Source organism: Sinohyriopsis cumingii, chromosome 4, assembly GCF_028554795.1.
Source record: "Sinohyriopsis cumingii isolate HCF-2022 chromosome 4, ASM2855479v2, whole genome shotgun sequence".
Classification (NCBI taxonomy): Eukaryota; Metazoa; Mollusca; class Bivalvia; order Unionida; family Unionidae; genus Sinohyriopsis; species Sinohyriopsis cumingii.
The window spans coordinates 54,554,795-54,698,973 of NC_142964.1; the positions used below are offsets into that span (position 1 = coordinate 54,554,795).

The 144,179-nt window shown below is 37.0% G+C and overlaps 3 protein-coding genes, 1 long non-coding RNA gene and 1 pseudogene across 12 annotated transcripts; 4 read left to right on the forward strand and 1 right to left on the reverse strand.

The window, feature by feature from the left end:
- Positions 1–914: 914 nt before the first annotated feature.
- On the forward strand, positions 915–22,028 carry LOC149801188 (putative inhibitor of apoptosis). Of its 4 annotated transcripts, none has more exons than XM_089955229.1 (6): positions 915–938; positions 11,604–11,796; positions 13,462–13,658; positions 14,572–14,689; positions 15,925–16,077; positions 17,588–22,028. In XM_089955229.1, the coding sequence occupies exons 2-6, from the start codon at positions 11,610–11,612 to the stop codon at positions 17,785–17,787; spliced, it is 855 nt and encodes a 284-aa protein (XP_089811355.1). In that variant the 5' UTR covers positions 915–938; positions 11,604–11,609; the 3' UTR covers positions 17,788–22,028. The 4 variants fall into 4 exon arrangements, with proteins under 4 accessions (XP_089811355.1, XP_089811354.1, XP_089811351.1 ...); XM_089955228.1 differs by lacking the exon at positions 915–938 and adding an exon at positions 1,252–1,381; XM_089955225.1 differs by lacking the exon at positions 915–938 and adding an exon at positions 1,399–1,551.
- Positions 22,029–22,182: 154 nt separating this feature from the next.
- LOC149801189 (putative inhibitor of apoptosis) lies at positions 22,183–54,342 on the forward strand. Of its 5 annotated transcripts, XM_089955221.1 has the most exons (8): positions 22,183–22,788; positions 27,351–27,503; positions 28,534–28,650; positions 44,562–44,754; positions 45,404–45,603; positions 49,949–50,066; positions 50,469–50,621; positions 51,753–54,342. In XM_089955221.1, exons 4-8 carry the CDS (start codon positions 44,568–44,570, stop codon positions 51,950–51,952), a joined length of 858 nt encoding a protein of 285 aa, XP_089811347.1. In that variant the 5' UTR covers positions 22,183–22,788; positions 27,351–27,503; positions 28,534–28,650; positions 44,562–44,567; the 3' UTR covers positions 51,953–54,342. The 5 variants fall into 5 exon arrangements, with proteins under 5 accessions (XP_089811347.1, XP_089811348.1, XP_089811350.1 ...); XM_089955222.1 differs by lacking the exon at positions 22,183–22,788 and having other exon boundaries at positions 25,670–27,503; XM_089955223.1 differs by lacking the exons at positions 22,183–22,788; positions 27,351–27,503; positions 28,534–28,650 and adding exons at positions 36,332–36,435; positions 43,915–43,987.
- Positions 54,343–65,258: 10,916 nt separating this feature from the next.
- LOC149801190 (uncharacterized) lies at positions 65,259–66,344 on the reverse strand. The gene is made up of 2 exons (XR_016420588.1): positions 66,177–66,344; positions 65,259–65,819 (listed from the first exon to the last, which is right to left on the reverse strand). It is a non-coding gene; the product is annotated as an uncharacterized LOC149801190 (long non-coding RNA).
- Positions 66,345–92,477: 26,133 nt separating this feature from the next.
- On the forward strand, positions 92,478–95,455 carry LOC149801191 (baculoviral IAP repeat-containing protein 7-B-like). Its single transcript, XM_089956776.1, has 2 exons — positions 92,478–92,696; positions 95,300–95,455. Exons 1-2 carry the CDS (start codon positions 92,478–92,480, stop codon positions 95,453–95,455), a joined length of 375 nt encoding a protein of 124 aa, XP_089812902.1.
- Positions 95,456–101,689: 6,234 nt separating this feature from the next.
- LOC149801192 (putative inhibitor of apoptosis) lies at positions 101,690–143,450 on the forward strand (annotated as a pseudogene). Its single transcript, XR_016420589.1, has 6 exons — positions 101,690–101,761; positions 132,615–132,818; positions 135,098–135,297; positions 137,730–137,847; positions 139,887–140,024; positions 140,606–143,450. The product of XR_016420589.1 is annotated as a putative inhibitor of apoptosis (transcript).
- Positions 143,451–144,179: the final 729 nt, after the last annotated feature.

Genomic DNA, 144,179 nt, shown 5'->3' on the forward strand with positions numbered 1-144,179 from the left:
ACTAAAGAAAGCGGAAGAAAAGATGAAAAAGATAATAGAGGAAGAAGTGCAGAAAATTAAGGACAGGTGGGCAAAAGATAGAAAAGAACAAGAGAATAGAAAGAAAAAAGAAGAATATGAGAGACTGAACAATAACTGGATAAAAATCCAACAGAAGTTCCGAGCCATGGGTCACCCGGACTGGATACCGGAAAATGAAAAGAAGAAGAACAAAGGAATTTGGGGAAAGATTAGGGGCTGGATGAGGAAATGGAGGAAATAGAAGAAAGCCAAAGGCCCTTTTCAGGGCCACCCACATTTCTCGAAAAGAGAATGACTTTCAATTGCCTACCCCTTTTTTTAAAAATTTAAAAAAAAAAATTAAAAAAAAATCCCATGTTCAATTTCCCTTGTCGCTCAACAGTCCCACGATTTTTCTCCATGTTCATTTCCCTTGTCGCTCAACAGTCCCACGATTTTTCTCCATGTTCATTTCCCTTGTCGCTCAACAGTCCCACGATTTTTCTCCATGTTCATTTCCCTTGTCGCTCAACAGTCCCACGATTTTTCTCCATGTTAATTTTCCCTTGTCGCTATATGTTCCCAGGTGGGGTCTGTAATGCTAATTCCCATTGTCGCTCTAGTATCCCACTTTACTACTTACGTCAATCCAACCAGATTTATTATCATAAACCCACGCTGTTGTGGTTTCCTGCTTCAGGCTAAGTGCTCACAAACTCGACAACCAACCAAATGTGTAATCTACGCCCAGATAAATCGTCACAGTCTGGAACATGAAATCCGGATATTTTTTTTAAAAAATACCAATCGAAAAAGATCATCAGACTGGGCTAAAAAGCCGCAAAACCCGGCTTTTATCTGGAGATTTGGTAGGCCTGTGATTTGTCCCGTATACTTAGAACAACTTTTTAATCTGGTTGAATGGCTCAGCATATTGTGTAAGTAACAATATTTACGAGTCCAGGGACCTGAGAGTATTTTGTAATATGATTCCTCCGCAACAGGTTTAAAATTACAAACCTGTATATTAAGGCATTGGTTGGGAAGTATCTCGTACAGAGATGCAAGATCTGAAATGGCAAATTAACACATTAACCCCTGGTGACGAATTTAAGTGGCAGGAGGTAGTAGCCTACTGCCGAGCTCTGTAGCGTCAAGCTCATGTATGATACACAAATGTGGGTGGTATTATAGAAAGGTAGACAAACAGCCAATGAAAAACGATGTTTCTAACACAACTAGGCAGTATTTTATTGGAAGATAAAGATTAAAAACATGGAAGTTGGTGTTTTCGGATGTATTGAGAAATAGCTTTCAAAATGTGTTTCCTACTTGAAGTTCAGACGAAAACGACAAAAACCTCCAAGGGTCAATGTGTTAAGTATGACTAATCCATTATTATCAGTTTGCATACTATTCTATTTTTGGACATTCCTGAAATCCCGCATAGTATAACTAATGCTGTTATCCTGTAACATAAGAATTTTGTGTTGAGTGTAAACTCTAGATTATTTGACGGAATAGATGATTCAATATTAGCACAGAAATCAGGTAAGAGAAAACTATCCTCTGTATCATACTATTATACACTATGGTACACTGTATCATACTATTATACACTATGGTACACTGTATCATACTATTATACACTATGATACACTTTAGCATACTATTATTAACTATGATACACTGTATCATATTATTCAGTGGCGTCGCTAGGGGGGTGCGGACCGCACCGGATGACACCATCTTGGAGGGGTAACACCAAAATGAAAAATTGCAAATTTTACAGAGCACACACTGCTTGGTCTAGTCGGATTTCATAAGCGGATAACCGATCATAGTTAAATACATGACTAGCAGGCACAGCAGTGGCGTCGCTAGGGGGATGCGGGGGGTGCGGACTGCACCGGGTGACACCATCAAGGGGGTGACACCAAAATGACATTACTAAGGATTCTGTATGGTCTGTTACGGAAGGAGGACCATGGGGGTGACACCATAAGCTACCGCACTGGGTGACACCAACCCGAGTGACGCCACTGCTATTATTCACTATGGTACACTGTAGCATACTATTATTCACTAGCTCTTCTACTGGGTTTATTGGATTATGGGGTGAAAGTGGAAAGACTGAAAGAAAATTAACATTTTCTGGAATAACCAACTATGCTGTTTCTGGACTTTCCAATCTGATTAAAATCGGACATGTTAACATTCCCCTTATATCGACTTGTGAGTTTCGACAAAAGGGAGAATATTCATCAGATTAAGGAAAATTTAAAACCAAACTTGTGGAAATTACAGATTCGGTATGGTCATATATAATGTATATTTATACTATGTGCAGCTAATTGTATTTGACACAACTTGTAGACCTATTGGGAATCTAAGCTAAAACACACTTCGGACCAGAATATCGCAAAATTTTAAGTTCTTGGTAAGAATGATATTTGAAATACAGGCTAAATTATGACTGAAGTCTCAGATGCGTCCTTTTCCTATTGATCATAACATTTGCAAAATGCAACAAAAAACAAAACATAAAATGGATTTCTGTTTATTTTTTGGGGCGGGGTGATTATATTTCAAACCAGGACATATTTTACTTTTGTCTCTTTTGTATATTTCTTTTCTTCAACAAACTCTACAAATCAGAGCAAGATTATTACTTGGCGGCCTGATTTTTTTTTTCTCCTCAAAGAAATCCATACCCTAAAAATTAATGGTCGGTTCTTAATCAACGTTCAGCAAATGTTTCTGTGCGATTGTGTAGAGCAGTTACAAAGACAATTAAGAGTATCGATGTGTTGCAGACTACTGTACTGGTGAATAAGCTGGACATTATTCAACGAGTTTCATAAATTTAATATTAAATCATTACCCATTTGAGATTCTTTTTATCCAAGTTTTATTTCAGTTGAAATTATTTAGTAAGAAGAACGAATAATTTCGTTCATGCTGACAGACGATGCATTTGTTAATGCATAAAATATAGTCCCAAAAAAGATTGAACTAGCAAAAGTAAATCGTACTATTTTACAAACTATAAATCAAAGAAAAAGCTTCCATCCGAATAAACAGAACATTTTATAACGACAAAATCATTTTTCAAAACAGAATGATCAATGCAATGTGATGCCACATTGTTTGATACGCATATTTACCCTCAAATGTGAGGTTTTATTCCTGAATGTAATGTTTGGATTTTGTAATGAGAGATGAAAAGGCCTTTTTCTAGAAACACGTTTATTCCATAGCATAGAAACTATAACTGACTTGCTAGTCAGACCTACATCTACAAAGCACCCTATATGTCAGCCTTATCTCAAATCTCGAAGATGCTGATTCAGCAGTGGGAAAGTCTATATTATCATATAGCACTGCTTCAAGAACAATACACTGCAATTACTTTATTTAAAAGATAAAATAATATTTTAATAATTTAGTTTTATATATATAAAAAACCAGTAATAATAACATTGATTCAAACATGTTTCTTTTGCACTAAATTGTACTAGCCTTTCGAAAACCAGTCTACATTTGTTCGCTCTAGCGTGGTTCCCGACACCTTTGTAGTACTGCTATATGTAATAATATGTATAAAATATGACATGGGACCAGTCTAGCTATGTTTAACCTCCAAGATTTTCCATTTGAAATACTATTTATAGCAACAAGCTTGGAAAGTTATTGGTCACAAAAATAGTATCTCAACGCTCAAGATTATTTTTGTTACCTATTTACCGAGCTTAAAAAGTTGTTTTCGAGGGTAGCCTAGCAGTTGTTCAGGTAATTACTTCTTCATGTTACTATAATGAACTGATGGCTTTTCTTAATTTTATTTTTTAAGTTCACCGCGCAGAGTATGCCCAATTTTTTATTGTTTAAAAAATCTTTGCATTGAATTGTATTTGAATCTTCATATTTAAATTGGCATAGAACTGAAAATGATCCATATTTTATGACCTCAAGCAACATATAATTTTGTTTATTTCATATATGATGGGGGTTTAAACCGTATTTTCTTTCAAAGATCATCTATCGTGCACAAAAAGATCGAAGAACAAGCTGAAGTAGTAACGGGATTTTAAAAAAAATCTTCAAAAAATGGAATGTTTTCTGCATAATTTGATTGTGCAGAATTAAAAACCGAATTATCTTCATGATATCAATGTAATAATTATAATTCTATAAACAGGTTTCAGACACTATCTGATTTGTGTACAAAGTGCAACTTGTTAACATGTAAACAACTATGTGATACTGTTTAAGTTACTTCTCCCACTGAGGCCCCCCTAGTGTCTAATATGTCAATGTCTTCTTGTATGTATGTAAATCGGTCTCATATTGAACATTCTCAGATATCCACTACATGTGGTCATGGTACAACAGATGGACCTTGTATGTTATCTTCTTCATGTGTTTATGTAAATAATCAAGGCAATGTAAAGAAATCTGTCAAGTCTAAAAACAATACATGGCATACTACCTTGTCTGAAAATCAATCCTCTGATCAAAATTGTCATGTATTTGGCCTCCTCAAAAGAGGTCTGCAAGTAATCAACCAAAATATTCAACACGTCCTCCCTAAACTGAATGAGATAAAGTTAATATTACAGCAAACTAGATCAGTCAGTATTCTAGGTCTGTGTGAAACCTTTCTTTCTGATGATACTGATGATTTGGCTCTCCAAATACAGGGGTTCAACTTTGAAAGAAAAGATAGGGAATCCATGGTGGGGGGGGGTATTCTTCTCTATGTAGACAGTTCCATTAGTTATAACAGACGTGTTGATCTAGAGACTATTGGGGTAGAGAGTATCTGGATCGAAGTAACCCTTGCCCAATCAAAGCCAATACTCTTATGTTCGGTTTACAGGCCACCTAGTTCCACAGCTGATTGGATTGATAGATTTGAGGTTCAGATTCAAAAAGCATTACTTAAGGAAGATTTAGAAATTATCATATTAGGTGATTTTAACATTGACTACATGAAAACTCCACCATTAACATGGATAAGTAGCTTTAAAACTTACAACTTTACTCAATTAATTAACACCCCAACTAGAGTAACGGATAAAAGTGCTACTATCATTGATCATGTCTATACTAATAAACCTGAAAATGTAAGTGAAATTAAGGTGCCAGTTTATGCACTGAGTGACCACTACCCGGTCTGTATAACTAGACATGTTCCGAAATCATCTAAAAATGGCCAACACATTGAAATACAATACAGGGACTTCAAACAGTTTGATGAGGAAATGTTCTTAAATGATTTAGTTTGCAAACCCTTCCAATCAGTCTGCACTATAGCTGATGTAAACACTGCCTTGGACAAATGGTACCAGATGTTCAATGAAGCCTTAGACAAGCATGCCCCAGTTAAAACAAAAAGGGTTAAACACCGAATTACACCCAAATGGATTACCCCTGAGATCAATGAGGCTAGGCACCTAAGAGATAATTTCCACAAGAAAAAAGACATGAAAAGCTATAGAAAGTGGAGAAATAAAACTAAGCACCTGATAGATAAGGCAAAAGAGAACTACTATAAACAGGCTATTAATGAAAGTAAGAGTACCAAGACATTGTGGAAGCATCTAAAAGAGCTGAACCCACGCAAGAACAGTTGTCTTCCCCCTATTCTTAAGCAAAATGATGATATAGCAACATCTGTACAAGACACTGTGGAAATGTTCAACAATTTCTTCATAAGCATCTCCAGTAACAGTATTCAGAACCAGACTAACATCCCAATTGAGCTTGATGCTCTTCTATCATTTATAAGAGCTAAAATTCCTGATGATAATTATTTTTCAATAGCTAATGTTAGTGAAGCTGATGTTTTTGATATGCTAATTAAGGTTAATATTAATAAATCCTCTGGATTGGATGGTATTGGTCCACGAATTCTTAAAATTGCTGCACCAGTAATAATAAAGCCACTAACGCATATCATAAATTTAAGTATAATGTGTGGTAATTTTCCACAAACATTGAAATGTGCAAAGGTTACACCAATCTTTAAGAAAGGAGAAAAGGAGGATCCAGGAAATTACAGACCAATATCAATTCTACCTGTATTGTCAAAACTATTTGAAAAGCACGTAGCCATTCAGGTCTATGACATTTTTGAAACATACTCTCTATTTCATAAAGCTCAATCAGGATTTAGAAAGTACCACTCGTGTCAAACAGAACTTACCAAATTAATTGATCTTTGGCTGAAGGAAATGGATAATGGACATATGACTGGGATTGTTTTCCTTGACTTCAAGAAAGCCTTTGATCTTGTTGATCATGAAATTCTGCTTCAAAAGCTGAACTGTTACAGGTTTGACAATCCTTCTTTAAACTGGTTTAGATCATACCTAAACCAAAGGTCTCAACAAGTAAGCATTGGCAATATTAGCTCTCAAACTCGCACTATTCATTCAGGAGTCCCTCAAGGCTCAGTTTTGGGCCCTCTCATCTTCCTTATCTATATCAATGATCTACCATTAAATAATGAATCCACAAACACAGATTTGTTTGCAGATGATGCAACCTTGTATACATCTAGTTCTGATACTGAAGTTATCCAAATGAGATTAAACTCAGACCTTATCAGAGTCCAAAACTGGGCACAACAAAATAGGATGGTAATTAATGAAGGTAAAACAAAATGTATGATTTTGGGGACATCACAAAAGCTACACAAGTCAGGAACCCAAAACTATCTCTTGCAATAAATAATCATCCATTAGAAAATGTTAAACATGAAAGGCTTGTAGGTGTGTCTGTAGATAATAATTTATTATGGAATGACCATATTGATAAGCTTTGTACAACACTGTCATCCAAAATTGCCCTTCTCAGCAGAATCAAGAAATATTTACCTATGGAAACTCGCAATCTATACTACAAGTCATATATTCTTCCAACAATGGATTATTGTTCTAATGTATGGGGAAACTGTGCTAAATCTGAGCTTGACAGGATTTATAAACTTCAGAAACGAGCAGCACGTGTAATTTTAGATGCATCTGTTGATCATCCCTCAAAAGCATTATTTACAGAACTCAAATGGTTCACAATATATGACAGGATAGATTTTCACAAGGCAGTTCTTTTATATAAATGTCTACATGGAACTGCACCAGAGTATCTTCAGGACTTATTCAGGCCTTTTTCAACACAATACCAGTTGAGATCAATATCACATGGAAACCTTCTAATACCAAAACCAAGAACAGAGCAATTTAAAAAGAGTTTTCAGTACTCTGGTACAGTTCTGTGGAATAAGCTTCCACTACATGTAAAATCTGCTGAAAATGTTAGAGTATTTAAGAAAAGATATCATGAGCATGTATGTGTTTCTAACAGATAATGGAATTTAGTATTTTAATACTAAACATGTTAAAATAAACAGTAATTATTGCCATCTTCATATAATGTGCATTGTTACACTCTCCTTAAGAGGGCCTCTAGGGAGAATAGTCCTTGACTAATGAGTCACCCTCTATAATTAAAGCATTATTATATTATTATTATTATTATTATCATTTTGTCTAAATTTGCAGCAAGCATTCAAATGTGCACTGTCTACCATTTTTAATATAGCACTTACACTCATTTCTGCTTTTTGCTAAAAATAGATCATGACATCACTGTGCCCGGCTGCCGCCATATTGTTTTCGGACAAAGCACCGAGAGACACTTAGTAACACGTAGCCATTCATGACCTAGAGACAAAAATAAAGCTGTTTTTATTTGCACTTCCTTCACTATGTAATGTTTTGATATACTGTAATGTACGAGTTTGGACGGGGTGGGGACAGGGAGTTGAGCCCCTGTGTATGTATGCATGTGTTTGTGTGTGTGTCCGGGATAAATGTGTTGAAACCAGTAATATTCATTTATATCTAATTTTTTTCCTTTTCATTTAGTTTTTGTGTGTAAAATTTGTATCATTTTATGGGTGGCTGTTGTCATTAGGGACAGCAGTTTTTCTTTTTGTATTGCTGTTTCCATCACTACATGCATACAATTATGCTTCCTGACAAAATGTAATTGTATATATCTTTTAATTAAGGAAATGTATTATCCACATAGTATAGATTTAATCAAACAGTACTGCTCTCTTCAACACCATAACTCTAATGAACATGGTGCATTCTTATATGTTCTAAGCTGTCATTCTAAATTACGATTTGTTTGTAAAGCAAACATTGAAATAAACATATGAATTTTCTCTCCTCTTTTCTTAACTTTGTTACTGATTAACACATCAGCATCAGAAAAAGTTAATAAAATCACTAATACATAATGCAGTGCTGTCTAGCTCGCGGGCTGGTTTTAAATTGCCAGCCAGCGTTCGAGCAGCTATATTCTTGTTGCTTTTCAGTTTTCTGCTGCGGTCCTCAGCTTCAAGAAAAACATTTTTCAGTGGCCCATGGTGTCAGAAAAGTTGGACAGCACTAACAATATGAAAAAAAATACAAAAACAAACAAAAAAACAAAACATTGATACATTGTTTTTAAACTGATGGAATATATATGCAACATTTCTCGATTCTACATGCTTAATATCACATCTGCTGAGAAGAGTGTTGCGCTAAACAAAATATAAAAAGTCACTTTCCTAAATACATCCCTTTCTATGTTAAAACATGAACCACGTATAAGAATGCTTCATCGACATTATTTAATGGGGGAAGTGTGGGGGGGGCTGGCAGTACCCTTGGAATTTTCATCTCAGAATATTCAGGGTTTATCTATTGGTGATGAAATGCAAGCACTTTGTGTATTATACTGTTCTAGAAAGATTCGTCAAATTTGATTACATGATTTGTACAGTGCAGGCTTGAGCACCACTGTAACTAAATATTGGAATGCACGTCTAGATTCAGATGAACAGTTTTAATGCCTGGTACATGGTTTTCGGTAAGAACAATAACCAGGGACATCATTTCAACTTTTTTTCATGGGGGGGGGTCAAAACTTGACGGGCTGGTTAATTTTCATATATAGGCTACATCAATTTTACAGCACATGCAAATTTGGGGGAGGGGGGCAAATGCCCCCTTGCTTCCACCAAATAATGTCCCTGACAGTAATGCGGAAAAGAAAACTGTCCGAATGGTTATTTTTACAAACTGGTGTCACTGCATGTGACATTTAATAATAATAATAATAATAATAATGACCTTATTTAAAGAGGGTAACACAATTAGCTAAAAACTAATCTACCTTGAGGCCCTCATACAAAGGAATTCATTTATTTAAGCTGCATCTCTGAAGCCACTGGATATATTGGGTTTGGAAGAAGGAAATAGAGTGGGCATTTCTAATCTCAGCTGGAATACTATTCCAGAGCAGAGTTCCAGAGTATTGGAAACTTTTTTTAAATAACTCCTTATTTGGTTTGGGAATTTTATACTGTTTGGTTGACATGGATCGCAGGTGGGGAGTATTACCAGGTAGCCTATACTGGAATAGTGATTGTAAATATTCAGGAGCACTATTCTGAGATATCCTGTACATTAATTTGGCTTTTCTCAAACAGATTCGGTCTTTAATAGGTAATATTTTTAACCTACCAGCTAAACTTTCCTTGCTTTCTTTCTGGATTGATATTAGCCCAAATGCTCTTTTTTGAAGATGTGCCAGCTTTGCTATGTTTTTATCATTTGAATTACCCCATACTGTACTACAGTAGTCCAAATAGGGTTGTATGTAACTGTTATAAAATAGTTTCCTGTGCCTTTCAGGGAGAAAATGTCTTATCCTACTGAGAAGCCATAAACTTGAATTGACTTTTTTACTGGTATGTTTGATATGTTCAGTCCATGATAGGTTATTATCTACCAGAACACCAAGTAGCCTATCATGACAGACTATTTGCAGATTTGTATCCTTCCATGTCAGACATAGTTCATCACTATCAAGATTTGTCCTTCTTTGCCGTGTTGAGATAAGTAATATTTTAGTTTTACCAGTATTTACCACCATGCCATTACATGTGCACCAGTTTTCCAGTTTGTTTAGGGCATTCTGTAAAGAAATTTCGAGCTCATGCTTTGTGTTTTGGATGTCTGACAATGTTGTGTCATCTGCATAGAGATCTGTAGATGTTATTGAGTCTCTTAGTAAAAGTGGTAGGTCATTAATAAATAAAATGAATAGTAGTGGACCTAGAATTGAGCCTTGTGGTACTCCATATCTAATTGTTTCAGGTTCAGACAGAACGTTATTTATGTAAACATGTTGTGTTCTCTCATTTAAGTACGAAGTAAACCATCTAATTGTTCTTTCATCACACTGGTAGATTTTCAGTTTCTTCAAAAGGATTTCATGATCCACCATGTCAAAAGCTTTCCTGAAATCTACAAATACAGTTCCTATTATTCTACCTTGGTCAAGTGCTTGAAGCCATTTATCAGTTAGGGAGATCAAGGCAGTCTCACAGGAATGGTTCTGTCTAAAGCCTGATTGATTAGGGTGTAACAGCAAGTGTTTGGTTAAATATGACATGAATGAGTCCTGGACATGTTTTTCAATCAATTTTGACAAGTTTGGTAGTATTGAAATTGGTCGGTAGTTATCAGCATCATCCTTAGAACCAGATTTGTGAATAGGAGTTACTTTTGCAGTTTTCCATATTTTGGGGACAGATGAGGTTGCAATACTTAAATTAATTATGAATGTTATGCTATCTACAATAGCAAAGGCAGAAGATTTAATGAGTCGTGGACCAATCTGATCAAGTCCTGTAGCTTTCTTGGTATCAAGTTCACTGAGACATTTCACAGAGATAAAAGGTACAAGCACCATTGGTCTTTAGTCACTTTTGCAAAACCTTGACCTTGTGTTATTTCAGCTGAAATTGGCCTGTTTCTTGCATAAGGTTATACAGAAATGGGTGACCATTCAGTTGTAAGAATAAACAGCATGTTTCTTCAGTTAGTACTTGTTAATTAATATGTGGTTTGGGGGCATTATGGGTAATTGTAAATTTAAGACACATTTTATTGATTATAACATTATATTCCCCCATGCCAGTAAAATGTCTCATCCAGAGCTAGTATTATTTATGTTGCCCGGACTATTGACATTAAACAACATTTCTTGTGTCTTGTATTTCTGTTAACATATCCATGGTTGTTATATACAGTGTCGGGTCTGATTTCTCTACTGGTAGGACCCATCAAAAAGTATTTCTGGTTGGCTGGCCATCCGTGCTTTCCCCGTTTTTCATTGCCAACCCTAGTAGTTTTTCCCCCCACTGATAATTGTTTTTTAAAAAAATCCCAAAATTGTTTTCTGCCTCTAATTGAGTCGGTTTAGCCCAGTACTTGAAGCACTTGGTACACTATATATACTAATCATTAAAAAGTAACCTACTTACCCTAATTTTAAAACTATTGCAATAGGAAGAAATCTTTTATTTTTGAGTAGTAGTGATTACAATGAGCATTGCCTTACAGATTGAAGTTTGTTGTATTTGTTGTCCTAGATCTTACAGCTTGTGTGAGCACTTGTCCATAGGATTTTTATGTATATCTTCGATTTTGTTTAACACCATCGAACAATAAGGTGGTTTGTGATCTTTTCAGGTCAACATGTCGGTTGGAGGTACCCAAACTAAGAGCAGAGAAGCACAGCCGGATCAACTTGGGATTCATGTAGCCAGGCCCAAATTTCCTCAATATGCTGTCCTTTCGAATCGAAAAGACTCTTTCAAAACCTGGCCAAAGTATATTCCACTTCAACCAGATGAGCTTGCTGAAGCTGGATTCATATATGGGGGTACTGACTTATTTATTCTTAAAATGGTTGCCAGTCTTTGTGTCCTATCATAATTCATCTGGGAGAATTTGTTGTCTTGTGCAAATATTTTATAGAGCAAAGTTTTGCCTTCTATTTAATTGTCATAATCAAGCATACCAGCTTATCCCTCAATGTACACAGTCTAGTATAAGCGTGAACAGCTTATATAATTATGAAAATGTATTTTGTACAGTTGATTCTTTGTCGTATTGGGGTAATGAGAAGGCGGGTGAAGCAGCTAAAGTCACACATTTCCAATTAGAAGATTCCATATAGTGAATTTTGTAGTTATTGGGGTAATGACCATGTTATATGTACTTAGCAAATTATGTGAAATTAATACTCAACAAACAAGCTTTGGGACATCAAACATACTCGGTACCAGATTAAGGTGGAAGCGCTGGGGGCACATGCCCTAATCATGGACCCCCCCCTCACTCCCTCATTGAAATGGACAAAATATACGAGAAATAGTTCTAAACATCGAATGTAGGTCTAATAATTGTACACATATTAAGGACGGCTTTAAGAGTAGATCTATATCTTACGTTCTTGCCCCCCTACCCTTCAGAGCCTTAATTTGTGACTGAACTTCCTGTAGGAGAGTGGCACTCATATACAGGACACAAATACCTTACTACTACTGTTTACTTCCATAAGCTTTAATCCTGACCTGACTGCATGCATTGCCACTGCCCACTGATATTGGTACACATTCTTGTCAAGTGTATTCTTCCAGTAAGACAATTTTTAAAATATTATTTCAGCAATTTTTTTAATTATTTCAGCTTGATTTAGCCTTATAATGAAGTTCCTCTTGAGTTAATATTGGACTTTTTAAAAAAAAAATTGACTTTGTTCGATAAGGGTATTGCTCTGTATATTATATATCTAAGAATTTGTACACCATTTTTACCTTTACCATCTAGAGATTTTAGCAAAGTTTTTAATGTGTGCACTCTGTTTACTTGGCACTGTATGCAACCAGGATTGTGATAATTTGTATACACTCTATGTTTACTTGGCACTGTATGCAGCCAGGATTGAGATAATTTGTACACTGTGTTAAATCCTATTCTTCAGAGTAGGTCTATTTTACACAAACTAAAAATCAAAAGTTTGATTTCTTGTTACTCTTTGACTAATACAAAAACTTGTGTTTGCGACGTGATGCAACATCGGTCAGTTTCTTGTAGTTTTGCATTCTTCATGTATCTGTGGTTACCTGTTTCTTGTGAGAATTCTTGTAAGTTAGGATCATTACAGATTTGATTCAAAGGGTAAAAATCAAGACCATTACATGAATCTGTATCAAGGTATTCATCATTTATATCCTTATATTCTTAACCAAAAACAAATTGTCCACAATTGTTAATGCTTTGCATCGCAATGCCCTTGCATACTTGCATAAGAGAAGTCCAGTAAGCTGTACATATTTGATTAAGTACTTAAGATTTTAACTTTGATGTCTTTTAATACATATCTTGAAAAAACTTTGATATCTTATGTTTGCATCTTTATTACAACCTTTTCTTGCTTAATGCTACATTTGATAACTCCTGCTGCCTGTTTTTGATAAACATGATGAACTAAATTACACATGGAGCTCAGCTGTATGTCTAATAATGCTTTTGCATTCTTCAGGTGTTGGTGATAGTGTAAAGTGTTACTACTGTGGTGGTGGACTCCGATACTGGGAACCTGGCGATGAGCCATGGACTGAACATGCCAAGTGGTACCCTAGTTGTCCCCATATTGCCCTCAACAAGGGGGCCAAGTTTGTTGAAGAAGTCCAGGCTAAAGGGAGGGGAGAAGTTTCAGCCGACTGTTCGAGAACAACCGTAAGTAACTGTATTGCCATGAATATCGGTTAATAATAAATAACTGACTTCTTACCAACTACCACAATAGAGGCTGTTTTCTTGATAAAATAAAAACTTTACTGCAGCATCAAGTTGCATTAAACATTCAGCAGAAATGACTGAGAAAATGATACTGAGAACAGAATGCGTTTACAACATTTATATATTTAGCTCTTCTGGCCATTACACTACCAAACCAGAGAAGACAGTACCCAGGATTTCTTATTCACGAATAGACCAGCACTGGCAAACTGTTCCCTCTTTGAAGGCTGAACAGTAATGAAGACTGTTGTTGTTATAAACAAATACAGTCACTTAATTATGTCCAGAGATGTGCAGTTACATGGAATAAATTGAATACAGCGCTTCTCCAATGTACAGGGTACAACAGTTTGCCATACCAATCTGTTCTAGCATTAAAACTGAAGGTACCTTCATAAGGTGTCCAGTAATTGACCCTATTAAACAGTTCTAGATAAAGAGAAGAAAAGAGTTGGAACATTTGTAATTACAATTCAGTTGTTTTAGGGATAATGGCATTTACTTTTGATAATAAAAATAAACAGTATCTTACTGTTTAATTCAATCTGATATTACATAAACCCTTCAATATTCTCTGTGTTTTTTTTAAGTAAAAGATTCCAGAAACTTGAATCGCTAAATGTTAGAATTTGTGAACTTTAATTTTGAAATGTTCTTACTGACTGCACTACTTACGGATGACCAGTTGCAGAGCTGTTACAGCATAAAGCCAAGTAGGGTCTTTACTACTTGTATTATTCAAAACTGTGAATGCATCCAAAGAGAAAAACAATACAGTCCAGTTTGGGATCAAAAAGTTGAAGAATGATAGTTTATTGTACTAAAGTTGACATCTTTATCCACCCTTCAGGAATGTAAACCTGAGAAACCTAATCCCATGGAAAGTCTTGCTGTTGCTGCACTCTTAGACTTTCGAATAGAGAAGACACTTGTTGAATATGCTGTAGACCTTATGGCTAAGAAAATCAGTGAGTATCATTATTCAACATAGGGTTTTACAAGGCTGTCATTAGGTGGGTGTAATGATGAATAGTTTGATTTGTGTATGTCTACAAATTCATAATCAGCATTTCTTTGAAAGTAAAGTTTAAAAAGTTTTATATTTGTCACCCATGTAAGTCATTTTTATGTTGACAAATTTTTTACTTCACACACAAAAGTAAAAGCAGTACTGGGGGTGGGGGGAGCAGTGCAGTATGCTACTAAATAAATTCCTTTAACTAGATTAATTTCAGGAATTTTGACATTCATGTTGGGGGATGAGGGAAGAGGGCATTGCTTATAAGAAAGTTGGAATTCACAAAAAACGTGTTGTCAGCATATGTTAGCTTCTTACTATTGTGCCCTACCCATATAAAATTGAGAGGAAGACAATTTATCTTCTAAGAAATTTTAAGTATAACATTTGTTATGTCTGTAAGTAATAAATGACAGAATATCTAAAGGGGCATGAACTAAAAGTCTCAATCAGATTTATGACCATTCCTTCTTTAAAGGATTTACATCAGGGAGACTCGTTTTGTTAATTGGTTTGTATCTGTTGTGAAAACCTGCACAGTGCATATATTAATACTTTAGCACATCAGTTACTGCAGTAAATTTGTCAGTTTGTGGAGTTACAGTACGTAATGATCAATGAATCAGGCCTTGGTCTTCTTCAGTTCCTCTTATTTGCTAACTTCTTTTACCAGATGACATGGCTCAAGAAATGTTAACTGCATCATCTTTTGTTTTACAGTTCATTTCTGGAGAATTGGTCATTTTTCTTGTGAGCTTTTTTGGGAATATTTTCAAGTAACTTTGTTGTTTTCTAAAGCAAGATTTATACTTCTGGATTTTGAATTGGTTTGATATTTTAAAAAATAAAAGTGTTGTGAATTTTGATAGGGAGGACTAGTAAAGATTCAGCAAGGTCTAGTAAATTTATGTCTACTAGTCGTTCTGACAACAAGGAAATTTTTGGACCTGATTAATGCATATCTGTGAGACTGTCTTGGCCAATTGGAGAAAGGCATATTTCGCATTTAGTTATTTATTTTGAAGTTTTAAGTAAAGTATAAAGAAATTGATTTGTTGCAAAAGTGTGTATTATGAGAGGGCAAAATAACCCTTGTAGATTTTGTATGTGATTTTGCTCATTAGTAGCGTAGAGACATAATTTAGGTTCATTGATTAAATGAGTAAAAATAAAATTTCCTTTCAGATTCAAGAGACTTCAGCAACATAAAAGCAAAGGACTTGATGGAGATCATTTTTGATATCGAAGAAGGAAAGATTCCCAGGCAGAATTCAGTACTTGAGAACTCAAAACCTGCAGAGATTGTTCATACATTGAAAAGTGAAAAAGAAACTCCAGGTATATATCAGGAGAATGGGATTATTTGTGGTAGGGTTATATGAGTGATGCAGCATTAAGGCTTTTTATATCATGAGACATTATTATAAAAAAAAAAATCATATTTGTTTTGACTGATTCTTTTTAGTCACAGGGATAATGATTGAAATAAAAGATGTAAATTTAAATGCATTATCACATGTCTCCATTCTTGTATATCTTTTTAAATGCCTGAGGGTATCATTTTTTGATGTTCATCCTTCTGATATTCATTTCTTTTCCACACAATAACTAAAGATGTCCACTGAACAAATAAATGATGGTTTCCATATAGTAACAGTTCTATATCATACACCAGAATCAAGCTTTATGGGTCACTTGCACTTGGGATATGTAAAAAAATCTATTAATTTTGGGGTCAGAGGTCAAGATCGCCGACTGAAAGAAGAAATTAGTTTCTGTACAACAACATTGTACCATAGACCTGTATCAGACTTTGTGGAATTTACACTGATTCTGTACCACAGACTTGTATCAGACCTTGTGGACAGTTTATAGACCTGTATCTGACTTTATGGACAGTTTATAGACCTGTATCTGACTTTGTGGACAGTTTACAGAGTTGTATCAGACTTTGTAGATGGTTTACAGACCTGTATCAGACTTTGTGGACGGTTTACAGACCTGTATCAGACTTTGTGGATGGTTTACAGACCTGTATCAGACTTTGTGGATGGTTTACAGACCTGTATCAGACTTTGTGGATGGTTTACAGACCTGTATCAGACTTTGTGGATGGTTTACAGACCTGTATCAGACTTTGTGGACGGTTTACAGACCTGTATCAGACTTTGTGGATGGTTTACAGACCTGTATCAGACTTTGTGGATGGTTTACAGACCTGTATCAGACTTTGTGGATGGTTTACATTTTGGGTAAGGAAGAAGCCTATTGATGTTGCACTCCTAAGGTCAAAACCACTGTGACAGAAAAGAGAAAAGTGTTTCTGCACAACAGTATCAGTTATCTATATGTGGGGCTAAGAAACACGGGGTGGGCTTGTAATGTGATGCTAATCTTGATCTTTTTACAAGCATTGTATTATTTTCTAGGATAGAAGAAAAACTTCGAGTAAAAGAAGGAAAACATAAATTTCCCTTGAAATTGTATGAATTTTTGCACATGTATTTGTTAGAGCTGACAGCATAATGAAAACAGTTAAAAGAAGATACATAACATTACTGATATAAACATATTTGTAAATTATAACCCAAATTATCAGGTATTTTAGAGATAATAATAATGGTGATAATCATCATAGTAAATACAATATTAAAAAATCATCATAGTAAATACAATATTAAAAAATCTTCATAGTAAATACAATATTAAAAAATCTTCATAGTAAATACAGTATTAAAAGTGACAGTTCTTCTGTGCCAAGGTAAAAATGTTCAACAGGTTGGATTATGCAAAATGTTTTGTGTCAGATTTTTACTCATGTTATTCATTTTAATATATTTTGTTTCAGAAAATCTTGAATTTATACAGAAAGAAACTGAAAGGTTAAAGGACAACAGAGCTTGCAAAATATGCCTCGATTCATTGGCATGTGTTATCTTCCTTCCTTGTGGACATATGGTATCATGCCCCCAGTGTGCTCCAGCTTTGTCCAAGTGTCCTCTCTGTCGGAAAGACATCAAGGGAACTGTCAAAGCATTCTTTTCGTGATCTGATGTAGAGGACTGAATGCTTTCCCAGGGTTTCCTCACACCCCATCTGCTCTCAGACCTCATGATCTGCTAGCCAGACTCACTCGCCAAGCATCGATCAAGGAGGAAGCTTGAAGAATTCAGGGATGCGAAAAAGCTTTCAGCATTGAGTTGGGGGAAAAAAAACAGTGAAGGGAAGATGGCTTAAGTTCTTACCAGTTTTAGTCACAAAGTGATCCAGAATCAAGTTATATCATCTAAACACATTTTCTTTTAATAGTATTTAGTTGCACACAACTTGAACTTTACATTTCACATGTTTACTTATTTCAGGTTTAAATAAAGATTTTTATTTTTTTTTACATATAACCAGTTAAAATTAAGTGTGTATATGAAGTAAAATTTTATTGTTATATGTAGTCTGTAAACCAGAGAAGTCGTTTAAGTATACAGAATTATGTTAAACAATTTTCAGAATTTAGCATAAGACTTGAATTCAGACAAAACAAAAATTAACTTTGCAACTTTGCTTTGGATGAAGTTATTATTTTCAGATTGAGAATACTGCCGGAAGTGAGAAATGAGTGGTTAGGACTGTTAAATGCCATGAATGGTGATGTGGGTGGCCACGTGGTCTAATGTGCTCACATCAGTTGCATCTCATCATGCATGGGTTCGAGTCTTGGCTCAGTCATCAAGGTTATTTGAAAAAAGCTTGCCAGCAACTTCAAGTGGGTCGTTGGTTCTTCCTTCATGATATATATTGGCTGCTATGTATAGCCCTTTTCTGTTCTGAAAAAAGGTGTTGAACCCACAAAACAAGCCAAAACAAATGGCCAGTATGTTCACTGCTGTAAAATTCCATTCCATTCTTATCATCAGCTCCGTATCTGATTAAAATCATCATTCATGTCACCATCTTGGGCATCATCAGCTTGCTCAGCAATACAACGCTCCCTGCAATAGTGTAAAGTTTGAATTTTATTTCCTGCTGCCACTGGATGCAAGTATGGTAGGCTTCACAATTTATGATGAGCCAAATTCATCTTCTTTGTGATGAATATGTATGATTATCTGATTTTAGTATTCTTTGCACAATAATTTAAAGTACAAAGATACTAAAGGTATGCAGGAACTAGCCTTAGGATTGAAATGATCAAACACCAGATTGTAAGGAATTTTTGACGGTGAAGCAAAGACAAAATATGAAATATAGTTTGTCACACATACTTTAGTGAACTGCATTGATATCATGTGACTAAGTATAATAATAAACCCTTTCAACACTGCAGACCAGTTAAGCGGTGCAGGATCAATAACTCACCAATGCTGTATACTGGTCTCACATCCTTGTCTCGTTTTAACATATTCTCAGATTCATCAGTATCGGGAGTCCCCCATTTATAAATAATTATTTTGTTGTATGATTCATTTGCATAAGCTTTAAGATAGGTTGTTAACAAGAAATGAGGGTTTTCCTATCTATACATGTTAATCTTCAAAGTCACTCAAGTACATCCAAAATGGCAAACCTGTCAGTTGAACAATCTGAATTATCTGGGGAGGAACCTGAATTTTGTCAATGGGATAAATCTCTCTTGGATCGCAATATTCACACGCGGTGAAAGTAAGGGAATTATGATGTAAAAATACATGGAGGGAATATTTGCAGTAAGACTGGATGGAATTATTCTTTTACAATAATGATGACAATGAGTACTGTGAAGGCTTTGAACTACACTGTATACTACACCTGAATTTTGTCAGTGGCATAAATCTCTGTTGGATTGCAATATTCACACATTTTCCAAATGCACAGACCCACCATGAGTATTTGATGGCTCTTGACCACCTCTTGTTTTATTGGGACTTTGTAATTTAGCAAATAGCTGGATTTTCAAATATGAATGCACACAGATAGTGAGACTGACTCAAATCAACATGAAAGTGCTTGAACTTATGTCACATTATTTGAAATACTTGCTTTTTATAACATCTATATATTAATGTAAGTTATGATTTTTGACCGAGTGTTAACTGTATTGGTCAAAAAGTGAGAAATTCTGGCTTGTTGGATTGTTTTGGAGAAATTATATCATGTGACATGTTTGTCCAGATAAAACTTACCTATATTTCAGTGTTGATACAGGTAAGTGGTTTGCTTGCCGGACTGCCCAAAGAACTGTATTGGACTTTAGTTAAATTAGTTGTAATCAAAGTCAAAGCACGTTTTTTTAATTCCAGTTTATTTAAGGTTTTTAACACCCCAACAAATATTGTTACCCGCATGTGGCATACCCCGAAATGTGACACAGTGTTGCATTTATTCAAGGCACGATTTTGTAACTGGATCAAAAACAGACCACATATTGCTCTTTAAATGCTTCATTTAATATTTTTGATTGAATACCATGAAATTTACCTTCAACTTACTTTTGATTTACCTTTATAAACACCTGTGTAAGGCTAAACTTGTTTATAAGCATATTCTCATAGACCTTAATTTGTCTTTACAATGGTAACATATATCCATTCATATCACAAGAAAAGTTTACAAGTCACTGAAAATGTGTTGGCTACATTTATTAAACATATTGAAAGTTACTCAGTGTTGAATGGTAGTCTTCTAATATAGTTACTTAGTTTTGAAAGAGTTAAATATTGTACAGTATTTGAATCCAGTTTGTATTCATTGGTTTTAATGGTGCCAAAAGTCCATATTTTCTGGTGAAAATCAGTATTTTACAGAAGGAAAGTTGATGTCACATGATTTCCATATTTATTTGCATTGCAAAGAATTTTCTGTTGCAACATTCATACTTCATTAGACTTAGTGCTTCAAAAAAAAATTCACTTAAATATTTCGGTTTTCAGATTTATTTGAAAATGGCCCTTCTCCCTATAGATCATTACAAAAGTTCTTTTCTAAGCATATTTCTTTTTATTTTGTTCTGAAGACACATGGAATATACATCCAGTGATATATAGCATTTGTGAATGTGGTAAGTATTTGTAAGACAAATAACAAATAAACAGCACATAATGTTTATAAAAATTACATAATTTGTCCTTGTGCTTTTTTTCTCCTAATTTTGAATAAGGACAGCTCTTTAAATTTTTATGGTAGAAAGTATGTGCAAAGTTTAATGTATCAATATGTTTGTTGTAAGGGAAGAAATAAGATAAAGGAACAAAATAAGCACCATTATAATAATAGACTGACAACTATAATAACAGTATCACCATTAACAATAACGGCTATCATTGCCACACAAGAGAGAAAAAAAAGAACAAGGGCAAGACCAACAGCAAAATAAAACAATCAACAAGGATCATTATCATAATCATGAAACATTTTATTTCCAACAGTATCTTAAATTTTAAATTTTCTAGCATCTAATTGTTCTAATGCTAGAGTGTGACTTGTATATAATACGTATGAACAAGTCCTTGATTATACAGTGATAAACTGCTACTTTGGCACATAATAGGAAAAAAGTGTGTTTTGAAGTATAAAGAAAGATTTATTAAAATTAATGTTGGGTGTTTATAAAAAGGTCATTACTCTGTGATCAGTGTGCAATTTTTAAATATTAAACTTGTTTATATTGTGTTGAAAAATTTGTAGTGGATTTCATCCTGTACAAGATTTTCAACACAAGTTTGACATAAATAACCCATACTGTACAGATCACTATAAATACCTCTTAATATTTAGAATGAAATAAAGACAAAGTTTGAAAGACATTCATCTGCTGTAAAATACTTCCTATAATTGTTTGTATATTACTTTGCTGCGAAGATCTTTTATGTGATTTAAAATTGATCTAAATGAAAAGTGACATAACTTTCATTTGAAAATTATATCTCGCCATAATTTTTCAGAAAAAACTGCAACTATTCCAGAAATAAGCATATAGAAGGAATGATTGGAACAATGTCCCATTGAGCATGGGAATGCATAATGCCTGCAACTTTTGGCCCCATGTCCCACAAATCTTGACCCCTTTATGCTCCTCGGGCATATTTTTTTGACCATTATATTCAGTGTGGACAATTAGTCCCTTTTATTCATCCTCCAAATTTGGGGGATGGTGGAGGGATATTTTCCTTTGTTCATTGGGTCATTGGTACAACACTTAACGATGTTAATATATGTTTACAAAACTACTTTCAAAAGTGTAGAATGTTTTTGGTTTTTGTCTGAATTTACAAATAAAAATTTAAAAAGAAAACAAAATAAAATAATTACAACTACAAGTCTGCTTTTTGTTTTATTTATTTCTCTTTCTCTCCCATCTTTGAAATCCTGTCTTATGACACTTGATTTTATCTGTTATTTTCAAAATTTAGAAGGCTTTTTTTCAAGTGGAAGAATCTGGTTTCGCTTTTCTTGTATTTTATGTTATTTTGTAATATGCATGTGTCTGTGTACATGTCTTTGATCATGTTTATGATGCACAAGTCTGTTTTAGAAGAGAAAATGTAAAGTAAATTTCTATATTAGAAACAACTGGGACTTGAACATTTTCACTGCATTATAATTTGCAATTAAAATTTCGTTACAGTGGGAGAGAATAATGCACATGTTTGGTTCTGGTAATTAAACGTCCAGCAATGGCCTTCACGATAATATTATCAGACTTAAAATGGTATAACGAAAAACCACCAGAATAACAATTCATAACAGTATTCATCATACGGCTAATATAAAATATATTAGGAGTTTTGAGATTCTCCAGTATAATGATAATCAAAAGGGATAACACAAGTTAGTCCTCACTGTATGTGATACATGTAGCTGTTATGTATTTCTCATGGAAGGTGTTATACAAGTTAACACACATATTTAATCTTTTGGAGATCGGCATATTGAAAGATAATCAAACAGTTTTTCTGTGGTTTCTTTTGTTTGTTTTTATCTCTACAGGTCACAGACAAGAAGAACCTCCAGGATGGTCTGACATCCATCTGTCCCAGTGGCACAAGTTGGTCTTTGTTAGCCCTCCTGAACTACTTGGTGAATTGCCTTGAAACTTTATACACACATTCATCCCATGATCTAGTTGATCCTCAATAAAAATGGAGCAACTTGCCAATTCAGTTTGGCTGCCACATTGGTCATCTTGATATTGCTACTCCTTCTGAATGTATGGTCATGTCACCATGGGATTTCCACTGAATGTATGGTCATGTCACCATGGGATTTCCACTGAATGTATGGTCATGTAACCATGGGGCTTTCACTGAAAGACTTCCTTTGATATCTAGTTGGTCCTAAATGAAACTGGTGCTGATAGAAAATTCAGCATGGCAGCCATCTTGAAAATCAATGTACAGCTGAATGGATGGACATATCAACATCAGTTTTCACAAGAAGACTTTGTATGATGTTTGGTTGATCATAAATGAAAATGGTACTGATTTGATGCTCATTTGCATCCATCTTGAAAACCTTGTTATCCTTCATCGACAGTTGTATCAACATCGGGTTTCCACTGAAAGACTTTTTGTGATACCTAGTTGGTCCTAAATGAGAACAGTGTTGATCTGTTATCCAGTATGGCCACCATGGCAGCCTTCCTGATAATCTTTTTATTGCTACTCATCCTGAATGGATGGATAAATCAATATGGACTTTTCAAAGAAAGACTTCTTATGAAGTTTAGCTGGTCCTAAATGAAAATGGTGCTGATTTGACATCCAATATGGTTGCCACTGCAGGCACCTTGAAAATCTAGTTGTTGCTACTCTTCCAAGGATGGCCATATCGACATGGGGTTTCCACTGAAAGTCATCCTATGATATCTATTTGGATTAAAAGTAAATAGTGGTGATTTGAAGTCCATTATGGCTGCCACCTTACTTCTTACTTGGTTGTAAAAGAAAATTGATTATGGTCTGTTGTCCAATATGGACACCATGGCGTCTATCTTTAAAATCTTGTTATCATTACTACTGAAGAGATGATTGTATAAACATGGGATTTTAACTTCAGATTCCTTGTGATGTATAGCTTGTCGTAAATGATTAGATGCCATTCATTCGTTTGTTCCCCTCTGAATATGTTACCCTATCAATATTTCAGACTCTATCTCACCTACACTGATAAAATCTGGTATGTGGATGGAACTTAAGAATAATAAGCCTAGGTGATCATGACCTAATATACCATCATTATCATGGACTATTTCACATACACTAGTGTGAATTGGTATTTGGTTACATCTGGATGAAAGTAATTCAACCATATGAAAAATAGGTCATTGTGTCCTAACCTGCACATTTGAATGACCTGTATTTTTATGATTTTCTTCATACCAGTGATAGATTCTGTAGAACTGAGTTTTCAAAGTTGGTGAGTTGAAAATTAGCCTAACTTGTTTTTCTTTTTGTAACTCCTGTTTTGTTCTAATTAACCAGTGGTTACCTTAATTAATTTTCAATTTGAACACATCCATGAATGTTTTACTTGTGTAAATTCAGGTCTTTAATTTTAGTTTTATTTAGTGTTATGGTATCTATAGGTCCTAGCTTATATTTTATCATCAAATTTAACATGGAAGTAATTATATGAATTATTTCTTAAAATTCATTTGAAGAGAATAATAACTTATGTATTCATTGTGGGACTCTGAATAATGAAATCTGTCATCAAATAATTACAAAAATGAGGCTAAAGGATGCTAAAACAGTACAAGACTGACATCTCAATTCACTTTCCATGAACCTAAATAAAAGAAGCACAAGCCTATTGACAATCTGGCTGTTATTCTAGACTTTGGCATTAGTAAGGCATTCCATGACCATGTTATATACTGTATAACCAAGAAATAAGTATGGTTAAAAGTGGCATGATATACAAAATATGTACATCTATCATGTTATTAGTGCCTTGGAAATCTATAAAGCCACCTTGGTTGGGCACGTATTGAATTTTAACAAAACAACAGCCCTCAATTCTTTTGATTATCAAATGTTTCTGCACAAATTCAAATTATTAAACGTGTTTTCGAATTGAAAATGGTTCCAGTCTTGCAAATGTTAAATGAGGCAACCAGTCATCCACACCTCAGTATATTACTACAGGAATGCCAAAGGGCACTGTCATGGGTCCTGTCATAATGTATATTGGTGACTTTGCATTATATGTAAATAATTCTAATGCCAGTGACGCATCAGTGTATTCAAAGGGAAACAATCTTACAGAAATTGGAATTGTATCTTTTTTAAAACTTGAATGATTTATTATAAGTAAACTGGTGTCACAAGAACAACTATTCTGTTCTGTATTTGCAAGACCCGTCCAGTGGCCCAAGTGATTAGGGTGTTTGCCTTGTATATAGGCGGTCACCCCAGCCAAGTCATGCCAAAGACTTATAAAAATGGTACTAGCAGCTACTTCTCAGCACTCGGCATTAAGAGGTTAGTGTTTGGACTGGTCGGCCTTGTGTCACGATAATGTGATTGGGTGAGACATGATGTTGCTTGTTTGTGGCGTGATGCCCCAGTGCTAGACATCACTATAAATTGCCCCACTACATAACATCATAACGATATGACTTAAAATTGTTAAAAATCTAAATCACATGCAACATTTGCAGACCCAAATCTAAAAGATTTGTACAGTATTGCTAATGATTCAGACCATAGTTTAGCATTAATTATTGTTAAATAATTCCTTGCCTTGTAATAGAGTTACCATATTTGAACTTTAAAAAAAGAGGACACTCCTGATCTGTATCATCTTCCAATAAATAGATTTAATGACTGAAATGGAGGACATGTTCGGGGGAAAAAGCATTCAAAAAAATTCCTCCCCAACTCTCTGGGTGAGGAATCAAAACTAATTGTTTTATATACCCAGAAAATTTTGGTCTAGTAATTTTAATGATGTCAGAAATGTGATAGGAAAATGTTGTCTTGTGATAGCAATGCACACAAATATGATGGGCTCTGCATATCAGTGTGCAAGTCGGCAGCAATGTTTACAACAATCCAGTGATAGAGGGATAATTTTTTTTAAAAATATGGTTGGTTTTACGTATCAAAGACAGATTCAATCTAAGCTACAGTTCAGGGGCATTGGTATAATTCCCCCCACCCCCAAATATTAGTGATCCCTAAACTTTTTTTTAAATAAAATTGCCAAAAAGAAAAAAAGTCCTTTAATCTGGTTGCCTGGTTCTGCACACTTAAGAAAGCACCAATGCCTACTACACTCCAGTGTGTGTGTGTATATATGTATTGTGTTGTTCTTAAAATTGATGTCAGGCATGTACACCTTCCATAGTTGCTCTGCAGTATGTTGATAGTGAAATACCAATTGTCGGCTAGGAAGAAGAGCTAGCCTCCCATAGCAGTAGACACATGGGTTCATGGCAAGTAGAATATCTCAAAAACTGCTTGGATGACAACTATTCTGAATTGCATCAAACTATTCAGTAGCCAATGTTTTTCAAAATTTCATCCAGGGAAAGGGCTTGCGTTTGCACTGTGAGCACCACATGCTGTCAAAAATGGCCTTTGGATGTGAAAAATGCATGTATAAAATAGGAGTTGGGGTGCATAAACTTCTTCTCCTATGCACTGCCATTGATTTCTCTGGTCAAGTGAATCATATTCTTATACTTTGTTTTAATATAGGTATCTAAAAATATGGACCTTTTTGACCTCACTTGTGTATTTGATTTTTTATGATTTTTTTTAATGCTAGGTCGCTGATTGCGGCATTAAATTTGTACATAAAAACTGGCCCCTGCCCCCTTAAGGAAAATTTATAATTTTTGTATGCCACATCTATTATACTTTTCTGTTTCTTTGTGTATATTTAAATAATTTTTATGCATTAGCTCCATTATATTTCCTTCCTTTTTCCATATATCACTTAGTGTTGCATGTTACTTATAATGTAATGCTCTTTGGAGAGGGAGGTAACTGTGTTTTGTACCTCAGTGTGAGAACTGTTTACATCATGACAAAGTAGCATATTTTGGACTTAACTTACTAAATTTGGGAACAAAATGGTAACCATAATGTATTGTCTTGCACTTTCGTTAGGTGTCAAGGTTTGCACCCCTATTTTTATGTATATTATTCACATTTCAATGCAGACACACATAAACAATTGCATAGCATGTCAGCATGTATTCTTAAAAGTAATTTAACTCCACAAGAGCAGATAGAATTCAGAGGAATCATAGATCAACATACTGTTGTGAATATTGAACATCACCAGTGGAACGGTCTTAGAAATAATGATGTATATGGCATATTGCTTGCTATATTTTGGTGAGAATAATGAAAGTTTTAGCACACCGACATAGTTTTTACCTTCATGATCCCACTCCGAAGTTGACATAAGAGATTTATATCTCACAATTGGGTGATAATAGGAAATGTTGCAGTGTTATGTATATATCTTGACATTTCTAGGTTCAGTTAACAAAGGGGGAAAAGATTAAAATTAAGTGGCAGTTTCATGAATTTGATAATACACATACAGTTTCTCCTCTGAAATTCTTATGTTTTCACTGAATGTTAAAAGTACATCAATATCACTTGTTTCCTTTCTTTTTGCAGGTCTCAGTTTGCATGTTAAGAGATTAGGATTAATCGGTTAGTCATGCTGAAAGAAACAATAGCTTCAATCTCATCCAGATACTCATTCTGATCTAAGTGCACAAGAGAGTGACTTTGACAGACAGATTTAGCTTCTGCAGGAGTTGTTTTATGGTACGTGCTTAATAAAAGCCAAGCCGGTGAAATGCTTTTTACCTTGAATAGAATTTTACACTGTAAATATTTGTTCTATACCTTATCTTATTATTTACTATGATATTGTAAACTCCAGAAAGCATTAAAGTCAGTTGTAAGTAAATCTGAGAAGGAATTTCTCTGTTAAATTGTATGGAGTAATTTGTACATATATGTTCAATTTCATTGGCTATGTATCAATGAATTTATTTGATATGTCAGTTTGTACGTTTTAGGGTCCCACACATCAGTATATCAATATTCCAGCATTGTCTAATGTTTACTTAATTGATTCAACTTTGACTTGTACAGACTAACTAGACTTGTGTTGCAATTACCCCCCCCCCCCACCACCACCAACACACACAGCCACAACACTGATGCTGCTATTAGCATCTCCAGAATGATAATGAAAAGTTAGGAACCGCTTCTTTTATATCTAAAAGTACTTCTAAAGCATATGATTTACTTAAATGTTTGATTTCTTTAAGTTTGCTAAAAGAGTTTATAGAAACTTTTCACTTCTGTCACTGACAACTAACATAGCATTTCTGTCATTCCCTCCTAAAATTTACAACTTCCAGATCTCTTCTTGACATTCATGAAACATTGTAAAGGAATTTTGATTCTATACTGATGCTATGGTGGTAAACAAAGACCAAAAGCATTGTAGATTGCAAACAATTTGAAATATTGCAAGAAATGCAGTCAGTCATAATTCACAATGTAAATAATGCAGTGCTTTTTGCCGCAAAGTAGTAACTTTTTACAAAGCATAATACCATTTTCAGTTTTGTGCACAAAAAGTTTTACTTTATACCATTGTACTAGATAAGTATGTGATATGTACACAACCTTTGACATAAACCATTTTCAGCCTAATTCTTAAGGTGGCAGGGTCCAGTTTTGTAAATTGGCCCCTGGCAAATTTCTTAACTTAAGGCTATGGTGTGACTTTTTCAGCTATTATTATTTGCTATTTATAGATATGGATATATTTGTGAACTAGGTGATGTCAGGCATGTACACCTTCCATCGTTGCTCTGCAGTACGTTGATAGTGAAATACCAATTGTCGGCTAGGAAGAAGAGCTAGCCTGCCATAGCAGTAGACACGTGGGTTCAAGGCAAGTAGAATATCTCAAAAACTGCTTGGATGACAACTATTCTGAATTGCATCAAACTATTCAGTAGCCAATGTTTTTCAAAATTTTCATCCAGGAAAAGGGCTTGCGTTTGCACTGTGAGCACCACATGCTGTCAAAAATAGCCTTTGGATGTGAAAAATGCATGTATAAAATAGGAGTTGGGGTGCATAAACGTCTTCTCCTATGCACTGCTATTGACTTCTGTGGTCAAGTGAATAATATTCTTATACTTTGTTTTAATATAGGTATCAAAAAATATGGACCTTTTTGACCTCACTTGTGTATCTGATTTTTTATGATTTTTTTTATACTAGGTCACTGATTGTGGCATTAAATTTGTACATAAAAACTGGACTCTGCCCCCTTAGAAATGCTCGTATATATAGATACAAACACCGGTGCTCGACGCGAGCTTAATGTTGACAAAAAGCAATAATTTGACAGGAAAAAGTCATACTGAGTAACAAAATTACCTCAAATTATGCCAGTTCTGACATGGGACCCTGTCCATCATACTATAAAAATCTCTTTGATAGTACGATAGGGTCCTATGCCAGAACGGGACATGGGTGTAATCTCAAGTAATTTTTGTCACTCGGTATGATTTTTTCCCCATTTCGATAATTTTTTATATTTTTTTTCAACATCAAGCTCGCGGCAGCACCAGTGGATACGAAATAAAATTTCATTTTAGAAACTAATTTGACACCACCACCCCCCATACGAAATAATTAGGCAAATTCCACCTGGAACTTAAGCAGACTCCAGGCGGAATCTGCCTAAAATGTTAAAAATCTGATTAATACAAAGGCAGACATGGAAAATTTGAGAAGTCAAAGATGAATCCATCTAGAGTCCGTCTAACTCTATGATGGACTTTTGTCAAATTCCTGCTATAAATACATCTTTAGGCATAATTTTGGACTTGGTTGATTTTCCACCCACCATCTAGGTGGAATTAGGAACTTAGTCACTGGCATCTATTATATGAAAGGAGGAATCTGGACTTAGTTTATTTTCTAACCAACATCTAGGTGGAATGAAGAACTTAGTCATTTACATCAGTTAAATAAGGCATAATTAGGACTTGGCTTTTGTGTGTCTGTAAAGTTAAATGACTGAAAATATAGTGATATTTTGTGATTGTAATATCACTGACAGTTCAGTAAAAATATCAATAAGACATAATAAAATTTATTGTTTTTTGTTGTACAATTTGAATGATTTTCAGCAGCATTTACATTTCCTGTTTCTGATAGCTGTAATTTTATTGTTTATTTTGGGCACAATTTATAACTTCTTTCCAGAGCTTTCCTTGTTATATTTCTTTTTCAAATTTGTTGTTGTTGTTGTTGTATTTTTGTTTAACTTCAATTGGATTTAACTGCCCTCAAACAAGTTTTCATCTTGTTTTCAGTTTTAAAACATAATTTCGCTTTTCTCCTGACCTGAATTTCCTCGATAATGCTCTATCCGGTCCCATTCCACAACGAGCTTTCAAATAAGTATTTGTTCCGTTTATTGTTTAACAGAAGATCGTTGTATAAAGCTTTCTGATTGGTCAAAATTTTGTAATTGTCCAATGAATCATAGCGTAACAGAAACTGATGAGAAAGAGCATGTTTGCTAAACATGGTGGTTCGAATTTTCGAGCGGGACGAGAGATGGACATAGTACACAATTAATTTTACTATATGTTCTCTACATTTGTTTCTCAGTACTGACCTTTCCACTGTGTGACAATCAATGCAAATCATATGTTAATCTAAAATACCTTCAAAGATGACTTCACGGTGAAGTTCTTGTCAAAGGTTGACCTGCTCTTTTTTTAGATTATTGACTGTCAACATAACAGCATGTAACCAGAACACGAATTTCACTTCCGGATCATCACCAAGGCCTTATTACTCACTGTGCACTGTCGCCAAAATACATACAGACAACAACACCCTGAGCTCATATTATCAAGAATAAACAGTTACCTTTAAATCCCTACCAAAAATGCATAAATAAAACTCTTCTATCACCACCAAAATGAGAGAGGAAAAAATGTTCTAAAAATAGACTAGAACTACATTCGTGGGTACTGAACTGGAAGTATTAATTGTGATGTAATTCCTGACAGGCTACATGTTTTACGCCAATTTTAGTCAAACTTTTATATTTGCATGCTATACCTATTTCAACTTTTTACATGAAGTCTTTTTGAATTTCCTTGCAAGGAAAACATGTGACACCTGTCAGAAAGTATGTAGTGCTGGTGTTCCACAGGGTGCAAGTTCTGGTCCAAGTGCTCTTGAGAAACCAAAACTAAATTTGCTATATCTTCCTTAATTATAGGAATTTTTCAATGCAGTAAAAACCTAATTGTGATACAAGATAAGCCCTGTCTGAAAATATGTTTGAAAATTACAAATGTTGATAAATTCAGTTTTAATGGCAAATTAAATTAACATTTAAATTTTAAAAACTAAATTTTATTGAAAACTTAAATTTTCATACAAGTTTTAAAACACAGTTTGACAAATTTTAGACAGAAAAGTTGACTAATGAATGATATTTAAAACAAATGGTAGTTTGGGTCTGTATAACTGATAACATTTTCCCCAGGGGTAGTGAAGCATCATAGCTCATAGTGATTTTGGCAGCAAACCGCAATATGCCTGTCCAGATGCATATAGGTGTACACACTAAAGAAACACTGACAGGTGCTATGTTCCACATTTATTGTGTCAGGTACTTAGGCAGTTGTTTCCATAACTAATAGCACATTCAGATTTAAAGTTCTAATGGGACCACTACCATGTTTTATAGCAAAAATGCATTCCATTTCAATGTCGATAACAACAAAAGGTGGCAATGGGACAGGAAAATAGTTACTAGGGAGGTTCTGCCTTACTGAAAAATGGTGCTGATCTCTCTCATGAAAACCTAAGCCATGTCTTTGAGGTGCCATATATCAGTGTGGTGATATGAACTAATCTTGGTCACTTATGGCAGTACACTGCACATGCCCTTATGAAACCATGCTATTACCACCAGACTACTCAGGAGAGCTTCCAAGCTAATCCAACTCTAACACTTTGTTCCAGATACCAGGCTAGACCTGAAAAGATCCAATATGTTTCACTTAATTCTAGAAAACAGTAAGATCTATGTAAATGAAGTTAAACTGTGTTAGATATGGTGATTTCAAATTAACATTAAGGTTGCAAGCATGGGAGAAAATATTAAACTTGACAGAGTGACACTCAGAAATGTGAAGCAATGGCCATGTATTAAAGTGTTAAATTCATCCTAAAAGTATATGAGGTTTCTAGAAGCACATTTAGCCATTTACAAGTTAAAAAACTAATCAGGTAGACTATGTATCATAAAGTTTAAGGCAATGTTGGGGCGGTGAGGTTTGATCATTGGTGTAAACATTATTACATACCAGTATACAGGAAAGTCAGGTGACAATGTACTAAATTAGAATGTGTTACTATAAGCATTCTTATTCATGAGGGAAATAACAATTTTGGATATTGCAAGTGAATACAGCCAAATGTGGTCATACAAATCAACTATAAGTACCAATAAATCCTATATCATCAGCTAAATGTGAAATTCTCATCCCCAAAACTTGTAAACAAGGATGGAAATTTGCATATGTGGGACATATACAATGTACTTGTTAAGATCAAATGTGCAAACATAATTCAAATTATCTATTTGAACATTTATATGGTATTTTGAAGAGTGTTGGTTACCAATTATTAAGCTCATTGATTGAATGGAATCAGATATCAGCTGATGTTTCAATACCGCACTCTGTCAAAGTACTAAATTGAAATATGTTACCATACATAGGCATATTCATGATGAAAATAACATTTTGGGATCTTTTCAGTGCACATAGCCATAAATGTGCTTTACAGGTTCACTATAGGTACAATGTCAGCCTATATGATGTACTGAATGTGAACTTTTGATCCCAAACATTCTAAAATGGATGGATATTTGTACATGTGGGATATGTAACCATGTACAAAGTTAAATTCAAATAATTTGTTTGAATGCTTCTTATGTAATCTTTAGAGTGTCAGTTAACAAATAGTATTAGTAATTAATAATGCATAAAGCAAGATGGATCATTAGAATTCCCATAACATCATATAGGCCACAATGCCGCACTACACCAATCAATATCTTAACCTAACTGAACAATAAAATGGAATGCATTTTGTATTCAACTTACATCATTTTGCTTTTTTCTTACATCCAAGGGTAAATATACCTGGGAGAAGCATATTTTATCCCTCTGACCTGTATTTCATTCTCAGACAGTTTAAAATGATTTAGTAGAGAACTTGAGTAGGTTCTAGTATAAAGTTTTCATCGCTGTCCTCTCACTAAATACCTTATAACTATGTTTATAAACAATTACTGAAGGCTATACAAGCAGAAGTTTGTTACTCAGGAAGTGACCCCATCATAAACACATAAATTAACTGATTGGACCCCTAATAAATAGTCTGAATGGCCAATACAAATTATAATTTTGTCTTCATGTATTTTTAATGAAGGTCTCATTTTGACTACAAAGATATTTTCTCTGACAAAATGTGACAAAAATCCAACATTGGAGCTTTTATATGGTGTAGGAATATATACATGCTGATAACATTTAATATGATTCCCAAAAATATTATATATGTGCATTTTAGGGGTTTTTTAATTATTTTTTTTAATTTTTTTAAAATTTTATTAAAATTTTTAAAATAAAAATTAATTTTTTACTTTTAATTTCATTCTTATATTTTAAAAGTCAATATACATGACATATTAAAATTTCATGTGTCTATCTTTAATAATAAAGATTTTATACCAATTTAAACTTTGCTCCAATACTGCCCTTACAGGACATAGTACACAATTAATTTTACTATATGTTCTCTACATTTGTTTCTCAGTACTGACCTTTCCACTGTGTGACAATCAATGCAAATCATATGTTAATCTAAAATACCTTCAAAGATGACTTCACGGTGAAGTTCTTGTCAAAGGTTGACCTGCTCTTTTTTTAGATTATTGACTGTCAACATAACAGCATGTAACCAGAACACGAATTTCACTTCCGGATCATCACCAAGGCCTTATTACTCACTGTGCACTGTCGCCAAAATACATACAGACAACAACACCCTGAGCTCATATTATCAAGAATAAACAGTTACCTTTAAATCCCTACCAAAAATGCATAAATAAAACTCTTCTATCACCACCAAAATGAGAGAGGAAAAAATGTTCTAAAAATAGACTAGAACTACATTCGTGGGTACTGAACTGGAAGTATTAATTGTGATGTAATTCCAGATTGAATAACCATTTGAAAAATGTGCGGCAATGAGAATACCCTGAACGCAAATTTGATGGGAACATAACTGATCAATCTGTATGAAAACTGAACGCCAGTACAAGCATTTTGCTTTTTGTGCCATAAAGAGCTTTACAGTAGCGGCTAACGTGCTAAATAGGACAAGGAATTGAATCAGGATGATTTCGAAATAATATACAACTCCAAACTGATTAACTTCAGAATTTAAGGAGGGGCAACATGTAGATCACTGGTGGAAATTGTTGCCAGATATCCATGCCTATCAAAGATAGTCATATCTTTGCGGAATTTTCTTGGCCGAAAAGTAGAATCTACTTTCAATCTCGTGAGGCATTATTGTGTATATTAGCAAAATATTCATAGTGTGTTGGAATTCAGTGTAAAATAAGAGTAATTATTACATGATAAACGTTTTCACGGCTGCTTATGGAACAAGGACTAATTCGAGAGACCACAACAGCATCATAGTTTGGTCAATCAAAAATCCAGTCTATATAGTACAAGTGACATAAGGCAGGCTCCTAGCTCTTCTTCTTCTCATAATCAAATTGTCTCAAATGGATGATTTTCTGTAATTTTGCATTATTTTCACGACTGAATTTTTCAATGCAGATTAATATTTTATATATGTTTATGTGTTCACAGATTCCTGTGCATATGTTCCAGGCTTGATACTTCGATTTTTAAAACCACTTAATTATTTAGTGTCAGATACTTCATATGTTGTATATACTGTATGTGTTGTACATCACAGATAGGAGGCCTCGAGGTAGATTAGTTCTGTAACTAATTGAATTACCTTCTCTAAATAAAGTCATTATTATTATTATCATTATTATTATTTTTATTAGTATTAACTCCCATTTCTCTTGCCTTGGATGTGATATAATTACAACATCAGTATAATTGTTTTCATGCACACTTAAATATCACCTTGATGAATAAAGTCCTGTTTAATTCATATCCATTATTTCTTTGAAACCTGCTGAAATGTCTGAAACACTAAAAAAAAACTTCAGTAAAATACTATATAATGATCAAAACTTTAGTAAAATCTTACAAAAGTTTTAGTCAATTTTTTTGTGAAACCTCACAAATATTTCAAAGAAATTTGAGACCTCAACATAATTTCAATGAAAGTTTTGGTCAAAATATGTGTGAAATCTCACCAAACTTTAAAGTGAAATACTAAGCAATGCCATGTTGGATTACATTTTGTATGCAAGAAAGAAAATGGCATTGCCCCTTAGGACAAGAAAAACTTAAATCTTATTTGATAATGTCTGTCAAAATAAAATTTATGATCCATTTTAAATATTGCTGTGAATATTTATCATTGATTCCCAATAATGTCTAAAAAAAATCATTAGGCAGTTTAATACATAATAGAAATCTGAAGTATATTTTTTATGGTTTAGGCAGAAAATTTTTAAAAAAACCCGTCTGAAATCTGCCTTGATATTTTCATTATTGGATTGGGTTTCTGCAGATTCCGCCTAGTAGACGGAATAAACAAATTTCACCTAGTAGGCGGAATAAACTAATTCCACCTAGTAGGCGGAATAAACAAATTCCGTCTAGTAATAGACGGACTAATTTGCATATTTCGGGCTGTATTCCACCCTGAATCCGCCCTGAACCCACCTAAAATTTGTAAGTGGAATCTAGGCTTTAAGTGAAATCCGCTTTAAAATTCCACTTGGAATCTGGTTCAAGTCTGGGCGGAAGTTTTCGTACAGGCCGTGCCCTAAAAAATGTCACGTACAGGATATTATTATGAGATAAAATTCATTGAAAAAGAATTATTAACTAATTGGTCTAGCAATGCTAGATTGTGTACCATTTCATATGCATATTCTAGAAAATTACTTAAATTAGGTATGCTTTATGCGGGGTTACTATAGGTGTGTGCGTTTGTTTCGATGGATCTATTTTTAACCCCAGAAGATTCCAGAAGCTTGACCTATAACCAAGCCTTACAAATTCTCATAGCACATGTGCATTTTTTATGTATATATAAAACAAACACTTTCAGCCAACGTCATTAAGTGTCTGTTGTTTATACCAATTGATAAAAATAAAAAAAAATGTTTCACTTATGACGATTAAAATTGTATAAATGCACAGTCACAGTCGGATGTGTGACGAATATTAAGCTTTAAAGAATGTGAAATATACATGTCAATCACACGATGTTTCCGGCCCTTTCCAGTGTTAGTATTGGTTGCCATATAGTCACGTGTTAGGGTTTGAGTTATATAGCCAAACTTGGACTAGGTGACGTCATTGCGAGCACAATCTTCGACAATCAGATGTAAGTCTTCGATAAATTTAATTTCATTCGACGAAACATAGGATTTAACACTAATGAACACATAAATCAGGTAAGACGAGCACATTTTGTTAGGTCATCATGTTGAAATTATTACAATTCTGAATTATTTGCGGGTTTTATTTCGGTTCTCAGATTGAACTTGTTACCCAATTATGTTGCGGGTTAAACTATAGGAAGACTGAAACACTGATATGATTTTTAGCCCACAGTTGAATATTCTACCATGAAGATTGCTGGGTTTCCCAATCTCATTAAAATTGGATTTTTAAACTTATTCCGTATATGGACTTTCCGAGTTAAGTCTAACGACGGACAATCATCAGACTTCCTTATTTGAATTGAAAAAAACAACAACGAAACTGTCCTATGTCAGAACTATTCATGGGGGTAATCTGAGGTAATTTTGTCACTCGGTATGATTTTCTTCCTTCATGTTACTGGGGTTTTTTGTGTGGGGGTGGGTGGCTCGCACATGAGGCCTTTCTTTGGAGTTCTCCATTTCCAAATTTCGTTTACTGTGATAATGGACTGATAAGACAGACACTTGATTATGGGGAAACTATTGTGTTATATGAGGAGTGTACACATTAGTTTACTCAGAATCAAGTGCCTGTGATGGGAAGTTTGCATCGTAGAAGCGTTAATTTCAGAACCAATCATGACCCAGCTGTGCTAATGGGGTTGAGCTAAAAATAGGTCACATAATTACGCGATATCACGGATTCAAAAAATACTCTTGCAAAAAACTGTACTTCTCGCAATTCCTTTGAATGTGATGCGGGCAATTAATTCATTTAGATGATAAGAAAATAATATTTTGTTTGAAAACGCAACAGTGATATGTTTAGCATCTGAGTTTCCATTTAAAAACTATTTATAGCAACACACTTGGAAAGTACATCGTCACAAAAATAGACCAAATTATTATGGCCTGGAACGCTGTATTTATCGGCACATTAAAACCGTTTTGCTATCGCTGCATACTTATAATTTGTAAAGTTTCTATGACTTTCCCTCTTTCTAATCCAATGAAATATATTTGTCAATCATGTATGTAAATGTAAAGAAAACGCATATGGTGCCAGACCCAGATTAGCGTACCATGGGGGTAATTAAAGTCAAATCCATGAATAACAACATTACAAATTAAAAACAAATAATATTTAATTTGATATGAATTTTAAATGCAGTGTGGCAAAGAAATATAAATATACAAGAAAAGTATTGTTATAATTATTGTTGTTGCTGAAATATTACTGATTTCAAGAAAATGTAACTGTTACTGTGTTCCTATTTATGTACGATAAGCATCATCATAAGCAACATTTTATCAATTTTGATTCATATTGGCTACCCCGGAATGAAATCCAAGCTTAACATTGTAAGGACATCTACGTCACCTTCGGTATACAGTATGACGTATAATCATTAAACATCGAGTAGCGATAACAACGTAACTAAGGGCGCTTGGTATGCAGATGACTCGCCCCATGGGAGAACTTGCCCCAACGTATCTGGAGAAGTAGCCCCAATTGGTTGGAGAAGTCACCCCAAAACTTGTCACCCAGATAATCTTTTTATAACAGAATTAAATCATCTTTTACGTGATTCATATTTAGATTTATATATATACGCGATCACAAAAGAGATATTAACTGGTAATCATAAAAAGCAACATCATAGTAATATTCTAAGGACGAAATTAAGTCTTTGTATAATCTAATGAATGACGACAGTATAGTGATTAAAAAGGGTAAGTCAAACACTATTATTATTATTATGAATCAAGAAAATTATGTTACAGAAGTTGAACGTCAATTAAATGATGAAAAATACTACAAACATATTGTCAAAGACCCATCAATAGAAATTAAAAAAAACAATTTCAACATGCATTAATGAGATCGCTAAAAATAATAATTCCGTATGAGGAATTTGATATTTTCCCTCTTAACATATGTCCACCTCAATTCCACATATTACCCAAAACTCATAAAAATTCTGACCATAATTTACCTTTAAATTTTCCAGGATGACTCATTATATCAGGTTATAATTCATATACTGAAAACCTATCCAAATTTATTGATAGTGTTTTACAACCTTTAATGAAATCACTTCCTTCATACATTAAAGATACAACTACTTTCATTAAAAAGTTGAAGTCTATTCCACAGCTATCTGATAATTTCTATTCTGGTATCATTGGATGTAACATTACTATATACCAACATTCCACATGCAGATGGTATTAAAGCGTGTAAATATTTTCTTGATAACAATCCTAATAATATCACATTATCTAGTGAATATATTTCATAAATAATAAAATTTGCCTTGAAAAATAAATATTTTCAATTTAATAATACGAATTACATACAAATAATGGGTACGTCAATGGGTGTTAATATGGTTCCTTCATACTCTTCCCTTTCATGGGTAAATTAGAAAAGGGTTTTCTTCAAAACGAAAAGTTTAATCCATCTCTTTGGTTCAGATTTTTAGATGACATATTTATGATCTAAAAGCTTTCAACTGAAGAACTGAAAAGATTTATTGATCGTCTAAATCATTTTCACCCAACGATTAAATTTACTTATACTGCATCTAGTATGCATTTTTCATTTTTAAATGTAAATGTAATAACAAATATTGATAACACTATCTCTACAAATATTCATATCAAGGAAACTAATATCCACCAATATCGGGAATATTCTTCATGTCATCCCATGTCATGTAAAAAATGTTTACCATATAGCCAGTCCAAAAGATATCGATGCATTATTTCAGATGAACATCAATTACAAAATTCATTGAATAAATTACAAACATATTTACAAAATATAAATTATCCTACACATATAATTGATTCTGCGCTGAATAAAGCTCGTAATCTTACTCTTATAGCAGAATGTAAAATAGAGATTTAATTCCTTTCACAATACAATCTATTCCTTCATTATCTATAATTAATAAATATTATAGTCATTATCTATAATTAATAAATATTATAGTCTCCTAAAGTTATCAAATAAAACCAGCGTAAAAACACTTTACAAAAATTAACCAATTCTCAAGACCCCAGAAATTGCAAGATTTTTTAATTAGAAGTAAACAGACAGAAAAGAAAGAAGAAAAAAACATTTTTGTCATCTAAATGTAACATAATAAGTTATTAAGCTGAAAAAAAACAAACAATAAATAAAGACTTAACAACCATGCGGCAACATCTCAGAATTACTATATATGATCCTTGGGTCGACTTCTCCAGGCAAAGTGGGGCGACTTCTCCGACCACCATGGGGCGACTTCTCTTGACACCTGTGACGAGTTCTCCGCTATTCATGGCACTTCAGTCAGGCAGAGAGCCACCATCTTAATATTTTTGTACAGAGAGGGTACCCGTTGTTTTAACTTTGATTGGATAATTTCATGAATAGCGGGAGCATTTTAGGTGATGACCTGTGCAAAGGAAACCATTTGGCTTTTCTTTTTTAAGCTATATGTTATTGGTAGAAATTTGATACGGCTTAGAGAACATTTTCATGAAAAATCCACAAAACATGTGGTTCATGGAGGGTTTCACATGGGAGAGGTTTTATTTATGCATTTAAATATAGAACGTGCCAAGAATATTGTGGTACATATCTTTATTTCATTGGAATGAGGCTATATTATAGCCTACCTACCATGTCATCTTTAACCGGAAATTTGTCATTTCTCTCCCTTGAGCACCTGGTAGAGGTAGCAACCAGTCTGACATTTTGTCAATAAAGTACAACAAAATCTTTGACAACACGAAATCACGTTATCAGGATAATAAACACACACACACATATTATATATATATATATATATATATATATATATATATATATATATATATATATATATATATATATATATATATATATTGTATTAAGGTGATTTATTGTGAATTACTTTACTGACAAAACGTCAGACTCGTTAGGTAGCAACTATAATATAAGAACAGTCTGGTTATATTCTCTTGTGACTGCTTCATTAATTGACCCCCAAAAACTTTCCGTTACTGGATTTTGTTTCATTATATACACTTTACAAAATATGCTCACTTTTTTATAGAATTCTTGGGGGTTTTTTGCAGGCAATAAAATAAGATGTTTGTACATACAAAAACCATGAAAAGGAATAAACTTTATTTGCTAATTTGTTATTTCTGATGCTTTGACCTTCTCAAAAATTCCATATTTATTAACCTGAGATGAAATTTTAAATTTGTCCCAATATCCTTACATTGAGAATATTTTGTAATCAAAGCCAATGCAGAAATAGTACGTTTGAGTTTTGTATACGATGATCAACAGAATTACATGCACTTTACAAAAAGTGATATTCATTGTTTTTCAGTGTAAATTTATCAATTTTTTGGACATTTTAGAGAAAATATACGATATTTGCATCCTTACAGGATACAGCTTTACTGTACATATGTAACCAAGCGCTAGACGGCGCGGGTCCAAAATTAATTGGAAAATCCCATTTGCCAAAATAACACAGCATTGTAGTATATTGCTTTTTATATTCTTGTATTCTCGGTTCTTACCTTTTCACAGTATCACTTTCATATAACTGGAAGCACTGGGGCTCGTTACAAAGAAAATTAGGAGTATCCGTCAGTGAATTGGTGTGTGTGTGGGGGTTCTAACCCATGTGACTGGAAGTGGTTGCGATATTGATAGACCAGGTGATATTTCACGCAACCGGATTAATACTTGCCTGATTAGACAGTATTGGCTTGATCAGGACATGATGTTGGCTTTCAAAGGACATGTGTAGTATAACACTGATAATTATTATTGCTTTTTGTACCCATGGTGATCTAAAGCCAGGTTCTGAAACTCAAACCACCCTCAGGGCTGCATGAAGGCATTTTCGATGGCCCAAGGGCCACACAACCTTTTTGATTTTTCATGACACCTTGTGATGCCAGTTATTTTGCAGCCACAGGATACTGCTTGGTGGGCCACATGTTTGAGATCCCTGGTCTAAGTCTAAAGCTTACAGTGCAGTCACATGCATTTGTTTGCATCAGTTTACAAAAAAAGAACTATTGATAATGGCTTTAGCCTAATGCCCACTTAAAGCAATTTTTTCAGACTGACAGGAACTATAAAGTATTTGCAACCATCCCATTTGTTTGTGCCTACTTCCGTTTAAAAAATGAAAAGCATCAAGGATATAAGAAATGCACAAAATACAGCCATTTTATTCATTGGTTTATAGTTTCTGACTCTGACATGGGGTTCCTAACACCCTAACATTGTCGATTTATTTGCGTTTCAAAGCAAATGGAAGTTCCTGATCAGTGTGTGAACCTTCAGAAGTCTGATGTTTTATCAGTAAAATACAACCAAATGTAAGACTCCTTTGGTGAATTTCCAGAAATTCTTGCAACCACACAGGACCTGAAAATACGTCTGGATCTGTCCGTGATCAAATGGTCCAACATTTCATCATACAAGAAGACAAAACGTAGTCAATGACTCAATGGTACATTCAGGTAGACATGAATATCAGCCCTTAGTAAGGTTATTTGTAAAATGAATTGTGGAACTTGAAGAAAAATACAAAATAAAACTTTTATGATGTATCAGACTTATTAAAATTTTATTTAATTTAGCCAGGGTTGTTCAATTGAAATCAAATGAACTCACACTTCAAAAACATTAATAAAAGTAATCTAATTGATTTGTAATTTTTTTTTATGTATGATAAACTGGACAGATTTGTGCCTTGACCACTTGAATATAGCATCTTGCATTTGGATTGTGGATCTTAATAAACAAATTGGATCAGCTCAACTAATTGTACATGTAATTGAAAATTGTGTTTGAACACTCCATTATTAACTACAAAAAGCAGGCCTAGTATATTCAAGCTGCAGGTTTATTTGGTCAGGTACCATGAAGAAGAATAGCCATGACTATCTCTTAGACCATGGTATTGGTGATTCTCTATATTATTGTCTGCAAGGCCTGGAAGAAAACAAGATTGTGTCTGGCTCTACTTTGACAGGATTGTCACTCCAGGAAATGCTTGGTGTTGCACCTTACATAAGACTTGTAATAGAGAAATGCAGAGAATACTTGTACATATGAAATAGCAACATGACACAGCAGGAGGGACATCAAAGCCACCCCTGGAACTGAGAAACAGTCACTTCTATTACTTCTAGCTTCTCTGGTTTCTAGAAAAGTCCATTTCAGTCAAAACTTGTCGGCATCCAATATTTGCCATCCAATATTTGCCATGACTAGTGTTAATATTTCTAAATCAGATTGAACAAATAAAATGGAGTAACTCTTTATATGTGTGTTCAAATAGATGCAACTCCAGAATTTGTGGAATTATTAACATTATCAAAGATGGTGGACTAAATCATATCTGTTGCTTGAAATATGCAAATATGACTGACTAAAGATACTCCTATTTGATTAGAAATGCTAACAAGTTGACAGTTTGGATCCCCCTGGTAACAAGTTGATAGTTTGGATCCCCCTGGTAACAAGTTGATAGTTTGGATCCCCCTGGTAACAAGTTGACAGTTTTAGTTTGGATCCCCCTGGTAAGAATCAGGTTAGAATTTATAAGTGAATGAAATGACCAAATTGTGTGCAATTCTTACATCTTTGAACACTTTAGTGCATGTCTGGGCAGTGAACCTGAATGTAACAGGCCGTGTTACAAAAGTATACGAATTGCATGATAGTGATATTCATCACTGAAAGTGTATAGAACACACTGAAAGTATATAGAATACACTGAAAGTGTATAGAACACACTGAAAGTGTAGAATACACTGAAAGTATAGAATACACTGAAAGTGTATAGAACACACTGAAAGTATAGAATACACTGAAAGTGTATAGAACACACTGAAAGTGTATAGAACACACTGAAAGTGTATAGAACGCACTGAAAGTGCATAGAACACAAAGTGTCCAAAGAAATAACCTTTTACTTTTACAGAATCTTGATAATAAAATGAAGACAATTTTAAGCAATCCATAATGTAAATTAACATTTGATTTGAAAAAAAAGTCCTATCCAGTATGATTTGAACAAAAATAACATTCTTCATTATTATCATTATCAGTAATAATAACAATCATCATCTTCATCGTCACAACACAATTATATTTTACAATGAATTAAACTATATTTCAGTAATGTATTGCTGTTGCTGTGGTTGTTGTATATAGGTGTTGTGTGTGAATTATTGTGTTGTATCTTCTTGTTGCTTTCCTTTTATCTTACTTTGTCTAAATTTCTGATTTTTTTGCCCCTTTATTTATCAATGATGTCTGCACAGAGATGATGTCATTTGCATAATACACAACATCCTTGACCCTTTTGTAAGATGTTAGTTGTAAATCTAAATGCAAGTGATTAATTGGCTTTCATTAGATATCATTAGCACATATGTAATAACATCAACTCATGCCTAGTTATCACAGAGAAAGAAAGATGGATTTTCTCTCAGTTTCAGTCAGTCAGATGATGCGCAGGAGGCTGACGAAACAAATCATAAAAGCACTGGAAACATTCGCCTTCAAGTATGATGATGAGCTGGAAAGTGTCTGATTCCACCCAACATTCCTAATACCCTTGATTCTGATATATAAAATATACATGTATATAATTGTTTATTTTTCAATCTGTCCCAGGTGCACATGTTTACATACTCCAGATCATTTGATTTGAAGTTAAATCCCCTATTATATTTTCTTGCTTCTCCACAGTCAACTTATTTTGTATCTTGTCTATGTTTATGTAAAACAAATATCCAGCAATCAATACTTGCTAATTTATTCAATTACCTTTTCGGCCATTATTGGTCTGGGTCATTTTGAGTTATACATCCATTTTAAATATAGAATGTCAGATTGCCCACATCAGTAAGATAATTCATGTATGTTGTGTTTGTTTCCCATATTAGTTTCTCCATGGATGCCATTTTACTGTCTTGTCTGATTTATAATACTGGTATAGTAAGTGAATAAAATTAGCATTGCATTATGGGCCTGATCTTACAGTGTATGTATGCACAAGTTCAAATAATTTTTGTTATATATCTTTGATTTTGTTTACCATAAATCGAACAATAAGGTAGTCTGTTATATTTTGTAGATCACCATGTCTGTAGGAGGCACACAAACCAAGAGTAGGGAAACACAGCCAGATCAGCTTGGGATTCAGATAGCCAGGCCCAAATTTCCTCAATATGCCATCCTTTCAAATCGTAAAGAATCATTCAAAACCTGGCCAAAGTATATCCCAGTTCAACCAGATGAGCTTGCCGAAGCTGGATTCATATATGGAGGTACTGACTTCTTTAGGCTTAAAATGATTGGTGATCTTTTGCTTTATATCATAATTTATCTGCATTGATTTGTAGAAAGTTGTAAACGTCGGAAATATTCGACATGAAGATTCCATATAAAGTAATGCAGCACCATCCTAGTTTTTTGAAAGGCTGATTTCTGCATTACATCTTTGGTGTACCATTTCTTAGGATCATATATCCTGAGAATTCTTGCAATTTAGGATCGTTATGAATTGGATTAAAAATTCATGGCAATTACATGAAACTATCACATGGCATTAAATTATTTCTCCATGTCGTAAAAAAAATAAAAACAATTTACCATTTGCATCACAATATTCCTGCATATTTTCAGAAGAGAAGCCTAATACAATATACATCTTGGTAATAAGTAATTAAGATTTTAACTTCATTAATTTGCATTATTTTTCCAGTAAGTTAACATAACACTACCTTCTGTTTTGGATAAACTATTTACTAAATGTTGCAAGAATGTTTGATATTTGTTGTTTGCATCTTTATTGCAGCCTATATTTTTGCTATATATGAGAATAGTTTCTCTCTGTCTGTTAGATAAGCATGATTAACCAAATTACACATGGAGCTCGGCTGTATGTCCATCTCATAATGCTTTTGAATTCCTCAGGTGTTGGCGATAGTGTAAAGTGTTACTACTGTGGTGGTGGTCTTCGATACTGGGAACCTGGCGATGAGCCATGGACCGAACATGCCAAGTGGTACCCAAGTTGTCCCCATCTTGTCCTAAACAAGGGACCCAAATTTATTCAAGAAATCCAGGCTGGAGAGAGGGGAGATGTTTCTGAAGACTGTGTGAGGAGTTTAGTTGTAAGTAACCTTATTGCCTTGAATATTGCCCAAAAATAAATTTAAGATGTCAGCTACCACAATACACTCGACCCTTCCTTTTTGTGGAGAATGGTAACAGGTGAAACCTTTGCTTTTTGTAATACGTGTCAGCATTTGAGTGTAGCACATGGAGGGAAGGATGATTGTAAAAAAACGAGTTTCCTCAGAGAAACACAAGGGTTTAACTGTCGGGCAATGTTCACAAAAGAAAATTTCATTGATCCCAAAATGAATTCTCTGACTTAGATGTTGCCATTTTGAATGCAGAAACTTTCTTTAGTGAATTAATTCTGGAGCATAATCAGTAAATAAGTGTGGCAGATCATGCAAGCAAGTTGTTTGTCAAAATGTTCCCTGACTATAAAATAGCTGCCAAATACAGCTGTGCAAGGAGTAAAACTTTCCAGGAGCCTCTTAGTTCCAGTGTTATCAGTGATAGACAGCCCAGATATGATTATGTAAGGTCGCACTGATAATGTGTTCTTGGAAAGTGTGGAAGGTGGCCTCAGCATCTATCTCCAGAGGATCGATGATCAGCTTCTTTTCTGCAAGATATATACAGACAGGAATTACTGACTAACTAGGATGGAGTCAACAGCTTTGGTGATATTTTGACATTCCCAGAAGAGGGGGCAACCCAGGAGGACCTTTCAGAACAATGTGTGGAAAGAGGCACATGTGCTGACTTAAGAACACCAGCAAGAGAAAGATGAAAATAGAATGGCCAAAGATGACAAAAAGCAGTTGGCAGCAATTTGATGATGATCTGGAAAAACTTTACGTGGTAGTATTGAGAGAAAACTGCTAACCCTCACAGTTATTGTTTATGCAGTTGGGAAAGACAGATTTGGACTCATGAGACAGAAGCAGAGAAGTGAGTGTGCCAAGGCCAACAGAAGGCAGTGAGAAGTGAATGTGCCAAGGCCAACAGTAGGCACTGAGAAGTGAGTGTGCCAAGGCCAACAGAGGGCAGTGAGAAGTGAGTGTGCCAAGGCCAACAGTAGGCACTGAGAAGTGAGTGTGCTAAGGCCAACAGTAGGCAGTGAGAAATACGTGTGCCAAGGCCCACAGTAGGCAGTGAGAGATAAGTGTGCTAAGGCCAACAGAAGGCAGCGAGAAGTAAGTGCACCAAGGCCAACAGAAGGCAGCGAGAAGTAAGTGCACCAAGGCCAACAGAAGGCAGCGAGAAGTAAGTGCACCAAGGCCAACAGAAGGCAGCGAGAAGTAAGTGCACGAAGGCCAACAGAAGGCAGCGAGAAGTAAGTGCACCAAGGCCAAAAGAAGGCAGCGAGAAGTAAGTGCACCAAGGCCAACAGAAGGCAGTGAGAAGTAAGTGCACCAAGGCCAACAGAAGGCAGTGAGAAGTGAGTGTGCCAAGGCCAACAGAAGGCAGTGAGAAGTGAGTGCGCCAAGGCCAGCAGAAGGCAGTCAGAAGTTAATGTGCCAAGGCCAACAGAAGGCAGCAAGAAGTGAGTGTGCCAACAGAAGGCAGCGAGAAGTGAGTGTGCCAAGGCCATCAGAAGGCAGTGAGAAGTTAATGTGCCAAGGCCAACAGAAGGCAGTGAGAAGTGAGTGCGCCAAGGCCAGCAGAAGGCAGTCAGAAGTTAATGTGCCAAGGCCAACAGAAGGCAGCAAGAAGTGAGTGTGCCAACAGAAGGCAGCGAGAAGTGAGTGTGCCAAGGCCATCAGAAGGCAGTGAGAAGTTAATGTGCCAAGGCCAACAGAAGGCAGTGAGAAGTGAGTGTGCCAAGGCCAACAGAAGGCAGTCAGAAGTTAATGTGCCAAGGCCAACAGAAGGCAGTGAGAAGTGAGTGTGCCAACAGAAGGCAGCAAGAAGTGAGTGTGCCAAGGCCAACAGAAGGCAGTGAGAAGTGAGTGCGCCAAGGCCAACAGAAGGCAGTGAGAGATTCAGAGGGAGCTAAATCTGCTTAGGAAATTATTCAAAAGAGCAAGTGAAATTGGAAAAAAGGGTTTGAAGCAGCTGAGAGATGGTCTTAGAACAAGATTGAAAACATTAATTACAGTGGAAAGTACCATGAGGAAAGAGAAGAGCAGGCTTTATCTCTAATCCGTATAGGTTCAGTTCAACCTTGCTAGGGGGAGAAAGGTCTGGAAAGCCAGAGAGCAATAAAGATACAGTAGAGAAGTTTTTGAAAGTTAACCACTCTAATCATTGAGAAACGATCCTCTTGGTGACTGTAGTAGAATCGACCCTGCAGATCCACCAAGCAAACATCTAGACAGGCAAGAACTGACCTGGAAAGAACAGGGATTCTGCAGGTCATGGAATCCTGGAAAAGTTTTGGAATTTAAAAAATAAATTTCAGGGGCCTTGAAAAGTCGAGGAATTTCTCAAAACCTTGTTTTGGGAAGATTTCATAGAGTACTCAGCACCAATTCAAACAGCTTGTTTTGAACATGATAGTTAATTTACTTGACAGTGCAAGATATTGTGATCCTTGAGTTTGTGGAATCGCTATAATAATTGCATGTTTTCCATAAACATCCAATGTTAAGATTTATAAATGATGTATCATCAGCAATATTAAATTGTTGATAACTGAACGATTTAATGGCAGATGTAGTCTTATATGAAAATGACTTATTTAAATAATAAAGACAAAAGAACATCTCCTTTCCACTCTCTGTTGGTTACAGTTGACAGATTCCTTAAAAGCTTAAAGACACAAGTCTGTTGAGTGTTATTTCTTGAAACCAAACTGATTATCATCAATTCCAACGTCACATCATGGTAGTAAAAGACCTTCAGATATAATCAGAATAATTGTTGAGCAAGTCATAGATCTATAACTCATTTTGGTGTACGAGCTCATCAATTATACTTTTACAAGAGGAATAATTTTCATTTTACATCAAAGCCAAGAAATTTTTCGAAGATGTCATTGTATTATAGAAAACATTCATATATAGTCGAGTTCACGGCACTGTCACCAGTAAGCAGAGGTGTCAGAAGAATTTCCCAGTTGAAATTTACATGGTTTCGATGTGTCTGGTCTTCCATCTCAACTGATATGGACTGCTCCAGTGGCCTAGTGGTTAGAGCGTCCATCTCGGAAGTGGGAGGTTATGTTAAAAAATTCCTAATCACACACACACACACACAGAGTTGATATGTGATCAAAGTATAAGGCTATACATAGACATTGTCAGTGTCTGACAAGCACAGAAAATATATAAGGCCCATGAAAAATGACCAGTCATATCCCATAACATTTCATCGAAGAGAGTAAGAAGGACTACAAAGTTGTTTCTCCCTTGAAATAAAGGGATGGTCTCACCTTTCGTGACAGCACCAACAAATCAAACATCTTAAATCTGCAGTTTGTTTCACAGTTAACCAATGGAGACATGTCACACCTACAAGACTCTGTAAATGGTCACATTTGCTCCATTCTTCATATTGTCGTCACAGAACAAGGGTCATGAGGTTGTTTTGTAACATCGACTGTCGCAGACCAGTTTGTGGTAAATTTCTGAAAGAAGCAGCTTTTTTTTTTCCTAGCCTTACAAGAATCTTAAAGATCCACTTAGACAGTGGCAAGATCATTGATGACTAGAAAACCTCCCTAGTTACTCCAAGAATGGAAACCCTTCTATCCAATTAATCTATCAGCCGATATTCTTGACTTTGTTCATGCATAAGACATTTGAAAACATACACAGCTCAGTCATGTCTCACACTTTGAACATAACAATACACTTTGTGATTGCCAGCAGAGTTCTGGAAAGAATGTCATGTGATTCACAATTTGTCTTCTTCAGACGGGACTTATCATTAGTCAACATATTCTTATTTTTTTGTGTGTAACCAGTTCTAGATAAAACAAAGAAACATTTTAAAACATTTATAATTATCATTATAGGGATGTTGATATTTTCTTTTGATATTAAATAAACACAAACATCAAGATCTCAGAAGTTATGTCTATCACTTTATTGGGTTTAATCTAAAATTACACAGAAGCTGAAATTTTTCTGTATTCCCAATATTTTACGTTTTGTTAAGTGTTACTTTCCTGTAGTTTTAAGACATAAAATTTTATAATTACAAACATTTCATCAACTGTAATTTTGGAATATTCTTACTGCCAGAAAAACATATAAATTTAAGGACTTCCAGAACTTTTATGTTTAATGCCACTTAATAAGGCATATGAGAATGATAGTCAATTTTTGTCTTTATTACTTGAATTGTTTAAATCAGCCAATGAGAATGATAGTCAATTTTGGGATAAAAATAATTGTAGAATGATAATGTGACAGCTTAAGATATCCAATTACATTTTTTGGGTCCACTTTTTAGGATTATAAAGAAAAGGAACCTGACCCAATGGAAAGTCTTGCTGTTGCTGCACTAAGAGACTTTGGAGTAGAAGAGACACTTATTCAGTATGCTGTAGACTATATGGTTAAGAATAACAGTGAGTATCATTTTTGGTAGTATGTATTAATACAAGTGTTTGGAAGGCATATGTCTAAGTTTGTGTGAATACAGGTGTTTAGAACACAGCATGTGACAGTGTCTTGGCCATTATGAGAAAAGCAAATGACTTGTGAATGTAATTTAAATCGTTTTGACTTTTTTCGTTAGAAACTGCAGCAAGTGTTCTCATTTGGTTATTTATTTTAAAGCTTTAAGCAAACTGTAAGAAGTTGCCTTGTTGCAAAAGTGTATCATATCTGTTTGTAAAATAATCGTATCTGTTTATAAAATAATCCTTTCAGATTTTGCATGGGACTTTTGTTCATTAGCAGGAAGTTTGCAATGATACTTATCTTTATGTAAATGGATCCTTTGTTAAAACAAAACTTTCTCTTGCCAGATTCAAAAGATTTCAGTAAGATAAAAGCAAAGGACTTAATGGAGATAGTTTGTGATGTTCAAGACGGAAAACTTTCCAAGCAGGATTCAGTGATAAAGAACTCAGAAACTACAAAGAATGCTCCAGCATTAAAAAGTGAAAACGAAACTCCAGGTATATATGTAATGACTGGAATTACTTGCACAAGGAATATAGGAGTAATACAGCATTAACGAAAAAAAAATTAAATTATCATATTTTGTTTTGGTTGAACTGTGGAAGCTATTTCTAATGTGCTTTTAGTGGCAGGGGTATCGATTTTAATAAAAGGTGTAGATGTAAAAGCTATATTCATAAGTCTCTGCTCTAATCCATCATTTAGAATGCCCACCAAAAGCCTGTGGTATAATGTCCATTCATCTGTCTGTTACTAATTTCTATTGTTTACATTACTTGAGTTGCCCAATATCTGTAATTACCAAATTCTTTGGACTGTCCCTGTTTTTTGTTGCCGACTATAGCAGCTTTTGCCCCCAGGGTTTAAAATTTTTCATAAAATAAATTCCCAAAATTGATTTGTGCATCTAATATATATAATGTGTAAAATAAACAAAAATCTACCTACTTACCCTATTTTTAAAACCAGTGCATTAGAAAACGCTCATATTTTTTCTTGAGCAAAAATATTCTTGCCAAAGTTTTACTTTTGTTGCTTATTACATATACTTTTTTTTTTTAAACATTTGTATTTTTGTTAGAACTGTAAGCATAATTAAAACTGTTGCTTAAAAGGATATGTATGATTTTTTTTCTGAATATAAACATATTGGTTAATTATAGACCAGATTATCAGATATTTTAGAGAATGTAAAAATGATTATCTTTATGATCATTATCAGGGAAACAAAATCTATATTTCCGTTTGGCCGACTATCCCCGTTTTTTATTGCTGACCCTACATTTTTTTCTGCCCCATGGTATAAATTTAAAAATAAATAAATCCTGAAGTTGATTTGTGCATTTAATTTAACAGCTTTTTCCCAGTACTTGAAGTTCTTGGTACATTATATATTCTAATCATTATAATATATGCCTTAAAAAACAAAACAAACATCCTACCTACCTACCTACCCTAATTTTATAACCAGTGCAGTATGAAAAAACTATATTTTTCCTTGTAAAAATAATATTAAAAGCATTCCTCTGTGTACTAAGATGAAAAATGTTCCAAGTTAGATTATGGAAAATGTTCCAGTCAGATTATTCCTATGGTTAATAATTACATATATTTTGTTTCATTTGCAGCAAACCTTGAATTTATCCAGAAAGAAACGGAAAGGTTAAAGGATGGCAGAACTTGTAAAATTTGCCTTGATTCACTGGCCTGTGTGATTTTTCTTCCTTGTGGACATATGGTATCATGCCCCCAGTGTGCCCCAGCTTTGTATAATTGTCCACTCTGTCGGAAAGACATCAAGGGAACTGTCAAAGCATTCTTTGCATGACTTGACTCCAGGAAGAACAACCAGTTCACTGGAAGCAACTGGTAGATATTCTCACATACCCACGTCAGCCGAGTCGAGACTCGAGCCCACACAGACAGAAGTGACATGTGAGTGATACGTAAAGTCATGCGTCTTAGACAGTTTGGATGCCTGGGTCCACCTCATAGGGAGAGCTTGAATCATTGAGGGATAAAAAGGCTTTAGATTTTATCATATAAAGAGCTGGAAAAAGAGAATAACAGAAATGAGTTTATGAAAAAGCGGACACTATTGTCAACTTTTGGAACAGGATTTTTGTTAAAGCTGTTTTACATTTCATGACTTTAACTTTTTGTAAGCAAAGAAAACAAGATTACTTTTAAAAAAGAAGATAAAACAAAAAAACAAAAAACAAAATTCAGTTCAAAAACACACTGAGATTTATGTGTGTGTGTGTCTTTTTGTGTAATATTTGTGAATGTACATGGCTGTGTGCATGGATGTATGTGGTGTGTGAGTAATGGAACATATGTAAAGATCGAGATGCAAAACAATTTCAGGTAAGGCCCCATACACCATCAGATGATAATGTAGTAGAAAATGTAAAATTATGCAAATTTAATTTCAATAAAAAAAAATTAAAAGAATTATTTTGAAAGAATAAAAAAGAAAAGAATGAACTTTTATCTTCAGAAATTGTTGAGAATAGTGCCTGAAGAAGATGACTAGATACCATCCCCCTCTGATAGTCAAGCACCAGTATTCTAGTCAGTGTTCCATTTTCATCCTCAGCTCCATATTTGATCAAAATCATCAATGCAGATCACCAGTGTTTTAATGTTCATAAAAAGAAACGTATACACCTACTATAGTGCAACCAATTATAATATTTCACCATTATCATGTGACAAGCTATTATAATTATATATTTTACATTTTGTCTCCAACTTCAAACTAAAGTTTATTCTAGCTGCTAAACACCATATTGGAAGGTGAAAATCTATATTTTACAGAAGGGATGTAAATATTGTCACCTGATTCCTATAGTGTTTTGCCTTGCTAACAATTTTCAATTTTCAGATTTATACCTGGCTAAACTAGGTTCTTCAAAAATGTTTACATCAGTATTTTGATTTTCATATTTATATCAAAATAGTATCTTCCCCAAAAATCGTTACAAAAGTTTTGTCTTGAGCATATTTCTTTTTATTTGTCTTGAAGACAAATGAAATATACATCCAGAAACAAATAACATCTGTAAATGTGACAAGTGTTTGTTTTTCAAATAAAAAATATGCATAATTTGTTGGTTGCTTTTGGTACAAAATATAAATAAAGATGGCTATTTTCACAATTTGAGAGATGATAAAATAAAGAGAAGTGGTAGGAAGTATGTTTAATGTTTATTATAATATCATTATCGACTCTTTATTCAGGGGAGATGATAAAATAGAGAAGAAATAAGCATCATTATACCATGATGATTATAACAGCAGCGGTAACAGCTACTGTCACATAAACAATAACAGCAATAAATAATAATAATAGGAACAGCAAAATGAAACAATCACGATCAAAATTATCATAATATTCATCATCAGCTAATTTTATTTTAAATGATATATTTTAAATCTACTTGCATATCATAATTTTCATGCAGCTTTTAACAAATAATTGGTCTGAAGCTGTGTTACTAGGGACTTGTATTGCACGTCTTGCAGAATGATGTATATGAATCACTTCCATTTGTCGCGCATGGAAACTCGGGCTATAAGAAGCTTGGAAAGAAGTTATATATTTCTTTGGCTTTAAAATTTTATCCCAATGTACATTTCTTTTAGACAATGTAGAATTGGTCACTGAACATAAGGATTCAACTTTGCAACAACTTTAAGATGCTTGTAAAGAATTTCTGTTCACTTCCATTCTGACTCACTGGGAAGTTTCAGATTTTTTTTTCTCTCAGAAGGAAACTGATTTTTCTCCTGCTTTTTTATGAAACAAATTTTTTTTCTGTGAGAAAAAAATCTATGCAGGAGTAGAGGATGAACAGTCGGATTTCAGGAATCTGTTTTGAGCCTGAGATTGGAGGATTATGCAATGGTTGGCACCATGTCCTGCAAGTCTAGACTCCTTTTTGCTCATTAGGCATGTTTTTGTGACCATTACTATTAATCAAACAAGAAGAGAGGGCTGGAATATAGTCCCTAGCTCACTGGAATCCTTGTGAAATTAAAAATATATTAACAACACGTGCTTAAAAAGGTCCTGGCAAAACATCAAAATATCAAAATAATATGTAGAATTAATAACATAATCATATTACAGTTTTTTAAATTCTGCATGTATGTTTGTTTCAGTCAACAAATAAATATTAAAAAGATGAAGAAATAAAAGAAGTAAAACAAGAAGTCTGCTTTGATATTTTATTTTTTCAATTTCTGTCCTTTCTTTGAAATCTGTCTTGTACAATACAGTATCTACTGGCATCATTAAGGCATCTTCTCTTTGACATGACAATGTACCAATAAACTTTCTACTGGCATCAGTATAGCATATCTTTGACATGACAATGTACCAATAAACTATCTACTGGCATCATTATGGCATCTTCTCTTGGACATGACAATGTGCCAATACAATATCTACTGGCATCAGTATGGCATCTCTTTCACATGACAATCTTCCAATACAGGTTACTGAAATATCTACTGGCATCTTCTCTTTGACATGACAATGTACCAATAAACTATCTACTGGCATCAGTATAGCATATCTTTGACATGACAATGTACCAATAAACTATCTACTGGCATCAGTATGGCATATCTTTGACATGACAATGTACCAATAAAATATCTACTGGCATCAGTATGGCATATCTTTGACATGACAATGTACAAGTACAATATATACCGGCATCAGTATGGCATCTTCTCTTTGACATGTCAATGTACCAATACAATATCATAATGGCATCTTTTTGACATGACAATGTACCAATAAAATATCTACTGGCATTAGCATGACATCTCTTTGACATGACACTGTGCCAATACAGGTTACTGAAATATCTACTGGCATCTTCTCTTTTGACATGACAATGTACCAATACAATATCTACTGTCATCAGTATGGCATCTTCTCTTTGACATGACAATGTACCAGTAAAATATCTACTGGCATCAGCATGTCATCTCTTTGACATGACAATGTACCAATCAAATGTATACTTGCATCAGTATGGCATCTTTTCTTTGACATGAAAATATACCAATCAAATAGATACTGGCATGAGTAGGTCATCTTCTCTTTGACATGACAATGTACCAATAGAATATCTACTGGCATCAGTATGGCATCTCTATGCCATGACGGTGTACCAATGCAATATCAACTGAGATCAGTATGGCATCTTCTCTTTGACATGACAATGTACCAATAAAATATCTACTGGCATCATTATGGCATCTCTTTGACATGGCAATCTACCAATACAGGTTACTGAAATATCTACTGGCATTTTCTCTTTGACATGACAATGTATCAATACAGTATCTACTGGCATCAGTATGGCATCTTCTCTTTGACATGACAATGTACCAATAAACTATTTACTGGCATCAGTATGGCATCTTCTCTTTGACATGACAATGTACCAATCAAATATATACTGGCATCAGTTTCTCTTTGACGTGACAATGTACCAATACAATATCTATTGGCATCAGTATGGCATCTTCTCTTTGACATGATAATGTACCAATGGGGGTCCCGAGTGGCCAAGTGGTCTAACGTACTCTCTGTTATGGATCACTGCCATCTCACCTCTGTGTTGGTTCGAGTCTAGGATTCAGCCAATGTGGGTATGTGAGAAAGTTTGCCAGTAGCTTCTCGTGGGTGAGTGGTTCTTCCTGGTGTTTTTCTGGGTTCTTCCTCCACCATTAATACTGGCCGCCATGTATAGCCTATCGTGTGCTGAAAACGGGGTTAAACCCCACAACAACAATAATGTACCAATACAATATCTACTGGCATCAGTATGGCATCTCTTTGACATGACAATGTACCAATGCAATATCTAATGGCATCAGTTTGGCATCTTTGCTTTGACATGACAATGTACCAATAAAATATCTACCGGCATCATTATGGCATCTCATTGACATGACAATCTACCATTACAGGTTACTGAAATGTCTACTGCCATCTTCTCTTTGACATGACAATGTACCAATAAACTATCTACTGGCATCGGTATGGCATATCTTTGATATGACAATGTACCAATACAATATCTACTGGCATCAGTATGGCATCTCTTTGACATGACAATGTACCAATACAATATCTACTGGCATCATTATGGCATCTTTTTGACATGACAAGTACCAATCAAATATCTACTGGCATCAGGAGGGCATCTTCTCTTTGATATGACAATGTGCCAATACAATATCTACTGGCATAAGTATGGCATCTCCTTGACATGACAATCTAACAATACAGGTTACTGAAATTTCTACTGGCATCTTCTCTTTGACATGACAATGTACCAATACAATATGTACTGGCATCAGTATGGTATTTCTTTGACATGACAATGTACCAATACAATATCTACTGGCATCAGTATGGCATCTTCTCTTTGACATGACAATGTACCAATACAATATCTACTTACATCAGTATGTCATCTTGCCTTTGACATCACAATATATCAATAAAGCTTCAGTCTTGTAAAAGCCAAACGGCAAAGGTAACATTGCAGGTCCAGATGAAAAATCACACAAATTTGGACAGTCTGTGTCCTTGAACTTCTTAGAGGTCTGACTCGCAAAGATGTGTGATAGTTCCATAAAAGGGAGAATTTTTTTTTACATCAAAATGACGCCTCAATTACTGAACAGTGTCACTGTGAATGAAAACATTGATAAGAAGTCAAGGGTTATGTGGGAAACTGCACCGTAAATACATACGTTGATGATACTTGCTCATTTTAGTATAAAACGTACATCAGGTACCTGATTAAAAAAAAAAGAATTCGTTTCCATTACAAGATGTTCTAAAATCTGTCAAGCAGGGAAATTGGGTACAGGTATTTTATAACTGATGTACGCCAAATATTAAGTGATGTTGAGCCTTGGCACTTGTTAAGGGAAGAAAATGCACTAATATTTATTGTCAAGGTGCTAATCTGAATCTACCCGGCCCGGGGACGAGTATATTCTGAATCTACTCGGCCCGGGGACGAGTATATAGTAAAGATTTACTTGGCCAGATAACTGACTCTTTTTGACTGTGTTTAAAATTCTGTACATTATTCATCATGTGTGAACATATGATCTGCAGATTTTGTGGTTTTGAAAATACGTTTGCCAATTTTTCTTTTTATATCCAATAAGACAATTTATATTCATCAACTGGCGTAAGTGGGCGAGAATGTATATGTTTAGATAGCGTTAGGGTAAGTTAGTATGAATGTATGTGTTTAAAAGGCAGATGTGACAATGTCTGGTGGTTTAAGGTGGCTTGAATGCACATGTTTAGACTCCAGCATGCGACAGGTGCCTGGTTTAAGCTGGCGTGAATGTATTCGATTTCGTGTGACAGTGTCTAGTGCAAGTCCACGTGAACGCGTGTTTAGACACCAGCACATGATAGTGTTTTAAAATGTTTAGACCCCCACATTTGGTGTTCGTTCACGTGAATATTGATTTTGAGGTATAGGCAAGAAAGCCAGAACATTATCACCAGGCTGAAAACTGTTTTTTGTTTGTTGTAGTTTTGCCATACCTTACTTTCATTTGTGATAGGGTAGACCGAAGATTATTTCTTGCCACCTCACAAGCGTTCGCCAGTTTGTATTTAAAATCAGACATAATCCAGTAAACTATTCTCTGATTCATCTGTTAAAAGAAGTTTCTCTTTCAGCAATTTTAATGGTTTACAAACAGTTTGTCCAGAAACAAGCTCAAAAGGGTTAAACCCCAAGAACTCTTGAACTCGGTTCCTAACATGAAAACAACAGTAAATGAAAACTTTCGTCCCAGTCTTTCATTGTACTAAAGCAATATGACTTTATCACATGTAAACAACAGTAAATGAAAACTTTCGTCCCAGTCTTTCATTGTACTAAAGCAATATGACTTTATCACATGTAAACAACAGTAAATGAAAACTTTCGTCCCAGTCTTTCATTGTACTAAAGCAATATGACTTTATCACATGTAAACAACAGTAAATGAAAACTTTCGTCCCAGTCTTTCATTGTACTAAAGCAATATGACTTTATCACATGTAAACAACAGTAAATGAAAACTTTCGTCCCAGTCTTTCATTGTACTAAAGCAATATGACTTTATCACATGTAAACAACAGTAAATGAAAACTTTCGTCCCAGTCTTTCATTGTACTAAAGCAATATGACTTTATCACATGTAAACAACAGTAAATGAAAACTTTCGTCCCAGTCTTTCATTGTACTAAAGCAATATGACTTTATTACATGTAAACAACAGTAAATGAAAACTTTCGTCCCAGTCTTTCATTGTACTAAAGCAATATGACTTTATCACATGTAAACAACAGTAAATGAAAACTTTCGTCCCAGTCTTTCATTGTACTAAAGCAATATGACTTTATCACATGTAAACAACAGTAAATGAAAACTTTCGTCCCAGTCTTTCATTGTACTAAAGCAATATGACTTTATTACATGTAAACAACAGTAAATGAAAACTTTCGTCCCAGTCTTTCATTGTACTAAAGCAATATGACTTTATCACATTCTTTAAAGTCTGATGAAATCTTTCCAACGCTCCGTGGCTTTCAGGGCGATGAAATCTTTCCAACACTCCGTGGCTTTCAGGGTGATGAAATCTTTCCAACGCTCCGTGGCTTTCAGGGTGATGAAATCTTTCCAACTCTCCGTGGCTTTCAGGGTGATGAAATCTTTCCAACGCTCCGTGGCTTTCAGGGTGATGAAATCTTTCCAACGCTCCGTGGCTTTCAGGGTGATGAAATCTTTCCAGCTCTCCGTGGCTTTCAGGGTGATATGCAGAAGACTGAGATTGTTGGATACCTAATATTATATTAATAACTTGTTGGAAGAATCATGAAGTGAAATGAGAACCTTGATTGGACGGATTTGGGAAAGCTAACGAGTATAAAGAACTTAATACTCCGTAAAGGTAATTTCCTTTGGAAACCTAGTCGACGAGCACATCATGGTCAACAGGTATGAATTGTCTGACTTGATCTTATGTAAGAGATCTACATAGTCTACCTTTTTTTCTGGTCAATGGTTCATCAATGCAGGAAAAGGTTGTAAGTGAGCTTTAGATATGTTTGGTTGGTCCTTCCTACCATTTGACAAGCGTGACAAGATCTACAGTTTTAGAAACATCGCTCTTAATTTGCGGTCAATAAAAATGATGTAAGATCTTGTGATATGTTTTACTGACTCCTAAGTGACCAGCAAAAAGAATTCACGGGCTGAAGTATCATCTAAATTTTAATTTTAAGTGATGCTTAAAATGTAGGACCATCTTCCACATATTTTGTTCATACTATTGTCAAAGTTACCATTATTTTGCGTAATAGAGGATGACATGTTTAAAATGCTGTAATCGCTTCTAAGATATATTCATAACTCACGAGTATTAATTAGATTGTCTGTTAGCTCGCCAGATTTTTAAAGTCTTCAAGATCACAATAAGTTCTTAATGAAGTCTGATAAATTTTAACTTTTTTTCATGCTAGTGTTTTTCCTTACTTTATTATCTCGTCGTAGGCGAAATTGGGACGGGGATAATTATTTGTCCGTTTGTTTCTTTATTCATTTGTTTCCTTCTCATTATTTTTCACCCAACACTGATGAAAATTGGTATTTTGATGGATATGAAGAAGAGTTACTCAACCATGCCAAATCTAGGTGACTATGACTGAATTTACATGTTTGAGTGATTTGCATTTTCCACTGTTCATTCACTACACCATCAACATGTTGAACTATTACATTTGTACTCATGCAAACTTGTATGTGGGTACATCTGATTGAAAGAAACTCAACTGAGACAAAACTAGGTAACTGTGTCTGAGTCTGCACACTCGACTGACTTGCATATTTAAGATTTTCTGTTTACCAGTGTTATATTCTGTAAAATTGAAATTTGTAGTTTGAAAGTGATCCTAACTTATTGGCATTAGAGTTGGGTTTTTTTAATAAATTTTTTTGCTTACTCAAATTAATCTATCGGTGCCTTTCTTTGTTTTTATTTCTAACGATCCATGCAAATTCAGGACTATTATAAAATTGTAGTAATATCAAATTTTCCTCAATGTTATGATATCTATAGGTCCTAATTTATACTTGTTCATCGTTAAATTTAATACAAAAATAAATAAATTATTAATAACTATGTACTCATCTAGGAACTATGAATCGACGAAATCTGTCATCAAATAATTACAAACTGATAATAAATGATACAAAAACACTGTGAAATTGGCATATTGCAATCTTAATTCACTTTCCAGGAAGTTAAATAAAAGAAGCAAAACCATTTCGACAGTCTGGTTGTTACTATACTTCGACACTTAGACATTATTGGGACACTCCGATACCATGCTATATATTTTACCACACACACACACACACACATACACGGTATGGTTAAAATGGCATGATATACAAAATGTGTACATGTATCCTATTATTAGTAACCAGTGCTACCCTTGGATATAAATAAAGTCAACATGGTAGGGTAGGTATTGTCTTTGTTGATCTAAAAAGAAAAAAATGCACAAATTAAATTTATTAAATGTGTCATCCTCGACTCGAAAATGGTTCCGGTCTTACAATAATATTCGTTAGCCAGAGGCGTAGCTGGGGGGGGGGGGTGGCAGGGGGGTACATATGTCCCCGGGTGCCAAGGTACAGGGGCTCCAAAATGAGGCTTATAACGTTACATTATAATAAGTAAACAAGGGTAATATTCAAAAATGTGATTAAACGGGGAGGGGGCTGGGGCGCCAATTTTATAGTTCGTCCCCGGGCGCAAAATATCATAGCTACGCCTCTGTCGTCAGCAAATGTTAAATGAGGCAACCAGTCATCCAAACCTCAATATACCATTACAAAAATGTCAAGGGGTAATGCGTTGGTCCTGTCTTGTTGATAATATAAATCAATGACCTTGCATTATATAAAAAAAAATAATTCTAATGCTGACGACACATCTTAGTGTTATAAGAGAAACAATCTAACAGAAATGGGAATTGTATCGAAAAAATTAAATGATTTAGTAAACTGATGTCATAAAAACAATTAATATGTCCTGTATCGGCAACATTTGGAGACCCAAATCTAAAATATGTTTACAGCATTGTTAATCGTTCAGACCAGAGCGTAAAGTAACGTGTAAAAATTCCCTGTACTGTATTGTGTCATTCAAAAGTGACATCCGTAAAATTCCTACCCGGCTGTCTGAGCGAAGAGTAAGAAAAATGAATGTATTATACCTGGAAAATTCTAGTAGACATTACATATAATTATATTTTGGCGTAGTAATTTTAATGATTTCAGAAACTTGTGTGATACGGAAATGTTGTCTTATCCCTGCATGAGATGGCAATGCACACAAATATGATTGGTTCCGTATATCAATGTGTAAGGCAACACCAACGCATACTACGATCCAGCGATATAGGGATATTAAAAAGATACAAAAAGAGTGGTTCTTCATATCAGTGTAAGACAGCGTCAGTCTATGATACAACCTCAGGGCAGGGGCGTACCTAAAGTATTTAGTACCCGGGGAAGATATTTCTTTGGCACCCACACAAATAATTTTAAAATGTAAACACACAGAAAAATATATTATGTAGATTTGTAACCAGTAGAGTGCTGTCATAAGCAAATTGGAAATAACTTTTCCTTTGGAGAATTTTTTAATTTGAAAACTTGTACTGGTACATCAACTTTCTCGATGGCACCCCCCAACCAATTTCTGGCTGTCACCCGAGGTGGACCGCCCCTCTCGCACCCACCTAAGTACGCCACTGCATCAGGGACACATGCATACTTTAAAAAAATAATATTAGCGGTCTATAAACGTTTTTTTATATATAAAGATACTAAATTTAGAATGGACAAAATAAAAGAATACTCTGCTTTAATCTTATTGCACATTTCTGTGCATCATTGCTTAAGGTAGCACCAATGCCTACTAGGTTCCACCGACCTTAAGATAGCACCAATGCCTACTACGTTCCATCGACCTTAAGACAGCACCAATGCCTACTACGTTCCACCGACCTTAAGATAGCACAATGCCTACTAGGTTCCACCGACCTTAAGATAGCACCAATGCCTACTACGTTCCATCGACCTTAAGACAGCACCAATGCCTACTACGTTCCACCGACCTTAAGATAGCACAATGCCTACTAGGTTCCACCGACCTTAAGATAGCACCAATGCCTACTACGTTCCACCGACCTTAAGACAGCACCAATGCCTACTAGGTTCCACCGACCTTAAGATAGCACCAATGCCTACTAGGTTCCACCGACCTTAAGATAGCACAATGCCTACTACGTTCCACCGACCTTAAGATAGCACCAATGCCTACTACGTTCCATCGACCTTAAGACAGCACCAATGCCTACTACGTTCCACCGACCTTAAGATAGCACCAATGCCTACTACGTTCCACCGACCTTAAGATAGCACAATGCCTACTACGTTCCACCTACATTAAGACAGCACCAATGCCTGCTACGTTCCACCGACCTTAAGATAGCACAATGCCTACTACGTTCCACCGACCTTAAGATAGCACCAATGCCTACTACATTCCATCGACCTTAGGATAATGTTTTGCTTTTCTGTTATTTATTAATATGAGTGGCTTAAAAAATTCTCATTTATATGGATACGAAATTTAAAACTCAATGTTGTTCAGTAATGATTGGTCCAGTGACATAGGATATTTATGAAATATATGAGAGGTCCAGAAATTGTTCACGTATTTGCTATATGAGATGAAATTATAAAAAAGAAGAAAAAGGACAATATAACATATAGCGCTGCCAGTTTGTGTACAACTTCCTAAGGACATTCTGGAAAGTCGCTATTGGACTAAGTACGTTTTATGCAGGGTTACTACAGTTATATATATAACCCGGATGATTGGAGATGATTGACCTTTCGCTTGAGCAGACATTACCAAGTACTATGAATCAGCATAGCACATCAAATAAAATCGGATTTTACCCTGTGTGAATGTGTTCAAATTGTTAGGGAATACTAAAAATTCATAACAAATGGTTGAAAACTCTTTCAGTTATGAAGATTTTTTTTTTTTTAATGTGATATACAGTGACAGTCGGATAGGTGACTGATATTAGGCCTGAAAATCCGCGAAATTAATATGTATATTCATAAACCTTTGCTTGCCGGTGTTTTATTGTTTTATATTCGGCCTAGTGACGTCAGTGCGAATAGAGTCTCTATTCTTCGAACAATGTAGCATGATTGAGAGAAACAAGATTCAACACTAAATGACAGAGAAACCAGATTCAACACTAAATGACAGAGAAACCAGATTCAACACTAAATGACAGAGAAATCAGATTCAACACTAAATGACAGAGAAATCAGATAACATGAGAACATTTATTAAGTTAATCAGATTTGACTTTTATAATACAGTACTGAGTGATCTGCGTTTTTTTATGGATTAGGATGTAAACAGGAGAAGACAAAGCACTTACCAATATGGTATGGAGTAACCATCATAGGGAATGTGATTAAAACTGGATTTTTAAATTTGTTACTTACGCTTTATGACTTATCAAGATACAATCATCAGATCGGAAATTACAAAGGGATTCGCACGGCCATATGTAGTACATATTTATGCTATTTATATAAGACAGCTTACTAAACATTACACACTGATCCAGTAAAATCCTTTCAGTGACAACCAACCAACTAACCAACCAAGATTGGCGGTTTAACTTAGAACACTACTCTGATCGAAATATCGAAACATGTTAAGAACTTGATAAGAATGACACAAGTTGGGCAAATTATGATTGAGGTCTAATAAGGTGTTTTTTTCTCCTACTGACAGTTTATTTCTTAATGTTCAACACATTTTGTTTAATAGACTTATTTAGTTCTTTTTCACTGTTAGACGTAATTATGTCATAACGTTGATTGTACGGCCCACCTCCCGGAAACGTCGGCAATGACCGGGTTAAATGTGACAAAATTGTTTCGAAATTTTGCAAAGTCCGTGTAGCGTTTAAAAGCCTCCAAACGTAGAAGAAGTACCTGATGTATGAAGTTGAAACTACGGGGCCTTAGTTTGGATCTCTCGAATATCATTAGCTGTAATACAGGACAGGTTTATGAGAATTCATCAAACCCAATGAGTATAAGAATTTTCCATTACAGCAGAGTTAAATTTGTAACCAATCATGATCTAGCTGTATCTATCGGGAAGAGCTAAAAATAGCTCGCAAAGTATTACCGAAATCACGAAATTACACTAGCAAAAATTTGACTTACATGAGTTATTTTCAACTTGATTCCGGAAATTACTTCATTTAGATCACAAGAAAAGACTGTTTTTATTGTATTGTTTGAAATAGCAACACTGATACTATCCTTAGCGTTTCATTTTAATGCTATTTATAGCAACAAGCTTGGAAAGAACATCGTGACAAAAATAACCGAACTTGGCAATTAACCTTCAGAAGTAAAATGGGCGTGGAATCACAAATTAATCCCACAATGCATCGCAAGCAATGTATATATATATATATATATATATATATATATATATATATATATATATATATATATATATATACGCATCCTGGCAATATGCATATGTTCACATATTCCACATAGATCATTTGAGATGAAGTTAGAATGAACTGATTTCCCCATAATACAGTTCTGCCCCTCCTCAGTCAACTTATTTTGCATGTTATCTAGAAGTATGCAATAAAGTGATTTTGCAATCAATACTTCTACTTTGTAGAATTGATTTTAGTCCATTATCGATCTGGGTGTAACAAGATAACCAGGTGGGATTTTCGGATTCACAACAGAACACTTTTGACGACGATATAAATACAGTGTTTAAAAATGGATGACTTGAATGAGCAATTAATTATGAATATGTGCTTGTATATATAATCAAAATATTGGATTTAATAAACATAAGAAATCACAGACTTAATGATGAAAAATACAAATAAATTAATTTAGCAAATACAAAGACATGGGGTGAATGGTTCACAACGATTTGACAATGAAACGATGAATATAGTTTACTCAAGTAGTAAACAATGTAAAATTTTACTCATGTAGTAAAATTAATTCACTCAGGTAGTGAAATTATGGTGATAAAAAAGGAAGATATACAACTTATCTTTTCAGTCCCGAAAGATACAATGGGTTTTACGAACCCCAAAATTAGCCCACGGCTAACAAATTACATGTAAAGAGATACACTCCGTCATCAGTACACTTTATTTCAGCTCCACGGCTGCTACATTTCAGCTTCATAGCTGCTACGGTTAATTCATGTGGTTGGCTTTACAGCTTGCACCACGTCGATCCCGATCACTGATAACTTTGAACGCTCGGGTCACTCTAGATACTCTGGATACTCCAGACAGCTCTACACAGCTCTACACACTCCGGACACTCGGAACACATCGTACACTCGGAACACTCCGAACATTAGATGCTCCGGACATTAGACCCTCCGGACACCCCGGACATTATACCCTCCGGACATTAGACACTTCGGACATTAGACACTTCGGACGCTAGACATTAGACACTCCAGACGCTAGACAGCTGAAAATATATCCAATACCGTGTACTATACATAGCACGGGCATATAAGGTAAAACTTAAAGACGTTATACACGGTAAGTTTATATATATATATATATATTACATTATCAGCACAATAATTACAAAACAACAGGTTCAGATTTAAACTTAACCCTGCTCGATAAGAATCCCCATATACTAAACAGTTCTTAAAAATGTAGCTTTACATTACTAATAAAAATTACTTGCTAAATGGCAAACAAGAATAGAAATATGTGCATTATACTGCGTAAACCATAGCTACATAGCACAGATTCAAAAATAAACGTGGTAATAGTAGTTATAACTTACAGACTAGAAATTAATAAACTTACAAACCTCTACAGCTGAAGATGTGCAAGTCCTTGAAGCAGACTGCTGGCTGACAAGACCATCCGTATTGTAAAGAAATGTACGTACGGCGAGGTATTTATACACAGACATAGTCTGTGCATTGTAGGCATTCGGTTCGTCTCATCGAGAGCACTTTCCCACGTACGGCATGGGATGAACCGAACTCACTATTTCGAAATACGACAAAATATACATAAATCACCCTCGGGAATCGTTGTACGCAAAAAACGAAACCCGAGTACACGTATTCAATAAACAAAAGAATTTAATTCCGTTGCAATACCTCCCCCTATAAAAAAAAGTGGTAACACTTTTAGAAAAATCACAGAATGTGAACATAAACAATTGTTAAAACTTCCACTTTGAATACTGAACGAAAATGATCTGCTAATTACACCCTACTTAAAAAATCAGCACCCACATTTTCCGATCCTCGAATCTCCTCGATCCGGAAACTATACGGTTGTAAACACAACGCCCAACGCATCAATCTTGCATTGGCGACCTTTGCTTTGTTCAAGTATAAGAGTGGCTGTTGGTCCGTTTGTACGGTAAATTTCTTCCTGAAAAGGTACGTATGGAATTTTCCTATCCCCCATACTAAGGCTACTCACTCCTTCTCAATCACGGAGTAGTTTTGCTCCCTAGAGAGCAATTTCCTACTTGCTCCTGTAGCAAAACAGCCCCAAGACCCGTATAGGACGCATCGGTCCTCAGCATAAAAGCTTTGTTCAATTCTGGCAGCTTTAAGATTGGTGTACTTACCAGTTTATGTTTTAAAGTGCTAAATGTTTTTTTTTTCCTGGCACACACCCCAGGGAACTTTATTCGGTTGCCCTTTCCTAGTCGAGTCTATTAATGGGCTGACAATAGCCGTAAAATTGGGGGAGACATTTCCTGTAAAACCCAATCAAACCAAGGAAAGATCTTACTTGTTTCTTAGTTTCTGGTCTAGGTGCATCTTTGATTGCTCATATTTTATCTGGGTGAGGTTTCAACTGACCTAGTCCACTTACGAGATGTCCCAAACACTCTAGGCTAAAATACCCTATACTACATTTGGTGGGCTTAGCTATAAGATTTGTAGTGTGAAGTCTATCGAACAGATCCCGTAATATCTTAACGTGTTCATCCCATGTATGTGTATAAACAAAGATATCATCTACGAAACTGTCGATGTTTTCCATACCGTTTAACAGTTTGCGCATGAGACGAACGCACGACGCACCGGAGTTGACTAAACCGAAAGGCATGACTTTAAATTGATAAAGACCTTTGGGAGTCGCGAATGCCGTTAACTCTCGGGCATTATCAGTGACTGGTATCGGCCAATATCCCTTGGTAAGGTCTATTTGGAAATGAATTTATGACCTGCCAAGTTTGAAAATAAACTTTCCATGTCTGTCATTGGTTCTGCGTCGAACATTGATTTTGTTCAATTGCCGAAAGTCAATGCAAAAACTGTTCGTTCCGTCTTTCTTTTCTGACTAACACAACGGGGAACGAGTAAGGGGAGCTGGAAGGTTCGATCACTTCCTGGTCTAACATTTTCCCCACTTCTTCGTTGATTGTCTGCCACGCATTAAAGGGTATTGGATATCCTTTAATCCTGATCGGCTCAGAGGTATTCAACTTGATCTCGTGTTGAATCAATCCAGTACGGCCTGGTTTGTCCGTAAACACGTCAGGGTATTGGGACAAAACCTCCAAGATCTGTGTACGGTGATCCACTGATAAATCCGGACATACATTGATCTGGTCAATACCTTCTTTCCCTACGTCAATGGGGTATTCAAGGGGCATTTCTGTACTGGAGACGAATTCTGATTCGTCACACGACCTGTCTTCTATCACCGCTATGCATACTACATTCAAGACCCCTTTATCAATTGTTTGTCTAGGTCTTTCTACGTGGAGTTGAAGCATATTGGCGTGAACTATCTTGGACTTACCCTCCACGTCAATGATATAGTCCATTTCGCCTTTCACCTGTTTGACTTCATATGGCCCTTTCCATTGGACTAGCAGCTTGTTTTTATTCGTTGGGAGAAGCACCAACACTTGATTGCCTACATCAAACTTTTTACTCCGCGTTCCTCGGTTGTAGTACTTTGCGTAACTACGACTAGATTTCGCGAGTTCGTCTTGCGCCATTCGACATGTACTCTCTAATCTTTCGCGCAAATTTACTACGTATTGGTAAATGGTCTTAACTTCTTCGTCCGCGACCTCGTCTGACAACAGTTCGCGTAGAATACGCATAGGACCACGTACTATCCTACCGTACAATAGTTCAAACGGGGAGAAGCCTAAGCTTTCATGAGGAACCTCACGATACGCGAACAAAATTGCGTTCAGATACATATCCCAATCATTAGGTCTTTCCGCACACATCCGTCGCAACATTTGCTTCAACGTCCCGTTGAATTTCTCGACGAACCCATTGCACATAGGGTGGTAGGGTGTCGTGCGCATCTTTTTAAGGGACAACAACCTATTAATTTCTGCCATGAGATCTGAGGTGAAATTGCGCTCCACAATCCGTTAAGAACCTCTTCGGGCACTCTGACCCTGCTGAACATGTCTACGACCGCTTCGGCTACACGTTCGGTTTCAATCGATGGCAAAGCTATGGCTTCGGGGTATCTAGAGTAGCGTAATCTACCAGTGTGAAGATGTATCGGTTTTTCCGATCTGAATGTGGAAATATAGGTCATACAATGTCAACGGCCACTCTCTTAAAGGACTATCTATTAAGGACATCTGACCTAACGGTACTCTAGTTACCCTGCCCTTAGAGACAGTCTTCTGGCAAACATCGTACAAGCGACAGAACCGCGCCACGTCACTATTGACACCAGGCCAATAAAATTCTCTTAATACCCTATCTGTTGTTTTCTTCATGCCTAAATGACCCGCCATACTCGACTCGTGCGCGACCTGAGTAGATGCAACCTGAATATCTGGGGGACCACTAGTTGCAAGAACTTCCTATCAAATGTAGAGTATTCCCTATACTTTAAACCTTTTCGAGTAAGGAATTTAGATGAACCACCGTTCTTACACATCCTCACGGTACCCGATAATGCTTTCTCCGCGTTTGCACGTAGAGACGCGTCACGTTTTTACTCATTCTGAAATTCTTCGCGGGCGATATTAGTAATGGCTTCCGGTACTTTTAATTTACGTAAAGGTTTGTTATCCTCCTTTACCTGAGCCCTAGTTTGCACTGCTTGGATGATCGGGAATCTGAAGTCTGACATGGTAGTTAGTCTTGATCCTTGTACATTGCCAATCGTAAGTTCATAGATCGGGTTAGCTATGCACAACGCTTCCACGGTTCCGGTCAAGAAAGGTGTTTCGATAACCATCCTTGCGACAGGAACGTGGTCAATTGTCTGGTGTAGTAGCATGCAAGGCGGTTTAAACCCAAGCAATTGAGCATAGCGGACTAGGCTCCATTTCACGACTACAGTAGTGCACCCTGTGTCTCGTAAAACAGTCACTTCTTGTCCGTTGGCAGTGCCATTTGCCGTCGGTACCCGTGCCTTGGGGAAAATACACGTGCCGATCGATTGGATGGCATCGCGACTGATCTCTGCACGTACCACTGGCTCGTACACCGCTTCCCGCTTAGCTTGTTGGGAAACATCGATTTTTCTATGTACCGACCGTCTGCCTTCAATGGCTATTTCAACTCTCTGGACTGGTCCCTTCCGCTTAGGACAACTAGGGGAGATATGACCCCACTCCTTGCAAGTGAAACATTGCTTGTCCTTATGCCTTCCCTGGTTATCCCTGCCAGGTTTTCCAGGTTCCCTGGGTTTCTGGTCCCTGACCTGATTCCCACAAGTTGTCAATAGTTGGTCTCGAAGCAAGAAATCGATAAGACCCTCAAATGTCTTAACGACTTTACCACATTCCACCCATCGCTGCAAGTAATTGCACATCTTACTGACGAACTGGGTGAATGTCTCGCCTCTCTCGGGTTTGCTATACTTAAACTTCTTGCGAAACCCTTGTTCGGTTAGCTCGTATTTCTTCAGAAATGCATCTTTCAACGCAAGATAATACATTGCCAATCGTGAGTTCATAGATCGGGTTGGCTATGCACGTCTTGGTTTTGTTTTGGTGCTATGTCTTACTATCCAAATAACGGCCTTGTATAGCGTGTTCCGATGTCGTTAACATCGGAATGAGTAATCAAAGTTTCAGGAACATCTCAAACACTTGGCAGCCTATATCGACACTCTTCCAATAATTTATGTGTCATTAATAGACTTACTGTGCTGTCTTTATCCTGGCGGAATGAAAATATGACTCTAGCAAATGGCCGCATTTTCACGTTCCGTTGACATACATTTTAATTTGTTGCATTGCGACGGTAGTCGAGGTATGCCGAAGTAAGTTCAAGTAGGTTCATGTTGGGGATCTGTTTCTTGAACGAAACGAACCGTTGCTTACAGTTCCAATCGGCATAATATATTTTGTATTCGTTTCTTTAAAGAATAATATTTCAACTTAAACTGATTTCGGCATTCCCAGCTTCATCGATTTTCAGCCAGCTGAAATGTAGGCCAACGAAACTTGAAAACAGGTCCATTTCTTTTGTGAGAATTTGAATTTATTAGAGAAAAGACATCAGAGTAAGTAAATTCTGACTAAAACATTATGACTTTACTTTGTAGAAAAGCGTCGTTATTTTAGTTGTCAGTTGTGTGAAATATTCCTGATAATTTGACTTTCGTAACGCTGTTAGTCGACATCAAAACACTCTACACAGCGCCGTTAGTTAGGCTGTAAGACCTTGACGCCCCCAACATAAATATCAGCGTCGAGGTCTTACATGTAGGACTAATTTAAAAATAGAACGTTTGATCCCACGCGTCGGTAAAATACCTCATCAATAGATAGTGCTTCTGTGTTATCTATATTACTGACGTTAAATGACATTTTTTTTTTGTCTCTTGTATTACTATAAATTTCTCCACGGATGTCATTTTACTGTGTTTTAGGTCTGATTTATAATTCTAGTAAAGTGTGTGCGTGTGATTTGGATATTTAACGTAGCTTTAACAATTTTCCAGTCATATCGCTACGAGGTCTGCAGTGTGGCAGTTTATAGTGATGTCTAGCACTGGGGCATCATGTCGCAGACATGTAGCATGATGTCCCACCCAGTCACATTATCCTGACACCAGGCCGACCCAGTCCTAACACTAACCTCTCAATGCTAAGCGCCAAGCAAGGCAGCTGTTAGTACCATTGTTGTAAGTCTTTGGTATGATGCTAGTAGTGAAGGGGGATACTCTACGGACAATGGGAATTAGCATTACAGAACCCCTTGGGACACTCTACGGACAATGGAAATTTAACATGGCAAAAAATCGTGGGACACTTTACGGACAAGGGGAATTAACATGGGAATAAATCGTGGGACACTCTACGGACAAGGGGAATTTAACATGGGAATAAATCGTGGGACAATCTACGGACAAGGGGAATTTAACATGGGATTTTTTTTTTTTTAAATTTTTTAATAAAGGGGTAGGCAATGGAAAGGCTATCTCTTTTCGAGAAATATGACTGGCCCTGAAAAGGGCCTTTGGTTTATGTTAATATGCCCTTAACATAAAGGGCATTTGCGACATCTTCTTTTCCTCAAACTTCGTCTTACAGCAGGGCCATACATCAGAGTCCTCTTGAGGCAACCTTGTCTCTCTATATAGACTCTTCTTATCCACAGGCTGCTGTTGGTCCTGTGGACAACGGTCCACTTGGATCGGACATACATGAGCATGTCCGTCCTGAACATCATTGTTGACACAAGGGTTGAAGATTCAACGTCTGTCCACATGTTGAGGCTCCGAGAATAGGTGAATCAATGCAGTGAACGGCGCTTATTTATAGGGAAAGGAAGGATTGAAACGGATTGAGTTCATTCACCAATCCGAACACGCGTTACAGAATTCAGTCAGCCCGCATCCAATCTGAAGAGTGCAGTCTGTGACGTCACGTAGTCTATATAGATTCGCTAGCGCTTGTGTGCAGTCAATTTATGCGACAGTGATTCAACATGACGGAAACTCAGAAAACGATCCATTGGGGTGCACCAGCAGGGGAGACTGCCCAAGGGAACCCGGACTTACTTTCAGAAGAGGTGAATTGGGATTTTGTGGATTTTCTCTCCTCGCAAGAATTTGTTCCGGAACCTTCGTTACCTTCTTCATTACCGCAAGTGGAGAATTTTAGACAGAGACAGAAAGAAGAATTGGAGAAATTTATACAACGACAAAAGGAAGCGGAACAGGCTTTTCTCCTACAGCAACAGCAACAAGAAGAAGAGGTAAGAAAAAAACAACAGCAACAACAGCAAGAAGAAGTAGCAGCAAAGAAACAAGAGGGTGAAAATCAAACGGTCACGGTACTGTTGGACATTTTAGCGGAGTTAAGAAGTCTGAAACAAATGTATCAGACTTCTTTATCACGACCGAAGAGAATACGACCTTCCCGAGCTAAACACGTCAACCCTGTGACTAAGCCTACTGTACCACCCTTAGTGATTTCAACCCAATCATCATCAACATTACGCAGTCCAGAAGTAGGCCTTGGCCGTGGCAAAGGCATAAGGCAGTTAAAGTTGATTGCTTAAACTCACCCCTTCACCATGAAGAAAAAGGCCCTTTTCAGGGCCACCCACATTTCTCGAAAAGAAATACAATTTCAATTTGCCAATAACTAAAAAAAACCCCACCCATTTTACCCTTATAGTACGTGTCTGTGTATGAGTGCGTGAGTGTAGCTTCTTATTTTAAAATCACAACTCAAAGACACTTACCTTTTATCATTCATTTATTCTTTTCTCCATTTTTTTACAATCCAATTCACAACACAACACTTTAATAAAAAGTTCATTGACTTCTTCTTTCTCCTTCTTTACTCTCTCTGTTTTTTAAATTTCTTCACCGTCTTTTCCTCATTTTCTTCCCTTCTTCTTTTCTTCTTCTCCTGTTTCTTTGCCTCTTGTAAATAGAATTGTCTTTTTTCTTCCTCTTCTTCCTCAGAAGAATCCCTCTCTTCCTCTGAAGAATCCCTCTCTTCTTCTGAAGAATTCCTCTTTTCTTCTGACTCCTCTTGTTTCTTTTTTGGGCAATCTGGAGACCAATGTCCTTTTTCTTTACAATAATAACAGGTATCTTGACTTTTGTCTTTTTTAGTCCCTGTTTTTGTTCTTTTTTGACGGTCTGGACACTCTGAAGACCAATGCCCTTTCTTCTGACAGATATAGCAAGTATCTTGACTTTTATCTCTAAAGGAAGGAGAGTAGTCCGTAGGCTGGTCTGAAGAGAATTTTCTAATGACCCCTCGCAAAGCTCTGACGAAACGTTCCATCTGGTTAGTCTCTTCCATCGTTGTGCTCGGCTTGAGAGTGAAATGAATAGTGAAAGGACAAGACACACACCCTTTTATATACGCTGGTCTGCTATGACTATAAAGTAGTTTATGGTGTTTGAACTTGAGTCATTTGACTTTTTGCTTTCAAGATGAAACGATCCCATTCATTCGAGAAGAAAGAAGAAGAAAGAAGTAAGAGGCAGAAACGTGATCTATCGCCTCGTACCAGGGCTGAAATCTTGGCACAAATTCATGCCAGTGATTTTGAAGAGGACATGAGTGAACCAGAATCCGAACCCTCTAAACCAAGTCCACCACCCTTTGTCAACCCTGAAAAGTACTATTCCATTCGAGAGACGGAAAAGCGCTCCTCTAGAAAATTTAGAACCACGGCTTACAAATACACGGTGAAGTTTAAAGATTTCAAGGCTGAAGTGCCGTTAGAGAAAGCAGAAGTGTTCATCACCGAGGTGTGGGATTCTTTGCTCACTGCACTCAAGCGACAATGTCAACCCAAAGAAGACGATCGCTTGAGACTTTCCATACAACACGACGGTTTGAAATCCCCTGTTTGGATCGAGTTTAGCACCCCTGCAGAATTGACTGCTTCCAAAGTCATGGACAAGATTCAACACGTACAACAATCTAATGATCAGTTTGACATCACCGATGGTAAAGCCACACTGGACATGACCCACGTCTCTCCTCCTCAAGGGACAGGACGCAAAAAGATGTTATTGGTGGACGACCTTCGCAACACCAAAAAGAGTCTCGTCCGAATTAACAACCCTCATGACCAGATGTGCTTAGCCCGTGCCATCGTGGTGGGACGAACCTATGCCAACAAGAACGACACGGTAGAATGGAAAAGAACCTGGGACACTATTCAACGTTCCGACCGAGCCAAACAACGAAACGAAGCAGAACTCCTGTTACAAAAAGCCGGACTGCCCAAAGACACACCCTGCGGCATTCCTGAGATGCAAAAATTGCAAGATGTCCTAGCTCCACGATACACCTTGAAAGTGCACCCTCAAGAAATGCGCGGACCTCTGTTGTTTCGAGGCCAAGATTTTAAGGACGGAAAATACATTCATGTTTATCATCACGATGACCATTTCGATACCATTACCCGTATCACCGGATTCCTAGTATACGGTTATTACTGTGAGAAATGTGACCATGGTTATAACAATCGAGAGCAACACAAGCATTGTGGATCGAAATGCACAGGATGTTTGGCCTCTTCACCCTGTCTGAGCGAAGAACCAGTGCCTTGTTCAACTTGTCTGCGCACGTTTGTCAGCCCTACCTGTTACCAACAACATTTGAAGACGCAAGGTTCACAGAAAAAATGCGCTTGTCAACTCCTGAGATTGTGCTCTACGTGTGAACAAGTCATACGTACCAATAATACCAAGGCACACGTATGTTCAGGAAAGAAAAAATGTCACATTTGTCACCACATCGTGGACTTGGAACACGAATGTTACGTGCAAAAATACCAACCCCCAACAGAGAAAGAGGACGGTCACAAGAAGAAAGGCAATTTCATCTTTTTCGATTTCGAATGCATGCAAGAGACCGGCATTCACATTCCTAATTTCTGCGTGGCTCATCGAGCGTGCGAGAAGTGCATTCAAGAACCTATCTTCAGTCATTGCCCTCACTGCAGCAAGATTCCCGGAGGGCGTGAAAAAATCTTTCGGGGACCAAACACGTTAGCCGATTTTGCCCAATGGGTCTTTAACCCCGTCGACAAGACGTGGAGCCAAGAGGACATCGAACGTTACGGAGATTGTCATCGTCATGCCACGGTGATGGCTCACAATTTCTCCGGATACGATGGACAGTTTCTTTTGAGGTACTATACGGAACAAGGCACCGAGCGTCCTAAAGTGACTTTGAACGGAGCCAAAATCATTTTCATGCAAGTGGGACAAGTACAGTTTAAAGATTCGATGAGCTATTTGGCCATGCCTTTGAGTCGAATGCCTAAAACGTTTGGAATGACAGAAATGGCTAAAGGGTACTTTCCACACTTTTTCAATACGGAAGCCAATCAACACGCCGTTCTACCCCATTTACCTGAGGCTCACTATTACGACCCCGACAACATGCGTACCGAACAACGAGAAGCTTTCTACGCTTGGTACCAGGCTCACACCTCGGACCCCTTCGACTTTCAGGAAGAAATGCTAAAGTATTGTAGTTCCGACGTGGACATTTTACGGCGTTGCTGTGGAAAATTTCGAGAACTGTTCATGGAACACGGAGGGGTCGATCCTTTGAAAGAAGCTTGCACCATTGCCAAAGCGTGTTCCTTAGTGTACCGCCAACGATTCATGCCTGAAAACACCGTGGCTGTCATCAGCCCTCAAACGACCCACTTTGTCAAACGTCAATACTCGGTCAAAGCCTTACGCTGGTTACATTACTTGTGCGACAAGGAAGACAAGTGGATTCAGCATGCCCGCAACGGAGGGGGCGAAAAGACCATCGGAACGTATTCGGTCGATGGCTGGGACTTAGAAAACCCCAAGATCGTGTACGAGTTTAACGGTTGCTTATTTCACGGATGTCCCGTTTGTTACCCTGACCGTGGCACTAAAAATCAGTTTTTGCAACGAACCATGGAAGACTTGTACCAGGACACTTGTCAGCGACGCCTAAAGTTAGAACAGCAAGGATACCAAGTGGTGGAAATGTGGGAACACGAGTACGATCACCGTTTGAAAACCGATCCCGAGTTTAAACGTGCCGTGGAAAGTTACCAGTTCATGGATCCGCTGAACCCGAGGGATAGTTTGTACGGAGGAAGGACCAATGCCACCTGTTTGCTGTACCAAGACGACGAAGAGAAAGGAGAAGAAATCAAATACTTGGACGTGTGTTCGCTGTATCCCTACGTGTGCAAATATTGTCGTTTTCCCGTAGGGCACCCACAATTGCTGACGGAACACATCGACCTGAAAAACATTCGACAATACGAAGGCTTGATCAAGTGTAAAGTTTTGCCTCCCACGAACCTATACCATCCCGTCTTACCTCACCATTGTCAAGGCAAACTGATGTTTCCGTTGTGCCGTACTTGTGCCGAAACGTGCAACCAAGACCAAGCTTGTCAGCACAGCCAGGAAGAACGGGCCTTGACGGGAACCTGGGTCAGCGTAGAATTGTTCAAAGCTCTGGACATGGGATACCAACTGTTAGAAGTGTACGAAATTTGCCACTTTCCCAAGACACAACAATACCGCAAGGGTGACCCCAGTCAGAAAGGCATTTTCGCCGACTACGTGGATGCCTTTTTGAAACTGAAGCAAGAAGCCAGCGGCTATCCTTCCTGGTGTCACACTCCCGAAGACCAAATACAATTCAAAGAGAAATACTACGAACAAGAAGGCATCACTTTAGACCACATCGAGAAAAACGAAGGCAGGCGATCGTTTGCCAAATTGATGTTAAATTGCTTGTGGGGTAAAATGGCACAACGACCGTGTTTACCCAAGACGGAATATTTGACAGAACCTTCCCGCTACTTCCAGATGATTCACGACAAAACCAAATACATGAAACACGTGGACGTCGTTCGAGAGAATTTGATCTTGGTCAATTACGAAGAAGATTTGGACTTTGTACAAGACGACCCTTTTGGAAATGTCATCATTGCGGCTTACGTGACAGCCCATGCTCGCTTAAAATTGTACGAAGCTTTAGAACTGTTAGAAGAAAGCGTCCTGTACTTTGACACGGACAGTTGCATTTACATCCATCACCCGATTCAACATCACCCTAACATCGAAGGAGACCGTTTAGGAGCCTGGACAGACGAGCATCCCGACGACAAGATTCTAAGTTTCGTCAGTGGCGGTCCCAAAAATTACGGCTACGAATACCGGGACAAACAAGGAGAAGTGCACACGACGTGCAAAGTGAAAGGACTGACTCTGAATTATCGTACCAGTCGTGTGGTCAACTTTGGGGTATTGAAAGAAGCCTTGCAATCGGGAGAGGATGGAAACTTTAAAGTGACCACTCACCAACCGAACAAGATTGTACGTTTACCCACTCACCACATCGTCAGTCGACCCCTGGAAAAAGTCTATCAAATCGTGTACCAGAAGCGAGTTTGACTTCCCAATCATTTCACCTTACCGTATGGACACGTTGGTATAAAACATTGGTTGTAAGAGGATAGTTACCCCACTAGAAAGATGACTTCGCCACAGCAAGAATCGAGTGAGAAACCCGATGAGAACTCCAAGTTCAAACCCTACCATTTTCCAGTCTTCTTACCTGACTATTGTGATTGTTCCCGTCGATTGGACACGTTTCAGAAATGGCCTACGGATAGGGAAGGATTACCTTCTTCGCATGTTTTAGCTAGAACAGGATTTGTCTACTTGGGACCTGAGTCAGGATTGGGATACGAGGTACAGTGTTTCGCTTGCGGACTGAAGTTACGAATGGATCTATGTATCTATAAAGATTCAGCTATTCTGGAACATACTCGATGGTCTCCGCACTGTCCTTACCTTTCTATGGCCTTTCCACCCATCACACTACGGTACAATGTTGACGGTACCTTAGAGATGGTGCCTTCCAGAACAGGACATAAAAAACGTAAAAAAGGAAAGATGTACAAGCTGGAGACTGCATTGCGATTAGTATAAAAAGGGGGGCTATGGTCAAGATCGATAGTTCATTGTGACTACCAAGACCGAGCGAACAAGATGAATACTTTCAGAGAAACACAGAACAAGTTGTTTAGAAGGGCACAATTCAAGTGTGAGGCTTCGGAAGTGGAATGCGATTGTGAGCCTTGCGATGGGTACGATGCTGTACCTTGTGACCTGAGCGATGCCGTAAAGCATCATGGGAACTTTAGTGCCCCTACCCCTATCATGGAAAGTGATGCTGTGCGTGTCAAACCTGTGGGATGCGAAAGTGATGCCGCTCGTCCTCTTGGACATTTTACTGGGTTTCGTTTTAAAGGGGAATGTTCACCTTCACGTCTACCCCCCCTACGGATGTCATCCAGCCCTGAGCAAACTCCTACCCATGTCACTCAACCCTCATCGAAACGAACCTGTGAAAGACGAATATTCGTTCCCTGTGCGTTTGTCGGAATACTGCGACTTTGAAAATCGTCTTCAATCGTTCAAAGGAAAATGGCCTAAGTATCTGGGAGGACCGACCCCCGAAGAATTAGCCAGAGCCGGATTTTTCTACTTGGGCGAAGGAGATAAAGTCAAGTGCTTCAGTTGCGGTGTGTCACTTCACCACTGGGAACCGCAAGATTCGGCCTACGTTGAACATGCTCGATGGTCACCGAATTGTCATTACTTACCTTTAGTGGGACCGAGACATTGAAGTAACTTCTTACCATAATAATCTGTTCATGGATACTTTACAAGAGAACATTCGTGCTTTGCCTGTGGAGTTGAGAGAACGCATTTACCGAGAACTGGTCAAAATACAAGTGAAACGTAAAGAACAATTGCATCCGTTACGTCACCGGTGTTTGAACCACTGGTACCTTCAGGCTATACAAGGACTGATTGAGTTGAAAGTGTTCCATTGGACAGACATTGATCAACGACCTCCTGGTTATAAAAAGGAATGGTTTGGTATTGACGATTCTATCTACTACATTGTAAACGTACTGCATCGAATTCCAGAGGAAGAGTTAACGAATTACCAACATCTTTCACGCGATGTCAACTTGGTGAAAGAGGAAACTTCTGAACGAATTGTAATGTGTAAATTAGTGGTGAAACGATTTAGATTCGACAATGAATTAAAACCATGTTTGTGCAAACAGTACATTTCTTGTGTCAGACCAAAGAGGATTTAGTATGACCTATTCATGGATACTTTGCTAGAGAACATTCGTGCTTTGCCTGTGGAGTTGAGAGAACGCATTTACCGAGAACTGATCAAAATACAAGTGAAACGCAAACTCAAAGTGATTCGTCCGTTTTTAAATTATGTTATATTTCAAAGTACAAGAAGACTGATTATGAGTGGATATTACATCAGGCACAAAGTTAAACGAGGCTATTGGCCACCACCCAACGATTCCAAAAACAGTGTATATACTTATGGATACTTTACAAGAGAACATTTTGGGCTTGCCTGAGGAGTTGAGAGAAAGGATTTATCGAGAGCTGGTCAAAATACAAGTGAAACGTAAAGAACAATTGCATCCGTTACGTCACCAGATCTTTAACCACTGGTACCTGAATGGTATAAGAGGACTGATTCGTCAGAAATTTTTTCACTGGTCAGACCTTGTTGAATACTTTCAGTATATGAATGAGGATGGGCCAGACGTTCGTAATTTTGGTTACTTGGGGATTCACTTACTGCAACGTATTGAGGAAGACGAGTTAAAGGATTACCAACATTTGTTACATGGAATCTGCTTAGAAAAAGACGAAACATCTAGACAAACTCTGACGTTTCAGTTACAGTATGTAACATTTAAATTCCCTACTGGAGAACGAACGTGTTTGGTTAGAAATTACCTTTATTGCTTCCGAAACAAAGACACTATAAAATCAAGTTGCCATGCCACGGATTATGTCACATATCATTCAACAGATTCCGTGGAAGGAACTCAATGACCATATTCAAACCGTGGATCATTACCATCAATTATTACAAGAACTGTATCCGTTCAATTTGGGACGACAAGTGGTGTATATCTTAGTGACTTGTTTTCTGGGATTTCGTTTACCAGCCGATTCTTTGTGGACTCTTTAAGATCAGTATTTAGCACCTCCATGGCCTTAAATGGTCACGAAAAACTCCTTTTGCTCAAAGCCTTGCGGTTTCATCTGGATACTTCTCGACCTCAACAGGAAAAAAAGATTCGTCAACTTTTAGCTACCCAAGACGTGTATGACGATGTGTGTGTAGCTTGTGACTTACATCCCCATTGGACAGATGTCCGTGCCTGGAAAGAATGGGGTTTTGAGGCTTGGACCCAAGAAGTGGCCCAGTATGCACGAGAGTTGTTCAAGGAAAAAAGTTACTTTTCAACCCGTGTTAGTGACGGTGCCAGAAGAACCCGTCACCCAGGACAGGACTGTCGTGGACAGACCTGAAAGACCCTTTCGGGAGGACACTTGTGTGACCTTACCCCCTACTATAGAACTGGTTAGAACATTACCCAAAACATGTGATTGTTGTACAGACACTTGTGTTTATTCCACGTTCATAGTTATCATGTGCCTTTTATCCTTGTACTTAAGCCTTTGGCTTTTATGTATTTTTGTCTTTCGTATTCATGTTTGATAAAAAACATTCAATAAACGTGTTCTGAAAAAGTATATAAACTCTCGTCTTGTTTGTTTTCGTGTCACAAGTGACATTTCTGACACCATGGCTACCTCTGCTGTCTCTGCTCCCTCTTCCTCTACTGTCAAAGTCATCGACGAACACTTAGATCGTGCCAGTTGGGAGGCTTTGTATCTTCGCCATCCCTTTAACATGCTCATTGCTGGACCTAGCGGTTCTGGCAAAACCGAATTCGTCAAACGTTTGATCGAACATAAACATCATTTGATCGATCGGCCCCCTCAACGGATCGTGTGGTGTTACAAAGAGTGGCAATCGGCGTACAGTCTCTTGCGAGAAAGTCAAGGAGATTCCATCGTGTTTGTGGAAGGCATTCCTAAAGAAGACGACGGCATCGTCTCTGACTCCCGTCAAACCCATTTGGTCATTTTCGACGACATGTTAGGAGAAGACGAAGAAGAAATTAAATTGTGGTTCACGCGCAAAGGGCATCACCGTAATGCCAGTGTCGTTTACATCACCCAAAATTTGTTTCAACAAAGTAAAGCCCATCGTACCATCAGTCTCAATGCGCATTACGTAGTCTTGTTTAAAAGCCCTCGAGATAAATCGCAAGTGCAAGTCTTAGCCAAACAGTTAGGAACGCCTTGGCTGACTCAGGCGTACGACGATGCCACTCAAACGCCACACGCCTATTTACTCGTCGATTTGAAACCTACGACTCCCGAGGATTTGCGATTTCGTACCCACTTGTTTCACCACTGGTGCCAAGACGGAGGGCCTGTCCTGTACACGTCTCCGTCCTCGACTTCATTTCACTCCCCATGAAAAAAAAATCTATAAAAACCTCAGACCCTTTTTCGTCTGTCTCACTCTAAGTGCGAACATGACGTCCCTTCAGTCGCATCTTCCCGTCAAATTGATTCGTGCCTTGTATGGCATCAGTCGAGAAAAAGATCCACAAACACGAGCCCGTGTCTTAGAAGCTAGTCTCAAAGAAGTCTTACGATGGTTCACGGTGACGGCACGTCAATTACTCCAAGGAATCATTCAGATTCCTCATCAAACCCAACGCTTTTTCGATCGAAACAAAGTCGCTTTGGTCCAACTGGCCGATCCCCGCATCGACACTCAAACCAAAAAACAAATCATTTTGAAACCTGGAGGGAGCGGTACTCTAGGAGGGGTCATCATTCGCTCACTCTTAAGATGGGATCCTAATGCCCCCAAAGTTATCCCCAAGACAAAAGTTGAACGAAGCCCCAAGAAGAAAAAGAAAAAGACCAAGTCCCCAAGAAGAATAACTTCTCCAGTGGCAGGACCCTCCTCTTACCAGACACCACCACCACCCCGGAAAAAGAAAAGAAGCCCCCAGAAAAAGAAACAGAGAGAAAGTCCTCAGAAAAAGAAAAGTCCACAGAAGAAAACTAGTCGCAAGAGAGGCACTTCGGCCAGGACGCAACCTTACACTCGCAAACCACGACCTGCCACAGCGTCTCCGGCAGCCTCACGTTTGTCCACTTCTCCGTTGATGTCACCAGGAACTGAAGAGTACTTGGAGACGTTGATCACACCAAGAACTTCTCCGTTGATGACCCCCAAAAGAACTTCCCCAGTGGCAGGACCTTCCAATTTAGCGGCAGTGGCTGCTGCTCACAAAGTACCTTCTCCCAAAATCAAAGTCCATGAAAGATCGGGCATGTTACAAAGTTTACTGGATTTGTCCAAGCAAGAACTGGCTCGATTTAGTCCGTTGCGTACCCCTGCACGACGTGTCATGCCTGTCCTCAAACTGATAAAACGTAAAGACAATCAGTGGCGACGCGTTCCAGTATAAAAAGACCTGTGACCAAGTCGGGGTATCAGTGAACTTGTAAAATGATGTCACCTCCAAGAAGCCACAAAAGAAAGAGACAAAGGCAGACGCGTCATCCGACAAAGCGCTTAGCCAAGCATCGACGTTACCCTAAGAAAAGACACAGTCGTTCCAAGAAAAAGAGGCGTCAACAAAGGGGAGGATTCCTTGGCGATTTTGGGAAAAACATTGTCACCTTTATGACAAAGCGATAGTCGCAAAAAAAAGATAAAAGGGTGTGTGTTAAGTCATCGACATTAGTGTCTGTTCGGTGAATGTCCCGGAACCCACAAGCAAAGATGTCACCCTCCAGAAAACCCCAAGGAAAGAAAAGGAAAGGACTACCACCACGTTTAGCCAAACATGGGGACCTGTTATCTGTCCTGTCCAAAGCTTCTCCACCCCTACGAAAAAAACTCATTCAAACGGCCTCCAAAGAGGTCATCGATACCGTGTGCGAATGTTGTTTGAACGTTTTGAAAGGCACGATCCCTTTGTCCAAACACCAGAAACAATGCTTAGGCAAACATCGTCACGTTCTTCGGAAAATGGTTCAAAAGAAAATTCCCATTCGTCAAAAAAAGAAGATGTTGGTCCAACGTGGAGGCATTTTACCTCTCTTGTTAGGCCCCATACTGAAAGGAGTCTTGGGAACCATGTTGGGAGGACTGATGGGAGCAAGATAAAAAGGCCTTCGGAAGTCCCAAGATCTCAGAATTCACCCCTGACAACCCCATGGAAGGACGAAAACTAGCTTTAGTGCCTTACAAACGATGGATGGAATACCATCGGTGGCAAGAACAACGCACCCCGCATTTACCTCCCAATCCCAATTTGAGCGAGATGTCCCAGTTACAACACGAATTGCAATCCTTGATGGATCGCCAAGATTTGTCCGAAACAGAAAAATCGCAAAAGTACGGTCAACTCTTGCAACGACTACAACTCTTTCACCAGAAAGCTTTAGACGAAACAGCTCTACCCACTTTGAAAGATTTTAAGACCTTGATGAAAAGTCCAGCACCATCACCAGTACCAGTACCAGTACCAGTACCACCAGTACCCGTGACCAAGACAGAAAAAGGAAAAGAAGAAGAAGAAGAAGGGTTTCAAACTCCACCAGAAAAAGTACGCAAGTTAACAACACCACCTACCTCCAGAATTGGATGGATTAAAAAGATGATGGCCACCCCTTCTTCCTCACAAGAGAAAAAGAAGGTGAAGACAGAAGTGAAGACAGAAGTGAAACAAGAACCGATATCCCCTGCTCAGACATCCTCCTCCTCCTCTTCGACACCTATTGCTGGCCGCACACGCAAAGCATTGCAATCCAAGAAAATACCCCAAGAGAAAAAGAGTAGCCTCTTCCAAGAGTGGGTGCCTTATTAAGACACCAATCAACACAAAAAATGGAAAAAGTCTTAGCTAGCATTTACTACGATCCCTCCCATCCTGCAGGTTACGCAGGAGTTCAAAAATTGTATCGTGCTGCCAAAACGCGACTGAAAAGTCTCCGTTTACCTCAAGTGCAACGATGGTTACAAGAACAAGCTACCTACACTTTGCACAAACCCATTCGACGCAAGTTTGCCAGAAGTCGCACCCGAGTGGAAGGCATCGATCATCAATGGCAAGCCGATTTAGCCGATGTCTCTCATTTGGCCAGCTACAATCGTGGCTACAAATATTTGTTTTGTGTCATCGACGTCTTTTCCAAATTTGCCTGGGTCGTGCCCTTGACTTCCAAATCGAGCAGCGAGTTAGTGCGAGCCCTGCAACGGGTGTTGAAACAAAGCGGTCGTCGCCCTCTTCGATGGCAAACGGACAAAGGCACCGAATTTCTGAACCAAGCTTTCCAAAAAGAATTAAAGAAACGTGACATTCATTTTTTTACCACCGAGAATCCCGAAACCAAAGCCAGCATCGTGGAACGTTTTCAACGCACTTTGAAAGAACGCATGTGGAAATATTTTACGCATCACCACACTCTGAAGTACATCGACATCTTACCGCACCTGGTGCAAGCGTACAACCAATCTTACCATCGAAGCATCGGACGTGCCACGCAGGACGTGACTCCCGACAACGAAGTGCTGGTGTTCGAGCGTCTGTTTGGTACGTCCCCGACGAGGGCTGTCCCCAAGAAAAGTGGAGAGTTGGCCGTAGGAGATTGGGTGCGCATTGGCAAAACCAAACGCACTTTCGACAAAGGTTACTTACCTAACTGGACGACCGAACTGTTTCGCGTCACTGGACGAGTACATGGCCGTCATCCTGCCGTCTATAAATTGGAAGACATGAACGGAGAAGTACTCAAAGGAACGTTTTATTTGCCCGAGTTACAACGTGTCACCAAAAAAGAAGACGACGTGTACGACATCGAAAGCATTCTCGAACGCAGAACCCGTAAAGTGGGCAAACGACGTGTCAAAGAAGTCAAAGTACGTTGGAAAGGATATCCACCCAGTTTCGATTCTTGGATCGACGCTTCGCAAGTCATCGACTATAAAAAGAAGAAGTGACCATCATGCCCTTTCACACAGCAGCAGACGCAGCTACGTCGCCCACTCCTTCTTCCCCTAGTTCTTCTGTGCAAGATTTACAAAAACAACCCTTGTGGGTGTGGTGTGGAGAACGTGTGCCTAAAACGCAAATCGTCTTTTTCTGTCAAATCTTCGTGGTGTATTGTGTCATCGGGGCAGCCATCGCCAATTTGAGTTTGCAACAAGGAGACAAACAATTGTGGACCATTTTATTGAGCAGTTGCATCGGTTACCTGCTTCCCAATCCCTCCCTGAAATTCTCCTCGAACGGGAACGTTGTGTCCAGTGCCAGTGCCAGTCACCACTCCAACAACCACAACCAGAACCCCATTTTGGGCGGAGACACGCCTCTGACATCCAGTAATATCCCCTCGGACAGCCACAGAACTCTGGAATTATGAGTCACCAAAACCAATTTTACTTAACCTTACCCAGTGACAGTTCCATGGAGGTGTTTCCCAATAACACGTTGTGCTGTTACACAGCCAAATTACCTCAAGCCATCCCCTTAGATCACGAAGCCCATTGGGAAGTGGCTTTAGTAGAAATGATTCACCCAACCCAAGTCCACAATGTCATTGCCCAGCAAAATTGGTTTAAGGTGGAAGTTCATGACAAACAATTGCAAGAGGAGTTGGATAAGATTGGCACATATACCAATAAAACCTATGATGACAAAACTAAAACGACCACCTACAACTTGTTGATTCCCCCAGGCTATTATTTCAGTGGTCATCATTTGGTCAGCGCCATAGCCTCCAAGTTTAATGGCGTGTTCCATAAAGCTTTGGGGAATGTCCAAAAAAGTGTCACCCTGGAATACCACAAAATAGCTCGTCGCTTTCTGATGAAATTTTCTGAGGGGTCCAAAAAATTCATGTCTTTCTTATTTTGTCCTGAATTGTTTGACATATTGGGCGGTGACACGGAGATGAGGAAGATAGGAGAACAAAAAAAAAAGCCCCGAATCACCAGTCATTCATGACAACGACTCTTTTGCGAGGTATTTTCGTTTCCCGGTAGAACTGAACTAGGGACTGAATTTGATCTTCGTGTACTCCGATGTGGTGGAATACAACGTGGTGGGACACACCTCCGTGCCGTTACTGCGTGTCATTCCTTTCAAAGTGGATTCTGCCACAAACGCTGACGAGGAAGGTGGAAACACTTATCACGTCCACCGCGAATTTGTCCATCCTCACTATTTGCCGGTCAGCAAGTCGTATTTGGACACGGTCAACATTACTATAAAAGGAGATTTGGGACAAAATATTCCATTCACCAAAGGAAAAGTCACGGTGAAACTCCATTTTCGAAAACGGTTCTCTCACGATTCGTAAGTAAGTCATGTATCCAGTGTACCAAGGGGTGGCTCGACAGCGAGGACACGGTTTAGGAGACATGTTAAAATCGGCCTTTCGTTCGGTGGCCCCGGTGTTGAAACCGATGGTGACACGCGGATTGCACGCCTTGAAAGATGCGGCACTGACACAAGGCAAAGAATTTCTCCAAAATGTCATCATCGACAAACAAAACCCTAAAGAAGCCTTCATGAGGGCAGGCAAAAATGTCTTGCTGCAAACGGGCAAAGACATTTTGGGCCGACGAGAGACACCTATAAATGCCTTGCACGCTACCGAGTCAAGCATTCAGCAAGGACAAGGCAGAAAGAGACGACGAAGAAGAAAACACCCTTTCACCAGACTTCAAGCAAGAAAGGCCAAGAAAAGAAGAACCGTTCGAGACTTAGACGTTTTCGATTATTGAAACACAGAACAAAATGATGCACCGAGAGTCTTGCGCCTGTTCCAAGACGGAACTGGATCTGTTTGCCATGCCCCCCACCATGATGACCATGCAAGAATCCCAATGGGTGGAATTTCATCCCGTCTCCTCATTGACCGATTCCGCTCCCATCGAGTTTGAAATCAAGGGACAGCCCGAAGATTACATCGATCTGAATAGCAGTTACTTGTACTTAAAAGTCCAAGTTCTAAAAAAAGATGATAAAGGAGTAGAAGACGATGACGATATAGCTCCCGTCAACAATTTCATGCATTCCTTGTTCAGCTCAGTGGATTTGTACTTGAATAACAAACTGGTCAGCAGCAGCATGGATACTTACCCTTACCGTGCCTACCTGGAAAATCTCTTGACGTACGGAACAGATGCCAAGACAAGTCATCTCAATGCCTGTGTGCTGTGGGTAGATGACACAGCGACCAAGTTCGACACAATAGATCCAAGCAATGAAGGCTTTGAGGCAAGAGAAAACAAAATCCTAGGTAAAAAGAGTTTAGAACTGATGGATCGTTTGCATTTGGACATGTGGTTGCAAGAGAAATATTTGCTCAACGGGGTCAATGTCCGCTTGAGACTGAATCGCAGCAGTGCCACTTTCCATTTGCAGGCTGCTGATCTTGCTAAGGCTCCTAAAAGCATAATCCAAGAAGCCAAACTCTACGTACGACGCGTAGAAGTGTTACCCAAAGTGGGTAACGACATCAGTCAAACGTTGAGCAGAACGACCGCCAAGTATCCCATACGACGTGTGGAAGTGAAAACGTTCACCATTCCTGCTGGACAGCATTCCATGATCGAAGATCATCTGTTTCAAGGACAGCTACCCAAGCGTTTAATCCTTGGTATGGTCCTGAATTCAGCCTTCAACGGAGCCATCAAAGAAAATCCTTTCAACTTTCAACACTTCAACCTGAAGAAAATCGAAGTCAGTCGCGATGGCAAGACCTTGTGTACCCGACCTTTCGAACCTGACTTTGCCAACAAAAATTACTTGAGATCGTACTTGTCCCTGTACGAAGCCACCGGCCAGTTAGGAAACAACACCAGTCACGGCATTGACTACGACGATTATGACGGAGGCTATGCTTTGTGGGCTTTCGATTTCACTCCAGACCAAGGCAGCGACGAGGGACATTTCCACCCTATAAAATCCGGCCAGATTCGTGTGGAACTTCAGTTTGCAAATCCTCTGCCAGCGACAGTGAACGTCATCCTGTATGCAGAATTCGATAATACGATAGAAATCAACAGTTTGAGAGAAGTCATTCTAGATTATTAGAAGCCATGGAAGACTGTTATCCCTCTTTACCTAATGGAGAGACTTTAAAGATGGAATGTGAGGAAACTGTGGAAAAAGAAGAAGTGATCATGATGAAGTCGAGATGGCCAGAACAAGAAGCCCATTTAGTCTCCTGTTTTGCCAAACACTTGGTCGACAAAATAACAGAATTGATCAAGAATAATTGCTATGGATGTCAAAACGATCATCCCAGTCAAATTCAACACGATAAATGCCTGATGTTGAGTCAAGAAGAAAAATTGGACGAGTATCTGGACGAAGCTTGGAGTCTCATCTCGAACAAAGACGTGTTGCACCAGTGGTATAAAGACTTGCGTGAACATTCTTGTCCACCATTAACCACTCAAGAGATCCATCGTATCGAAGCTCTCCTGAATCAGAGTGAGGAAACAGAACGAATAACCGTTTATTCGTCAGACATTTTCAAGCAAAAAGTCAGGATCGAATTGACGACTTATTATTACCTGTGAAGAAAAAAAACACACAAACACAAATGGATACCTGGGAACTTTATTACCTTTTGAACCACAGTTCGTATACGGCTTCTTGGAATCCTGTCGTCTGTGCTAAAGATGAACTCCCTCATCGCAAACCTAAAGACCATCAAGCGTACGTGATCAACACGGACGACAGTCATCTCCCAGGAACCCACTGGGTAGCCGTCTACTTTCCTCAAGAAGGATGTGTGGAATATTTCGATTCGTACGGATTGCCCCCTTTGGAAGACGATATCATTGACTTTATGAGAAGAAATGCTCAAACCACCCGATTCAATAACGTGAAATTACAAGGCACAGATTCCTTGGTGTGTGGACAGTACTGTGTGTATTTTCTGCATCATCACAGCCTGGGCTATTCCTTAGAACATTTAGTGACTCATTTCGATCCTCGTTCTTCTGCTAGAAACGATGTGAAAGTAGATCGATGGTTTTGTGACCATTATGCTTATCTTTTGTCTCAAGCTAGGAAACGTAGTGTCCATCAATGGCCTAATGATTTCCAACAGTGGAAATCACAATTTCATTCACAACGTTGTCAGCCCTGTTCAAAGTAGATTGTAGATTGAGAAAAAATGTTAGTAATTTGAAGAAAAAAATTGTTTGATGTTATAGTGTTGGATTATTGTTAAAAAATGTTAGAGTTGTTGTTTAGTGTTAAGTGATTTTTGAATAAAAAATGTTGTGTTTAGAAAAAAATGCCTTTGTCTTTTGTTTAGCTATAAGAATGTTGGATTGATGCTCTTTCATTTCTTACTATCCCTCTCATGAACGTTGCGGCTCGAAAACCGTGTGGGGGATGTTTTCCTTCACGTCCGCGCTTTGACTTTAAGAACCGGGGTTGTTTCCAGTCTAACCATCCATTGTCGACTCATCCTCCTAAGAAGATGTGCTCCAAACTAGCTAAGCTCGACGAAGCCTACGTGAATCTGCATAGGGTCAGACACAGTCTGATACCAAAGCCAGAAGAAATAGAGAATGTGAGAATGTTAAAAATCACTGAAGACCTGATAGAAGAGCTCTTCAGAGAAGAAATGAACAGGGAGAAAGAAGAATGGACAGAGAAGTACAGACTTCAGAGACAACAGCAACAGCAGCAACAACAACAACAGCAGCAGCAGCAGCAACCTGAAGCTGACAGAGGCTTTGTCGATTGTCGTATCGACACCAAAGAGTTCTTCTTCTCTTTCCGAAGAAGCAGACCTATCGCCAGAAAGTCTATCCTCAGAGGACATCGCATTCTTAGAAACTGAAAAAAGAATGTCATAGCAAAAACAAAAAAACAGCCCTTTTCAGGGCTACCCAATACTCTAGAAAAGAAATAGCTATTAATTTGCCAATGTGTGTAGGTAGAGTAGTGTGAAAATAAACACTAACTCTTTATTAATAGTGGAAGTGTATGTCTTTGTGTGTTAGTGTTAGTAAGAGCTGAGGTATGTTTGTGTGAATAGTAGATTATGGGTTTCTTAGCGTATGTGAAGAGTATAGTTAGGGTTTTATTATATGAAAAAAGTAGGGGGATGTTTTCCTTCACGTCCGCGCGTTGTTGGGTCATGATCTAGGTAAGATCCATTTTATGTTTTTTAGGGGGATGTTTTCCTTCACGTTCGCGCTTTCACTATAAGAACCCACAGTGTTCGTCGTTCAAACCATTCTGCAAAGAATAAAAAGAAGATGGCGTCAAACCAAATGGACAAAATACAAACCTTGCAAGACGTTTTAGACAACTTAGGAATAATGGAACAGATGCTAATAAGACTGGTTGAAGACCATTATTCCTATAGTCCCCATCGTGTAAAGATGGAAATTAACAACTTAAGAAAAGCAAAGGACAAGATTAGTGGTGTGATGAAGGAAATAAAGGAGGAGAAGGAGGATGAAGAGGAAAAGATAAGAATAAGAACATGGAACGAAAAAATTGAAAAAGAAGAAGAAAATGAGAAGAGGAAGAAAGAAGAAGAGGAGGAAGAGAAGAAAGAAGAGAAGGAGAAAAAAAAAGAAGAGAAAGAGTGTTGGAGATAAAATAAGAAGTTGGTGGAGGAAAAGAAGAAATTAGAAGCAGAAGAAAACCCAAAGGCCCTTTTCAGGGCCCCCATATTTCTCGAAAAGAGATAGCCTTTCCATTGCCTACCCCTTTTTTAAAAAATTTAAAAAAAAAAAAATCCCATGTTAAATTCCCCTTGTCCGTAGATTGTCCCACGATTTATTCCCATGTTAAATTCCCCTTGTCCGTAGAGTGTCCCACGATTTATTCCCATGTTAATTCCCCTTGTCCGTAAAGTGTCCCACGATTTTTCACCATGTTAAATTTCCATTGTCCGTAGAGTGTCCCAAGGGGTTCTGTAATGCTAATTCCCATTGTCCGTAGAGTATCCCCCTTCACTACTGATGCTAGTAAAGTAGTGATTAAAATTAGTATTGTATTAACGATTGGTTTTAATATGGGCCTAATCTTACGGAATATGTATGGACAAGTCCAAAGGATTTCTGTTATATATCATTGATTTTGTTTACCACCAATCGAACAATAAGGTAGTCTGTTGTATTTTGTAGAACGCCATGTCTGTAAGAGGCGCCCAAACCAAGAGTAGGGAAACACAGCCAGATCAACTTGGGATTCATGCAGCCAGGCCAAAATTTTCTCAATATGCTGTCCTTTCGAATCGAAAAGACCCTTTCAAAACCTGGAGAAAGTATACCCCACTTCAACCAGATGAGCTTGCTGAAGCTGGATTCATATATGGCGTACTGACTTACTTTTAGGTTTAAAATGGTTTAAAGACTCATAATTTATCGGTGAGAATTTATAGATTTTGCTATTACTTTTTGTAATATAACAAAGCCATACCTTCTATTTACTTGTCATTAATCGAAGCATGCCATTTTATGGTCTCTTCATTCACCCATTAATATTCACAGTCTTGCGGAAATATGACCAGTATATAAAATCAGGAAAATTTATTTCTGTTCAGTTGACTGCCTAGTATGGTAATGAGCAAAATGTATTTCTGTACAGTTGGCTGCCTAGTAGGGTAATGAGGAAAATGTATTTCTGAACAGTTGGATATAGCAGCTTAAGTCGTCACCCGTTTCGGACTTGAATATTCCATATAAAGTGATGCAACACCCGTCCAGGTCTATATCGTTCGTTTACTGTTTCTTATGATCATTTATCATGAGAATTATTACAATTTAGGATCGTTATGAATTTAAAATGCATAGTCATGACATCAAACTATCACATGACATGCAATTATTTCTTCTTATCATAAACTGAATGAACAAAATGACCATGTTTGCATTAGAATATTCTTTCGTATTTGAACAAGAGAAGCCTAATAAAATAAACGTCTTGGCAACAAGTAATTCAGAATTTAGCTGAATTAATTTGCATTATTTGTGCAGTAAATTATGATAACGATAACTTCTAATTTGAATAAACTATTTGCTAAATGTTTATTGAATGTTTGATATTTGTTGTTTGCGTCTTTATTGCAGCCTTTTCCTATGTATCTCCTACATGTTGAAATAGTTTCTTTCGGTTTATATAAGCAATTCCATATAGCTCTGCTGTATGTCTATCTCCTAATGTTCTTGAATTCTTCGGGTGTTGGTGATAGTGTAAAGTGTTACTACTGTGGTGGTGGACTCCGATACTGGGAACCTGGTGACGAGCCATGGACTGAACATGCCAAGTGGTACCCCAGCTGTCCCCATATTGCCTTCAACAAGAGAGCCAAGTTTGTTGAAGAAATACAGGCAAAAGAGAGGTTAGAAGATTCAGTAGAAAGTTCGAGGAGTACAGTTGTATGTAACCTTATTCGCATGAATTATCTCCTGGAAATAAATTATTGATGTCTTGTCGAGTACCATGATATAGATATATATAGTTTTCTCGCAATAAAATCCAAAATTTATTGCAGCATCACGTTGCATTGAACATTCCAGTGAAATGATTGGAGAAAACGATAATAAGAATAGCGTGGGTTTATAATAATGCTAATTGTATATTTAGCTCTTTTGACCATTTGACCTTGAAAATAATATTCTACTAAACCTTAACCATTTTTCTACAAAAAGAGATCATCTCTGGCTAACATGTTATATTATTACTGGCATTAGTGACCACCACGCTGTCTTCCAATGTCAGTCCGCCGAAGAAGAATCCAGCCAACAAAAACCATATATATAGAATAGGCCGATAAATCAGCTCCTCGCCCGTTACGATATTGATTTTCGGTTTAGGGGATGATATCACATATTCATTAAAAGCTACAAATAGTGGAGGCCAATTTTGCCTGCACACATCGGTATACATTTTATACACTTTCCGGAATTTATCGCGTCTGTGGAGCTACTGTCGGTGAACGTACATTATGTTTCCGAAGCAAATCCTATGTTCGGTCACTTGTAAATCCACGTGGAATAGCACAACCATTTTTCCTATGGCCATTTTTAATATAGCGCTAGAAATGGCTGTTACCAGTTACCACTATGTGTCTAAAGTGTACGCAGGTTTGTTCCGCAATGATTTGCATGCAGCAAAATTACACATTTTAATGAACAGGTGACATCAGACTGACAATATCGTCCATCAGTATCAACACAAATGTGGGTGGGTGGGTTGATTTATCATAATATATGGAACAAAGCGAGCATATAAAAATTAAATAAGTATATCATTCTAGTCAGGTTTAGATAAACTGAATATAAGATATGGATTTATTTCTTACGACTCCAGAGCGAATATATTTAATTTAAAAAGTACTTTGCTATGTTGTGGAGAAAATTTGCTGATGCTTGTACTTCACGTATACACATATCTTCTTAGAGTTAATTCGTAGATAAATTCACCGGGATAATGTCAATACGTCTTATGTAAGATTACGACTTTTTACCTATTCTAGACACAAGAAACTGCCTGTCTGTTGTTTATCCATTACGCAACGACCCGTTCAAAGCCATTTCAAAGGGAGCTCTACGACCAGGCCGACCAGGTAGAGGCTCATCTTTTTGTTTTGTAATCAGTCAGTGATATCATGACCGGCTTGGAGCAAGTTCGGGCTTTTGGGGACTGGGAACCCGAGTAGAACAAGTGATTGCTAAGTTACCCCTGAGCAGTTTTCAAAGAGATCAGACCGTATCCAATCAAAACTGAGACATTAAAATCTAGGGCGGAATCTCAACGAGCAACCGCTTAGGTTCGGACCAAATCCATTTTTCAATCAGTAATTGTGTGAACCTCGCCAAGGGTGGATCATATAGAAGTTGAGAAGCATTAGACTATACTCCGAGTAGCCGAAGTTGTGCACTCGTTAAAAGGCGGGAAGGAATTCAGTCAAATTCTAAGTTTGGATTTGAGGACAAAGGCTTTTTGATTTAACATATCTTCACCCGAATATGTCTTACTTTCATAACTAGTGTCTTATACATTATTATGTACATTTAATTTATCAGAAATGGAATCTTCCATGTATAGCTGAATCATCAAAATACTTCTTACTTTCATAACTAGGTGTTGTAAGATTGATACATTATTATGTACATTTAATTTATTAGAAATGGAACCTTCCGTGTATAGCTGAATCATCAAAATACCGTAGCGTAGCGTATAGTGAATTATTAACACGCAAGATTAACATATGTAGATCGTTAGACTGGAATCGAAGTGGGTGGTGTATTTGCTACTATGTGAAGTTTACAGTATTTTCCTTTCCAACTGAATTTTTTATATTAATATCCCGGATAGAAGAACAAATACAAGCGAAAGGAAAAGGATGACATCACATGTACCAAGAACATTACGAATTTTTTACATGCGTATTTGTGACAGAATTGTAAATGTAATGAAAGCAATCGCTTTAAAAAAATATAATGCTTACTGATGTAAACATATTTGATACATATAGCCCAAGTTATGATATATTTTAGTGAATATAATACTAACTATGATAACAATTTTAATTATGATAATAAGGATTATAATTATAATAATAAATACAGTATTTAAAGCACAACAATTATTCTGTGTACCAAGTTAGAACATATTCAAAGTTAGTTTATGGAAAATGTTCTTCTCACATTGTTACTGATGTTTCTCATTACATATACTGCATATGACATGTGTACTTGTATTTGAACTGTAAACAATATATAATGTATGTTTAAATATTCCTACATACCTACCCGAATTTTAAAACCAGTGCAATAGGAAATACAGATAATTTTGTTTGCCTAATTAAATCAGTATTAAAAAGTATTCTTCTGTGTACGAAGATGCAAAAAATTCAAAGCTAGATTATGCAAAATGTTCTCAGATTTTTGCTTTTGTTATTCATTACATATGTTGTTTTATTTGCAGAAAACCTCCAATTTATACATAGAGAAACTGAAAGATTAATAGATGAAAGAACTTGCATTGCAAAATTTGTCTTCATTCACTGGCCTGCGTGATTTTCCATCCATGTGGACACATGACATCCTGCCCACAATGTGCACCTGCTTTGTACAGGTGTCCACGATGTAGGAAAGACACTAAGGGAACTGTTATAGCATACTTTGCATGATTTGACTCCTGGAAGGATCACCAACATACGGAAAGCTACTGGCAAACATTGTCCCATACCCACGCTAGCTTGACCGAGACTCGAGGCAACTCGAACAGAGGTGACATATGAATAATATGTAAAGGCGAGTGCTGTAGACCATTGGGTCACCCAGCGCCCCATCAAGGAGGAAGCTTGAATGATTGTGGGATACGAAACGCTTTAGACTCTGACATTAATAAACAATAATAATTGAGGAAGGAAATTGTGTTTTACCATGTAATCATCATCCTCATCCTCATCCTTTTCCTTATCATCATCATCATCAATCCCTTAGCCCTAGAGATCGTTGGGGCACCAAAGTTGACTTTACAACCAATTCTCTCCATCTTTCTCTGTTCTCTGTTGCCCTTTGGCAATCTTCAAATCCCATGCATGTGCACATCTTAATGTTGTCTTCCCACCTCTTTTTCTGTCTGCCACTTCAATTTACGCTTTTTCACAGTGGTCAAGAGGTCTTCATAGGATCCGATGGCTTGTTGGATCCTGTTCTATACTTCTTCGTTGGTTACATGGTCAGTGTATGAGATGCCCAAGATCTTGCGGTAGCATCTCATTTCGAAGGTTTGATTCCTTCTTTGTAGATCTGATTTGAGCGTCCATGTTTCACAAGCATATGTAAAGATGGTTATGACAATCGAGCGCATCAGCCTTATTTTGGAACCAAAAGCAATGTTGGTATTTTTACATACTGGTCTCAGCCTTGTTATTGCTACTGTTGTCTGAGCAATCCTGCAAAGTAATTCTGGTTTGCAGCCCTCATCTGTAGTAATCGATCCCAAGTACTTGAAGCTTGTGACTCTTTCCAGTTTCTGTCCACTGACCTTTATTTCTGCACTGATGCTCTTGCTGTTGTTTGTCATCAGTTGTTTTTTTTTTTCGGCACTAATCTCCATACCGTATGATGTGGAGGCTGTGTCGAGGTGTTCAACCAAGTTAGACAGTTCTTTTTCATCTCCTGCTAAACCATCAATATCGTCTGCGAAGCAAAGGTTGGCGATTGTTCTTCCTCCGATCCTGACAGTGTCCTTGTGGTCATGCAAGGCATCTTTCATGATCCTTTCCAGGAAAATGATGAAGAATGTAGGTGACAGTATCCATCCCTGTCTGACTCCAACTGTTGTTCGAAACCAATCTGCTCTGCTGCCATTGATGAGGACAGCACTGGTGGCTTTGTCATAGAGGTGCTGAACATCCCGCACCAGGTTTGAGCTAATATTTTACTTTACCATAAGGCCGCATGCCATACCCTATCAGAGGTCTTTTTTGAAATGTATAAAGACGAGGTATAGATTCTGACGATGCTGAAGGTATTTGTCGCAAAGGAGTCTGAGATTGAAGATTTGTTATGTGGTCCTTCTTCCTGCTTGGAAGCCTGCCTGCTCTTCAACAATAATTTTCTCTGCTTGAGGCTTTAGTTTGTTGAGAATTATCTTCAGCATGACTTTGCTTGTGTGGCTGATCTGTAGTTTTGGCATAGCTGTAGGTTTCCTTTCTTGGGGACTGTGACTATCTCTTCTCCTCCTGCTTGAATGAGCTCTGCTGATATGTTGAAAACGATGGAAAAATATGTATCTAAAATGAATAACAGAATTCGTGTATGATACGTTGACTTTTTTTTACATGATTTCTAAATGCTGTTTTACATTTTCATGACATTCAGCTTTTTGCAAAGAAAACAACAGTACTGTTAAGATAAAAATTAAAATAAAAACAAAAATCAAGGAACAAAAAGGCAATTTGAAAACACAATGAGGTTTGTATGTGTGTGTTTGTGTACAACATTTGTGAATGTAGGTATCTGTGGTATACAACAAGAAGACAAATCATTCAAGAATAACTTTTCAAGCTCAAACACCAATGTTGACAATATACTTTGTTATGTATATTTAATTTAATCGTTTGTTTGTTAGATTTTTTATTTTTTATTCGATTACATGCTATTGCTAGATTGCTAAACCTTCCGAAATATGTATTCCTTTTAACAGGAGGAGAATATGAAAGATTACCTATATATTTAAATTATTATTATCTAAATTATTATACCAAACGTATTAAGTAGGTAGATCAGAATGAATGATAACCGATATCCAAGAAAATGTTATATGATACTAAAGAAAATGGATGAGTCGGGTAAAGACACACTGGCTTCGAAAGTTTAACACATTAACTCCTGGAGGTTTTTGTCGTTTTCGTCTGAAATCGAGTAGGAAACACATTTTGAAAGCTATTTCTGAATACATATAAAAACATCAATTTCAAGTGATCTCCCAATAACATACTGCCTAGGTATGTTAGAAACATAGTTTTTCATTGGCTATTTGCAAAGGTTCATCTGTCTGTTTGCAGTTCATACCGGTTTGCCTTAGATCTGAGACCATAAAACCTAAAATTCGGACACAAAATCGAATTCCGACCACGGGCGAATTTGGGTAGAAAGAAATCGTGTCCAAAAATGTTTTTTTTTCCCTCTGTATTTTGTAGTGGAACTAGAAATTCCAGATTATTTGGTATCATTGTAGAGCTACATCTGTCTACCTTTCTATAATACCACCCACTTTAGTGTATCATACATGACATTGACGCTACAGAGCTCGGCAGTAGGCTACTACCTCCTGCCACTTTAACTCGTCAACAGGAGTTAATGTGTTAAGACATACCATTCAGACATGGATTTGGTTATCTTTCGTACACACAGAATGTTGGAAAATGCAGTTTTCTTCAATTTGACATTTTTGAAGGCGATTTAATTCGGGACTTAATTCAACTGTAAACAAATGACATGTAGCATATCGTAGATGTTATGATACTTTCTCCACTAAGTTTGATATAGCTATTGAGTTACATATACATCTACAAAATGGATTAGCCAGACTCCGATGCTCCACTCATAACTTAGCTAAACTTTAGAAATAATTTAATTCTATAAGTTATAAAATGAAAATTTAGGGTGAACTTACAGTATTATACAATCTACAGAGGCGTGCCAAAATTGAAACACATAAAATAGATATACATAACATAATATACCCTCTTTGCAAGCAGCTAACATATTGGCAACCCATGTATGGAATCACTATATTTCCTAGATATGAAAACAATCCAAATTTCAGTTATCTTTTTCTTCTCTCACGCTTATAATTGAATAAAAATATTGCAAGATCTGTGCTAACAACGAACTTCAGAAAATTCTCTTGCCTGACATGTCTCTCCTGCTTCGCCTGTATAGTGCATAATGCAAAATTTGTCATAGCTAGTTTAGCGAGAACAGTTGGTCGCAACAACTGCAATTTATGGTAAGGGTGTCAATGATATATGAACAATGTGAATGCACAAATGAGACTGTAGACATGTCTTAGAAAACTAAGGTATAAGCGATAGTGTCTGGTGTACTGTACCAAAGCAATTATGATAACTAAATATATCTAGCTATAATATGAGAGAGAGAGAGAGAGAGAGATTTCACGCTGCAATATTGACGTGGCCATTCTACGAACAACGACTAACTAAATAACTCAAATAGCGGATCAAAAATGTGTTACTCCTAGGAGAATACATTATTATGTATTAAAACTATTTCATCTCATCATGGTGAGCAGCAAGTTGTCTATTAGTAAAAACTCGACAGGCGTGCATGTTTGAGCATATAACACACTTTGAAGTGTCAGATAACTTAATAGTAGTCAAGCTATTTTTAGACGGGGATTTCCGTAACATAATCTGGAATCCTTCTGGTATGACAGTATGTATAATATTTGATAAAACATATTTTAGTAAATCACTAAAATTGGCTGTTATGAATTAGAAATTAGAAAAGAAAAGAGTAGAAACCAACAATTATAAGAAATAATTTTACAGCTTAAACCAATAATTGAATTCATCACCAGCTATTACTGTTTTCCTGTCATGTATACTTTTCAGTTTATGTGGAGTATATTTTGTATTTTTGACATTCCTTATGAACATTTCTGTTTTCATTGTCATTAAAAGGTTTGTACATTTAACTAAATATTTCCATCCCAGAAACCTCAGGAGGTAGCCATACATTCAATCCGGTGATTTTGTATGGATCCCATTTGGGGAACCTACGTACCAAGTCTGGCAATATGCCTAGAGTAACTGCAATGGCTTGCCATCACAAACTCCCATGCCTTTCACTGCATATTACAATCAACTCAACCACTCACCACCTTCCTGCCACCCCTAATCACGGTAGTCGCACCCATAGTAAGAGTCGTAACGCAAAGTCCTTCCTGCCACCCTTTGACCACGGAAGTCATACCCATAGTAAGAGTCGTATCACAAAGTCATTCACATACCGTATAGTAAGAATTTTTAGCGGTGGAGAAATTTCTGCGATTTAACGTTCTTTTTGTGAGATTTCAAAAATAAATCCTGTCATAACCAAAACGAACTTTCCAGGTCTTCAACAAAATTAATTATTTTTATGTCTTATATAAACAGAGTCGAAGTGTTAGATGGTGTGCCGTGCCGATGTGACTGTCTATTTGAAATTTTGCCAGCAAATATTCGAAAATGGTTGTAATTTACAGTTTTGTAGATCTGATCTTTACTCATTCCCAACTCCCAATCCCCCCCCCCCTTCCCCTCTTCCGCCCCATTCCAAGAACTTCAGGGACTAGAGTCAAGGATGACACCCATTTCGGCCCATTTACGGATGATTTTCACAGGGGTAACGTTACTAAGGTGACTTGGTGCATTCACACAATGCAGGTGAGGAAGAGATGTGATAAAAGACAAAATGACGGAAAGACGGCAGGAATAACAAAATCTCGAAGCCTTTAAGAAATAAGCTTGAGAATAATAATCAGTGAAAAAAGCAACGCTAGATTTCTCATACTAAGACGTTCCTCCTGACAATGTACTAATACCTCGTCAGAAAAAAACAACAAGATTAATTCAATATCTCGTTTATACATATAAAAATAATATCTTTCATACATAAAGCAGTAATAATATTTTTATATACACGCCAGTAATAATATCTTTCATAAAACACCAGTAATAATATATTTCATACAACACCAGTAATAATATATTTCATATACACACCAGTTATAATATCTTTCATACAACACCAGTAATAATATCTTTCATACACACACCAGAAATAATATATTTCATACAACACCAGTAATAATATCTTTCATATACGCACCAGTAATAATATATTTCATGACTACATCAGTAATAGTATTGTTACACGCACAGAGGCATTTACTTGACCTAGCGGTTGTCAAACCCTGGCGCGATTCTCGCTAGAAGTCATAAGTTTACCCCAACTTTCCAAAGACTTCCATACAACTTCACTTGTAAATTAGAAAGCCCGACGTGTCCATTCTATACGTAAATTTTACTCTAATTAATGTAAGACCACAGATAAAACAAGCTGCCTAATATCTATCAACCGCACATCTGCATGGTTTATCTTCATCATGTTTCCGTACCGCCAACCGTTCACCCCTTAGAAAATATACGCGTATCCCCTAACACTAGGAACTATTTTAACTCCGCCACCTTAGGCCAGTCAGTGTATGTCTTCCATGCACATTTCGCCAATATAACTGCACCACATTTGCCCCCATGGCGACATAAACGGTGTATGCCAAGTCCCTTTTTATTTATTCCTTTGTGTAATTTACCGGTTTCCTACCGTAAATACTGCCAGTGCAGTCACAACACCAATGTACACCACTAGATTTTAATATGGACTATCTTATGGGCACTCCGTGACGTTTGCTCCTAATAACTGGCTAATTATTTCGGGCTATGAATATTACCGTTGCTCCGAACTCCAATAATCACACAAGTAATCACATAAATCTAACAATTCCTTAAAACGGGGCGCTATAACCAAATGCGCATACTCCATATTTATTACAGTATCTTTGAAATACAATTGGATAATATGAACCCAGTGGCGCAACTTCAAATTTTTGGCCCCATTGCAAACATTCAGGAAGCATCCCGCCCAGCCCCATCTGTGTGTAAAACTTGGGATTTTGGGTAACTTTCTTGAATGCCCCTCCCTGCATTGCAGTAGCGGCAGGAGCGGTGATTAAGGACTTGTGTGAACTATTCTGGAACACCATAGATAAACACCTTTTCTAAAAATAACCAACATTGTACGTGTATATATATATATATAAGTATGCAAGGTAATAAGTGTAAGTAGAGAATGTTCGGTGTGCCAGTGTCAGATTCCTTGTAACAAGAGTTATTGAACTACAAAGCAAGCCGAATCAGGTAACTGTTTAAAAAACGTGCTTAAATAAATGCCGGCAACTTTCTTACAAGTTTAAATGCATTTATAAATGAGTTGCATCGCGTTAATATCAAATTCAGGCATTTTAACATCGAATATTAATTACATAATTATTTTACTACTACTACTACCTCTATTACTACTACTACTACTACATCAGCAACAGCAGCAACAACAACAACAACAACAATTATTATTATTATTATTATTATCCATAGTGACACAACTGGCTACAACTGTGTTTCCCAAACTGTTTCGGGCCACATTACCCTGGGTTATCCTTAGCGCCCCCTACCTTACCCCGTAAAAGCATTATTCAGCTTTAGCGCCCTACTCGGTATTACTATCGCCCCCCATGGGGCAGTACCGCCAACTTTGGGAACCACTGTGCTATAATATGGCGCTGTTATTCAAACGAAAAAACACGTGATTAGTATTAAAAAAATCTGCAAGACTAATATCGCCTGCATAAAAGAAAATAAATATGGCAAACGTTAATGCAAATTTTACAAGGTTAATAAAATATTATCTCATTGATAGATCACATGTACCAAAAAAAACCCAAATCTTATTTAGTCATAAAATCATGATCAGCCAAAAAATATACTCATAGATGCATAATTTCTTAAAAGCGGAATCATTAGGTCATATTTCATAACGTGATGTAAACTGTTCCTTAAGGCTAGCAGCAGAGAGGGTGAACAGACCATAGAATTCCGACAAAACAAATAAAACTAACAAATAAATCATCTCGTAGAAAGGTCCAGATTTTACAAATGAACTTTCCTTGAGATGTTTATTTTTGCAATTACCGATTGTGCTAATAAAACCTCAGTTTGAAATAGTATCTGAAAAAATAAAGTACTCTACGTGTTTATTTATTTCTTGTTTATTTTTTTGACGACCAACGTTGGTAGGTACCCTCTCTGCTGCTCCCCCTGTTACCCAAATATTTTATCAATACCCACACGATATCTTGTTCTTGGATCATGTAAATTTATTGTTATAAATCCATGCGGGGTAGCTTGCGCTCGTGAGAAGAAATTTTTGAATTTAATTATATCCATGTCACCACCACACCATGTTTGATGAATATTTCGCAACGTGTGTGTGTCTACGCCATTAAACACAACTAAAATGTTGCAGTTGTCTCTGATCACCTTCGGAATTTGTGTATATCGTTGAGTAACATAGATCACGTCTGTATTTTTATGTCTCCCTCGGGAAAATATTCTGGCTGGATTTGATTGTTTATCTAGCATCACATCGTCGTATACAACTAAATTATTAATAAATCCGTCTATGGAATCTACGGATGGTGCTTCATCAATATCGGTTATAAACTCTATAACATCAGTATCTTCATCCAGTAATCGTGCGTTTTCATTGAAATCTTTAAGTACATCATAACATCGTTGATCATCAACGGATGGTGCTACTAAATATAATTTATCCCATTTCAACCATCTCATTATCAGATTAAGTAATAATTGCGTCTTACCCGATCCAGATGGTCCTATGATAATCATTCTGATGGAGTTCGGTAGCGCAGGATGATGCTTAACTGGCTCTCGCTGCCGAGTTGCTGAGAAATCAATTATATCCATATATATTATAACATGAATTTATATTGTTTACGCTGTAAAGTTAAAACTCCAACTATTGATTTAGCTACAGTTACAACAAAAAATAAAAAAATAGCGTACGGTGGAAAATGTTCTGTCTGCTGTAGAAAGAAATTTTCATTTTTACCTAATAAGCGGGGGGGGTGATATTGCTAATTTGATGTCAAAGTTTCCAGGTGCTCCATGGGCTAAATACAGCGGAGAAAAACATCTACCAGGATATAATTATTGCGGTCCTGGTACTCGACTCGATATCAGGCTCGATAATCAAGATCAACCAAAACCAGGCGAGGAACCAATAAATGCTATTGATCGAGCTTGTCATGCTCATGATGTAGCTTATAAAAGTAAAAATCTACAAGATAGGCATATTGCAGATGTAAAATTAATTCATTCATTAAATTCTATAAAAAATAAAAATATTAGAGAATCATTAGCTAATTGGTTAGTAAGATCCTCGATGAAAGGTAAATTAGCGATTGGGGCTGGTAATTAATAATGGAATCAATTTATTATTCACCGAGAGGATACTGGAGAGGCAAAGCAGCAATTGGTAAACTTGCTGATGCAGCATCGGTTAAACATTCTACTGCTAAAACGTGGTTATCTAAACAAGCAATATGGCAAATTTATCTACCGCGTCCTAAACAAATTCAGTACTCGTATTTCGATGTCAGTGTTCCTAATGAAGTTCATCAAGCTGATATTCTGTTTTTACCGCATGATACTGTGCGTGGAAAAACGTACAAATACGCGCTAACCGTAGTTGATGTTGCAAGTAGATATAAAGAAGCAGAGCCGCTATCAGCGAAAACATCATCTGAAGTAGCCGATGCGTTTGAACGAATTTATCAACGAGGTGGTGGACCACGAGGTGGTCTACGATGGCCACAGCTACTACAGGTTGATCCTGGTAAAGAATTTCTTGGTCCAGTATCATCGCTGATGAAACAACATAATACCAAAATACGACGAGGTCATACTGCAATTCACCGTGATCAAGCAATTGTTGAGCGATTTAATCGAACACTTGCTGAGCGGTTATTTGGATATCAATACGCGAGGGAATTTATTCAGGATAAAAGATCTCGTGAATGGGTTGCAAGATTACCAATCGTGATAGCTGCATTAAATAATGAGATCACACGAACAACCAACATGAAACCCATTAGCGCGGTCACAAAAAAAAATATACCAACACAACGGAAAGATGCTGGAAAACAAAAAATATTAGGTGATGTCACAGTCAGATATTTATATGAGCCTGGTGAACTTGAAGGTGGTAGCGCGAGAGCAACTGATCCTATTTGGAGTGTTACCACACACAAAATATCTACCGTGACAAGATCCACTGGAAGAAATGCAGGCGTTTCCAGACCTGCAATCTACAGATTAGATTCAGCTGCTCCTCAACGTGGATTTACACGTGAACAACTACAAATAATTCCCGCGGATACACAACTACCACCGCGATCACTCCGGTGATTTCGATCACTTAACTAGCACCCAAGGCGCTAGCGCCTCTACGTCGATTACACTCAAGACAGGTTAACATGGTATTTTCTCGTGTATGACCGCGACTATTATCTTTTCTATCTACGGTAAATTGTCTTGAATCATTATTCGAATATCGCCATAACATTATACAATTACAACTGGTGCAGTGATTGTTCTGCTGCTGTTTTAACTTAATAATAAATTCAACATCAAGATCAAAGTCGCGTTTATTTTTTTTGTCAGATTGTTTGTATCCGATTAATTTTTTTCTTATTATATCATCATCGATGATGTTAAATTTATCAACGATTTCAGGAATTATAATTCTACGTAATTGAGATATATTTCTGACCCTCGATACCGCCAAATAAACTAAATTTGACCACTCGATGCGATCGTCTACAATCCAGACTCGTGTGTCAGAAATAGTTAATCCCTGTGACGAGTGGATCGTCATAGCGTATCCCAACACCCATGGAGATTTGTCAGCGCGTAATGCATCTTCGACCACACTGATATCAACGGCGACAATATCATTTAATACGAGATTCTGTTTCCTTGACTCTGTCAAGGGTCCTGGAATATCAACATTAATATTCTGTTTTCGTGTATCTGATGGTCTATAACACAACGGTACGGGTAGTTCTGAATATTGTTCTTTATGCAGCTGAAATAACTGTTGTTGTAAAGCGTCTCTGATTATTTTTCTACTTGCTACGATCAAATCGGTGGGTCTCCATGAGTTCAAAAAATCACTCATTGATGTCTCTGAGATCACTCCACGTATTATTTCACACTGAATTTTGTTTGATTGTAATCTGATTAATTTTTTTAAACTCCTTCAAATTTGCATCAAGAGCTCTATGATCATCATCTATTTCTTCGTAATAATTAACGAAATTTTTTAACCAATCATGTGGAGATGGTCCAACAAAAGGCGGAGGTTGACCATGATCGCCACACATTATTATAGCGGTATTTTTCGTCAACAACCAATCAAGAAACATTTTTAATGTATCTAATGACACCGTGCATATCTCGTCCCAAATAATTATTTTAGGTATATATTTTTCTCCCATTCGTTCAGGAGTCCATGTATCCCCGCGCCATCGAAAGAAACTATGATACGTACACGATTGTACTTGCCGCTGTTTCATCTCACGTGCAAGTCTATGTGTGGGTGTCAGCACGATTATATCTGAATTTCTAAAAACATTAATTGTTCGAGTTGTTTTGCCGCATCCACCAGGTCCATTGAGATATACTGTCTTATATCTGGTTATTGGATCACTCAACGATGGTGCCTTCGACATTTCTGATATTTTATTACCCTCACGATAAACATCTCTCACTGGAACATCTGCTGATTCTACATAATTGTGTAATAGTTCCTTTTTTATTCTCCACGAACCCCATCGTTCATCATTACTTGTAAATTTCATAACAGGTTCTAAATATTTACTTGAAATATAAAACGAATCTGTTGCGACTCTGACTGCGGTCTCAGGAAATCTATTAATCATCGATAATAAATTTATAGAAACATAAGCCAACATGGAAGATCTTAGATGAGTATATTGCGGGGATACGTCATTTATGTAACTAACGATCGTACCTAATTTTGTTCCGTCGGATAAATAAACACTCTCTCGATTTACAAATGTATTTTTCGCCGTTGTATCAGCGATTATAAAATCGTACTCGGCATCATCTAAAATTAATCGTGCGTGATGTCTTTTATAATCATATGCACCACCTTGAGTAAATTTACCTATAATTTTTCTACCAAGATCTTTTGCGGTTTTGAGTTTATTAGGAATATCGTCCTTAAACTCGCTAATAACTTCAGAATCTGACATGGGCAACCAAACTTTGGTCTGTGCATGATATGATATAATTGCCTCACTGACCACCAACGATGTCAGTATCGCACAATCTAGCATATATCGCAACAAAACTATAGGTGTCCAACGTTTTTCACAAAAATGTCTGCCAAACCAAACATAACAAATCTTGTGAAGATTTTCGTTAAACTCGAACGACTCAATACAGGCGAATCCAGTCAGATCAAAATCAGGTAATGGTCCATTAATTGCCACTCGCGTCATCTCGTTTGTAGGGTGACCAAATCTTTCAAAGTACGTAGAACAATCTCCGTATCCCAGAAAACTTCCTGGATAACATGCAACCATATCAACCGAAATAACATCATTGTAATTGTATTTGGTATTCCATAATCCGCCATGTCCATATTCGACGCAACTTGCGCGTACGTCCTCGAGTAAATCAAATCGTGTTGGTTTCCATGAATTTCGTTCTCTGGCGAAATGAGCCGCAACAGATGGAACGGTAAAACAATTAGTTAGTAATTTGTCAGTATTTTCCGCGTGCTTGCACTGTAAAAACGTCGCAAGATTTTTCATCTCGTCATGGAGGGATTCTGTGCGATATATTTCACCGTTCGGTTTGACAAACTGATCAAATTCACCCTCCTCATTACTTTTGAATAACCATACCGATACAGGATCGGTTTTACTTATTTCGTTAATAAAATCAAACATATCTGGGGGATAAAATCTAACAGTTCGATCACGTGGAAATATTGTTACTGCGTTAGTCCATGCGTGTGCGTTATGATCGATAATATTTATTGGAGCTCCTTTCGATTTATATTTCGACTGGTACAGTACTTCTCCCGTTATTGTCGCCACAGTTATTGGAAATTTTAATATTTTTCCTAACTCAGCAACATCTTTTATTGTAGCACCGGTATCCCTAACTGAATCAGCCCACGAGTTTATTTTTTCACGCCTTAAATCAGTTAATCCATTTCCACGCATCGCGTTTGTAAAGTGTTCTATTACTCGTTCAGCCACACAATTTAACCTTGACAAGGTCAAGGATGATAATTTCATCGGCGCTAATTTATCAACGTTGGGTTTTTTATTTATCTCATAAATTCCATAAATAACTGCTGTTACAGGATACGCTCGCTCATAATACGGTTTATCAATACCAGTCAATAGACCCGGTCTGGAATTTTTACTTAATATGATAGTTTTATTATTGCCAAGGACAGGATCATATTTGTCACGGATAATCCAACTATCTGTTTCTGTTAATACAATAAATTTTACTCTGAATAAATATTTTTGATTGCCCTCGTATTCAGCGATGTAGTTAATGATAGTTGCCGCTCGCTTGTCATTCATTGTAGCGTCCGTGACAGTGTTGCGTATAATCTTGAACGTTGACCATGTATGAGATGCACCATCCGTGTAAAATTCTTTCTTAGCGTCATGAATTTTCGAGATCAAACTTTTATTTTTCGGATCAACCAGATCTCGTACTGGCAAGTCAGAAGATAATCTGTCAAGGTTGAATTTATACTTAACAGGCCTAGTTTGGGATAATCTCTCAAACTCGTTCATATAACTAAAACAAATATTTAAATAAAGAAAATTATATATACAATGTCCCAATGCAGATGGTTGATGATCGGCTCAGTAAATCGATGCAACAAATCCTGTAGAAAGGAATTTTGTTGGATGCACTCACAAAACATACGACGAGGAAGTCTAGGACCAATACCATGTCTACGGTGTGGTATTGGAGTGCGAGGAAAGACAGAATTATGTGGGAAGTGTGGCGGGAAACGGTTCAGAGAACTTAAAAGATATTGTGACAAAAAAAATAATAGCGGTGAAAACGCTATAAAATCCGTGAAGGATTATATATCAAGATTTCAGACAAACAATGATTTAAACATATAATATTATTATAATGGAGCAAAATATATTTGTCCCACATCCTGTCATAACAAACTATGAATCAAATATTAATGGTATCATCAGACACCGCAAGTTGAAGAGACAAGTTGGTTGTATTAATAATTTTGGTTATCTAAGGTTCACATGCGAGGGGGGGGAAAAAACATTATTTCTGTCATAGATTTACGTATGAATGTTTCTTCGGAGTGATCAATGATGGTCTTGTTATTGATCATATTGACGGGGACACTCAAAACAATAATTTATCCAATTTACAAGCTATCTCTTACAGCGAGAATAATACACGTGGAAATACAGGAAGATATAAGACAATCGGAAAGAGGGCGGTAATTTCTACAAACATAGAAACTGGTGAAGAAATTATGTTTCAGTCTATGAACGCGGCTGCGACATATTTTGATATTAACTCGCGTGTGGTAAAATACGTCGCAGATAATATAACCAGATCTACTTTCTCGAAAAAATATAAACAGAAAATTACATTTCAGTATCAATAACTATCATCACCACATTATTAACTATCATCACCACATTATTAACTATCATCACCACATTGAATTAATTTTTTTTAATTTATGTCACAGAGGTCCTCCATACACTACTGAATTTTTGATTACATAAGGGAGATTACTTTGTAATATATAGTTTTCTTCGTAGATTTTTGATTTTTTATGATCGTAATTAGTCAGTTTAACTAATTACATCGTATAGTGCCGACGAACCTAACTCATTAGACGCATAAGTATTATTTATGGTTTTTAAATATTTTCCCATCATACAACACATGATAATATTATTGATCCGTAGGAAGCTGTGTGTAAACAGAAACCGTTACTCATTGTAATTGACCTGCAGTTGTGTGTTCACTGAACTTACAATTCTGGAAAGTTCTTTGACTGGTGCATTAATGCCACTATATTATTGATTTTCGGTCTGCTACAAATACAGAAACTATTATTCAGAAACTGTTATAAATACAGAAACTGTTATAAATACAGAAACTGTTATTATTCAGAAACTGTTATTATCCAGAAACCGCTACAAATACAGAAATTGTTAAATACAGAAACCGTTATAAATGCAGAAACTGTTATTATCCAGAAACCGCTACAAATACAGAAACTGTTAAATACAGAAACCAGCTACAAATACAGAAACTGTTATAAATACAGAAACTATTATTCAGAAACTATTATTCAGAAACTGTTATAAATGCAGAAACTGTTATAAATACAGAAACCGCTACAAATACAGAAACTGTTAAATACAGAAACTGTTATGATTCAGAAACCGCTGTTTACTGTAAATATTGGTTCCTTAGCTATATATTAACTTCCGAAACATATGTTCGTAACAATGTTTGATAGCTCGATCAGTATGGTATTGGACTGTGACGCTCGCGGTCCAGGATCGAATCCCCCATGGCTGACAATTTGTCGGTGGTGCGCATAATTGCGATTTTTATAATAGTGGGGGGAACCGCAAGAACCCCTCCGCTCAGCAAATTCACAACCACAATACTGACTGGTTGTTGATACATATTTTCGTATCACCCACTGGATTAATTATTGTGGGTGTGATTTTGCTGAGCGTATATGTTTGTACTGTCCTTAGTTAGTACCGTTTCATTCATAATCTGAGCTCGCTAATACACTCGATAGGGGCTCTTCATTCATTGTATATAACCATTTCATTGTATATCATTCATTTCATTGTATATAACCATTTCATTGTATATCATTCATTTCATTGTATATAACCATTTCATTGTATATCATTCATTTCATTGTATATATGTGTGTCCGATAAACTTGGTAGATTGCGGTGGCAAGCTACGAGTTTAATGAGGACTGTGCTGTCCTTATGCTGTCCTTAGTTAGTGCCGTTTCATTCATAATCTGAGCTCGCTAATACACTCGATAGGGGCTCTTCATTCATTGTATATATGTTATATGTATGTCCGATAAACTTGGTAGATTGCGGTGGCAAGCTACGAGTTTAATGAGGACTGTGCTGTCCTTAGTTAGTTATATGTTATATGTATGTCCGATAAACTTGGTAGATTGCGGTGGCAAGCTACGAGTTTATGAGGGTTGTGCCGTCCCCCCTCTTGGGCCTCTAGACCGTTGTTTGGCGGGTTAGGGGCTCTCGTAGAGGGAATATTTGCCTAATGAACTTGGTAGATTGCGGTGGCAAGCTACGAGTTCTTGGCTGTGCTGTCCCTGAAACATCCCGACGAACTCGCTAATACACTCGATAGGTGTTCTAGGGATATTTTTTTTATTTTAAAGATTTATATATTATATAATGAACCATGAAAATATCAATGATGTAATTGTCGCTATTAAAAAATTAAAAAAAGATGGAATTAATATATCTGATGAACTTAATCCTGAAAAAATAGTTTCTGACTTTGAGATTTTACAAGAACGTAAAACCATGGGGACACACACACTATCATCTGAATACAGGCTCATGAAACGGATTCAATCGGCAATGTTTCAGTCGCTAGCTACCGTAGAAGATGATCATGTGAAGGAGTTCGTTCCTCTTTCTACCGCCGTAGAAAGAATTAAGTCGTTATTATCCCACGAGTATGAGGCAAAGAAAACGATTAGTACTCGCATAAGACAATTAAGAAAAATAATGTCAGATCATGAAACGATCCAAGGTAACCTCGTTACTGGTGAAACGATCCAAGGTAACTTCGTTACTGATGAAACGATCCAAGGTAACTTCGTTGGTGAAACGATCCAAGGTAACTTCGTTGGTGAAACGATCCAAGGTAACTTCGTTACTGATGATAATGAAAATGAAAGTTTTGGTAACTGGGGTCCAAGTCAACGCTGACCACATGTATTGGTAGTCAAAATCAAGAAAGTTCTAACCTTGTCAAATTTGTTCCTAATAAATTTTATTTATTATAAATTTTATTTTTACTGAGGATTTATTTTTTTTTACTAAAATCAAGAAAAATGCACAAATTACTTGATTCTGACGGGGTAGTTGGTAGTCAAAATCAAAGAAAAATGCACAAATTACTTGATTTCTGACGGGGTAGTTGGTAGTCAAAATCAGGAAAATTGAGCAATTTCGTTGTATTTTAGTAAAAAAAAAATAAAAATCTCAGTAAAAATAATATTATTAATAAATAAAATTAATTTATAATAAATAAAATTTGTTAGGAACAATTTGACAAGGTTAGAACTTTCTTGATTTTGACGGGGTAGTTGGTAGTCAAAATCAAGTAGTTCGTGCATTTTTATGTTTCTGACGGGGTAGTTGGTAGTCAAAATCAAGTAGTTCGTGCATTTTTATGTTTCTGAGGGGGTAGTTGGTAGTCAAAATCAAGTAATTTGTAAAATCAGGAAATTTAATAAATATTATTTTTTTTTTGTGATAGAAATTTTAATTTTACTTTCATCGACTAGCTTTTTTAGTTGCCTAGGCCTTAGTTGCCTAGGCCTTAGTTGCCTAGGCCTTAGTTGCCTAGGCCGATTAATTTGTACTAAACACAAATTTATGCTAGTAATAATAAAATATTTTTTTAAGTTGATCGAATTTGATTCTGATCTCTGTTACAAATGTTCTTCTAACTGTTAAGAAATCCTCGCGTGTAAAAACCCTCCACATAAAGATCTACGATAAAGTCTTACGACGGAAGTCTTTACGACAAAAATCCTTAAGACAAAAATCCTTAAGACGGAAGTCTTTACGACTTTACATACAGATTTATTATAAGCTCTTCTTCACGTATGTCAATCAAGCGATTAAGGTGGTCTGTGAGTTTAAAATTGATTCGTGTTAACATATTATTGTGACACCGCAAATACACGGGATTAGTTGGTTCTTGCACGATTAAATTTCCAGGGGGAACTTGTGGTGTGAACGTGTACAGGATGTATCCTTGTTGAGCTTGATTTGATCTTCCGAGATCTATTTGATAGCTGCCATCGATTACGTCACAAACCAGATTGACCGCGACCGTCGGTGTTATATTAACGATCCGCGGGGATACGTGCCTTCCGCCGCCGTGTGGATCATTATCATATCTGAGAACAGTTGGAGGTGGTGCTAGTTTTCTCCATGCATCATGTATTTTAGGGAAGTTTTCGTTGATAAGATCCTTAAGTGTTTTTCTTAATTCATCTGTTTCAAATCCTGGTAGTGTAAAATTTAATAAATCCGATTCAGTTATTTTATAATGATCAATGTATATTTGTTTGAGGCTTTGTTCTGACCAAGGAGAACCATCATTTATCATTTTAATAACAGCCTGATTAGCGTATTTAAGATCTAATACAATTTGATTTAAATGTTGTATCGTTACAATGCTCTGATGTTTTAGATTGATATTGGGATACTCCAGGATATAGTTTTTAAGTAAATATGCTAATGTCGTTAATGTAGTTGTGTGTTCAGTTCTAATTGTATTTGCTGTTATTTTGAAATTTTTTTCGTAAACAAATTCAGTTGAAGTTTTCCTATCAGAATCGATGAGAGAAAACGGTATCACAGGATATCTTTTACCATCTAAAATGTAGTGTTCATTTCCAGTCCACGGGTACAAATTTCGGTATTTTGGTATTGTTATAAATTTTGCTTCATCTGTGAGAAATTCATCTAACTTCGGTTCTGGTGGTCCTTCATACACCGGGGGAACATCCGGCCAACCTAGCACGGATCTGATTGAAGATTGATAAATATCAACTGCATAATCAGGCGAGTTTATTTCAACCGTCGAGGACAACGTCGGCTCATGAACGTTTATTGATATTTTTGATTCCTTTCCTGTTATTGATTTTATTCTACGCGCAAATTCCTCACCGATCTCTTCAATCTGGTAACTGCCGGTTGGTATTCCAACAACAACCCAGTCAGGTGTTCCATCGGGTTTGTTGTTGTTAGTAAATACGAGCGAATTATTTGCTGGTGTACCATTAAATGATTTTGATCTGATATTTGGCCAGCTGTAATATACTCGTAATTGTGCTAGTGCTATTTCTTTTACTGGAATTGCAATAGGAAAATTAACACTAAATTCAGGATTGGTTGAACTTACCGAGATCATCGTTATCTTTGGCGGAGTTGTGTTGGTCACGATCTGCTGGAGTAATTCTGTCATTATTGATACTTGTATCTTTAATACCTTCATCGTATATTTTGGTTATCATTGAAAATTCGAAATCAGATATAATTCCATCACTGAGACTCGCTGATAACAACGAGGATAATTTCGAGTATGCTACCGTCGCTGTATGTAATTTTATTTTGTAATCGGATAACTTTTCGTTCGTACAAGTACATATTTTTTTTGTGATGATACTAAGCACACCTGCAATAGTTGTTGCTGCTGAAATACAGATAGTTACAGCTACTGGTGCCATCGTTGTCAACGCTGATAATATTACACCGGTTCCAGCAACAACAGCGGATACTGAATAAACAATCACATCAACGATAACCAATCGTCGTCGATATTTTTTTACTTTTACTGTATATTGATCAACTTGATCTTTTAGCGCAGCCTGCCATTCACGCGCTTGATTGTATCTGTATTGTGCACCGTCCATATATATTTTTATGCCGTAACCAATTGAGGTGTTTCAGCTACAAATTCCAAACACCACCAGAAGGATGTTGCGGTTAATTTCTTATCATCTGCTTCCAGAATAAATATTTCTTCGGTTCCGCTATTTAATACAACAGATACAACCCCGGAAAACCTGTCTGTGGAATGACGCCATGGAAACGTTGTAAATATTTCAAACTTAGCGGCGGAAAACACAGACAGCCTGTACACGCCAGTGACTGTTGCGGTATATTTGATAGTATTATTTTGCTGCGACCATGTTGCAAATCCAGATGATACCGTGCATACGATGTTTGTGATATGCCCGGGAGTTATTGCAGCTGGAATTTTAATCAGATTGGTTTTACTGATAATCTCAGGAATTCCCGTTACGATGTCTAGTTGTGTTCGTTTGATCGTGTCTAGGTTACTTTTGATATCAACGAGTTTCATGTCAATGACGGAAGGAGTTCCAAAGAACTTACTTATGGCATCATCGGTTTTCTGAAAATTTCTTCGAAGCCTTAAAAAACCGGTTACGTGAACATCATATTCGGCCCGTAACGTGGATAATTTACCGTCTACGGTGCCATAGTTGACGTCGACGTATTTTTTTGTTGCTGCATCTTCGTCAGATGTTGGATCCGCTAAAACTACTATTTTATTTCCGTTCATGCTGAGTTCACCCATCATTGTGTCACCGGTGTTTTTCATACGATTAGCAACACTTTTTGCAATTTCATCTCTGATGGTTTTAAGTGACATACTTGAATCTCTGATTTTGCCGCTCTCAGTAAACACGGGAATATTATCCGTAACTGCACCAAGTACTCGCCGGACTATATCATTCCATTTGATATTGCTGGTTTTTAGTTTACCATATCGATCTTGAAAAATAACAACTTCATCTGGGTCAACTCCAGCAAGGTTCATAATATCAGCGAGGTCATCTTTAGTCGCATACTTTGACAGATCAACGTCGGATTTTATTTTCTTAACGCGTGAAGATCTTCCGTAAATGTCAACCATTATAATAAGATCCGTTGTTTAAAATGCTTTACGCGCAACATATCGGTTGCTTGTATAATCGTGCACGACTTTATGTGGCGGCCTGGATGATTTTGATATAGCGTCGAGTACATTAATTACTTCACGGCCGCATATTGGTGGATCTGTCATTGTTTGTGTTGGTAGCGTTGAATACCAAACTTTGGAACCTCTGGTTGCATGGAGTGGTGCGACATACTTGATAAATTCAACAGGTGGAGCTAACCCGTACGAATCAAAATAAACAATTCCACGCGGATCAACCGCGTATGATACCCAATGAGTACCGGGTCCGGAACGTTTGTCAAGATTAATAATACCTGTTTCAAGTTTGTTTGGTTGTTTCGGTAATTGATCTCGCATAAAAACACCTCTAAAGGCGGATATTTTTAATTTTTTTAGCAGCATCAAGTAAATCAAAATTTGATGCTGGAACGTCTAACGAAATGACCCTGGAAGCCTTAGGCCTCTCCCCCAACGAGATCCCGGTAATCTTAGACCGCGTCCCTTTTTTTTGTACCCCTGCCCTGTTGCTTTCTTTAGTGCCATTCCAGCGGCTGTTCCAACAGCACCTAACGCGGCCGCTTTTGCTACGGCTGGAGCAGCTGCAGCTATTAATGCCGGAATGGCCGCAAGTAGTGGGAATATACCACCCGTTTTAACCATGTCTTTGATGGCGCTCGAGGAGAGATGGAATTGAACTCCAGTTTTTGATTCTAGGGCTTTATTGAAATGTTTAATCTGATTATTTGTCAACGATAATTTGTTTGGACCACCACTAATATGATCTCGTTTTAGTGATATTTTAGTTCCGCATTTGTTGGCGGTTTTTGATTGAAGCTTTTTTACCTGACCCGGGGTCAGAGTAACATTAACATGACTATACGACATTTTTATATAAAATATATTTTTCTAAATAACACGATTAAAGATTTTCCACCGGTGCATCAACGACCCTCATTCGACCACTGCCACCTTCAAGTAACATGGCCTTGTCGCTAAGTATGACCGCGATCGCTTTGTAGGCGCCGGGAACAATTGGTGGACCGGGTATATCAGGAGGAGGGGCAGTAACACGAGCTCGAAAGTGTACATCAACAACAGATTGTTTGGATAAATCAAGATGTTCTAATGAAAAATAATAAATCGGATATAGACCTGTAAAATCTAGTTGTGATATTTGCAAACCAGTATCTATATTTTGATCACGTCCCATGAATGACATTAAACGATGATATGCGCGCGCTACATGATTTTGTTCATAATTTAGTTGTATATCCTCGGATGGTTCTTGATGTCCATTTATCCGTAGGGATACTTCACTAACTCCAAGGTTGTCAAATATCATATGTGAACGTTATTGATTATTCGTCCGAGCATTATCTTGTAGTGCAATAAAAATATATCGTGGTGCAGAAACACCCTGTTGTGATGCTATATGCCATGTAAATAAACCATTAATATTGCTTTGAGCAGCATCTGTGGTTACTGTTAACCATGATAGCAATGATTTACCGCCTTGATCCATAAAAGATAGTAATTTTTGTTCCTCAGTAATAGATGGAGTCATTACTGGCATCCACAATGAAAGTTTTGATATATTTACTTTACCCTCGGCAACACCAGCACCTCGCCAGATTGCATCATTATCATTACCTTTTCTTACGAGCACAATTGTGTGTTTAGCTCCAAAGATGACTTTTCTAACATTTCTGCAAAATCCAAAGATGTGTGATAATGGAATTGCACACGAAAAATTTCTATCATTTCCTGACAGTGCTGATCGGCGTGTTGCAAATCCCAGGTTGTAAGTCGCATTAACGCTTTTTATAATATCAAAAACAGCACCCGGTGCGTCTGCGTGTTCAAAATCAACTGGTTGTGCATCGGCAGTAGCTACTGGTGTTCGTAACTTAATATACTGAACATGATCAGCGTTGTCAGTAATATCCTTAGCAAACATCATTGTTGGACCAGCTGATCTTGTAAAGTCGTCAGAATATCTCGCCAGACCAATTATTGTTGTAGCAACATCAACATCCTTCTGAACTGATTCAATATTTTTTCCATCAATCATGTATGTGGCGCTATCAAACAACGCCATAATCCCGTTGTTGACAAAACCAACACGTAAATTAGCAGCATATGGCGTATTAGCTGCAACATTCGTTACAAGTCTACCTTCTACTTCAATAAACGCCTCAGCGGGCAAGAAATATCTACTTGTATCATGAACCTGTAATTCGATTCTCCCCTGATGATTTGGTAGTCTTGCGTCATAAGAATAAAATTGATAATCACGTACTGACTCGTACTTAAGGACAGGTGCCTCCATATCAAATGCTGGGTCTGATTCGCGCCTGAACATTTTTATTATAATTATCATTTTTTCAAATGATGATCATCGTCGACGAAAACCGCTTCCTGCTATTAAATTTGCCGTTATATTTTTTTCTGCTTCTTCAGATATCGCCGCTAGTTTTTGATTTGCAGCCTGATTTATTATTTTACTGACATCTGCGGGCATCACCTCAGTACTTGCCAGTTTCACCGGTGGTTGTTGTTTTCGTCGCAGTAATCGTGCTAGTCTTTCTTTGATCGCCGAGAACGCCTTACCAGCAACATTGACAATTGCTCCAGGAGCTTTATCACGAACAATATCAATAGCCTTCATCGATAATTGTTTTGCAACAGGTGCTACTTTTGGAGCTATCCTCGTGAATAATCCTCGGATGACATCACCAAGTCCATTTCCGTAAATTGCTTCATAGATTGGTAATCGTGAGTTTACCGCTCTAACCTGTGTGGGTTTACGATGATTATCATGCACAATCATTTTATTTTATTTACCATTTATCTAACAACTAGTCATCAACGAGCTCATCAATAAGTTCTCGGTAAACGCCAATATCCATGATACCACCTTGAAATAGTCGCCGACAAATATCAGCTGCTTCATTAATTATTTCTGGTGAATTATTTCCGGCACGTTTTCCTCCTATGAGAACTTCTAACCGTGACACGTCATTGATGATATTATCAGGACATAAACCACGTCCTGTTTTAGGTTCATCTTGAGGTGTTTTAAATACTGGTGGTTGCATTACCGGAGTAAGTACTTCAGTGGTGGCCGGGGGTGAACCTTCTCGAAATCCATGTGGTGAACCTGTCGGTGTAAATGTCATTTTCGGTGCAGAAATTTTATGTAAAGGTGAAGGAATTTTCTTCGAGGAGGGTGATTTAAGTGACTCTTTAGCCTTTTTAATTTCCGACATCAACCTTTGCTGTGGCGAAGAAGATTGTTGTTGTTCTATTTGTTGCAGAGGTGGAGGAAGCTGATACTGGGAGGACTCTCCTTGTTTTGGTTGTTCCCATCTCTCTCTATAAAGTCTTTTTACTTCTTCTTTAAGTCTTTCAAATTCTGGACCTCTAGCTTGTTTTTTGTTGTAATATACGCGATATATCCATTTAATGAAATTATCATCATTTGTTTTTTCATAACGGGGTTTTAAAATACTAGATTTATTAGATATACTATTTAATATTTCTTCAGGTAATCTCTCTCTTTCAGTTTTTCTAATTTCCTCAACAACTCCTTCGTTAAATTTTGCAATTAATTCTACGTTTTCTCCTGCTGGTTTGGATTTAGATGCAAGTTTTTTTCTCACATCGGCGACTTCAGTACGAAGTTCTCCAATACCTTCAAGTATTTCCTCATCAACAGGTGGAGGCTGAGCTGCAGCTATATTAGTTGGAAGATTTCGTAAAATCTCCATTGTCTGTTCAGTCAGAGCTGCAGTTTGTTTTGATACCGGAAGAAGATCTTTTTTGATGACAGTTCTAACTTTCTTAGTAGCTGTAGTGACGGGCTTAAACAGTTTTTTAGTGTCCTCTTCATACTCAACTTGTGCTTCTTGCTGCGCTTGTAGATTTTTTCTAAATGAGTCTTTGACAGGAAGAAATTTTTTAATTGCTTCTAATCGTTCTCGAGCTGTTCTTGCAGTATGAGATTCTGGATGTATCATTTTATTATAACATAATAATTTAATTAATATCAGCAGAAGAGGAGCAGCAGAGAGGGTACCTACCAACGTTGGTCGTCAAAAAAATAAACAAGAAATAAATAAACACGTAGAGTACTTTATTTTTTCAGATACTATTTCAAACTGAGGTTTTATTAGCACAATCGGTAATTGCAAAAATAAACATCTCAAGGAAAGTTCATTTGTAAAATCTGGACCTTTCTACGAGATGATTTATTTGTTTGTTTTATTTGTTTTGTCGGAATTCTATGGTCTGTTCACCCTCTCTGCTGCTAGGCTCAACCAGAGAAAGCAAAAGATTTATTAAATACTCTTTCGGTACGTATAAATCTAAGTGTTTAAATGACCGTGTACGTACCCTTATACAAATATTCATTATAAATTTTAAAACATTAAGATATTCTGGACTAAGCTATGTAAAATCCTCAAAATAAGACCCGCTAGGTTAGGTACATATGAACGTTGTTTTATTTTATTTTTTTCTTTTGGGGCGGGCGAGCATGCTATCGTCATAACACCAGAAACCAATCAATTTTGAAAACAAAATCGGCAGGGAAGTCATTATTATATGACTTTAATTATTGGTCGCTTATATAAAACATATTACTTCAAAATGAACGAAGGTTATTTTAAAATATGAACGTTATCATTAAATGTAAAGCATGCACCCGGAGTGGCTAAGGTGGTTGAGAATGGGACTTGTAATCTAAAAGACGCCGGTTCAATACCCGTCCACGCCAGCCAGGGTTGAACACATCGGTTTTCAGTGTCATTTAGTTCCCATTTCATAGACGCGGTTTATTAGTAGCCAATATTGTGCTGAGAATGCCGTTAGAAAACAACAACAAAAAATCCGATCAATTCAAACAAAAATCAAATGAAGATTTTATGAAGGAAAAGACGACTGGTGGGGTAGATTTGTTTTCACAAGGCACACAGTATAAACACATCTGGCAAGGAATTGCTACCTAAACTTAGCGAGCATGATGTAATAGTTCTAAAACTTTATCAAAAGTGTGAAAAGTATGATGGAAGCACATTCGGTGCACAAAGTATAATAAACAATCCGGGGGAAAATACAACTCCAGCAATTTCGAGTTGATTTTACAGTTAATTGTTACAGTGCTCTTAGGAGTCGGATTATGATGAGACGTTTTGGCTCCTTAATTGTGTCATAAACTGCTCAGATTTTGAGTTAATTAAAATCTTCCCTTAAACAGGGGATTATGCGCTACAAGGCAGACATGGCATTTCTTTAAGAATCGTATTATAACTTGTTGTATAAACGCCTTCTAAAGATTAATATTGTAATAGGCCTATGTCATATGCTTTTTACATCTCTATTTTATATATTTGTTAGATTTTAATAATGTTTTTTGTTGATTATGCAAAGTCTGTTTTGCAAAGATTTTTCTGAAACATTCACGTTTACAGCTAGTCACCATATGGACGACCTATGCGCCAATTTTGGTGAATTTCCGCTGTTGTTTAGTTGAAGATATAGTTCCATCAGATGGATGGACGGACAGACCTTACGTATCACTTTTAATATCGCCGACAGTAAAGTGTTGGAATACAGGCGTGTGACGAATCATTTGAATAATATGACTTAAATAACTTCAATGTTTTGCCGTCACAGATCCTCACGCTTATTGCTGCCAATTCCAAACCAATAACTCAACATCACTCACTACCCATCCCTTCATTTGGTAGTCATAACCACAACAAGATTGAGTGACAAAGGTATTTCAGTCCAAATTCCGCCACAGGTAGTATAGTGGTCATTTGTATGATTTAGCTGTCGAGTAGCGAGATCGCAAAATTAAATCACGTCAAAATGTAGCGCCTTAAATACTTAAAGCTTTGTAGACCCACAGTCTTAAAACACAACATGCCAAAATGGAAATCATATTTTTAAGAAGAAAAAAAACAGGAAAAAAACCCCACAAAATCCCCCCCCCCCCCAACAAAATCACTATATCTGATGTCCACGGAAAATATCCGCTAAATGATATGTGATGTGTCCTTGTTCAGGCTGCATATAAAACATCTGGTTTTTGAACATGGCCCTGTAAATTGAAAGCTTTTTAATTTGATATTCTTTCCCGCCCCACCTTCCCAAGGACCTTAGGATGGGATACAAGAAGGATACTCCTCATGCAGATAACTATATTTTCTCAAATCTCCACCCAACGATTTAGGAAAAAACACGACAGTGGCAAGAAAGAGGGCATCACAATAATTGGTAGCATATCATTAAAAGCAGCTGTTGAGTCCTAATAACAAGTAAGAATATTATACATTTACCAAGAGAATAATGTCCATGGAAAATTAAAGCTATTTCCAGTACAAGATAGGAAAATACCTATAGGAAAAAACCCATGCTCCATGAGATTCTAATGACGAAGTAACAGTTTTGTAATTTTGTGTGAGATGACTTTTTGACATTTTATGTTGAAAGGCCTTAGGTTAGTCTAAACATGTTGTAATGCCGTAAAACAATCTGTAGGGATTATAGTAAACCAGTCTGTAGGGATTATAGTAAAGCAGTCTGTAGGGATTATAGGTGGCGCTCACCAGATAATATGTACTTTTGAAAGAGTGACGTATGTAAGGTGAAGTAGTTCGCATTTAAAACATGCACAGTGGAGAGAATGTTGGCATACCTCTATGCTACATTAATGTAATGTGGATGATATTTCTTTTGGATATTGTACTTTTGGAAATTTTACATGATTTAAGCACACTGCTAACTAAAATGACTGCTCCCTTGTGTTAAAAAAATCAGTCTGAATTAGTCTAAAGTACACTATACATAGCAGCTATTAAAATAGGGAAAATGAATTTCGCCAGACTAGACAATACCAGCTTCTGAAAGTGCAATGAATGAATTACCAAATATATAAAATGTAAAAAAAAGTTATTGGCTCTTTTTTATACAATTTACCTCTGAAGTTCAGGAAGTGAAAATGACCAAGTAGAGCTAGCACTTTTTTGAAAGGTGCACATTTGGAGTAAGGCCAAGCTGTATACTCTATAACCCATAGTACACCCATCAATCATACACCAAAATAAAGGGAATTAAAGGTTCTTTGCATTATACCTAAGATATACAAGGTCTTTTTTAAATAGCCAGTATAACAAGTGAGGAAAGCCGGGGACATTCTTTTTCTTTAAAATCATAACCAATGCAAAATGCGAAACTGTATAGCGCCACCATAGCAAAGCAGTCACTGCACTGGAGTCAGTTATTATCCGCTGTCGTTATTTAGACACATCGGAGAACTTGACCAAAATATAAAGAAGAATAATGGTCCCACCGACCACGATATATTAGTTATAACTCATTTCTTATTCGGAAATGTAAGACATAGTAAAGTTTTGATTGCTTAATTGATACTTGACTCTAAGCCATAGCTCACCTAAATTGCAAATATTTAATTCCTAATCGAGAAAATATTGACATTTGGGTGATAGGGAATCTGTTTGAAATTTTTTAAACCCTCCCCCCAAAAATCGTTAAATCCCGTGGATTGCATGATTCCAGCTTATTCTATAAATGGCTGCATTGTCTCTAGGAAGAGTAAGGATGGATAAATAATATTTGAGAAATTTTCAGGTATACTGATTGTAAACAAATCTTATAGTATATTTCACCGTCCAATTGCTAATGCGCGAAATGGGACTTTTGAGTCTAGTCGCAAGTGTCTAACTAACTAAAGGCAATGCATCTATTTTGACAACTGTTTCACTGAGGACATATAACCTTTCTATATAAATTTTAATTTACTGTTTCTTAATAGATGATATATGTAAGACGTTTGAAACAATGAATGAAATCTTTATTCTATAACTTCATTGATTGCCTAGTTCTAGCAGTGAATGCGAACTATTCTGAAATTTGAATGTTTTCATGAAAGTTAATATGTAGTGTGACCATGCAGCACATGATGACCAGTGGGAGATTTTTTTCTTCTTCGTAAAACATACAGTATGATATTTAGTAAGGAATCGACTACCTACACTTATTGAGTATGCTGTGTAAGTTCGTAGTAGAAACCTAATGATATAATGGGCTTGATGGAACCACAGTAATGTCAGCAAATTGTTATAAAATGTCTTGCAGCTGTAACAAACACACATTCAGTTTGAAATCTGTGTGTTGCTCAATCTTTTTTGAAATAAATTCGATTCTGATGTTCAACAATTGTTAAAGATCCTATAGAATAAACTCTTCATTTGTAACGCAGGGAGTTGTAATAAAAAATAATATATCACTATAGTAGAACGGACATAAAATAATACAGAGAGAGAGAGAGAGAGAGAGAGAGAGAGAGAGAGAGAGAGAGAGAGAGTAATCTGTACGACAAGGATTCTGGTATGGAGTACTTGTAGATTCTACATTCTATTGATTGCTGATTTGACCCATTTAAGATAATCATATAAATTCAGCTATAATGTTAAAATGTCCTTGTTGTCAGTACTGGTCAAAATGAACCTTATTTGTATTTTGTTTCATAAAGAACTTCTTTCAAAATTGATTTCATATCTAAAAAGCTACAAAGCAGACATGACCCATTTCTTCGGAATCGTGACAGATATTTGCTATTTATCTTCAGAAAGTCTCCAGATACCCCTTCTTCGAAACTTTACGGTCGCATGGCAACGGCAATTGCTCGGAGACGATTGACCCGACGGTTATCACTCAGAATGTATGCACAGGAAGGTAGAACAGATTTACGTGTAGCACCCTCGAGACAAATAAATGCCTCTGCTGCCTAACGATTTGCTATCCGATTTTGGAGTTTAACAGAATAGTTCCAAACACTTAATTCTTTTAATTTGTTTCGTTGTGATGACTTTCGAATGTCAGTCTAGTATTTACACAAAGAATGATCGATTGGCGTGCCAGATTCGTGACGAAACTGGTTTGAATCATACCATCAGATCAACGTCTGCTGTGGTGTTGAATTCATGAGCAAGGTACATTACGCCATTTTATTAAAATTTGCTTCGGTCCAATGTAACTTGCGTATGTTGTTATACCATTGAACACCAAGCGAAACCAGCTGAAACAATTGAAACAATTGAAACAATCTCATTGTAAATACCAGTTTCAACAAGAGATGCTTATCGATTATTCATGCTGCAGTAACTGCATGGCTTGTCGTTTGCTTTACTGATTAGAATAATTCCATTATTAAAATTCGTGGAGTGGGGAAAATCTTTGTCATAGAGGCTCATGCCTGTATTCAGCATCGTACATTATTCGAAGTTTTTTCTGAAATGGAATCAATGTATTCATGTTTGCAGATATTAAGAACTCTTTCGCATGTGGACTGTATAGATATAAAACATCACTGTGAGTTGTAGGAGGATACGTTGTCATGGAAACTCCAGTAGCTCATTGACATACATAGGCCAGCAACGGTAAGTGTATTCTGCAACATACGGGTAACCTTGTGTGTGATTATATACTTTAAAACATAATCTCTGTTAGTTGATATCCATCTTGAGGAAAATATCACGAAATAGTGGCATTAGCTAATATTACATTGCGCTTAATTAGTGGTATTGGTCTAACGGTACACAGCAAGGTCCAGAAAATGTGTGTATGTGTCTACTTTAATTATCTAACGTTATCTGAATAACATCATCCATGTATGTATGCATGCATGTATGTATGAATGTATGTATGTATGTATGTATGTATGTACGTACGTACGTATGGCTCCGGATCATCCTCAACTGTTGTAGTGGAACTATCAACCAAACTCACAAAAACTGGTCACGGGTTCAGTGCGGCGGATGATTTATTTTTTTTTACAACCCGCGACCATGCTGAATTCATCTTACTACTTCAAGCGTGTAGTGACGGGACGAGGAAAGGAATGCATAGAGGAAACCATTGAAGGGAAGACGCGCCCTTAAGATGGCGCTCTACAGTTTTATATTCCCCCCACCTCCCAAGAAAAAGGGGTTAGAATTTAAACGGAAAAGAATTTGCCCGGCTTTCCTCACTGGTTTTACTGGCTATTTAATTTTTTTTAATATGTTAAATATAGTTCAAAGAACCTGCAATTCCCTCTATTTTTGTGTATGATTGATGGGTGTAATATGGGTTTTAGTGTATACAGCTTAACCTTACTCCAGATGTGCACCTTTCAAAAAAGTGCTAGCTCCACTTGGTCATTTTTACATTTTGAACTTCAGAGGTAAATTGTATAAAAAGAGCCGATAACTTTTTGTTACATTTTATATATTTGGTTTTTCATTCATTGTACTTTCAGAAGCTGGTATTGTCTAGTCTGGCAAAATTCATTTTCCCTATTTAAATAGCTACTACGAACAGTGTACTTTAGACTAATTCAGGCTGATTTTTTTTAGCACAAGGGAGCAGTCATTTTAGTTAGCAGTGTGCTTAGATTATGTACAATTTCCAAAAGTACAATATCCTAAGAAATGTCAGCCACATTACATTAAAGCAGCATAGAGGTATGCCAACGTTTTATGCACTGTGCATGTTTGAAATGCAAACAGCTTCATCGTACATACGTCACTCTCTCAAAAGTACAAAATAACTGATGAGTACCCCCTATGAGCTGTTGGCTGGGTTCAAATTCGGAACCGAATACAGTTCACACTTCATTTAATCGGATATTATAATATAACCAATTACACTTCATCTTATATACGCTTAGACCAAATCCGTTGGAAGGGAGAAATAAGAAAACTGTGGACAAAACAGGTAAATCATAGAATGCAAGTTTGTACTCATGCCACGAAACATTTAAAGCTATTCAACGCATTGTTTTCGTAAATATTTTGTGAGTATAAATATTTCATATGCATGAAAAGTGTAACAGAGGTTGGACAAAGGAGTTTGTGTGTATATTGAATATTGTAGATACTCTAACCTATTATCGAATGTATAGAAGTAAGCGTTCATTTCAATCTTGTGCCATTACACCTTAAACACAATATTTCAATCTTGTGCCATTACACCTTAAACACAATATTTCAATCACATGCCATCCAGATAGAGAAAATTTGTATGCGCTTGGCACTCACAGTTCGAAGTATCTGATGCCAATTCTCAGAACGTGGGCCAACATATGGAGCTTTTCAAGCAATATAAATATACAGGTAAAATATATCCAGGATTCTAAATCCAGACAGCAGGAATTCAGACAATCGGGCGGTAGCTAGGTCTTTGCTTAATGATAATCAAATAAATCGCTGTCGAAATGACGAATCGCCAAACCCCGCCTATCTACCACCGGCTGTTTGCCAACCGCTGTTTGTTCAAAATTCCTTTGGGTTGCTAGCCACTCTTATCCATGGTCCGATCTGTTACGTAACTGCATATATTGTACTTGGCTTTTCTGAATATTTAACGTGCTACCCTAATGGTTAGACACATACATTTTGCGCTATCTGCCATATTTAAATTTCAGTTTTAATAACTTTATTTTCCCCAGTCTGAGTGTAACTTTCAATATCGACTAAAAAAGACTCATCAATAAAGTGGTAAAATATGCTAAAGAAATAATTAGGTTCGTAGAAATGACATGCTAATGAGTAGGAGTGGTTATATAAGTTCTGACGTATGGTCAATCCGATCAGCTTTCTGAGTATTCTTTCTCTTGTAAACCAATCAAATAGTTGTGCCGCGTCACATGTTATAAACAAAGAAACCCACAAAAGAAGGTCTGACAATAGTATTACGCGATGACTTCACCACAGATACGAAGGCCTGCGGTTTGGTAATAGCGTGCAGGGTTTTACTTAATCATTTCCTATTTTTACATAAGTTTCATGTGGTAAATCCTCAATGCCCCAATTGAAATACATCCTTTAGTGACGATTTTTGTAGTTCTGCTGAGAATTGTAAAATATGTTGAGATGGATATGTGAAGTTTTGACAGCTGACAGAGTTCGTGCTAGGAGGTGACAACACTTTCATTTCGTTGACAATCGGGCTTTCAATGACCTTCAAGGTGGGTCGCTATGAACAGGGGTACTTTGTGAACAGCTCAGTGTCACGAAGATTACAAAACACAGACTTGTGTTCAGCGAAAGGTTCTTGTTGACATTTACTCAAATCGATCCCCTTTCATTATGCACTTTAAGTTGATGTTAATAACTCTTAAAGTCCTGTTTAGAAGTCCCAGTAGTAGTACTAGTAGTTAGTAATTTCTACGAGGGTATTATCGTCGTTGTCATCATCATCATCATCATCATCATCATCATCATCATCATCAATAGTCTTATCAGCTATACATTATTTTAAAAACAACTGTTAAGATTAGTAATATATATATATATATATATATATATATATATATATATATATATATATATATATATATATATACCCCCTTCGTTGTCGCTTACGGGTCCATTCACCAAAGTTTGAATATTTGAATATAAAGAAATGAGTTTCGCTGGCTCGTCAAGAAAGGTTACCATTAGATTACCGCAGGTCGTTGGTTCTTCTCGAGATCTTCTGGGGTTCTTCCTCCACCAGCTATACTGGCTACACTGTATAGCCTAGCATGAGCTGAAATATAGCATTGAACCGGCAAAAACCAAACCAAACCATAGTCATGGTAGCTTGAGATATACAGAAAGGCACCCTTTATATAATCCCACTTAGTACATATGGCAGCTTGATATCTACAGAAAGGCACCCATTATATAATCCCACTTAGGACATCAAGTTGGTACAAATCCGCTTAAGGACAGCACTATGTATAACATATTTATCTCATTTGAGGTATAGAATATGGCTCCTTAGCTTTATTTTCATGAGAGTAATGCCTCAAATCTCTTGCAGATTTTCCAGGGTTCCTTGAGAGGAGTTTATTTAATGGACGTTTTGTATGCAGACTATTTCATATCACTGATTAATGGTTTTGACAATTTTTTCACCCAGCCAAGAGATGGTGGCTATAAATGAACAATAAAAAATATGTATAATTCAAAAAAAAAAAAGATAAAATATCTACCCTCGTCATACAGATGTATAAACTTTATTCACTTTCTGATTCATATGTATATCTTAATCACACACGAATGGCTTTATGATCACGTGTATTGAACGGATTAAAATATTGGCCCCAGAAACCTTAGAACTGGAACGAATACCTTCCTACCAGCTGCATGCGGAGACCTGCCATCAACTTTAAATCGATGCAAATAAATCATGAATCCTATTTCATACAAGTGGTAAAGGATGAATCTTTGTTTTTTTCTTATAATTACTTACACACGCAAAAACTGAGTTTTGCAGATTTCATAGTATTGATTTGTCAGACAAATGTCTCCAAGCCCTGTAGAATTGTCAATATAGCTATTTAATTTTGTAAACGTTCAATTTCAGTGATCTTTTTAATTCATGAAAATACATTTCTTGCATAAAAATGCAAGTAATCACATTTCCCATCGAATGTTGCTTTTGCGTTAATGTGCTTTTATTTGCAACATTTGTCCAACCACGATTAGAATTTAGAGGGAATTACCCTTTAAATTATCTAAGATCTACATCAACAACACTTTTTCGCGGGTGGGTGGAGCTTTTACTAGCATTTATTGGTTCATAAATCATGTAAAAATGCTAACTCCTATAATTGGGGGTGGGGGGGCATTAATGAATAGATTTGGAATGGGGCAGGGGTATTTTACGTGAGACGATGGTGTAGCTCCAGAGTAAGTTGTTGTTTCGCCTTGGTCCTGGCCCTCTTTCAGCGTGCTTTATGTTCATGTCTACCACGGCGTTTTGAACGCCCTGTCTGACAGCTAGGCACGAGGTTGAACAGTCGTCTCATTTTTGTAATTTTTATTCATGGCTGTAAATTGTACAAATTATCTTAGAGTTTGCCTAAGTGACAGGGTCTGTTAAGAGCGTAAAATTACACAGGATTTATAAATAGAAGGTTAAGTAGGACAATTACTAATAATAATCTAAATAACAAGATTCAGTGACGACTTTTGGCAAATTTCTCATTGGCTGATGGGATTTGGACGGTTCTAGAAGAATTCAGTAGATTCCCATTGTTGGGCTACACCCTTTAATAGGCAAGTTCGAGATAAATTGAGTAGCATGATCCGTCTTGTGGGGTATGCTGTGAAATATAATCGTAATCACTCTTGGCATCCATCCGTCTACGGGAGACGATGGTGTAGCTCCAGAGTAAGTTGTTTCGCCTTCTTCCTGTCTCTCTTTCAGCGTGCTTTATGTTCCTGTCTTCCTTGGCTTTTTGAACTCACTGTCTGACAGCTATGCGCCAGGTTGAACGGTCGTTAATACATCTCTCCCAGTCGTTGACATTGATGTTGACCATCTTCATGTCCTTCTTGCAGACATATTTGCAACACAGACGTGGCCGTCCAGTCGGTCGTGCGCCTTCTGCTAGCTCCCCGTATAGCAGGTCCTTGGGACTGCGGCCTGGTTCCAGAACCTCTGTGTTGGGTACTTTGTCCTGCCACTGGATGTGCAGAAGTTGTTGAGTTTCCTCTCATGGGCCCATGTCTCGCTGCTGTAGTGGAGTGTGCTGAGCACGCAGGCCTGGTAGACGCGCAGTTTGGTCTTCACAGTGAGGTTGGGGTTTGTCCAGATCCTCTGGTTCAGTCTTGTCATCAGTGCTGATGTCATGGCAATCCTGCCGTTCACACCAGAATCAATGGAGAGTGAGCTGGAGATGGTGAACCCGAGGTATGTGAAGTTTTCAACAACTTCCAAGTTGTACCCATCGATTTTGATGGAGGCAGAGGAGTCTGAGTCCTGCGCCATGACGTTCATTTTCTTCAAACTGATGGTCAATCAGGACGCAGCCTTGCTTGACTCCGCTGACAACTGGGAAGGCCTCCGATGTTGCGCCATTGAAGCACACTGTGCTGTGCATGTTATCGTGAAACGACGTGACGACAGCCAGCAGTCGTGGGGATAGCCGATCTTCTTCAGGAGCATGAAGAGTCCGTTTAGACTTACCAGGTCAAACACCTTCGTCGCGTTTATGAAGGCGATGTAGAAGGGCATCTGCTGCTCGCGACACTTCTCCTGCAACTGGCGTAGTGAGAAAATCATGTCTACAGTTGACCTGCCAGCTCGGAAGCCACATTGGGACTCTGGGTAGATGAGGAAGTCTAGGGTCTGAAAGCGTGCCAAGGCGATACGGGCGAAAGCCTTTCCGGCGATTCTGAGGAGGGAGATGCCCCGGTAGTTATAGCAGTCGCTACGGTCTCCTTTGTTCTTGTACAAAGTGACGATATTAGCGTCACGCATGCCCTGGGGTATGTGTGCTTGTTCCCAGCAGAGGCAGAGGAGCATGTGCAGGGGCTGGAGCAGTGCTGATTTTCCGCTCTTGGGGACTTCAGGCGGAACGCTGTCGCTTTTAGGAGCCTTCCCGCAGGCGAGGCAATTGATGGCTTTTCCAAACTCTTCCAGGGTGGGAGGTGTGTCTAGTTCCTCCATGAATGGTATGTCTGGGATGGCGTCCAGGACGGTGTCGGTGACGATATTTTGGGTTGCATACAGCTGGAGATAGTGCTTGACCCATCACTGCAGCTGTTTCCCCTGGTCTGTGATGACTTCGCCCTTCTTAGACTGGGGGGGAGGGGGGCGGTCTTGGAGGTGGGGGGCCTGTCGCCTTCTTGATACCATCATACATGCCTCTTGCATCCCCGGTGTCGGCAGATGTCTGGATGCTGGTGTCAATGACGGCAGTCTTCTGTGCGTTACTGATCTGCTGAAGGTCAGCGGTGAATAAAGAAAACATGGTCCTGATGTTCCAGCTTGCAAAACAAAGAGCTGAAGTCTTCTTATTTCTTCTTTGAGTCTTGCCTGGCGCGGAGTTTGTAGCCCACTTGTCGAGATGGTTCTCTAAGTTCCACGTGCCCAGTGAAGCATGCAGACCATGTCATGCGGCACCTTACTGACTTGGGGCTGCGGACAGAATCTGTCCATTGAGACATGGTGATCTCTCCCACCGCTAAAAGCAACCCCTGGCACCAAGCTCTACGCCTACCGAGCTTTGATTTAGAACCGGTAAACTGCTACTTCCCGTGTTGTGCCGACACCTTACGACGACGCTGTAGTGTCCTCTCCAGTGGAGTTACGATGCCTGAGCAGGGTGGTATGGAGAATCAGCTGTTGCCCATACAGCAGATCCTCCCTCTCTACGCAGCTGGTGGACCCAAGGGAACGACGAATGTCGATACAGCTTGGTAGCAACGGCGTCGCAGGATTTGCCGGAATGATGTTGAAATCAATGTCAGACCGACATAGGGACTTGGTCTCCGAATTTTTTGTCGGGGATTACTCCCTTAGCCTTTCCCGTGAGTGTGTATAGCCGCAAGGCAGCGGAGGTTTGGAATCGGAGTTTTCCTTCTCCTAGATGAGCTACCATCCAAGGTTTATGAATCCCATCTAAGCGACTGGTTTTAAGGTGCCAGTGACCCGCCTTCACCTCTTCTACTGTTAGTCGAAACATGGTTTGCCGGACATCGAAGGTAAGCCACTCGCGAAGGTCAGGATCTGGATTTTAATTGACAGAGGGGATTAGAGACTCAAGCCGTATGGGACATTTCTGGAGGAGTGGGTCGCTTATCTCCCACTCCCATCCCAGCAATGCCAACCTTGGACCACATAATCGTAATGGAAGGCGTATATAAGGGGAGAACTGAACAATCAGAGTCATTCCTACTTTGGAGTCGTCCTCATTTCTCGTATTCCTGCTGTAAGTCTGTAGACATGTCTTATGTTGTACTTAGTATCTGAGAGGAAAAACATTTGTTTACACTGTTCAGTGGATATAGAAAGTGGTCTTTATTTGGACCATAATATTATACTGGAACTATTGTGAATTATTCTAAAAGGAGTTCTGGACAACTCCAACTTGACTGCGTCACAATTCCTGGTGGACCAGTAGACTTCTGATTTTTTTAAATAGAAATTAATACGGAACTTTTCATTCTTTGGACTTTCTTAGATCTGTTTCAGGGTTATTTTGGATTCACTCCTTAATACAGTAAGTCCCTCGCCCATTTTCATTGATTACTTTGATAATTAAATTATATTTTAAGTTTTTCAAAACGTTTTGGTTTAGTTTCATTCTGTTACTTAGTTTGTGAGTGGTGATAAATTATACATATTATTATAAGTACCTGATATGAATATATTATACATGTTAATATATACTGATATTGATATATTCGTATCGATAGATTCAAAGTGGATGTGTATGTACTTTTTTTAGGTCAGCTGTTTTCATGCATGTCCTTGGGAAGTACCCAAATAAATAATATGGCGGCGCAGCCAGATCAACTTGGAATTCATTTAGCCAAGCCAAAATTTCCTCAATATGCCGTGCTTTCAAAAAGAAAAGAATCGTTCACAAAATGGCCAAAATATGTTCCAGTTCAACCAGAGCAGCTTGCTGAAGCTGGGTTCTTTTATACAGGTAAATTAATAAAGGTTTTCAGCAATAGGCTCATGATTTCCGTATGTCTTAGTGTGTGTAAAGAAGTTTTCATTTTCGAAGGCTGATTTGTATCTCTAGAGGTTTGTTTCTATTAATACTTATGTTTATATTTACCATTGCACAGACTCACTTAATGTTGTCTTTCTAAATTAGAGATCTAAAATTCGTCAGTACTGGTAAGCGTCACGTTGAATCTAATCCAAAGTAATATTTAACTGAATCTGCCAAAGGGATTGGTATGGCTATATTTGTCTTTGCATCATGAATATTTACACGTGACGACATTTCGAAACTTAATTAGGAACTTTTATGGGAAAAGGTATATATTCCAATTACATCTTTGTGAAACAAAGTCCTACATTATTCTTTTCTTGTTTTGGTTTACTAATTGGTCACTGTCACATGAATTGGAGGCCTTGGTTAGTGCTCGTAAAACCATCGTGATCCATAATCTAACACGTTCCTGTTTGAATCATCGTTATTTAACCCGATTTAGGTTCAAAACATAGTGGAACTTTTAACTTAACAGGATACAGTAATGAAGTTCTTAGTATTCTCTGCTATATTCCCGATTGGCATGAATTTTATCGATCTGATCTGTCTGATTATACTGGTGTCATTACATAAATATATTTCACGCAACCATGTCTACCTGGAATTTCTAAAATATAAATCTGGGGCGGATCTGGGAAATCGGGAGAGGATGCGCAGGACAACCGATACATTTTCTCCAGATGTACTTTAAAGTTGCATGATTAAAGGTATGCCATCGAAACGCGGAAATCAGATTCTAATCAGATAGGGTGAGGGCAAGAACGTAAGGAATAAAGCCTAGGCCTCAACAAAATTATTTATTGTGTTTTATCATCCTTTGCTCTGTGATTCACGTGGATCCAAAACAAATGCATCAAATGTTGAAAGTTAACAAATATTTCTATGGGCTCTTTTGACATCAAATAAAAAATGATGAAGATCACGTTAATATATTATTGTTTTAAAATCTTGACTTTGACAATTTTTTTGATCGCATGGCGTCGTCCATAAAGTGGTCTTGATATTCATGTATTTTTTCTTTACGCCAGTTGTAAAGGAGGACTTGTAATTGTTTAATGAAGAATCGAAAAGAATATTCATTGTTGTTTATTTTACGTTTGCAAACAGTCCCCATTTATTGCTAGTATTTCATGTACGAGAAGCGATATGTATATTTGTTGTCATGATATCGTATGATATCTATAGGGCTCGGTGATACGTATATTTGTTGTCATGAAATCGTATTATATCTATAGGGGTCGGTGATATGTATATTTGTTGTCATGAAATCGTATGATTTCTATAGGGCTCGGTGATATGTATATTTGTTGTCATGAAATCTTATGTTATCTCTAGGGGTCGGTGATATGTATATTTATTGTCATGAAATCGTATAGGGATCGGTGATATGTACATTTGTTGTCATGAAATCTTATGATATCTATAGGGCTCGGTGACATGTATATGTGTTGTCATGAAATCTGATGATATCTATAGGGGTCGGTGATATGTATATTTATTGTCATGATATCGTATGATATCTATAGGGGTCGGTGATATGTATATTTGTTGTCATGAAATCTTATGATATCTATAGGGGTCGGTGATATGTATATTTGTTGTCATGATATCGTATGATATCTATAGGGGTCGGCGATATGTATATTTGTTGTCACGAAATTTTATGATCTCTATAGGGTCGTGATATGCATATTTGTTGTCACGTAATCTTATGATATAGGGGTCGGCGATATGTATATTTGTTGTCACGAAATTTTATGATATCTATAGGGGTCGGTGATATGTATATTTGTTGTCACGTAATCTTATGATATAGGGGTCGGCGATGTGTATATTTGTTGTCACGAAATTTTATGATATCTATAGGGGTCGGCTATATGTATATTTGTTGTCACGTAATCTTATGATATACGGGTCGGCGATATGTATATTTGCTGTCACGAAATTTTATGATATCTATAAGGGTCGGCGATATGTATATTTGTTGTCACCAAATTTTATGATATCTATAGGGGTCGGTGATATGTATATTTGTTGTCACGAAATCTTATGATATAGGGGTCGGCGATATGTATATTTGTTGTCACGAAATTTTATGATATCTATAGGGGTCGGCGATATGTATATTTGTTGTCACGAAATTTTATGATATAAGGGTGGACGATATCTATATTTGTTGTCACGAAATTTTATGATATCTATAGGGGTTGGCGATAATGTAAAGTGTTACTACTGTGGCGGTGGTCTTCGTTACTAGAAACCTGGTGATGAGCCATGGACTGAACATGCCGTGTGGTATCCAAGCTGTCCCCACATTGCCCTCAACAAGGGGGCCGTGTTCATCAACGAGGTTCAGGCCAGAGAGAAAGGAGGAATTTCATCAGATAGTTCAAGGACCACAGATGTACGTATCCACACCTTTAAGTAACGTTCGCTTGCTGTCCCTAAAATAACAAATATTAAATACACTTTCTACATATGTCCAATTTCCACACGACTTTGTACCAACAAAATCTTTAAGGCATTCTTGGATACATATATCATTATGAAGTTGTTCTAAATATTGTTGCCCTACATTTAAATAAGTCACATACAAGCACTCTGAAGGATTAATAATATAATAGATTTAATAGCACAAGACAAGAGGTGATTGGCTGCCACGCGATGTTAACATTTCATGACGTGAGCGGGATCATGGTGCTACATACATAAAGCACATGGTTACTATAATTAGAGCTGATACACCTTGTTACTGCCTGTTTCCATCTATTATGAAAGAAACTCTTTTTCCAAACCGATTATGACAGGGAATTTGGATTGGTTACCCGTTGATCATAAAGGTAAGTTCACCATTGCACCTTACAAATTTCTTCGCGGAGATACCGTCGGATCGAATGAAGAGAGAGCATTATGTCATCCTTTACGTCACAGTGACTATTGAAGTGTCACTCCATTATGATAGGCAATCGGTATTACATTACTGGGGTGATTGAAATAACCAGCTGGAACTACATCTATGAAAAAGGCAGAACTCCCAATGTCTGCACACGAGGTCGTGCTTTATTAAATATTACAACACTTTTATTTAATATGAATCATGAGATTATACATTCTAGACACAAAAAATTACACATAAAACTACTATGCCAAATTAGGCCTGGCAACCTTCATGTATAATTCGATAATGTCTGTCTTTTAAAACAAGCTGTAAATGATCATATATCCAATTAGCTAAACATAGACAAAATATACCTAACTTTCAGTAAGAAGCCATATTTTCTAAGCAATCCCCTGTTCATTTTGTATGGGATACACAATTTTGAATGTTAGACTTTAATGCCGAAACATTAAGGTCTGTAACTTTGAAGCAATTTATTTTTTAAAATAAATTATCAACGAGCACGCAGTTAGCAGCTAAAACATTTACGGCATTAAATTCAATATTAAAAATACAAATAATATGAATTTCTTATAAAAGTTGACACAATCGCTATATTTCTCATAAAAGTTGACACAATTGCTATATTTCTCATAAAAATTTAAATAAATTACTCAGTACCATCAAACATCAAAGTATATGAAGAAAGACAAAACTAATGTTTCTCATAAAAGTTGACACAATGGCTACATTTTACTTTAAATAAAAAATAATTAAATTTTTTTGGAAAGAGAGCATTTAAATAAATGACAGTACCCTCAAACACCAAAATATTGTGCTACAGTATATGAATAAAAAAAAAACAACTAATGTTTCTTACCTGTGAAGATGAGACAGAACTCATAATGTTTATAGGTGAGATAATGCTTACGATACCTTTGGGCAACCTCTCAAAGGGAATCTGCAGTCCAGAATTAGCCTACCCTCACTACAAACATAGATATGAGTTCACTTCCCCAGACTTCAGATTTCATGATCTTCCCAACATAAATATATGTTTCATCGTACTAAAGCAAAGCCTGAAAGAACTCGGCTCTAGTGTATCTTCACAAGACAATACATGATATTACATAACTGATTAACCTAACATGAAATAAAAAATTACTGTAATGTATTTTTTAAAAATAAATTTTATATTTGTACGAGACAAGTTGGAAAACGTAGCATTCAGCAACGACGTATACTTTATTTTAAAAATATTGAAATTTCAGTCGTAACGCTTCCATATTGACAGCTATTTGTAGCAGGAGTGTATAAAATGATGATAACAAAAAGCAACAATTTGAAATATACGGATAAAGCCGTCCGAAGAGAAATAGGTTCTTAAATCAAGAATTCGGATCGAGTAAAGACCAGTTATTTTGGTAAATTCAGCATAAATTTACTGTGATTTACTTTTGTAAATTCAAAAGATATAAGATTTCATTTTAATTAAATGAAGCATCGAAGAATAAATCGGTTTACTTGTTTATTTTACAGTAGGTTTTCTCGATTTTTAAAACATAATTAACCATAGAGCATGGAATAAGGGAGATAATTGACCAAGGGAGGTAATTGACCAAAGGCGGACCTCCACCGTTTATTCTTCAAAGAAACCCTGAAAAAATATTTTTAATTTAAACGATATATTACGCAGATACGCGGATAAACTGTTACTTTGTAACTAGAATTAAATACGTAGTTTTAAACTTTATTAATCTTGGTTGGCATTTGCTAGATACACCACCTCACTTTTTATGTCACCGTTATCTCGTTGATAAAAATTATTGGACAGTTAAATAAAAGCCTTTAGTTTGACTTTCTTGATACCCTACTTTTCACTCCGTAATTATTTAAACTGGTAGCACCATATTATAACATACCTGTTACTCAGACTGGAGTCTTAATTAACTTTCCAGAGAGCGGAAGCTAAAGATCAAGACCCCATGGAAAGTCTGGCTGTTGCTGCATTATTAGATTTTGGAGTAGAGGAAAACCTCGTCCACCAGGCTGTAGATTATATAAAGATGAAACACAGTAATACTCATCACATATTGAGTGGATGCCATCATATCTTGTTTCTTGGCCGTATAAGTATATTAAAGTATATGTTAGCATACACGTATTCACTTTTGATAATTTTCTTTTAAGTTAGTCCCGCGTATACTAATTATAGGTCAGGTCTAATTGCAAAACAACATAGTTTCTGATCTACCTTCGCAAACTGCGCCGCAAATCAGGGTCAATGTTTGTTTTTCTAGTGGTTGCTCCTAACAAACAAATGGTCTTAAAATACGTAACAAAAAAGAGCTAAAACCAACAAGTTTTGTAAATTTGAAAATATTATTCATTTCCCCAAAATACAAAGTACAAAAGTAAAACAAATCTTACAGTATGGTGATTGAAATCCTAAAGTCCTATATATTCGATCAATTCCAAAAGTTTCGAGTAGTCTCAATGAGTTCCAAAGGTATTCCGAATGATAGTCAGTAATGTCTTGATGTATCAACAGTACAGAAGAATAACTATGATATAATCCTAAAATGTATTGAAATGAATTCACAGTGATTCCGTATAGCTGTTATTCCAATCAAGATGAAATATTTCGAGAAATGTAATTCCAACGAATGAGTCAATTAAACAAATGAATTGTCTCATTAAACTAATTCCAAGACTAGTGTATTAAGAATGCAAGTTCTATGTAATAATTCTATTATATAGATTACTAATACGCAATAGACAGCTTCTCACATTCATAATCTAAACCGTAAACAGGGTCACGTCGGTTTCGTTATCTAATAAATAATTTTAAGGCCAGCCTATCATTTTAAAAATCCATGACCTTCATTCATATCATATGATGTTTACCTGGATTCAGTCTTGCATCTTTATGAATTAATCTACGCATTATAATTACGAGAATGATAACTTCTCAGAGTACAAACTCATTCATTAAGTATTTAAGTATTATTAACTAAATATCCCTTAATAACTATAATCATGAATGATAATACACACGATATAGGTATACATAACACTGCAAATTATGCGAGGGTAGATTTGGGCCTATGCAGTTCGCAGTTCGATCTGGTTTATATGCGAGTTTCTACGGTACACACATACATACATACATACATACATACATGCAGTGCCTTTTTTAAATGGTGATAACCAATGTCATGTTTTCTCAGTCTGATTATTTTGAAACTTTTATTTTGTTAGGGTGACATATTTGAACTATTAGAAAAAGGACACTCCAGAGAATGCGTGTATCTGAACAGAGATTTAAGGACCGAATGAAAACCCTAATTTTATATGTATCTTCGGATTACCCCAGGCCAGTCCGGTCAGCTGCCTCGGTGTACCGTTGAGAAACGCACTTAGCTCCCACATCCTCGGCATACTCGGTGTACCGTTGAGAAACGCACTTAGCTCATCCTCGGCATAATACAGCCAACAAGGGGTTAAATGTGCCATCAAGACAAAACAAAACAAAACAAAATCTTTTAATTAGCATTTCGATATTTGCGTATATGTTCATATCGTTCGTTTGAACCATAAATGTCAATAGAAAATATTTTTACTAGTATATGTACAATGAAAATCTATGTGATCCAGCTGTGTTTTGAAAATGTAGTATTCTTAGATCTGTAAAGAAGAAAAGGCAATTATAATAAACTGCTTTAGGTTTTAAAATGAAGTGCGAAGTGTAAAATCTGTAGAGAATAATTGAGACAGAGGAAAAATTGTACAGGATCTTTCTCACACACTGACCGCCAGCTGGCGTTGTCGTGGAAGTTCCACACAATATCTTTCTCGCATATTGTTTGTCATCTGGTCTCGTTACGGCAATTTCACTCATTATCTCTCTCACATACTACTCGTCGTCTGGTGTTGCTGCGGCAATTCCAAACAGTATTTTTCTCACACACTCTTTGTCATCTGTTGTTGCTGAAGCAATTTCACACATTATCATTCTCACATACTGCTTGTCATCTGCTATCGTTACGGCAATTTCACTGTCTTTCACTCATATACACATCAAAGTAGAAAACAATATTTTTCTTTCATTTCAGAGCCCTTAGACTTCAATAACGTAAAAGCACGGGATCTTATGGAAATAGTTTCGCATATCGAAGAGGAAATGGAAAGGATTAAGGCGAAGGATGATAGACCTACCCAGAATGCACCTGTGCCAAAACATGAAACTATAGGTAAATATATCCATACAGCCTTCCTTTAGTCTTGCCATAAAGAACTGATGTAACATTCAACTGATTCATGAGATAAAAAAGTTTAATGTTCGTTTACATCGGGCTGTTAAAGTGATTTAGATAGTAACTTTAGTGAAATATATATATTAAAGTTCATGCAATATTATCTGCAGCAGATATTAGCGAGTTTGCAATAAGAGATAAAGAAATTTTTGTGTCACATAGCTAATCAATTAAGTTGTACAGAATAGAAGATGGTGTCGATGAGGATGACCAGTTCCAATAACATTTGGGTAAACCATTTGTGAAGTTATATATTTGTTGAGTAATTGTTACCATCTCATAAATGCTGATGCAATGCGATATAAATTTATCAGGTTGATTAATGTGAACTCATTCCACATTCATGCATTCCAGATATCATTATCGTATATATTAACTATAATAATCGGGAATAACAACAGCATCAGCAGCAACAACAATCGTATTTTATTTTAAAAAAAATGGAAAACTACTTTATCGATGATGAAAAATTATCTTTTTGGATGCCTTCTTTTATCACACAAATATTTCTCATGCAGAAAATCTGGACATTATCCAAAGAGAAACTGAAAGATTGAAGGAAGAGAGCACTTGCATAATTTGCCTTGAGCTCATAGCCTGTGTGATTTTTCTTCCCTGTGGACACATGATTACCTGTGGTCAGTGTGCTCCGGCTTTGTATAAGTGTCCACTCTGTCGGAAGGACATCAAAGGAACCGTCAAAGCATCTCTTCCGTGTAGTTTTTGAAGATTTTAGACTTCTTTAGATTGTTATGAGAAATAATGCTTTATCAACATTTTCCTACGCCCTTAAGTCTTTTTCACTTTCGGTGTAGTACTTAAATGCCGACTTAAGTCGTTACCGAACAATGGCAACTTGAGAGAGAGAGAGAGAGAGAGAGAGAGAGAGGAGAGATGTTTCGCAAACGTACGTCAATAACTACACTGCGCTGAGAGTGATCTCCAATTTCCAAGGATGGTATGTATATTCTTCGGTGCATTTAAGTTATCGCATGTGTCAGAAATGCACAAACAATAAATATCTGGTTTTTGTTTGGGATGAAACTGCGTTAACGTATTTTCCCTAAAAAGGTCAATGGCTTTGAAGTTTTGTTGGACAATGAGGTGGCCACAACATTAAGGATGCTAGTCTAAGTGAAGAAAGCAATAAGAAGCAACATTATGTTTTCTCATATTGATATTTTAGTGTCGACATTTAGGTGTTTAGACTATTAACTTATTTTAACACAGTTACATATTGCGTGTAAACAGTCGTGAGCATTAAGATTCGCTCTTTTTCTGAAACGCGTCAAACTCATCAGGTTCGTGGGAACTGACACCTGAATTTTTAAATTACAAATTTTGTATGGACAGACTCCACTCCGCTCGATCAGTTATGGGAAGGTTAGTTAACTACATAGTTGGTTCATTAATTGCTTTATCGATTGTCTTTGCTTGACGCTCATAACCAACATTACTCCTTGACTTTCAGTGATTCCAAAAGTTGATTTTGGCGGTATCATTATATTCGAAACAATGTACTTAACTTTAAATTTAATGCGCTTTTACAGATGAACGAATTTTAAAAAGAACAGAACAAAAAAAACTCTGAATAAAAAAATAGCTTGTTTCAAAATCGGTCCAAATGTTATCACCGCAATCGTAATGAAGAGCATCAAGAATGATTTCGATTTGTATTTACGTACGGACTTCGCAACGCGACTGTTCCATCCAGTAAATATAAAACAGTCTTCAAGGCTAGGATGGTATAGACTGGTCTTTGCTTTTATTTCAACACCAGAAATGTAATTAAAAAGAACTGCACATTTTTGGTACTGGAATCATTTATGGACCATTTCACTTTCATCGTTCTAAAGTTTTCTCACATTCTAGCACCAAGTTCCTGATAAATATACAAAACAACTTTTTATATTGTGTTAAGTTATAACTTAAAATGTTTTACGTTGAATACGGGACAGATGTATGAGGGATTGTCTGCATTATTACAATTGTATCATTTCAATAATTTTTTTTGAGGTAAATATTGTTTTTGTTGCATCGTGTCATCGTCTGATAAAGTATTACATTTGTTTCCCGCAGTGGCATAATTTAGTTATTTTGTATTACTGGCAAGTTAGGTATTACTGGCAAGTAACTCAAATAGACGGTATTATTATTTTTTGATTATACAAGAAAAAAAATTGAACCTATGTCACAAAACTTGTGATGATTGTATATCGTAAAATTTATAGTAAAATGTATGTGAAAAAGGTTAGGGAGTCAAAAGTGTCCAGTTCTATGGAAAATTATATTAGGAAAATATACGTTATAGAAATAAATGTTTTTTGTTTACTCTTTACAGAGGGGAAATATCCTACTACACCAGTCGTTCATAAAGTCATAAGAACGAATTGATTATAGTCACCATAGTTACTTGTTTTAATTTGTTTTTAAATATTATAAATAAAAATTAGTAGAGATTGTGTCGGTTTTGTAACTACAGCAATGGATTTACCAAATGTAAAATACAAAGCAACGTTGATGGATGTCGTAGATACCTGTAATTCAAAACTTATTAAATCTCTCATAAAGAACATTTTATTTTGATAAAGTCATATGATAACAAAAATACAAAATCTCTCTATGTTTTGTCTTTCGATGTTATGTTTTATATGTAAGTACTATAGTGTATTTTAATTTATTTTCAAATAACAAACAAACTAAAAATGAAAGTATAAACCAATATCACAAGTTTGTTGTTATATTTTTCTTGCTTGTCGTGTCTTATTATAAACGTTTTAGCTTTATGAATGCCATAATATATACACATGAAACCTAAAATTTGATAAGTGATGAAAATGGTATTCTTACAATAACACGTCAAAGATGACGCTCATCGACAAGTCGAAAGAGATATCAGATTACGAGGTTATAGTCGTTTATATCAGGCATCATCTATTCTGATAGGTCACCATAATTTTATACCCTCTTCACTTTTGTCAAAAGAATTATGCCATTTCAGTGTTGTTTCTCCACAAAAATTACCCAGAACGTATCTGCACCTTTTTCTATTGCAACGCTCCGTACGTGACATGACTCCAAACATTTTATATTCATGTGAATATTCCTCACAAAATTGATTCTACACCATAACAAAAACGATGTATCCATCATAATTACGTTGCCCAAGCAAACTAAACTTTGCATTTATTTCAACATAATTTTAACAGATTTTCTTTTTTAGCCGAACCGAGTAATTTTATTTTGTACATGTAGCAGAATCAAAATTTATAATTTTATATATTTGTCATGTTTTAATTAGGTATAATTATGTATTTTTATCATTTATATAATATTCACTGCCATCTAAAATAAAGTCACCGGTTGCAAGTATTGTGTTATTATTGCTTTACACACATTTAGTCAATTTAGGCACCAGGATTATCTGTTTAAGTTGTGTTTGTTTTGTTTTAATTATGAGACAAGTAATAAGGAACTTTCCTATTGGTCAGTTTTAAAAAATGTAAGTATAAACAGCATCAGTCAGTCCAACGAATACGTTCTTATGTGTGACAGTGCAAGGATTTTGTTTGATATTTGCAGCCATGGATTGCAGTGGGATGAGAGACTTTGATATTTGCAGTAATGGACTGCAGTGGGATCAGAGATTTTTTTGTTTGATATTTGCAGCCATGGATTGCAGTGGGATGAGAGATTTTGTTTGATATTTGTAGCCATGGATTGCAGCGGGATGAGAGACTTTGATATTTGCAGTAATGGACTGCAGTGGGATCAGAGATTTTGTTTGATATTTGCAGCCATGGATTGCAGTGGGATGAGAGATTTTGTTTGATATTTGCAGCCGTGGATTGCAGTGGGATGAGAGATTTTGTTTGATATTTGTAGCCATGGATCGCAGTGGGATGAGAGACTTTGAGACTTGCAGTAATGGACTGCAGTGGGATCAGAGATTTTGTTTGATATTTGCAGCCATGAATTGCAGTGGGATCAGATTTTTGTCTGATATTTGCAGCCATGGATTGCAGTGGGATGAGAGACTTTGTTTTTTGCGGTAATGGATTGCAGTGGGATCAGAGATTTTGTTTGATATTT

Bases quoted from the DNA above. Each gene is read 5' to 3' on its own strand.
- LOC149801188 (XM_089955229.1), top strand. From the start codon at position 11,610: ATGTCGGTTGGAGGTACCCAAACTAAGAGCAGAGAAGCACAGCCGGAT. The intron at 13,659-14,571 runs GTAAGTAACTGT...TCCACCCTTCAG, and splicing joins CCGACTGTTCGAGAACAACC to GAATGTAAACCTGAGAAACC. The intron at 14,690-15,924 runs GTGAGTATCATT...ATTTCCTTTCAG, and splicing joins CCTTATGGCTAAGAAAATCA to ATTCAAGAGACTTCAGCAAC.
- LOC149801189 (XM_089955221.1), top strand. From the start codon at position 44,568: ATGTCTGTAGGAGGCACACAAACCAAGAGTAGGGAAACACAGCCAGAT. The intron at 50,067-50,468 runs GTGAGTATCATT...TTCTCTTGCCAG, and splicing joins CTATATGGTTAAGAATAACA to ATTCAAAAGATTTCAGTAAG. The intron at 50,622-51,752 runs GTATATATGTAA...TTTCATTTGCAG, and splicing joins AAGTGAAAACGAAACTCCAG to CAAACCTTGAATTTATCCAG.
- LOC149801191 (XM_089956776.1), top strand. From the start codon at position 92,478: ATGTTCTTGAATTCTTCGGGTGTTGGTGATAGTGTAAAGTGTTACTAC. The intron at 92,697-95,299 runs GTATGTAACCTT...AATAGATGAAAG, and splicing joins AAAGTTCGAGGAGTACAGTT to AACTTGCATTGCAAAATTTG.